Raw genomic sequence first — 132,115 nt, forward strand, 5'->3', positions numbered from 1 at the left:
TCAGGTAACATGCTGTAGGCCATAATGCAGCCAATAACCTTTAGTTCACAGCCAAGGGTACCCAGTGCGTGATGTTTTACAGGATTGGGCTGAAAGTCCCTCAGACTGGGTGACACCCAGTCACCTGCTGGTCTGGCTGGGCCCTCGGGTGCCAGATCCCACCAGGCTGACCGGCTGCGTGGGGCTCGGGGGCATCTCCAGAAAACCTGCTCTGCCCTCTGCTTGGCTGTGGTACAACTGGCTCTATGAACTCAGTTACACAGCCAAGGAAAAGTTTTATTGTTTCCCTGAAAGCCATGGAAACAAGTAATGATTTACAGTGATTTATTGATAGACTGATTCTGACACCTCAGGATACTCACAAGAAAAGTGGACAAAAGACAGGATGCTGACTCATGGGAAGAAATGGAGAAAAAAGATGACATGTTGTTCAAACCAGTCTTCAGAGCACTGATGAAATTCTGGGAGACATATTAATGACAGGGAAAAGTATCTGTGGGATTCATCTGTTTGTTTTAACCTCCCCAGGGCAAGAGTTTTCCAGTCATGGGCCTTCATGTATAATAAGTGCAACATTATTACTCACAAATCATCAGCTGGAAAGGAGAGATGTTATGTCAGAGGACAGAAACTGACACCCTCAACATTTGATTCAGCTTCATTGGAAATCTGTCACCTCCCTGGTCATTTTTGGAGTCCAAAGATTTCAGTGTTTGGAGGTATTTTGGCTACTCTGCTCTGTTTGACCACAGCAATCCAGTCATCAAGACCTATTTTTAGACACATGAATAAAGAAGGATTTTGGAGTGGATCCTGAAACCTCCTGAGCCTCAACAGGAATGTGGCAGTGGCACTCAGCAGGGCTCATTCACAAGGGCTTGATTTGTTCATTTGCTCAGAGCTCTCCATCCCAGAGTGTGCCGTCAGTCTCAGCTCTGCCCGTGGCCTCCCTCTGGGAGTGGTTCCAGTGGGGGGTCTGTGCTAAACTGAGGTCCTGCCCGGGCCCAGACAGTTCCACCTTCTACTGATGTTTCTGTGGCTGTGACTGCCACAGCCCTGGCACAGCCCTGGCACAGCCCTGGCACAGCCCCCCAGTCCCCTGCCAGGCTGGCAGCTCGGGTCCGTCAGGAAGGTGTTGGGGACACCTTTGCAGGAGCCCAGGGCTCAGGGCAGTGACCAGAGCTCGAGCTCAGGCTGCCTTAGCTCATTTATTTGCTGTGTTCTGTCGGCTGACATCGAACTCCTCAGCTGTTGCTGTGTTCGAGGCTCGAGGGGTCTCTGCCAAGGCACTGGCACAGCTCTAAAGCTCCAGCACTTGCACTAGCACGAGCAGTGTCAGTGCGGCACACCCCGAGCGATGATGGTGCCTGGTTTATCGGCACCTGGGGCCTCTGGAATTGCAGGTGAACCTCCAGGGACAGGTGGGCACAGGCACACGCTCCTTATCACGCCCCGTTCTCGCCTCCTGCTGCGGGTGACTGAGCTCAGACCGGTGTCCCAGCGCTCCCTGGCGGCTCCCGCCGGCGGCTCCCGGGGCCGAGCCGCTCCCCCCGTGCCCTCCATCGTGTCCCTTTCTTGTAAGGAAAATCATCAAGAAGAAGCAATACCTGTACCTAAGTCAGGGATCAAAAATTTTGAAAAGGCCAAAGTCCACAGTAGCAGAAAAGTGGCAAACCAAGTAAATTGGTTTTACCAGCTTAATAGTTACCCAATTAGCTAATAATTACTCACTGGCAAGCTTATCTCCTGCACAATGAGCACTGGGCTCTTCGGCAATAGCAACAATCCTAAACGGACTCTCAGTTCAGGTGACCCCTCTGGCATGTTCATCACCGTGTTGGGGAGCAGACTGTCCCATGAGCAAACCCACCAGGGTCTTCTCACCACAGCTAAAGCCAAAGTGAGAGGAACAGACAGGTTACCTGTCTAAGCCCTTGCTGTCCTGCTTGCAGATTTGCCCAGCGAGCCTGGATCCTGCACCGTCACAGTGCACATGTTGTTACCAAAAGCAGACCCTTCCAAACAAATTCGACTTTGATAACCAGTTTTCAAGAGTGGCAGAGCTGTAGCAGCCTCAGCAGTGCATGGTTCCTGCTTTGTTCCTGCTTGGGGGCAGGTGAGGGAGAGCAGGAAGTCCCCAGCGAGGGGAAGGGAGACAGGGGATGGCTGAGGATCCCAGCAGGAGCACCAGGGAGAAATGCACAAGGAATTAATCAGGCTGTGCTTCTGCTTATTGAAGAATAAGTATTAAATTCAAGGAATTGTCCTCAAAGAAGCCCATGCTCCTACCTGGACTGAGGCACCAGGCAAAAAGTACTACCAGGACCAGCCATTGACTGCACAAGCTGCAGGGAAGTGCATGGGAATGGAACAGCCTTTGCAGTTGGGGCACATCCATAGCTGACTCCCCGCCTGGGTAATCACAGCGCTGCTTTGTGCAAAGGGCTTTTCATGCTGAAAGATGTCAAAACACATGGAGACAGACGTTTTGGTTGTGGATTTGAGACTGCCAGGAGCAGCACTCTATGCTTTCTTGCTAATCCCCTTATAAGAGGGAATAGCATCTCCTTTTCTAAACCCAAAAGTTACACAAAAGCCACAGGAGAGAGAGGATCCTGAACCAGTATTTTATTGACTGTTATCAGCTCCCAAAAAACACTAGTGGATCAAATCTTGTTGTATTATAACTGCACAGAAATTTTGACAGAGCTCATATTAAAGCAAGAGCATCCAGAGAGAGGTTGTGTGTGATGGGGGTGAAGTTTGCCAGACTCTTGCAAAAACAACCATCTCAAAGAAACGATGTTTATGAGGCAGCTCAATGTTGCCAGACTGCAGACTCGTAGTGAGGAAAGCGCTGCTGTGTAAGGATCAGCATGGGATGTGCTGTGAGGAAACAACGTCAGTTTTCCTTCCAGGAGCAAACTCCCCCTTGGAGAACCTGGGCCAGGTGAGGAATGTCTGCCCACTGCAGAGGTCACACAGGCAGCTGTGGGTTTGAGCTTGGCTGCACCATCCGTCCTTCCACAGGGACACTGACCCAGTGTGCTGTCCTGCTGAAGGATGAGTGGCAAGAATAGACTTTGCCTGACTTATTTATCCCAGAGTAATGAGTTTGGCAGTTCTCTAGGGGCACATTGGGATATACATGCAAACTGCATTATTTAATCTCATTGATTTTTTCCAATGTAAAGAGAAGAACATTGGAATGAGAAGAAGTTTTACTAAGTTACTCACCATAACAATATTTCTTTGGGTTTGCGATTGGTTTGATTTCTTAACAAGAGGCATTTTGTTTATAAAAACCTCCAGATAGTGACATTAGGGAAATGCCATTTGCAATGGCATGAATTCTCAGTTTTCCAGACAGCAAAAAACCAAGCTTAGTAGTAATATATGGTTTATGCTGTAATTTACTTGTAACACAAAATGAAAGGCTCCAGTGCTGCCTCTGTGGTGGCAGCTCCAGGAAGGATTCCACTCCAGCAGAACCAAAGTGAAGGCTCACACAGTCAAGCCCACAGGGAAAAGTCTGTAAAACATATTTCCTGCAGGTGAATTCCAGCTGACACCCGAGCCTTGAGTGCTTGTTCTCCGAAGAGACTTTTCTAATTCCATTTCCTCCCCTCTAGGCACATCGTCTGCAGACTAGTTCCTGCAGATGAAGAGGACAAGTGAGCACTGTGCCTAAGATGGGAGCCCTCACCTGAAGCCTTAGTGCTGGCAATGCCACTGGGGTTTGCAGTGTCCTGAGCCACACCAGGTCCCTGTCCCTGTCCCAGCTGCTGTTGTCCTCTCCCTTCCCACAATTAGCTTAGGAAGAAGCAAGATTCTTGTTGCTCTTACTCTTTCCTCAGTTTCACAGTTTCTTTTTGAAATGCAAATACACTCTCAGGTCACATATTTTTCCACCCATCAAAACATCTTGATTTCCAAATTTAAGCAGCCTTTCACCCAAATCTGCAGCTATGGCACAGTGCCAGTCTGGATGGAAATGCCCAGCTGTAGACATGTATTTTGGATTATTTTGCATAGGAAGGATGAAGCTCATTTCCTTTTCACTGTCTTTTGAAGCTCAATCTTTTGCCATCACAAAGGCCAAGCCAGGACTGAATGGACACAAAGAAACTGGTTATTCTTTCTGAGAAAGAGAAAAACACAACTTTGGTGGATTTTCACAGCCATAGGTTGAAGTTGGCCACATGTTCCCACTGGGTCTCTCTCACCAGTGACCCAAACCCTGCTCTGAAACACAGGGGCTGGCTCTGCAGAGCCCCCAGAGCAGCAGCTGCCAGCACCCACTGTCCTGGCACTCACATCCCCAGGGATTCCAGCTGTCCCTTAGGTTCAGGAGGCACCACTTGGACCAGGAGCAGCACTGCTGGCAGCGCTCCATCACCACCTCAGCAGCAGAACACAGGGGGCAGTGCTTGAGGCAATGGCTGTGGCACTTTGAGATGCTCAGTTTTACTGAGTGGGGAGTACATGAAGGGTTATAAAGGAGCTCTCTTATCCAGGGCCAACTTCTCCTGTTTCCTGCCTTTTGGGTTGAAAACCTGCAGCTCTGTTCCAGCACAACATTGGTTCTATCTCAGACAAAGACGAGTCCCAAGTTCCACAGGTGCCGAGTGGTTGCCATTGCTGCCCATGGGATAACTCCAGGACAGACAGACAGACTGACCCGACAGAGAAGGGCTGCCAGGCTGGCAGGGAAGCCACTAAGGATGCAGTTCTTGAGGACTGGTAAAAAATAAAGTATTATTGAAAATGAAAAAAATTAGATTTTATGTTAAGAAATGTCAATTAATGAATTTAAAGCCCAAACGGCCAAACCACAGTGGGTACAACTGGTGTGTATATAACCAGTGTGGCTAAGTTTGCTTAGATCATGAAAGGCTTTGTGTGCTGTTAAAGAAGTCTCTTAATTTTTTTCTGATTGTTCCAATGAAAAATTTATTCGACAACCCTCATTCTGGAGCCCACACTGGGCAGTTCATCCCTGGAGAATTTTGACACCTGACAGGATGAGGTCCTGAATGACCCAGTCAAAGGTTGAAGTTCCTGTGCCTTGGGCGGAAGGTTGACTAGATAGTCTCCACAGAACTTTCCAGCTCCATTTTCCCCATGATTCTGCAATCACAACATGATGCTGCCCAGCTGTCAGGTGAGGGCTTCAGCTTTCTGCCACAATTGGCTGCACACTGGATATGTCTGTCTTTGCAGAGTTCCTCTGAGAGGGTGTCTGTGCCTTCTGACAGGCACTGCCTCTTTTGTCCCGGCAGTTCTCAGCCCAGGCGTGCTGGAACGGGGGGGAGATGGACTGCAGAGCGTGGCCCTGGGCCGTGGCCCTGCGCCGGCACACGCACAGCAGCGCCCGGAGCTCCGCGCGGAAGCTCTCGTTCAGCCAGCAGTAGATGAAGGGGTTGTAGCAGGTGCTGCTCATGGCAAACCAGTGAAAAGCGAAGTACAGAGCGTTGCTGCTGTGGATGGCCCTGCAGGAGATCAGCACCACGTAGCAGTTCAGGGGGAACCAGCACACAGCAAACACAACCACCACCACCATCAGCATCTTCAGCGTCATCTTCTTCTTTCGCTGATGAGCGTAGTATTGCTCCATGGTGAGGTCCCCAATGGCATTCCTCAGCCAGAGCTTCTTGGCCACCATGGTGTACGTGATGGAGATCACAAGCAAGGGCAGGACATACAAGAGAACAAACGTAGTCAAGTCCAAATACTTCCAGAAAAGGTCAGCAGGAGGAGGGAAGCTGGGGAGGCAGACCATTCGGATGGTTCTGTTTCTGAAGATCAAAGAGAGAAAGAAATCTCAATTCCACTTACAGCTATACACACCTGAGGACAAACACCTCAGACATTCAAACAAGTTTCAGTTCAGGTACAGGTAGCAGAATTCATTTGGTATCATGGGTAGGTGTCACTCTCAATGGAAAATTTTTCTCTAGGTTTGACCTTTGGCCCCAGTGAAGGTATCTTAAACACACCCCCAGGAAAAGAAAGAAATCATCCATAGTGACATCTGTGTCCTCTACTGACGAGTAGTCCCTTTCCTCTGTGCCTGCCCCAAATTACAGGGTTGAATCTCTGAGTCCAAAACAACTAATGAACCAGCCTGGAAGCAATTCCATCAATTGCCATTGGCCCTTCATGAGAGACACAGTGCTCAGGCAAGGGGAAGGACAACTTCTCTGTTTCACCACCCTTTCTAGTAACATGGATGAAGAGGTGTGGCCTTGGCATGTATGGGGCTTTGATTCAGCTGCAAACGTCATATAACAAAAAGCACCACGTAAATGTCTTACCCAATATAAAACCTTGTCAGAGTCTGATAAATGGCGTGAGGCAGCGAGAAGCAGCTGGCCATAACCCAGATGATGATGATGCAAATCCCTCCTTTCACCATGGACATGCGTGGCTTGAGAGGGTGCATGATCACCTGCAGAGAACAACCACTCCTGAGGATTTACAGCATCTGGGTTACTCTTTGAGCCTCGTATTGCAGTGCAGCAGTGTGGCAGCTCCACATGCCTCCGGTGTCAAGAGGTAGAGAGACTTATTTTACAGGACTTCAGGGAGTACAAGGGCTGGGAAATGCATGGAGCTGTGCACATACCGAGTGCTGCTGCTGGCCCAGAGTCTGACACTGTGACACCCATCAGCGTGACTCCAGAGACCACGGTGGTGAGATCTCTGTTGAGCTACATGCACTGTGGGGAATTACATTAGGCAATGAAACAATAATTAAGAATAGACCTATCATATCATCCAAATGATCTCTTGGTTGATGAAGTCTTTGGTATTTTATGCATATTTTTTCTCATTATAAATATCTACTTAGTGAAGTAGTACAGCTTCCACGGAACATCTATCTGCTCTGGTGCCTCTCAGGACTAGCAATATTTTTAGAGGCAAGTGTTGATTTCCCTTGCTGAGAGACATCTCCTTACTTCTGTCTTTATCTCCTTGGGCCATACTAGCTCATTCCAGTTCTGAGGAACCATCTGCACTGAATTTAAGGATAGGTATTGTGTTTGCCCTTAATTAAACAAACACTTCTTGATACCTAGCCATGCCTTGCAATCAACCCAGAATCTACTGATTAAAATGAAACCACTATCAAAATGCTTTGATTTCAGGAGCTGTAATGTTGCACATGAAACAGGCAGACTGCCAAAGTCTTTATGGTAAAAAAAGACTGAATTGGCTGATCTGTGCTCCAGTAGTCCCTGTGATTCTCTGACACCAGATGGAGCCCATCCCCGAGTGGAACCCATTCTTGTTTTGAACTTCATTCAGCCATATCACATGACATTGCTTTTCAGTAACAAATGTTTCAATGGCTCCAGCACTGCAAGAAATCCAGGTCTGCCTGAGAGCTCACTGTGCTGGATCTGCCCTCGCAGTGCTCAGCATTCATCAGCTAAAGCACAAATTGCAAACTGTGTTACACTTAAGGAAGCTCTTTGATCTGCACTCATTGCTTGGCCTGGAAGGTTTCCTCACCTTGAACTGGATGGGCTAACATAGCTCTTGCTGCTTCCAGCCTCAGGCATCCTGAAGGAATGGGACAAGCCTCAGAACTAACAGACTCTCATAAATCCATGTGGAGAGAACATGTGGGCTGGCTGATGTTTGCATGCAGCACATGATCCTGTCGTGCTGTCAGGGCTGTGCTCCGCAGCAGGGCTGAGAAGGGCAGGGAGTCCACGAGCCCAGGAGCCCAGGCAGAGAAGGAAGGGAGCAGGCTGCCAGCACTGATCTCCTGCGCTTTTCAGTGTCTCCAAGGACAGGGACTCCACAGCCTCTTCTTTTATCACACTCACTGTGAAAAACATGGGTGTTTTGTCTTCTGCCATGAAAGCTGGAGTTCTTCCCTCCAGTCCCTGAGTCCCAAGTCAGTGCAGCTTTCCAGGTACTGGGATTTGAGGGGGAAACAACCATGTATTTAGTCCCTTGTTTTCTGTGAAACATAGGGGTGGTGAATACGACATACCTGGTGCCGGTCCAGAGCGATGGCAGCAAGGGTCAGCACAGACACGTGGACAGAGCAGTACTGAACAAACCGGCTGATGTGACACATCAGCTTTCCAAAAACCCAGGTGCTGCTCACAAACCGCACCTGAAGAACAGACAACGTTGTATTAACAGGACCTGTACCTGAAGAGCAGCAAACTGGCTTCCCAGGCATGTGGTACAGAGGAAATGTTTTAATACAGCTTCCCAAGGCTTTGTAGGTGCTTTATCCTCAGTTTTTCCTGCGGAAACAATGACTGTGCAAGGGGCTTTGAAGCAGCAGTGAGATTGAGCAGCACCCTGTGTATGTGTTTGCATGTGCACGTGTGCATGTGTGCATGTACCATGGCCCTTCAGGAACACGCAAAGAAACCTTAGCTCTGCTCCTCAGTGAGGCTCTGAAGGGCACACCGGGTGCCTCCTTGAAAACATTTACACCTTTGAACATGTGGATGCTGAAAGCTGCGTGGGCTCCAAACTTAGAGAGAGAAATCCTGTTCCTAGAGAGGTGGTGCTGATGATGACTTTTCTGCCTAGCAGACTGTGCCAAATTACCTCACTCCCTCATTACTCCTGACTGCACAATATTAATTACAAATTAATGTAAGTCATTCTGCAGCAAATTAAGCTAATTTGAAGTAAAGCACATTTATTACAAAGCATCTGTCCACGCAGAAAATTAGTCAAGACTGTTTTCAATTAATCTAATTAATTTCCCTGTAGGGATGATTCTTGCAGCACTGACTGTCCCTGAACTGGAGCAGTGTGCTGGTTCTCTGGAGCTGATATAAAGCTCATTCCTGAGAGAGCTGATGGATATTTAATTACTCGTGCTTAGTGTGTAGCTGTTGGTGTGAGAACACACAAGAGGGCACCAGCCTCTCCCTGAAGAGAATACAGGGTGCAAATCCCATCAGAGCAAGGTAGGGAAATCCCACCAAAGAAACGGGATCAGCATGAATTCAAATAGCTAATTTGGGACCTGCTTTTGAAAGGAAGAAGAACACTCTGGATAACGCTGAGCAGGGATGAAGCAGCGGAATTTAGGAATATTTGCATGCTTTTGAATCAGAGTTCTGGGTCAAATCCAGCTGCAGAGTCCTGGTTATATGATGTTTATAGTCTGTAATAGTGGGGCAAGAAATTAATCTTTACTTCTTCCCACCTATTCTTTAATGTTCTTTTATATTGTGTATTTTTTAGTCACTGCAAACAAAGAAAGGACAATCAGCCCCAGGAAGCACTGTCTGTAGTGCTGAGGGAGGGACTTGCTGGCTGACCCAGCTCAGCGCAGCCCAAGTACTTCCCTGAGATCTTGCACAGGGACTGACCTTGTTCACGGGGTTTCCATAGGAAACTGGCCATTAATTGGATTTTGTCATATCAAACTAGTCCTCATTTCCTTCCTCATCAACAGACAAAAGGTCTCCAACATCTCTGCCCTGCCCAGGCAGAGGGGGTGACCTACAGCGAAGTGACCTCTGCTATGGAATGTGAGGTGGGGGCATGAGACCCCATCTCCACTTGCTAAGGGGCTGTTGGGGAGGGGAAGCACAACTGCAGCCTCTTTGGGAGGCAAAAGGGGGAGGGAGGCAAAAGAAATTCTGGATCCCAGCCTGGTGCCGGCCCCTTCAGTCCTCCTGCACACACAGCTGACAGGCACACAGCTGACAGGCACACAGCTGACAGGCACACAGCTGACAGGCACACACAGACAGCAGCAGACACGGCCGGGGCTCACCAGGGTGAAGGGGGTGTTCAGGATGGTGATCATCACATCGGCAATGGCGAGGTTGACAATGAAGAGGCTGGTGGCAGAGTGCATCCTCTTGTTCTTGATCACCACGTGGCACACCAGGATGTTGCCGAAGAGCGAGATGCAGATGATCACAGAGTAGGCAATGATCAGCAGTGCCTTCACCATCCGGCTCTGGGACTCGCCCTCATACTTGGCCCCGCTGTCAAAGTCGCCCAGGTCCTCCAGATCCAAGTCATTGTGCAAGAAGGATTGGTTAGGGAAGCCATACAGTGCAGAGAAGAAGTTGGCTGTGGTGTTGTTCTCTGCCCTCCAGAAGGGCTTGGGGAGGTACTGCAGGGGGAACCAGGTGTGCTGGCTCATGGCTGGGGCAGCAGAGCCCCGGCGCTGGTCGCACTCCTCTGCACCTTCTGCCAGCTCAGCTGCTGAAGCTGGTGGTGGCAGGAGGGAACACTTGCCTTTTGAAAATCTGCCCCGTGGTTGCAAACCAGAGAAAATAATTGATAATTGAGTCCTTCTCCCTGTGCTGAGGACACGTCAGCTTCACCCTAGGGGCTCTCCTGCTGTCCTTTTAAGTCCCACATGTCCCCTACACGGAAGTTGATTCGGAGGCTGAAATATCAGAGATCCCCAAACACTTTCCCTCTGCACCAATGAACAAATTCTACTGAATATTTCCTTTTGAGCACTGTTCTTCTATCTGCAACTTATCCTTGGAAATCTGCTTTATTGGCTCTCCACACAGTCTTTCATCCATCAGGTTTCTGTTTCCCAAGAGTTTTCAGAGCTTGTCAGAATCAAAAAAGCAAGGGCTGCCTTTCCCATTGCTTTCTCCCCTCCAAGTATCTCTGACTATCCAGTGAAGCAGCTTTGCTCAGCAGCCGTGGTCGCTGCGTTCCCTGTGATATGCACAGCTGCCAGATGACACACCGTGTGGGAAGGAGCCAATGGCAGATCTCTTCCCAGTTTATCCTGAGGTGTATCACAACCCACACGTGGGCAACGGCAGAGTCTGACATGTGCAGATCTAGAGAGCAGCAAAACACAGACAGAGAGTGGATGTACCATGATCCCTCCTGTCTGCTCTCTCCTTTCTGGGCACCCAGCACAACACCTACATGAGGTGAAGCATCTTTACTACTTCACAGTATCACTCTTTCCATCCCAGAGTTTTTAGCAGACAGAGAACATCCAAGGATTTTCCTTTGTGATGCTCTTTTGAAATTGCTGAAATGTCAATTGAGATGCAGATCCATCTTCTGAACAGATTTAGTGTGATCCAATTTAATCTCATCAACAGACCAGTGTGGATGAGGGCCAGAGAAATCAGAGCTGTACTATAAAATTTCAGATTTTTAGGAACATTAAAACATCAGATTTCAAGCATTTTCATAGGTCATTGCCACAGTTCAGGCCAAGGAGGCTGTTGAGGACAAGTCCCTGGGCTTGGCAGGTTTATGTACTTCCCTGCAGTGACTTTTTCCTCTCTGACAGAGAGAAATGAGATAATTCAGCAGTCATGCTCATTGTACAACATGTAAAAGCATTCAGAGTCAAGGCTGCTCACTGTTGCACCTGAATTTAGGCTAATTTTAAAGAAATTATTTCTAAAGACATGATTCATCTCCGTTATTGGAGAGAATTTAATGATGAGGCAAATCATAATAGCAATACAGCCTTTTTGCCCAGGCTGTTACCAGGGGCTCAGCAGGTACACACATTTAAATGCTTGTCCTTGCCTGCTCCCATGAAGACATAGAGAAAATGCTTTCATTACTGGAGTATTGAGCTTGAAAATTGAATAAAATTGTCCCCACAGGTCCGTGCAGATTCTTATATCAAACCGGATTTCCTTCTACGACAAGGTGACCCGCCTGGCTGATCAAGGGAAGCCAGCTGATGGGATATTTTTGGATTTCAGTAAAACTTTCAATACTGTGTCCCCCAGGATCCTTCTGGACAAACTGCCCAGCCCACAGCTGGATAAACACATCCTGTGGGGGGTGAGCAGTCGGCTCTCGGGTAGGGCACAGAGGGTGACAGTGACTGGGGTGACATCAGACACCTGTTCTGGATCCCTTCCCCCCCATGGCGTGGGGCAGCCCAGTTCTAGTTCCATTGAGTTAGGAGCTGGAAATGACTGAATACGCTGGACCAGCCTTTCTGCAGTGAAGCCTGACATAAATTAATCACAGTGAACTGGAACATGGGAGAGAAGCTGCATGACCTTGGATCTAAATGCTGTATTGTTATGGACCATGTCCTTTCCTAGAGAGCAGCCTGGATTAGCTGAGTGTCCCTCATCTGGCAAGGGAGAACTCCCCAGAGGCAGAGTCAGTTCCAGGCCATCGCCTTTATGGAGCTCAGTACAACATACCTGACAGGTTTTCTGTGACTTCTCTAACATACCTGCAATTATTTGTAATTCCATGTGCCAGACGCACAGTGGAGACCAGCTGTAGCACATGCAGGTCACTCACAGCAAAGCGCTTGAGGCAGGTAGAGACACGTCACCCCCAACAGCAAGAAAGGACAAAGTTATATTCTAAAATGTCACATTACTCCCTATGACTATAAATGGCTGTAAAGTAAAACCAAGGGACTCTATCAGCTCAGGACATGGAATTTGATATGCACTAGTCCAGGAGGTTGGCTCTTGGCAAAGAAGGCTTAATGGATACAGCAGTGACAGGATGTACAGACGTGGTGACACGGCAGCTGCCAGCCAAGGTTCATCAGGAGATGGATTCAAGCACTGCCAGGTTCAGGCAATGTGCTGGGGGGTTTTTGCTTTCCAGATGATTCAATACCAGAAGGAAAAGCCAGACGGGCTGTTCAGCAGCCAGGTCACACTGGTAGAGAGAGGGGAGTTGCTGTGGAAGCTTCTGTCATGTCTTTTTTCCTTAGTTTGAAGGAAACTTCTATGGGAGGATGGAGTAGACTAAAAACTGCTTTGAAGTTTCTGAAAAACAGCCAAAAAATCGGACTTTACTAGCAGCTACAAATGTTCAAACAGTGATCAAGAGCCCTGGTACTTGAATAAGTGATACAGAAGATAAAGATTTGAAAGAAAACACTACTGAAGACAGATTTGCCATGAGCCTTGAATACACGGTTACGAAACCTGCTTGTGAGCAACAGCTTTCTTTTTCAGAGAGCAAAATGGGTTCTGCAGGCAGGGTTCTGCACGTTGCATTTGTGTTCTGAAAATGCTGGTTTTTCACTGAAAATCTGAATGAAAACCAGGACATAAACATCATCAAAAACAATCTGAAGTTTTAGCTATGGATGATCAATTTTACCCCATTCAATTAAAACTATAATTTAAAAAAATTGCTTTCCTTCAGAAGCAAGTATTTCTCTGCAATAACAAAATTTCCAGCTTCAGTCTCTCAACCCAGACTTCAGTTACTGAGTTGGGTCTTGGTACAGAGGTGGAGGAGGCAAATGCCTCTGAGTGACACGGTCCTGTGCAGGGAGGACGTCCTTCAGGGATGAGAGTGGTGGTAGATTGACAGTGAGAAGCAGAAACTGGCCTTCTCTCAGGTGTGGGGAGGTCGGCTCTGGGAGCAGCTCACCCCAGGAGACCACCCCTCACCTCCTCCACAGTGCCCTTCACAGCCCTGCCAGCCCCAGCATCTCCCACTGGGATTCTTTTGCCCTTAAAGTATTCAGTCTCTTTCAGTGCCTCTTACTCATTCTGGAATTTTGTTTTTAATGTTTCATTTCTTCAAATGTTTCAGTGTTTCAGGGGCTAAGTATTGGAAACACTGATGACTATTCCAGCTTGGATTAGTTTGCATTCATAGTATGAAAAACATTTCTTGCATTCAAATCCTTTCTCTCTTTTCAACTGCCCTTTATCCAACTGCTCCAGGAAAAGTAGAATTAGCCACTGCTTTGTTTTCTCTCCTTACAGCACTGCCACAGCCTCAGCTGCACTCATTACAATTCCTGGTTTGCAAGAGAAAAAAACATTTATATCTACTATTTCCTTTAGCCACCAGATGCCACATTCACATTCTTGGATGATCTTCGAATTCCCACATCTCTTTTCAACATCCAAAATTTCAGGGACAGAGGCAAACCTGCCCGAAGGCAAACCTCCCTCTGTCACACCGACATACCGAGACGAAGGCTGAGAGCGTCCTGAGAGCCCTCCTGACTCTCTGGGCTCCAAAAGGCTCCTTGGCAAGCTGCAAACATGATGTCAGTGCTCAAAACTGAGCACCAAACAAGGGCTGTAGCTTGAGAAAAGCTTGGCAGGATGCCTGCTCGATGCCAAGTTGCCCACCTGCAGCAAGGGCACGGCTGGCTTTAAGGGGTTATTGACCATTTCCCAGCTAAATTCTACCACCCTGTGCCTCAGCATCTCTTCATGGAAATGGAAACCAAGAGCGGGACTCAAAGTAAGACCCACAGCTTCACTCCTGCCCCTCTGGAAGGGTGATGACTCTAACAGTTCCTCACACTGATGCGTTCCTGAGCACTGACCAACTGCAGCTCCATCAGCCCACAAAACCAGCTGTTACTGTGGTACAATCAGCTGAAACCTCCCCAGATTGTGCTGTTATGTAAAATCACACAGCTGCTGCCTTCTCTCCATAGCATTCCAGCCTTCCTCCTCTTTGCCTGTTTCCTGGCTCTGAGGGAAGCCAGGTGGGTCACATCAGCAGTCAGCTCAGGGAAAGGCAGAGCACAAACTGTTCCTTGGGTTTGGCTTTGGGTAGTGTGGCAGGAGGTGCTCTCAAAGCAGTTCTTCCCAGGTGAGAGCAGAATCAGGTATTTCCCATGCACCCCTGGGGACAGGTGACAGCAAACACCCCACACACTCCCTCTGCAGCACCACAACAACTGCCACAAAACCTTTCCTGAAACTTTTTTAATTCCAAGTAACTGGTATTTTAAATTTCTTGTAAGTTACCAGTGATCAGCAGAGTAGAAATTATTTGGTCTTGTTTTCTCCCCAGCACACAAGTATTCCAGAAAAGTTACTTGGCAGTGAAAGGATAATGAGGGATCATTTGTGCTTCTTTATTTCTATGCAACATGATCAGCAAGAATGAGGGGGGGGAAGTCAAAACCCCCAAAGAGGTTCTCTTGTAGCTCACCCAGCTAAAATAATCAAGGGACAAGAAGAATATCCCTATGTCATGTTCCCTCTTCAACTGAAGGAACACGATTCAGCCAGACCCATTAGTAAGTGCTGAACAATTCACTGTCCTGGAAGCAACAATTGTAACAATAAAGGGAAAAATGTTCTGAAAGACAGATAAAGCCATTCCAAAGGACTGAATCACTGAGAACAGGAGTCCCTTGGTGCAGGGAAGCGTGTGATCCAGAAAGAAAAAAGTGCCTGAGTCAAACTATTCTAATCCTAAAAGCTTTGCTTGATGATGCAGCCTGATGAGACCTCACATACCTCTAGAACACATTTTTTTAAGGTAATGTCTTTAATTTCTTTAATACTGGTGAATCTCAACAAGGAAAGATGTCACCATCATAACTAGTTTCCTCCAAAGACTACAATTGTGTCTGGGAATTTATAAGGCTCTCAGCTTGGAAGAAATGCTTGAGAGAACTGCAGAATAGAAAGAAATAAAGTTTGAGACTGTATTACCTCTTTTCTAACAGTCAAAATTTGAAAAGAAATACAAGATTCTGTGGGAGGTTTCCTGCATGAGAGGTTTCCAACACAGGCTGCAAATTCCTACATTTTTTTCTTTTCTGCTTCTGGTTACTTAAATTAAGGATCTTCTCCTCAGGCAGGACAGACTCAGGCATTAACCAAACACAGACAGCTTCTCTGAGGGCTTATGTCTCCTCTGGTCATTAACAGATCACAGCTGAAATTGTAGCTGTCCAGAAATCAACTGGGGGAAAGATGCAATTTGGGGAGTCAAATAATCTAAGTCAGAAATGTTTCTCCCCATTCACTTTTCAGTTATTTGTTTGACTACACTCTGGAGTCAGTACCCTGGAGAACAAGGGAGAAACAAGGGCAGAGCTGGCCACAGTCACAGGCTACTCACATTCTGGGGATGCTCTCAGGCTCCAAGTCTCTCTGTGCTCATGGAAAATAGAAGAATTTTCTTCCAAACAAAGAGGAACCACATGATTTATTCTGAAAGGGTTTTCTGCAGGCGGGGCACTGGAGGAGCTGCTTGCTATCAAGCAAGGCTTCTTTCATGGAACTGCCAATTAATTATTCCTCTCTGTAAAATGAGCACCTGGGACCCCCTGCAATGTTTAGACCAGGAACAGCTGTGGTTACACGGCCGCGGGCAGGAGGGGCAGCCCCGGCACGGGGGGGTCCGTGCCCACCCCACCGGGTGGGTTCAGGAAGAACGAGGCTCTACCCGGAGCAGCCCTGCCCTGCCGCACCCGGCACCCGTGGGATGCGGGGGGAGGGCATCAGCTTCACCACCCCGCTGATGTGGGCACCCGGCACACCCTCCTGGGAGCAGGAGGATCCCCTGGGGGAAGGTGATTTGAGTACTTGCTCTCTTGTACTGCTGTCCTTCAGCTCAGCTGGGCTGAAAGCTGTTTGGAAGCCCAAGTCTAAACAATATCCCGGCGCTTCCAAAGGTGCTGACCAAGGACTGAGCCAAAACACAGAGAAATGCACCTAATTTTACAAAAGTAGCTTAGAGGTGAACACTGCTATTCCTGTCTTTAGCTCTAATCCTGATCCCTTTGAAATTAATGACATTCTTAGGTTTTGTGTTTTCTGAAAATTTCTGAGAATTTAGCCCCATGAAAGATCAAAAATAATAATCTGTTTGGGAACAGGCTGTCTCCTTTCATACCCTTAAAACAACAGCACCTCTAACACTGGCCAAAAAAGGTTTTATGCGGCTGGACACCGGGGTGTACCTGATTTGCACATAAATCTCACCTCCAGAAGGTATTGCAAAATTTTAATTTAATAGTCAGTCTGAGGCGAAGTAGTCCTGGATTACATCCAAACTTCTCCCAAACTGGGCAGAGGTTTTTGTGCTTGGCAGTTTTACAAACCCCTTCAGCAGCCAACTTAACAGAATAATGCTCAAAACCCTTGAGAGCCGTGAGTGGATGTGGCTATTAGTGCAAAGGTTTTATTATCAACAACGGCACCTGAATTGTTGAACCTCAGACCTAGCACAGAATGTCTCCATAACCAAACATCAGCTCTTTTTGAGTCACTGAAACATTTGCGTGAGTCAGCCTGAAGCAAGAACAAGCAGTCCTGCACAAAGGATGCCTTTCTCTCCCCTGATCCATGGTGCTGCCTTGACTTGTGCTGGGCAGGGACTTCTGGAGCCAGTGGTAAGCAACTGGAGCTGCTGGAGGGCAAAGCACTTTTAAGTATAAGCAGCTGGACAAATTTTCAAGAGCACTGAAAAGATACGCATGTGTGTAAAACAAAAACAAAAAAACTATTTCTGTATAACCATTTGATTTGGATTTTCTGTTTGTTGTAGCGCCTTTTTGCCACAGAAAAGCAGGCCAAGTGAAGGCAAAAGCAACCCTGAAATCTCTAGCCACCACCTTGCTCCATCTGTTACTAATCAGCATTTTGGACAATACGACTTTTTCCCCTGTTTTCTGTGCAGCCAAATTCCCAGAACTGACACACAGGGTGTGGAAAGTGTGCTGATGTCTGTGCTAAGTGCTCTGACAGCAATGAAAACATGCCTCAGGTGCTGGTGAGGAGCATCAGTGCAAACCCAGACGCGCTGACAGTGTATTGGCAAGGACTGGGAGGGGTAACCTGGGCCTAGAACCCACAGCACTGGGCTGAGGCAATCAGCCTCCAACCCCAAATTAAGAGGAGGTTGATGCTGCCAGGGCAGCAGCCATGCACGCAAACTGCAGTTCCCATTCCTGACTAAGGCTCCTTCAGGAGCTTCCTTCCTTCCAAAGCCCCACAGACTTTCCCTCGGTCAATTCCCACATTCTGCCTCTCCACACGGTGCTCCACAGACTCAGCTGGTCACATTTGCACAGCCAATGTCACCGTGACACACACCCGGGAGCCAGCGAGGGGTTGGCTCAGCAGGAACAGAACAAATTACTTCCGTCTTCACAGAGGTTTGGCATCCCAATGCCAAGTGCAACAGGTGGGTGACCGGCTGAAAAGATTCTTTTTTATCACACGAAGCAAACCACAAGCCCAGAGAAGCCCAGCTGAGCTCCAGCACTCACGGGCCGTGCCCTGTGCTCAGGAGTTTCTTGTGTTGGGCATGAACCCAGTCAACACTTGTTGCCTTTCCAGTCCACAGGGTGACATTTATTTGCCATCATTCTGGGACAAGCTATGCAGGAATCCACCAACTCTCCTCTATTCAGTTTAGTAGTTTATGTGTCTTTAGCCTACAGAAAGCTGGGCCATGCCTGTCAGCTGGCAGGCCAGGGACAGAACCAGAAAGTTGCAGGACATGTTCAGAATGTGCTTTATAACTTAATGCCCTATTCCATCAAAATCGTCATCTGCCTTCTGACTCCAGACTCTCAGTTATAGGAAGCTGTCCAGGTACAAACAGGCACAAGATCCAGATGTGGTGTTGCCATGGCAACACACTTGTAAAACGAATTTGCTGGTTTTCTAAGATTCTCCATTTAGCGAGAAGCAGCAGTAAAGCTGAATATTGCAGATGACCCAAAGAACTGTTCAACGGAGCATTTAGAGCACCAGGAGACCCTGAGAGAGGTGGTCAGTGGGACAGATCCTGGGGGGTAGTTAGGGATGGAACCCATAAAGCAGCCACTTGTCATGAAACACTATTGAGGCAGTGAGGTTGTAGAGGGGTGGATAAATAAATCAGCAGAAAGCAGCCTAAAGAACAAGATTCACAGGGAAATCCTAATGGAGAGTGACTGTGTAACTAAAGAGCTGGCAGAGGTGACAGACCAGGTGCAGCAGCCAGGTGACTCTAGACACAGGGATTTGATGATTCCTGATTGAATATAGGCAAGGCCTGAGAAGCTCTTTGGGTTGATTGGGTTATATTTGGGCAAAATGGAATGAGAAGAATTTTGAATCTTGGTTCCATTTCACCTGACTATTCAAAATCTCCCAAATTAGGATATAGTTTGTGTTTCAGCAATACTGATGTTCCCCTGGGTAAGAATGAAATTGCTGTCTGTAACACAGTGTGAAATGCCAGTGTCACCTACTGGTATTTAAATTCTTAGGCAATAAAGAAGCAGCATCAATTTATTCCCAAAGCCTTGTATAAGCTCTCAAGATGCCAGCTGCTTCCTTACAGTCCCTGAGGTCACAGCATGTAGTCATCAACCATTATGTTAATTGCTGCCCCTGGGCATTTCCACACTGTGTTACTGTGGCTGAGCTGAAGCATTCCAGACTCATTTCCCCACAGCCCCTCCACTTGTAACAAGTCTTCAGGCTCTCAACATGACTGAAGATGATGACTTACCTTGACAGTGATTTATATGAGTTTCTCAAAGAGGTAAAAGATGTGGCCTTGTCTCCCAGCCTGAGTCACTGTAGACAGTGATTTGATACTCTGATTGATCATCAGCCTTTTGGGAATTTGCTGGCTAATGAAACACTGCAATCAGTTTTATCAAACCTTTGTAGAGCTTCACCCAAGGGAAATCACATAACTGAGCCAAGGCACCACCAATCAATTTCCCAGAAGATTCCTCATAAAGCAACCGTGAAACCTGTTACTTTTACACCTAAAATTTGCAGTTCTGCCATGAGTCTGTGGGTCCCAGTCACTGAGGTTGAGAACAGGTACCATGAGGATCCATTTCTGAGCTGTGCATCTGGAATATTAGCAAAGGCATAACAGTCATGACTACAACACCCAGAAGTGGTTCATCACCCACTGGGCTTCTCAGACTGGCAATTAGCAATGCCAAGGGATCCTGGATGGTTCTTTCTGCCTAAATCAAGAAATACCCCCAAGCTGAGGATCTCTGAAGACTGTGGAGAGAAAACTAAGAGCTACAAGCTCTTTTGATACAAGAGGGAGTGAGGATGGGCAGGGAGGCAGAGGGAGGAGCACGACTGAGGAGGAGAAGACAGCCGTGTTCTTGGGCGGCAGCTTTGCCTCAGGACATTCATTGGTGCTTCCCAGACAGCTGCCTTGGGTCTGTGCCAATAGCTGGAGAAAGGGACAAACTCAGATTTCAGTTGCTGTAGGCTCTAGTCCCAGCATAAAACAATGGTAACTATTTTTTTAATAGTTTCAGTGATACCTTGTGAAAATCAAACGAATCATTCTGGTCACATCAAAACACCTTTGTGAACTGAAGAGATAATAATTTCTATTTCCCATTGCAAAGACCTTTTGAAAGAAAGTGGGGAGTTTTGGCATAAATTTCCCTCAGGTTTTTCAGAAAGCAGAGCTGGAATGCCTGTTTCAGCTTTTCGGCTTTATTGAAGCAAAACCTTTCAGTCAGGAAATGTTCCTTGGTTTTTTTCTTGTGAAACAACAAGAGATTACAACTTAAAGGCATGACATGCCTTGAGAAGTGGGAAATGGTCCCAGCTGCTCAGCTTTACACGGACGTGCATGTGTAAGAGTGTGGCAAGTCCTTGGTGCAGGACAGGAGCTGGCCACCAGCCCGGGGCTGGCAGTGGGAAACGAGGCCCCTCCTGCACAGCTGTACCACACGTGAGGCCCCTCCCGTGTGGCTGTAACTCTTGGAATAAGGTACTGTGCACTGGGCTGGTGCAGAAATGTGTGTGTGGCCATGAACATCTGTACACAGGTTTATAGCAGCACGATATCAAACATCTGGGCCACAGAGCAGATTAAATCAAACAGCAAGTCTGCCCAAGACAAATTATTTCTTTTGCATTGAGAAAAGGAATCAGAAAGGAAGGTTTTTGGGACCACATGCCAGCTGTAACCTACTGAATTGTATATTCAGAGAGTATTGATGAAAGAAGGTTCAAGATTGTTCCAGGTCAATGCAGCACTAACGAGTTCCTCCCACTGCACAGGAGCACCGCAGGGCCCAGCAGCCTCCCCGCATACCCTGCTCTCACACTGCGGGGCTTCTTGTTGTTTAGCAAACTGAGAGTCTGTAAATTGAACTAGACACAATCCTCATGGTCAGCCTTGTTCAAGAGGCTCTGTTTTGATCAGCCCACTGAAATCTGGCTGTCCATCACTCACTCACTGCCTCCCAGCCACGATGACCCAGAGATCTGTGAAAGGACTGGGGGAAAACACCAAAACTGTAGAGACTGAGCCTACAAAAGGGCCCACACCAGTGGCCTCTCCCACATGTTATGTTTGGCTTAGGACCTTTCTGTATTTGGCACTGACAAGGGAAGCAGAACTTTCTCACTGGTGACCTGACCTGCTTCCCACGCATGGTCACTGCCATTCCAGGACAGCCTCCAGCGGCAGGAGGGACACACCAGGCTCACTGCCATCCTCAGCTTTGCTTTCTGCTTGTTTGCTTCTCACAAAGCACGTCAGCCTGACCCAAAGAAGATGGCTGCTCTTTGCTTGCTTCTAAAGGGAAAGCTTCTCTTTGAAGAAAATAACACCTAAACATGAAAAATAAGGATCTGACAGGAAAGGCCTTACAGGCAGGGTTTTCTGCCAGCTCCTTATAGTAACAGGCTGCAAAACTTCCCATATCAACATCCTTCTGCACAAAAAGTAAGACATAATTTCTTTGTTATACTTGATGACAACGGATAAGAGAGAATTCATCTCTCCTGAGCCTACCAGACACACATGGCACACATTGATCTGTCCCTTACGGAGCAGGATCTTTGACCAGACCTGCTCTCTTTTGCTCCCAACAGACAACTCCTTCTTTATTCTTTCCCTGGGAGTCTTCAGGGATAGGTGACTGTTTCATCTCACCCATCCTTCCACAGTTAAAGAATGTAGAATCAGGCCTGTCTCTCAAGAACACCAAAGGACATCAGGTTTATAAAGCACCTGCTGAGCAACAGATTTACTTTCCCCAAAATAGGAGCAAATTAACAAATTGATTTCCAAGGCAGACTGTCTTTGATTTTTAACACCGTGAATGCTAATTTCAGCAATACCTACATGATACTCACATGTCCAGTCCTGCTGTTCTCACATCCCAGAATAGTCAGTGACTAAATTCATCAATTGTTTCCAAGATTAATGCTGCAGCAGATCTGGTACACTGTGTGTGCAAATTGCCTTATTCCTACACTCCATATCCTAGCTTCCATATAGGGATAAGCTGGAGGCCAGCTTTCACTTCTGCTCAGATCCATTCCAATTTGAATTTGCAGATCCCCTTGTTTCCACAGCTGTTGCACCTGAATTCCTCTCCCCAGGAACTCTGTGAGCACATTGCTCCAGACTTGCAATCGCTCCTATAAATTTGCCAGTGAATTGCAAACAGCCTGCACAGCCAGTCTGGATCACAAAGCAATTTAGTTCAGAACCAGAGGCTGCAGCACAGCTGAGAGCCAGGCAAACCCTTTTGCTGACAATCACAAGTGTCAGTTGTTTCATAGGGTGCCAGGGTTTAATTCCACATTAACTTTTGTGTTTTGAGAAAAAATATAAAATGGCATTTATATTTCCATGCACACATCCAAAAGGCTTTTGCCTCACACATCTCCAATGTGCAGCCCAAGTGGGAACACACAGGACTGTGAGCTGCACTGCATGCTCTGGGCTGAGCCTGTCACCAAGTAGGGTGACAGCACCAGTACAGGGATTCCACCCCAGCTCTGCTGCAAACAGCCTGCTGCTGTCATGTAAGGAGTAACTCTGCTTTGCTGTCACCTGGGACAGCCTAGAAGAGGGTGGGTAGCTCCAAACAGGTGAGTGATCACCTGGGTCAACTTCTGAAAACATCATCACAGCTAATGGGGGGTCTAGGAAGGGTAATGTTAGAACTGCAGGCACTTAACATTACAACAGGCAATATTAGCTGCTTATGTTTGCCCCATACAAAACCTGAGACATCAGTTCTTCCATAACGGTAAACATGCTCTGGACTCATACTGGCAGCGTGGAGTGGAGTGGGTGTGTTGTGGAGGGTTTATTTCAGTTTCCTACAAAAAACTAAGAGCAGATACATCTGTACTCTTGTCCTGTCCCTAAGCTGAGCTCTGCTAGCAGGTTACCTGGGCACTTCTAAACCTTTTCAGCATGTGTTACCACAAACTGTTTATCTCAAACCCCTCCAGAGCAGAGCTTTACCTTGGCTGATTTATTGTGTGCTGACAAAAGGAGAAGAACTGCTATGATCTAGTGCCGTAGCTCCATGTGGGAGCTATTGCCACCTCCGTGTCTCCCCAGGGAGCAGCAATGCTGAACCCCTGCCCATCTCGCTGTCATCTTGAGAAGGTGACTCCTTGGGAGCCACAGGCCCATCAGGGATCAGTACAAACACACACACAGGATGCTCACAGGCTAGACTTGCTGCCAAAGCCAATATTTGCTTGCAGGCTCCAGCTCAGTATCACCAGGACTCTCCTCCTCTTCCTCCTCCTCCTCGCCTGCCCAGCAGCTGGGAGAGCCAACTCCTGAGTAGAGGCAGCTGTGAACTTGCTCATAAATTGTTCTTTAACACAGTTTATTGCAACAGAAACTTCTAGCAAAATGATCTGTTTCTGTTTTGTCCAAAGCATTCCCTTGAGTTCTCTCGGTCTGGGGAGGAATCGGTTGTCACAGGACAAGCTCTTCACCAGAGCCACTCAGCTGCAGCCTCCTCCAGGGCATGGGCCCCAGGGCTTCTCACAACCTGACTAGAGAGGAGATCTCTGCCTCTGAGGGTCCACCTGGCCCAAAAAATTGGAGGAAATTTTGGAAGCCTGCTCCTTGAGGAATGTGTGAAATCCAGCTCCTGGCCCTGTGCTACCCCGCTTGGGGCCAGCACCCAAACCCCAGGCTGGGCACGGGCTGCAGAGCTGCAGGAAGGGCAACTCCCCCGTTCTGCTGCCCTGAAGCAAGGGAATACATTTACTCTCACTCCTCTGTCTCAGTGCAGGCTCCAAACCTTTTTGATCTATTTTTTAACAAGTCCATGGTGAAAAAAATAAAATAAAGGCTTCCTTCTTGGTTCTTATTTCTGATGCCATAGCTTCTAAATTCCCCACAGACTGATGGGCTTGGAAACCTCTGTTTTGCAGCAGCAGCTAAACCAGGACTGAATCTGAGCAAAGAATGCTCTGAATATGGATGCTCAACAGCCATCCAGCCTCTCACCAGGTTTAATGAAGTGTAATGAAAGAAAATTAATGAGCTTTGTCCTCACTGCCAAAGGAAAAGGCAGCTGGAAATATGCAGGGATCCAGTATGAATTGAACATGATTAAATATGTGATAACTATTGTTCTGAAGAAAACAGTGCTGTTATACCTAAAGAGCCCCCAGCAGTCCCTTGTCATTACATTTAGCTGCTTTAATTGCCTCTGAAAGCCACTCAGAACAGATTTTTTATGCTCTTTCCACTTTAAAACCAGGCACAGAAATATGTAAGCACTAACCTGCATCCATTTTGATAGTGGGAATTCAGGGGAGTGAGCCAAAGACAGATGTTTCATAGGGAACTGCTCAGTTCTTGGCCCACAGGGCAATGTGACAGTGATGTAAGTGGGCATGGCTGCCACTGGAGGATGGCTACCACAGCCCACGGGGTGGGCCACAGAGGTTAGTCCCACCACCCACCCTGGCCCCTGGCAGGCAGCTGTGGCAGAGAGAACAGGGAGTAGGAGGTGCCTGACCCCAATCCAAAGGCACCCCAGGGCTTGCAGGGAGGCTGAAGGACATGTCACAGCAAGGCTGACAGTGAGGCACAGCTCTTGTCATGGTCCTTGATGGGGCACTCACCATGACATGCACTACCCTGAATTTGTGTCGGCCCACTTGCTCATCAAAAAACAGCAATCCAACTCTAAATTAACAATTTCTCTTCTGTATTCTTAATTGATTCACAAAACTAAAAATATTACCTCCCCCCCTTTACATTAATTACTTTAATGGCTCACAGTTTTTTGGGAGACAATTCCCAACTCAGTTCTGGCAATGGAGCAAGACTGGAATGGGGCCTGAGCTAGTCTGCTAGGAAAGACCAAGTGGAGTTGTTCTGGAGAGAAGAAAATGTCTCCCTTCTTTCTTGGGGAAGAGGAGTATTTAAGAAGGACCTTTTTCACTTGTTACTTGTCTTCAGTCAGTTCAAAGGGCCCTTGGATGCCTCCGGGACAGACATTTTCTTTACAAAGGGCTGAGAAGGATATATCATAGAATCATAAAATGAGCCGAGTTGGAAGGGACCTCTGAGATCATTGAGTCCAACCCCTGACCCACTACCACCATGGCTCCCAGCCCATGGCACTGATGTCACATCCAGTCTCATCTTAAAAACCTCCAGGGATGGAGAATCCACCACTTCCCTGGGCAGCCCATTCCAATGGCTGAGCACCCTCTCTGTAAAGAATATGAAGAAGTCAGGGTTCCAGCTTCCCCACCTCAGCTTCTAGAAGTACAGTGCACAATTGAAATGATGCCCCAAAATCTTTTCTGTGGACAAGGATCCAGCCCCTGCTCCAATCACACAGCCCAATGTTTGTACGTGGCTTTTAGAGCCCTGGATTCTTTTGAGACATGAGTTTGAATCCGTCATCCAGGATGGATCTCCGATTGCGTCGTAACCTCTTTTGCCTCTCGAGATGGATGACAGCTCCCAGGAGGATGCTGGTGGCCAGGAGCAGCAGGACCCCTACAACAGCCAGAGCGATGATTGTGGCCTCTATCTGCCCTTGGGCCACCTTAGATCCAAAAAGCATGATCTTCTGGAACTCATCCTCATCCTCATATGGCAACCCTGAGAGACAAACAATAAGATCTTATCAATGAGTTGTGAAGAAATATGAAAAATCAGGAAAATAAACCACCACCCTAAACTACTCAGACTTTTACACAGAAAATTTCAAATGGATTGTATCTACTGCTGGTGCTGTTCAATCAAATGTCTTCTCACATCTGTCCTTTACAACACCCAAAAAAACCCAGGCACCTGCTTGGGCTCTTTTCTCAGGGGAATATCAGAGCAGAAGGCAAATGTGCTTGTTTCATGCTGACTCCATCCCTTCAGCTTGTAATGGTGATGGTGAAACTTCCCTAAACCACAGAGTCACTGACAGTCCAAGACAGGTGGGCAACTCATCTCAGGCACTCTCCTTCAACACCCTCTGAGTCTCTGCCAGTTCCTAAGCTCACACTCTGCTACTAAGCTGAATCCACACACAGCAGGCACAACAGGGGGCGAGGCCTCTAAACTTTTCCACCTAACACAAACAAACAAGCCTAACCAGCCCAACTTCCTTAATTCTATCCCAGGGCACAGACATTTGGCAGGCAGATAAACAAAGCAGCCTGGAGCTCTCCCCGCTATCCATCGCAGCCAGGCCTTGGGCTGAGGTGCTGCCAGGTTGGCAGAGCAGAGGCTGTGGCTGCTGTGTGTGCTCCTCCCTCCCCTTGTACGATCCAAAGCTCTGTGCTGCTGAGGAATCTGCCTCTCCCCCTTGCACAGACAGGGTTTGGCAGTGCTGTCCACACCATACCTGCAGCAACACTCTCGACTTCCAGCTCCGACTCTGAAAGGAAACAAAAGGAGGGTGAGAAGGTGTTGGGCTGAGCAGGCAGAGCTCCAAACAGGGCACATCTGGTGAGGATCCGATCCAGAGGCAGCCTGGTTTCCAGGGCTTGCAGGTTTTCTTTTCTCCTGTCAGGGTTTTCCCTCTCCACATGAGACAAGAACATGTATCGCCTGCTTCAGAGGCAGCCCCCGTCCCGCAGCCCTTCCCAGCCTTTGAAAGAAAAGTGCTGAGGAAGAAATACAGATGACACTGACACTGGGCAGGCACTGGTCACCCACAGCTGAACCACCGGGGCCTTCACAGCTCTTTAGATTGGTAACAAATCTAAAACCATATCACCATGTGGACTCCATCACAGCCAAACCCAGTACTGAGTGACACTCACCTCTGAGCACCTTCCAGCTCTTAGAACAATTACTAGCTGAGGGCTGAATGTTGCATCTCTGATACAAGCTAAAATCAAACTCACAATAACAACATAGGCAATGTAAAATCCAGAAAACAAGTTGTTATTAACTCCAGCTCCAGGTATTAAGATATTCAAAGGGAACATCCTAAATTAACTATACTTAAGTAATTAACTGCTCCATTACCTGGCTGTTTATGGTATGTAAGGGCATTGTACATGTGATGCAAACACTCAGAATTTTGCAGCTGTAGCAGAAAGTGCTGCTGGATGTTTTACAGTAACAGTGAAAGCTCCCTACCTGCTCTAGGCAGGACGGTGAAGAGGATCTCCATCCCAGCGTGGATATGGTCAGACACATGACAGTGAAGAAGCCACGTCCCAGGGTTCCCAACCAGCATCTCCACCATTTCAAAGGTCCCAGGGAACAGATCTACAACATCTGCTCTATAGCTTTTGCCATTCTGTCAGAGAAGAGAGGCCATTAGCTGCAGTGCTCCCTGCATCTTCTCAGGAGGAAAACTCTGCCAGTGTCACTAGGGACTTCTTCAGCTTTTTAAAGCTCAAAAAAAAAAAAAAAAAAAAAGCTTTCAGAAAGCAACTCCAGGGCTGCAGCTGGGAAAGCAAACACAATCTGGTAATGCCTAACCCTAACAAGAATTAAGCTGGACATCTCAGCACAACAGAGAGGTTCAGGGAGTCAGATTGTGATGTGTAAAACCACATCCCTTTCCTAGCTGGGTGAAACTGCTGTGGAGTCATTCAAAAAATTCAAGTCCAGAGTAAAGCAAAAGTGCTGATATCAGCTTTACTGTCAGCAGATGTTCTTACCTTGTATATGAAGGTCTCAGCATGAAAATGGACTGTGTGGACATCAATCTCCTGACCCATTCCCAGCAAGTACCAGTTCACCCGCTCTCCCTGGTACATGGTCAGCCCAGGCAAGTTGGCATAGAGCCTGCCATTGATTGCTGTGCAGTAAATAACACAAAGGGGAAAAGGCTGTTAGTGAAATGGTAAAGGTGCTGCACTACCTCAGAGGAAGAACATGCAGGGCAAGTTACAGGCAACAAAGCTCATAAAGCCACCAGTGCATCAGCAGTTAGTGTTCCCCACATGACAGTCCCCCAAGAGTTTGGCAGTCTCTCCCCAGCTCAGCTACTTCTCCACTCTGCTTACAGCCAGGAAAAGTGACTCACACCCAAGGCCATGCTGTAGCTCAGCTCAAATAAATCTCAAAAACTACCTCTTGCTGTAAACCTGCAGTCAGCCAGCAGAAGTGGTTGCCTCTAGAAGTCAAGATGCATAAAAACGGCCTCCTTAGCCCAGTGATGGAGAAACATGTATATACCTACATACCCCCAAATGTCCGAGCACCTCCCTCGGTGAACAATGACGAGGGGTAAATCCTGCCAGCGGGCAGCCCTGGGCTGCTGTGCCTCAGCCTGGCCACACATCACACTCCAACCACTTGTAAAATCCCTGCATGGCAGGACTTTATCTCTCAAGTAGCACAGCTGGAAGGAATCCTGCTGTGACTGCACACACAGGAAAGGAATCCAAACAGTGAGTTAGCTGACTGCCATGGCACACACAGACTTCCATTTTCATGCTCAGATGACAACAGAAGGAACAGGATGGAAAGAGACAGGGTCTAAGGGCAGAGCACCAGGGTTTTACTCCCAGATCTCCCACAGGCACTTTGTGTAGCCTCAAACAAGCATCCAACTTCAGCCTGCTGGTTCTGCTAGCTGTAATACCGGGTTAACAATTACACCTTCATGGACACGTGTATTTGGAGAGTCTTTATCTCAGCCATACAAAACCAGTAGTAATGTCAGCACACATAATGCCACTCCTCACTACTCTTATCTCCACAACTGCTAAGGGACCTGTTTTGCTGAGAATAGATAGATCCAGATATAATATCAAAAAACCCCTAACATAAATAACATGCTAATTTAGAAAAATATGTTCATCCTGTCATGGTAGAAATAGCTTTTTGATAATTAGCTAACACAGCTGAGCCATGTATTGCAGCCACATAGCTCAGAAAATTAATTTGAAATCTAACATTCTGATGGTCCCTGAGACAAACAGAATTAAATTAGTCTGATAAGTTAATTTCATGTTTGATTTTATTTCCTTTCCTGAGTCACTCAGACACATCGGAGATTAACCTCTCTGGCCTGGATGTTGTATTCCTCCTGACAGGGTCAGTCACAATGATCAGCCCTCGCTGCAGATCAAAGATTTGGGCTGTAGATGTGCTGCAATATTGAGAGCAGACAGTTTAATTCTGTTTGTGCCACTGATAAGGGAAAAGGATGAGGACATTCACCGGGAGTCAGGCTCCTGGGTTTTGGGTGGCTGACTACTTAGAGAGGCTGCAGAGTTAACACCGACCGGCATTACCGTGCATTTTGTTGCTTTCCACAAATTTCTCATCCATCAGGCTGATCTCCTTGTGATTTCCCTTACTGTAATGTTCCACATTCTCCTCCAAGTACCAGGACTGATTTTCATCAAAGACCAGGAACAGCAGAGCAAACTCCCTCTTTACATCCTTCCTGGTGCCATCGGACCGCAGGGCCCCTCTCCGGCAGACCTTCAGGGGCCCGATCAGCCCACTGTACATATCCTAGTCAGAAGGAAGGAGAAATCTCTGAGGCAAGGACCTTCTCACCCTCTTTTGTACGCAGCTCTTTGCCTTTCAACAATCATTTTCTGTTCCTGCATCACCCCACTTAAAAAACCTGGTGCTGCTGTGCAAGCAGCCTTGTTGGAGAGCATCAGCCACCGAAACACAGGAACCATTGATGCTCTTACAAGTGTAAATCTAAAAGTCGTAAACACGAATGGTATCAAGACATTCTCCACTCTGTGACTGCAAAAACATCTGCAATTTGAGATAAAAAGGCAATTATTTCTGGGTTGAATGTGATGGTTTATTGCAGGATCCTCCAGGTTTTATCTCCTGTGAAATCAGTACTATGACAATCAATTCTAGCAACAGTCAAATCTTCCTGCTTTATCCATGAGACCTCAGTTCGGATAATTTCTGCCTTTCTAGATCAGCCCTAGGGCTCTCACCAATAGAAACCATGACTGACAAGGAGATGTTCTAATATCCTGCAAATAACTGAAGGAAGGTTAGTGGCAAGGAGACAGTGGAATTGTTTTATGAAGGTTTGTTAGGAAAAAATAAGGACAAACATCAGGACAAATTTGGAAGATTTCCTCTCCCAGGAGAACACTGGACGTGTTACCAAGTGGTTCCACCTCTTGGCTGGACCAATCTCTAAATTGTACCCAACTCACACTGTTTTCTAGATGGGGTAAAAAACTGGTCTAATTGGGCTTTTCTGGCTCTAACTTCTATTTTACCTTTACTGTGTCCACTGCGGAGTAGTAGATCCAAGGAACACAGGCTGAATCATTTGGCCCTGGACCAGATCTCTCAGGAACTTCCCACCGGTATGTCACAATGTCACCTGAGGGACAGAGCACATCACACCAGGTGACACACCCACTCACCGAGCAACAGCAAAGCAAGATAGAAAAAGAAAATCCTGCCTCCAAAGTCCAGATTCAATTCTGTTTTTCAGATATTTCATCTTCCTTCCCCAAACCTGAAAGCAGAGTAGAAGCTCCTCTCTTGCAGCAAGGCAGAGGGGTCACAGGATGCACACACTGTCTGGTACCAGCACAACTCAGGTTTATCTGCTGCCTTTGAGACTGGACCTGGCCATGGAAGTTCCACCTCTCTTCATTCAGATGGGGCTTGAGGTGATCTTTCCTATTCTTGAAGTGTATTTATGATGCTCGTTCAAATTGGTTTTTAAAATTACTCTTTTGCACATTAGCAATCCATTGCAGAAAGACATGACCCAGGTGATAGCCTGGCTGTGGCTTGAACAGCTTGGGCAATTTGGAGAGGATCAAAAATTACACACATTGGCATCTGTATCGTGAAACAAAGTGGCAATTTCAGTCTGATCCTGGCAAGCAATTGTGCATTTCTGCTTTTTCATACTATTGTGCTCATACATCCCCCAAAGAAGAGGAGCAGGCTTCCCCCATGCCATGGCTACTAAGGACTGGCTAAGCTGTCACCTGCCACCACCTTCTCCTTCTCCCAGACAGACCACACTCAGTGTGGGGGAATAAAGGTGCACACAGAACTCTGTCATACACTTATCCTAGAAGTCTGAGCAGAATGTGAACTCCCAAGGCTGTCATTCCCACACAAATGGTACCACCAAAACCATGCTGGACCTGAAAGACCAGTTACTGTTCAGTTCCAGTTCTCTGTCATAAGAAAAATCAGGACATCTGAGGCTACTTAAGTAAGCCAGTCAGGCTCTGGGCTAAAATCAGCTGTGCCAGCCCACAGAGGGAAACTGGAGACAGGGACCTACCGGGGTTTGCCACTTGGGGCTGCCCTGCGTGCGGCTCCAGCACCCCGTGTGCGTGCACGGAGTAGGGCCGAGAGGCGTTGTTCTTGAACACCACGTTGAGAATCTCGCCCACTTCCGCCCACAGAAAAGGACCTTGAGAGAGCAAGAACAAATGCTGAGACCAGCAAAATCCATTAGCACATCTCCCGGGATACTCCCACCTCAACATCTCCCCGGAGATATTACCTTATAATATTTATGATGTTCCCCTCCCTCTTCTCTACTTCCCAAAAAGAGAATTGGACGTCAGTCCCAATCCAAGCCTTAGGAAACTGGACTGAGTTTCACAGTGAGGGCAATGAAGGTGATTACACATCTAAACTGGGCCCAGCACAACTAAGGCTTGATTTCTGAATACTGTTGTTCTAAGTGTCACAACATATTGATCATCCCTTGCTGTTGGTTTCAAAAAATGTGGTAATATTCAACCTGGCCTGACAATGTCACAAATCAGAGCTGCAGCCTATTTTGAGTGGCAGCTGCTGCCTCACCCTGGCTGCCCTACCACCACTTACAGCCTTGGGTTTGTAACACAGTAAAAACAGAACTGGGTCTCCGCAGACTTTGATTAGTCCCTGCAACATGCTCCTCCACTTCCCAAGGCTGCCTTGGGAAGTGCATTTGCCTTGTCCTGCCTTGTCCTGCATTTCTCACAGCTACAAATTTTCCCCTCCATGTCTCAGTCCCCTCTCCAGAAGCCAGTGGTTGTTTCTGTCCCCCAGTCAGAAAAAGGTAGCTGTGAAACATGCTTTGCCTGAGCCATGAGAGAATGCTGGTGCAAAGGCAGGCAGGAGAGCCCAGGTTTTCCTACAAGCTGTGCTTAGGACCCTTCTAACTGTTGTCTCCAAAGCTGGCAGCCGTGGGTAGGAGACAGTCCCAATTTCTCCTCACTTGCATACACAGCAGATGCCTAAACATTCAATGGGCTCTCAGATTACTGCCCCGAGCCACTGCAGCTCTAGAGCCCCAGTCCCATTGCTGTGTGAGCAGAAGGTATACCCTCTACACACATCCTTACCCAGGATCCCTAGGTGTTCGTCACCACTTTTCCTGGCCTTGGGGGTCTGGAAAGTGCCATCCATGTACTCCCTGTAAACTGCTTTCTTGTACCTGGAGCCGAGCAGTCCGTTCTCGTTGCTCAGAAACACGTCGGCGTAGCTGAAAAATGCAGAATGAGTGCTGAATACACAAAACCTCACAGGGAGTAAGCAACTAAGCTGTGGCAGGGGGTCCACAGCTGAAGGGATTTCCCAGAGCCAGCTTTGGCTGCAAGGGAGAGCACAATGACTCGGAGGGCTGCGCTCCCATCAGCAGCACCACCAGCACATGCACCAGGTCACAAGCTGGCCAAGACACCCAACAGGTTCCATCAGGGTCTGCTGGGATACTGCCACAGGTTTCCCCAAAAGCTGGGCTCTACCTCTCTTCAGAGTGGTTGTGCCGCTCCCTCTCCCAGCTCCGGTCGGGCGCGTAGTCCCACACCACCTCCTCCGCCGCGAGGTAGTACGTCCGCACTCCTGTGTACCGACGGGAAGGAGCAGGATCCCTCTTTCCACACTTGGAAACGACATACTGTTCCCTCATCCCATACTGGTAGTGATTGCTCGTCTGGCAGTAGATCTCAAAAGTCCCTGAGGGAGGCAGGATGAGCAAAGAAATCAGTTGCTTTTGAAGATTCCAGGAAACAGGTGCTTTGCCAGCCAGTGTCAGTACGTGCTGGGTGTATCTGTGTGGTGTTTAGGGAGCTTGGTTGCCACAGGTCAAGGTTAAAAGGAGTCACTAGAGAAACCAAGAAGGAATGGCACGACAAAGTCCTACACAAAAATCGTCGCAGGAAGCTTTCTTACACAATAATCATGTGAAGCACAGCTCATCCTGTAAGAGTTGACACCGTGCTAGAGAATCTGCCACAGGGGCAAATACCACAATGGGAGACCCTTCCATCTGCCTGGGCAGCTGTGCAGGCACTCACCACTGTTATCTGGCTGCATGAAGGCAGTGGCAAACGTGTGGGGGAACAGATTGGCTGAATCTCTGCGCATGCCGTTCATCTGCAGGGTGTTTCCCTGGAACACAGCTCCGTGCACATCCGCTTCGCTGCCCAAGCCCAGGAGGTGCCAGGACACTTTGTCTCCATCACACATATCCAGCCCAGGCAAGTTACCAAACATAAATCCATTGATGGCTGCAAAGGAGAAAGCGATTAACTCTCTGCAGGCAGGTATCAGCCACGAGGTTCATTTTGTGCATACAAAGAACAGGCCTGGCATGGGAAGGAAGGGTAGTTTCTTTGCAATTCACCCCTGAGTACACTCAGCACAGGGTTCCCCAGACAGCTGGGCTGCTTGTCCACACCCCACCTGCTGCCTCCAGGCTGGTTTGATTCCAGGCCAAGACCACACAGCCCCTCCAGCACCCAGCTCAGCCTTTAGGTGAGCATCACCCCATGCTTTGCAAGTTCATCCCTGCTGCCACAGAGCAGCATCCAACCATACCATGCATCCTGTTGGATTCCTTGAAGCCATCATCCTTCTTTACAGATGTCTCTTCCATTCTCAAGTAGTACTTTATGTTGGCATTTAAATACCAGCTGAGGTTCTCATCAAACACACTGAAGAGAAGGTAAAATTCTCTGTCGATCCCTTTCTATAATTACAATGATGGCTGTTAATTTTTAAAACACACCAAATAACTACCCTTAGAGTTAAAGCTGTCTTGCCTGGCTCTTGTGTCCCCCTTTACCTTAAAACCTGGCTCATTGAGGGCCAGGACTCTGTCCCTTTATTCATGTTGAATGTTCCTCTTTTATTTCACAAAAGGCACCACTTTTGCATTTTCCATGACACTTCAATGAATAAACTGATCAAAACTCAGCCAAGGGCATGAAGTCATTGCCCCCTTCCCCCTCAGCCATAAATTTAGGTGTCAGTGCAAACCAGTCCTGAGACCAGAGCCCAGACACGAGGCTGCTGATGAACACACCCCACCCCTCCTGCCTCCTACCACAGGCTGGAATTAGGGCTTTTTTTAATTACCCTAAATCCCTTCAAGTGTTAATTCTCCTACAAAATGCACTCCAAAACATGGTGTTTCCTCACTAAAAGAACATCCTGGTGGTGTCCAGACTCTCGCTCTGGTGTCACTGTTCCCAGCAGTACTAAGGCACCTGGCCTGCCAAGAAGGTGAAGCAATTCCCAGTGCTGGTTTATGTGCCGCCTGCTTCTTTCACAACAAGGCCCTCTCTCTGCTCATCTGTCTGGCATCTCCCCCAGATATCAATTTACTATCTTCCCCAGACTTATTTCCAGGAATGGACTATCCCTGAGTGAAATTCCAAGAGGAAGTTCAGATTTCACCCCTCCTTCATCAAAAGCATAAAGACTGACATGGATTTTCACATGCTTTTTTGTGGTCAGCTCTGCTTGAAAACGAACTTCTCTTGCAGAATAAACAAGGCTCATCCAAACAAAGGACTGTATCAAACAAAGCATTGTACCACCCAAGTAAAACACCTGTAAGTGAAAGTCTTGTCAATGTTTCTGGGATTGCAACGAGTATTCCACATCTCTCTGAAAGCAGCCTGCTACGCAAGCCTCAGGACAAGAGTTACCTATAAGGTAACTGTTCCAAGTTACAATTGTTTAGCCAAGTTCATCTATGAACTTAAAGCAGAGCTCAGAAACCATTTTGAGGGCAGCCCTTGGGAGCCCAGAACACTACTGGCCTTTCCCAGGCTAGACCTAGGCACCAGCTGTCCCAGCATTAACCTGACCCATGGCTTTGATTTGACTCTCCTGGACTTTCACTGTTGCATATTTGTTTTCATTACGTTCCCTAGTGTTTTGCTGACACTTTCCTTCTCTACATGAAAGCAAAGAATCTGGTAGGAGCAAGGCAGATAAACCCCTTTACCTGTTTGTTGTTGTCATCCAAAGTGCCTGGCTGGCAGATGAGCAGAGGCCCCACTAAGCCTGAGCTGGAGTCTTTGACAGGGTTCACAGCTGAGCTGTACATCCAGGTGAGGCAGGGAGGGTCGCTGGCCGTGGGCCCCACGTGCCTGGGCACAGTCCAGCGGTATGTGAAGTTGTGCAGTGGTGCCACAGACATCCCATTCTGGGACAGGCCTTTAAAACAGGGATTACTGGATTATTCCTGAGGTCCTGCAAAACCTCAGCAAAACCTTCTCACCAGCTACATTCATAGCAGGCTTTACTTTGTTCATGTCACCAAAACACCCAGCATCTCTGAAGGGTGATGTGGGTGTACTCAAGAAAAGGGATCCACCAACCGTCATGGTACCACATCCCTTCCCACGCCTTTCCGTAGGACACTCCGTGTGGCTGGATGCTGAAGGGCCAGGAAGCTTTGTTAAAAAATGTCACGAGGATGGTGTCTCCAACTTCAGCTTTGATCACTGGACCTAGAAAATAGCAGAGAGAACAGATCAGCAACAGAGCACCTCCCCAGGCCACCAGGCAAACCAAAGCAGCCGTGGCACCTTCCCCCAGGCTGCAGGGGCTAAGGAGGAGAGCTGGTGGGTGCCCTGGCTGCTGAAGGGAGCTCAGCGGGAGCAGGGACTGCCAAGGGTCATCTGAAAGCACTTTGGGTCTGCGGGAGAACTCAGAGGTGTCAGGCCTTCACAGGGGGAGTAACAGAACAGCCAGATGTGCTGGAATGCCTTCGGGAAAGGCCCATGTCTCTCTCCCACTACACAAGGCCCCCTCAGCCTCCCGACACGTGTGCCTCAGAGATGTGAGATGCTCCAAGCTCACCACAGTCTGTGAGCCCCTGCCCCAGCCAGCCAGAGAGGAACGCCAAGCCTTTACCATGCCTATCCCCACCAGCCCCTGACCTGCCCTGGGTCCAGAGCATCCCAAGGACACAGAAGGGGCTGAGGAGCCAGGCTGCCTCTATGTGCACACTTGGCTGTGACAGAGACCACTCAGGAGAGGTCTCTGTGAGAACATGGGGTTTGCAGCAGGCTTTGAAGGGACTCAGTCAAAAACATGTTAACCAGGAGCTACTGCTGTGACCTGTTTAGCTTTAGTCATAAATACTACACTGTGTCCCTCAGATACCTTAAGAATCAGCTCTGAAGCGATTCTGTCTGTTCTACCACCTCCCACCTTCGCCTGTCCCACTCGCTCTCACAACTGTGACTGTTCTGAAGCACCTCTGTGCCCCCCAAAACAAGAAGGCGGGTATAGCTAACTGGCACTCCCAGCATCAGCATCCTTCTCACCAACACTGACAGAGGATTTGTGTTCCTGGATGATTCTCACCAAGTATTCCAAGGTGTTTCTCTTCTTCTGATTGCTGCTTTTCCTCACGGAAGCTCTCATCAGTGTACTCTACATACTTTGCCTTCCAGTAGACACCCCCAATGCGGTACAGGCTACGCTTGAAATACTGCTCAGCAGGGCTAAATGCAAAAAACAAATGTCAGGTTATTTGATAAGAAAAAAAAAAAATTCAGTCATGTTCCCCTGCTCCCCCTCCACCTCCCTCTGGCAAGACCAGCAACATCTCCAAATCAAGCAGCATTTCAGACACGGACAGCACCTCTAGTTTGGAACCAGCACACCTTCAACTCTTCAAAGCTTTTTTATCCCTACAGACTTGTCCACTTGCATGTTCAGAGAGCACCTGTGGCTCCCAGCTGAACCTGCCAGGTTCACTGGCACAGCTGTGATCAGCACCTCTTCATAAGATGTGTAAAGGAGTCAGTGGGAAGGCAGTGCTAAAAGACCAAGCTCTTTAGAGGTCATAAACAGCCCAGGGGACGGCCACAATCATAGCTAAAATAAACAGCTGTAAAGAGATTTATTTCCTCTGCCAACACCCTCGCCAAACACAGACATAGTAAACCTTGCAGGAGAGGCAGCACAGTTACAATGTCAGCTCACAGGTCTAAAGAGCTTTCAGTTCTAAGGTCTGCAAAGTTGCTGCACAGCACTGGGTAAATAATTAACTGCTCTGTATTTCTCCTTCTCCATCTGAATGAGGTATATCCTTTCCAGCAGCTTCCCAGGGAAGGGAGCGGAGGGAGAGGAATTTCTGTTTCAGTTAGCCAAAGCCTGAAGGGGAAACCTCTCACCAACTGCTATCACAGCCACTTGATCACGGAATAGAGGGCTGCCACCCAGGTCCCTGCATTTGATTTCCTAGAAATTGCTTCCTGCAGCAAGGCCACCCTGAGGCCCATCCACAGGCCAGCTCTGCCACCTGCGTCAGCTGCATCAGGGGCTTTTTGAACCATTCCTTAAATACAAAGATCTGTTCCTAGGTCAGGCACAGCAAGCAGAAATGAAGCCCAGAGGCAAACATGACAGCTCATGTTGTACCTCTGCCAGGACTCCTGCTGCCTGTGGGTATGGCTGTGCCACACAGCTGCCCACGGGAAGGCCCGAGGTACCTGTACTGCTCAGTGTGGTGGCTACAGCAGCCTCCCTTTCCAGACAGGGTGATCTGCCTTCCCAGGAAATGTACTTCATGTGAATTGCAAGCATGTATTTTGAAAAGAAAAAAATTCCACGTTTTCCTGAACGGGCTTCCTGACACAGGCCAGAGCCCCCAAACACTGCCCAAACTCATCAGCCTCTCGCTTACCTGCCTGCCTCACTCAGCCGCTTCCCACTGCTCTGCTCGAGCCCTGAGGGTCCGTAGTCCCATTGCACTTCCTTGGCAGCTATGTAGTATTTCCGAACTCGCCCTCCCAGGGTGGATGGCAGAGCTTGCCGAGAACAGGGCCGGACTTCATAGAGTGCTCCCATTCCAGCTGTCCAAGACATGGAGGACATGCACAATCAGCCCCCTCAGCCCCTCTCCGATGGCCAACGGACACAGTCCCACCTTCCCACCACCAACTGGACTCCTTCCCTCTGCTGCTTCAAAAGGCACGTGGAGGCGGGAAGGAGAGTAGGTAGTTCCCACAGTAAGGAGTTTGTCAGTGAGCAGAGCTTCCAACCTTAGGTATTGGATGCTATGGAAGTATAGATAGAGAGTGACTGGAGCCTTCTGCTGCCCTCAGCTCTACCATGCAAGCACCCCTTACAGGGACCAGAGCTCTTAAGGCACTGCCTCATCTCAGCTTTCAGCTGTACCAAATGTGGAACATCATACTCTGGTACAAATCACCCTCACCAAGGCTGCCCTACACATTAATAATCAGCCCCCTCCACTTTATACAAGACAAGGAGTAACCCACTCATCTGGGGATGTTTTCATGCCCAAGGCACTGTCCCCAGCTACACTGTACATCACAGGACCACACTGACAGAAAAAACAGACGACACAGAGTCCAGGTCATATTCCACCTTCTGCCTTACCTTGTATGTGATCATTGACCTGGCAGCTCAGCAGCCATCTCCCAGGGTTACTGGGGATCATGTCTGCTGTAACAAAAGTGGCTGGGAAGAGGCTGGCTACGTCTGTCCTGTGGCCTCGGATATTGAGTGTTGCTCCATGGAAGAAGGCTGTATGAACATCAATTTCATTTCCCATCCCGAAGAGGTGCCATGAAACATCATCCCCAGCACACATCGTCAGTTCAGGGAGGTTGCCAAACACATAACCATTAATAGCTGCAAAACCAAACAAGCCAGAATCAGAGAGCAGAAAAGGGGCTTTCAAAGCTCCTACCAGCAGGTCACAGCACAGACATAATGGGAGAATGCACCTAACCAGAACTCATCCTCCTCTTCTGTTTTGGAGAGCCTAGCTCCACAGCTCATTCCTAAAACGAAGGGTATAAAAGCTCACTCAAGCCAAAGATTAAATCAAAATGATACTTCCTTTTTCTGAAGTTGTTGCCCCATCCCTGTGACATTTGCTCAGCACATGATCTCAGAGCAGATCCCAGAGCACTGACATCCTTGAGTGTCTTGGCAGAGTCAGTGGCCTCACAAAACTGACACTGACCATGCATTTTGTTGCTCTCCTGGAATTCCTCATCTTCTTTGTCTACAGAGCCAGGATCTTTGCAGAATGATGCTATGTTCTCATCCAGGTACCAGCTTAGGTTCTCATCCACCACACTGAACATCAGAAAGAAATCAACATCCACATCCTGGCGTCTTTGAGAGCTGCCAGTCAGTATTCCTGGGGGAAAAGGAGAGAGAAGAATGAATGCAGAAAAATCATACATCAGGCAAGACTAAAACAGCAATAGCAGAGACACACTTGTTACATGAATTGGAGGCAGATGCTTTCCCACCATCCTCACCCTTTTCCAATATACCCCTGCCAATACAGTTCTCTCTCCCAAGCGGCTCTGCCACTGAATGGCTCCGCTGCAACACCTTCAGTCTTCTCAATCCTGCTGAAATCAGTCACCATATTTTTAATACACAAACTATATCTTGGACAAGAGTCCTGCATTTAACATGGATTCAAGCAGCTCTCTTAGATCAAGAGGCCTGCAAGCTCATCTGCCCCGCCAGCAATAGATAAAGACAACACAATGACCAGAACCCTGCTAGAACACAAGTACTGTCTTCTCTAACCAAGCTGATTTTCCCCTGAAGCTGGGAGATGCCCACCAGAGTATCTTCACAACCTATCCTTATTCATGTCACCACAAAACCTTTACACTACAAAACTGCAGCCCTCAGCTGCTTTTTCATGGTTTTTTTACCTTTTTTACATGTAAGTAATGGCCCAATCAATCCAGATGCAATGTCCCTTGGTGCATCAATATGAGAGTGGTAGATCCAGGTCAAGCAGTTTGGGTCATCAGCAGTTGGGCTGTGATCTTCAGGGACAGTCCAAGTATAGGTGTAATTCCCTCCTGGGAAAACAGCATCATCCTTCTTCTGATCCTGGGGGGACATATCGGGATACAGGGATCCTGGAACAATTGAGCAATCACAACATCCATTCAAGAAGAGCCGAGATGCCCACACGTGTAACCTTCTACTGAGCCACCCTCACTCAACAGACCTGGATGTATGTACTTGGGTAGCAGATTTCAAAGTGAGACTCACCATTCCAAGGCTGAAATAGTGTTTAATCATCACTCCCTCAAAAGACACTGAGGCACAGAGCCACTGTAAGGCAACTTGCCCAGTAAAAATGGGCAGCACAGAGTCAGCAAGATTATTTCCATTCTGCCTAGTGCTACTTTGCCTTCAATTCTGCACTGTGCCCCCACAGTCAGCCTCTTTACAATCTCTAGGGTTAATCAGTGTTTTGGAAGTTCTTCTAAAACCAAGAAGCCTGGAGCGTGTACTGTAATGTGCAAGTCAGAAAACTACTCACAGTCCCCTGACCCTGCTAACCCAACACCAACCAAGTGCAGTTGCTTTCCAGCTGGGGCTTTACAGACAGCTCTCCTCCACACATACTCCTAAGTTCCCAGTGAGTAAAATCTGTCTCTGTGATGGCAGTGGCTCATTTACCTTCGGAGTCCTTCTCGTAGAAAACACCATGAGGATGGATTGTATACGGTCGAGTAGCAAAATTTTTTAGGTGTACTTTAAGGGTATCTCCCACTTCTGCTCGGATGACAGGCCCAAGGAACCCCAGCCAGCCAGGCTTGGGGATCTCAGTGGTGTACGTGGAGTCCATGTATTGCTTATAGACAGATTTCTTGTACGTGCTTCCCACCCTGTCTTTCCCAGGCTGGAGGAATGCTGCGGCCTGGCTGTTAAATTCAAAGGGAAAGGCATCATTATATCCAACAGCTGGTTGATAACACAGTACAGTGATGCTGACACTTCACTTTCCCAGGTACAGCTAAAAACTTGGGCATTAGAGGACCCTGGGATGCTCTAAGCCACCTCTGCATGGTCACAACCTCAACCTCAGCTCTTCATCAATGGACAAAAAGTGCACCCCTGAATTGTGCCCTACGAACAAAGAATAGGAAGGGTGGTTATTCCCTGACAATCCCATGTGGGTGTTGCAGGAAGGACCTTTCTCATGCCTGCTTCAGCCTTCACTGGGCTCTGAGAAACTCACTTCAATTCCTTTTTGGCCTTTGCAGCTAAATCCGAAAGCAGGGAGGAAGTTTCCTGAGCTCTCTGGCCAAAATTGATAGTCTGAAAGATTATTTTCTCCTTAACAGATTCTGAATTCCTTGCAGAATGACAGATGAGTCAGGCAGGTACGTACCCAGCACGTAACCAGCTTCCAGAGTTAAAACCTCATACAGGTACTAAAGTTCAACTCATGAGCATATTTGTTCTTCATGGCTAATTCTTAACAGATAAGAGATGAATCACGGTACAGGTATTGGTGGAACCAGCCTAAATGAGAGCTGAGGTCACTCCCCCAACTTCCCCCGTTGGATCAAACACCACAGCAGCAGAACAGACCTGGAAGGGAGGCAAACTCTAACACACGTCTCAGAGCATGAACAGTTGAGACCGAGACATTACGCATTGCCCTCTTCATTCAAAAAGGTGCAGGGCTGGGCTGTAGCTACACAATCCAGAGCTCAGCCCTTTGCCAAGTCAGCCCTGCAGCCATCATCTGCAAAGAGTTTAAGTTAATTCACAATTCATTTTGCAGATCTGAGTCTTTCCCCACACAGTCCATTTCTTCCCAACAAAATTTCTTCAAATATTTTACTACCTCTGTTGTTCATATTGACATCACATCCCTTTCTAATTGGCAGCAATTTCATTTCTGCAATCACTGTACAAAGAAGTCCCATTAGCTAATTGTTTGCAGCGACAGAACAGTTTTTGAATTCCTTTTAAGTTCAACAGCCCTGAATTTTATTTCCTTTTCTTCATGTGTTATGAGAGAAAGCAAACAAAAACCACTGCATTTACTATCACTTCAGGAATCAGTGATAACATCTTTATTAACCCTGAATTTTTGGGGGTTTCCTGTGAACTAATTTACATCTATACAGCATCTCCAGAGAACAGAGACTTTTCCAAGCTGAACTGACAGACTCTCATGTTTCTGTGAACCCCTCCTCTTCCTGCTGTGCTGGTTCTGAAAGATAAACCCGAGTGGTAGTTATTATGATGGGGTTAAGGACTGAGAGCAGGTCAAGAAATACCGGCTATTCGCCACAGAAAATGAGGGTGGCAGAAAAAGCACAATTGCCTTCAAAATTCTTTGGAAAGCTATTAAACAACAAAACAAACCACACACAAAAAAACCCCACCCATCAAAGAAAAAAGTTTGGTGCTTTGAAAACTAAAACCAAAACCTGTTTTTGTAATGACTCAAAGTAATTATAGCAGTTTCCAGATTTACTTTCGCAAGAAAAACAAAAATATTTTTCAAACAAAATCTCATGCAGGAAGTTCCATTAAGTCTAAGGCTTGAAATTCCATTGAAACAAAAAAGCTGTCTCTGTGAAGTCATTCACATCACGATGAAAAGTCATCCTGCCTCAGGATACACAAGCTGATCACCAGCTGGAACTAAGCAAAATGAAACCTCAGGGCAGAGCATTGCACAATCTGCACTATTTTAGAACAAACTGCTCTATGTTCTGTTCTGTGTTTGTTTTCTGTACACTTCCCTCCAGTGTATGGGCTCTGGATGCTTCAGACTGACCATTCCTTTTCCCACTGACACAGGTTCTATGTTCCTATGACAAAACTAGTTAAACATTAAGCTCATAAAGATCAGAATCTATCAGTAAATCTCTTGCTTGCTCAGATGCCCCAAAATCCTTGCAAAAAATTACACGTCAAATGACAATTTGAAGCCAGTCCCAGATTAAATTCTCTTAGAGCCAAACATACCTGTTATGAGCAACACTCTGGTTAGCGAGCACATTCCTCCCTGTTGGAGCATAGTTCCAGTCCACCTCGTGGATCCCCAGGTAATAGACTCGTGTCACACCCTCAGCAATTATGGGTGACAGCGTGGGGACACAGAGCAGCAACCACCAGACCAATCCCATCACAGCCTGAAGGGAAAGTGCTTTTGGAGGTTTCACCTGTTTTGGGAAAACAAAGACAATGAAACAGAATATGATCACCTAGGTTGAAGGTACTGGACATTTTGAGAGGGCATGAAGAAATCAGGTGTAAGTCCTATTGGGATTGTTATCCAAGAAGGAAATCACTCCATAACAGAATTAATGCACAAGGTGGGTAGAGATCGTGCCTTGCTAATGAGCCCCCAATACCAAATGTGCTGCTCTCATAATAGTTTGATTAACCCTCTTTTCACCGCTGCTGATGTTCCCAACCATCTTACAGGTCCACATACAAAGCTCAGGGAAAGAGTCCTGAGTACATATCTGTATATTTTAAACTCCCACCAAGATCTCTCTATTCTAAGTCACCTGAGGAAGTACAGTTTAGTCACTATCAAGTAATTTTAAATTTTAACTTCGTTAAAGATGGACCTTACAGAGCAGTTCTCTGTAACCCAGGAGTACATCTCAAACAGGCTGCACAAGGCTTTTTTTGCTTTTTGTTCCATTAAATGTTTTCTCCACGATTATGACCACAAAGTAGCTTACTCATAATACTTCCAATTGACATCAAGCTTGGTGTGATCAAGCACCAGAAATACTCTGAAGAGATTTGGGGGAAAGTTGGGGAAACTGTCTGAAATCATCAAAATACAGTTCTGCCAATACAGGTTCAAAAAGCCACCTGTATAAGGAGAAGCTGATGCAATATGGGACAGTAGAATTACACCAAAGGATAAGGAAGGGTTAGAACAGATGAAACGCTTAAGAAAGGTCTTATCCAGTGATACCCTAAACAAAGCTGGATGTAACCAGCAATCAAACTGTACCTAAACCAGATGTCCAGCTCTTCAGACACATAACAGCAACTCAGAGCATGTTCAGCAGAGAGAAACAGAAAGCAAGAGAATGAGAAACATGACCTAACAAAAAAGCTCAAGGACTCAGTTTTCCTTAATTTCATACAGAAGGGGATAGTGACGCAACACCATAGCAAACAAAGGTTTTTTCATAAAGAGACTGTCATTACTTATTCTCCCCATCTTTGTAACAGCAACATGAATATATCAGGTTTATCTGCAGCAAAGCTGGATATTCTGTAAGCTTTCAGCCAGCATAGCACATAGCAGCTTTGAAACCTCTTACCACATCTGATACCCAACAGACAGGATTCAACCACAGTGCACAGCAATGGACTAGACAGCTTTCAAAGCTTCATTTCTGATTTTCAAACGTGCTGTGCTGTTCTCAGAAGCTAATGATAATCAAGTATTGCTGATTCCAGATAGTCATTAAATTGAGAAGTTGAGACAAAGCAACTCCCTTTCAGAAACTCATAGTCACACACCTAAGAAGCTCAGATACAGAGCAGCCCCTTCCCCGTGGCCCCAGCAGTGTGAGGACAACGGCATCACTGGCTGAGCCCCACCGCCACACACCATCCTTATTCCCTGCTACTGCTGCTCCAGGACCCACCACTGATCACGGGGAGGTGAAATACTTGCTCTGATCCACTCTGTGCCAATAAGGAGGATTCAAAGGAAGGGCTTCAGAAAGCTGTACCTGTGCTGTTTCACACGGCAGACCAGCAAAAGGCAGCGCAGAAGGAAACAGCCAGCGTTGCCAGCCCTCAGCCCGGAACCTGCCCCCCCCCCGCCGGCACACGCCCGAGGGAAGGGCAGGGGATGCTCCTGACTCATCAGCCCAAGCTGTGGCCTTCGTGTCAGTGCAGGGCAAAGTACACGGGGTGGCCTCCTCAAGGCCTGGGAGCCACCGAGCCCAGGGAGCCAGTGCGGGCTGGTCTTTGTGTTCTCCCATCTCAATGGTTTATGCAGGCAGTACCACATCCCAGGAAAGGGCAGAGCTCAGACCTTACAACAAGGGTGAACAGCAGCTCTCAAAGCTGGTTGTGAAAAATGGGGATGGAGACAAACCCCCTGCACCAGCCCACTATTCCTGCATGGCACAGCCCCTGCTCCGTGCGGCAGCACCACAGCACCCATCAAACGGCCAGAAGTCCTGGCATTCTAAGTGCTCTGTGGTGTCCTCTGGTACTGAAAATAGTCAAGGGCAAGTCTTTGAGACAGTCCTACTGATTCTTTAAAAGAGTCCCACGTGGGCTCTGGCTAGAGCTTAACCACGACACTGTACTCACCTCTGAGGCAATTCTACGGTACAGCAAAATGCATCCCTGAATGCAGATGCAAAAACTGAGACTGAGTCTGTGCTCACATTCCCCTCCCAGTGGCTAATCACCATTTACTCGACTAGTGCAAGGTGAAGGTGGTCCAAAACCTTAAATTCTTTTCAAAATATTTTTTTCAATTTTTCTTTGATGATAATAATATATGCCTTGATTAAGGGATAAAAAAAAAAAAAAGGAAACAAAACCAAAACCAACCCAAACTTTGTATTACATTCATCCCTGAATCTTGCATTTTACAGCAGAACCCTCCCCCCAGGACTGCCCTTTGCCGGGTCCCCAACAGCACAGGGATCACGAACGAACGGAAATGAGACTCCAGTGGGGCTGGTGGGACGCAGCTCCCATCTGATCCGCGTGGGCGCTGCGGGGCCGTTCCCCAACACCGGACTGCAGGAAAACTCCTGTCCGAGAGCGAAGGGAAAGCACCGAGGGAAGGCAGGGGGCGGCTCGTCCCTTACGTGCGGGCGGGACGCGGCTCGACGGGGCTGCGGAGCGGGACGCGGGAGCACCGGCGGGGACGAACCCGGGCGGGACAAAGGGGCGCTGCCTCCGCAGGCGGACCGAACCCACCCCGCCCCGGCAGTCCCCGCCCCGCAGCACCGCCCGCTCCCGCACCGTCCGCCCACCGTGGGGGCCGGGCTGCCCCGCCCCGCACCTGCGGGAGCGCCCCGGCCGCACGCGCGGAGCACTGTCCGCGTTCGCACCTGCCCGCCCCGCCCAGGGCTCGTCCGCCGGTGCGGGGAGCCCCGGGGAGCCCCGAGCAGCCCCGAGCAGCCCCGGGGAGCCCCGGGCAGGCGGCGGGCGGCGCCGGGGGGGGGCCGGGCCGGGGGGCCCCTTTAAATGCGCGCGGTGACGTCACGCGGCCGCGCGCTCGCCTGGGAGCACAACAAGCGCCACGCTCGCGGCCGCGGGGCGGGGCCGGGCGGTCTCCGCCAATGAGCGCTCGCCCCGCGCGCCGGCCCCGCCCCGCGGTGCGCGCAGCGGCCCCGCGGCCCGACCCGACCCGGCCCGGCCCGGCCCCAGGATGCGGGAGGCGCCCGCGCTGCCCCGCGGCCCCGCCGCGCCCGGCCCCGGCCCCGGCCCCGGCCCCGCGCCCGTCCCCGGCTTCCTCGCCAAGCTCTGGGCGCTGCTGGAGGACCCGGACAGCGACGACGTCATCTGCTGGAGCAGGGTGAGGCGGCCGCGCGGGCCCGGCCCGGGGAGGCCTGCGCGGAGGGCTCGGGGTGGTGGGGAGTGCGGGGCCGTGCGGGGCCCTGCGGGCCGGGCGGCGGCGGCGGCGGCGGCGAGGGAGGGGGAGGATCCCCGGCTGCCCGCAGCGCCCCGAGCCCGGTGGGGCAGCCCCGCGGCTGTGGCCGGGACGCCGCGCTGCCCGCGCACCCCCCGGTGCGGCCCGGGGGCCGGTCCCAAATTCCCGGTCACCGGCGTCGGGTGGGGAAAGGAGTCATTAACTGTTAGTTTTCTTTGCGGAGCGGAGGCAGATGCGCCCCGCGGGCACAGGGCATGGACACACAGACCACACACCCCAGACAAGCACCGTGTTTATTTTTGTCCTTGTCATTTTTAAATCCGAGGGATTTTCTCCACTGTTTTTAGCCGTTTGTCCTTTACAAGGAAAAGATAAAAAGAAACACAGTGTTTTTGTTCTCTTTGTGAATAGCATTAAAAGTGATGCAGAAAAAGTCTGGCCGCTTCCAGGAAGTTTGATCTTGAGCATATGATAAATCTGGGACTGCTGGTGTCTCACTTACCCCTGGTCACCGCTGGGTTGTGTTGTCTGAACTTTTGGTTCAGACAACTAACAGCAACGTTACTTGGTTATTTTTAGTGATGACGTAGCACGTACAATGGAATAATCTTGTCAGGAGCTGGTCAGACTGATGAAGGGAGATGAAATCTCTCTAGTGGTGTGAATTCCATTGTGTTTGAGCAATGCTTATGTTTCCTGTGGACAAGGAGAGCAGGTTTTTAGAACAATTTTGCTTTGGATTAAGATCAAAGCATCAGGGCTTTAAGAAAATCCCTATTCAATAGAAGTGTTCCATGTAACTGTGTCTCTGTATTAAAATTTTTTAGTCCAGTCCCAAGTACTGAGAAGTATTCCCACAGGCAGTTCCCTTGGTGAAGTGTTTTGCTCTTTTCTGCTGTCAGAACCGTCTCTGCTGATTTATGGTCTTCACTTAAGAGCAACATCTAAGGAAAGCTGTGCTTGTTCATTAACTGTTACTCCTGTTTATTTCCTAGAATGGCGAGAATTTCTGCATTCTGGATGAGCAGAGGTTTGCCAAGGAGCTGCTCCCCAAGTACTTCAAACACAACAATATCTCCAGCTTCATACGGCAGCTCAACATGTGTAAGCATCAGCTGTTGCTACGTGTTCTCTCTGCCAAGTTCATTGCTCCTTGGCTTCATTTTGGATTTCTTTAAACAAGCAAGTGGATTTGGCAAGTCTCATCCCTGAAAACCTGGGTTCTGGCCTTGAGTTTGCTTTGCAAAAGAAAACACTGATGGTGGAGCTTGGCTTAGTCTTTGGTTTTTGTGTTTCAGCTCCAAGTCCTTTAGAGCAACAGCTGTAAGAATATGTAAGAACCCCCCAGGGTGGGGTTCCCTGGGCTCCAGTGGTGCTGTTAATGTAGCAGCAAACATATGTGTACCCTGGGGAGCAAAGGCTGTGAATACACCCATACTCCTAGAATGTGAAAAAAATTGCCTGGATTTGGGGCTGCCACTGCTTTTGCTTGCATTGCTGTGTTGGAGCCTGATCAGTCCTGCTGATGGGCTGAGCTGGACTATGTTTCTCATTACATTTTCTGTGCTTGTGAGCATCATGTGGCAGCACTGTATAGCACATGTACAGCGTAGCCAGGCAAAGGGATGCTGTGAGAGAGAGACTGCAGCACCCAGCAGGAATAGCTCCAGAAGCTTCTGGGCCCAGTGGAGGGGCAAAGTGCACAGGAGATGCTGCCTTAGTTAGAATTTCATTGGGAGTGAGAGGGAGGAGCTCTCTGTCCATGTCCAGTAGTTTGCCTGGTCTCTCTAGCTGATGCTTGTATAGATTTTGTCAGATGTGAGAGAAGGCACACCTGTTTAGTCTTTGGACAGAGTGTAGATGCAGTTCTTTGTGTCATGTGCTCCTGTTTCTGTGACCCTGTTAACTTGAGTGACAAAGGGTAATCCAAAGAAACAATTGTCACTTCCTTTGTAGCCAGGGTAAATGGGAAAATGCAAATATTCCTATGAAGGCGTGCAATGCAGTGGCAGCCTCCTTTTCCTGGTGGACCTATCCTGGCTCCATAACGCCAACTCTGTTGGGGCACAGCGAAACTGGAATGCATTAACTGTGTTAAAACCTTGAGCGAGGAGAGAGATGGATTGGTCTGTCAGCTCTGTCCTGCCTCCACCCTGTGGTGCTTAAACAGTGATGGAAATAGAGCTGGCAATGTCTCACTTTGTGCAGACAGTTCTCCATACTTGGAGGAGGTGCTCTGCTGCAAGTATTTGCACAGGCAGGGAACTAACTTCCCTATCTTGCTTTATTCTGTAGACCATGGTGGTGCATGACAGCATTTGCTTTGATATGTAGTTGTCGGGGATGAAAGGGGAAGGTGTACCATTCCTCTGCTTGCACTGGGACAAGATTCTGTGTAAGATGTCATAACAAATCTCGTTTCTAACTAACTGCTATTGTGGTTTGGACATGACTGTCTTGCCCATGGACACTTGGTGACCTCTGCCACACAGCTGTGTGTGCAGCCTGCCAGGGCGTTCCATGGTACTGTGGACATGTTCTCTAGCTGTGAAGATCAAAGCAGTGAAATCACTGAGCACCAGCAAAAGCTGCTTTGGCTGTTTTTCACAGGTTCTGCTTCCAGTAACTGTGGTGCTTTGGATATTTTGGTAGCCTTGGAGTTTTCTTAAGCTGTATGTTGTAACAGTCAGCTTTGCACTGGGAGAAATGCCTTTGCTGATTCCTCTCCACAGATGGTTTCAGGAAGGTGATTGCTCTGGAGAATGGTATCATTACAGCAGAGAAGAGCTCAGTCATTGAATTCCAGCACCCTTTCTTCAAGCAAGGGAAGGCACATTTACTGGAAAACATCAAGCGCAAGGTACAGTCTAAGCACAATGTTTACTTCACTGTGTCATGAAAAATGGCTTATTAACAGCATGTATGGGTGTTTCAGAGCCAGCAAATGCCATGGGAAACAAGGTTGTATATCCTGATGCAAACCTTAGTAACTCACTCACGATGCCATGCTGGTGCTTAGCTGGGCCTCCTTGTGCCAGCACTTAGACAAAACCCTCCCTGCTGTTGGCAATGCGCTGGGATAGGACACATTCTGCATCTCCATCAAACAAGAGCCCTTTCCACAGAGCTCATATCCCTGATTGCAGCTTATCACAGTCTGCAGTTCTGTCAGCGTCTCCAACTCGGAGAGAGGCACAAAGTGAAAGAAGCAAAAGAAATACAGTTTCATTTGGGACTCATTGAAAATTAGCAAGGGCATCAGTAATCATTTCATTTGGGTGAGTTTGCATAAATTATAGTGTTCCTCCAAAACTATGTTGCCACTAAGCTACATCTTTATGAGCACTTTCTGGTTTTCTTTTGTACGTTCAGGCCTTGTCTGACCTGTTTCTGCACAGATATTCATCTTCTCTTGACACATTACTGCCCATAATATCCTAAGGAAGAGAGTATCATGATACATCATGTTGACATTTGAACGGCAGAATCTTTTCTTTAGGCTGTCGTCAGGTGTGGCTGCATTGCCCAGGGTAATAAAAGCCCAGGGTAGGCTGGAGAGCCACAATTGTGTTTGGATCGATTCCTCGCTGAGCTGCCCCTGCTCGGAGCCAGAATCGATTCCCCGGTGCTGGCTCAGGCCGGTGCTCCCCCCGTGTGAGCACCACGCGTGTCCAGCACCGCGCGTGTCCCAGCACCACGCGTGTCCCAGCACCGCCCGTGTCCCAGCACCACGCGTGTCCCAGCACCGCCCGTGTCCCAGCACCACGCGTGTCCCAGCACCGCGCGTGTCCCAGCACCACGCGTGTCCCAGCACCGCGCGTGTCCCAGCACCGCGCGTGTCCAGCACCACGCGTGTCCAGCACCGCCCGTGTCCCAGCACCGCGCATGTCCCAGCACCGCGCGTGTCCCAGCACCACGCGTGTCCAGCACCGCCCGTGTCCCAGCACCGCGCATGTCCCAGCACCGCGCGTGTCCCAGCACCACGCGTGTCCAGCACCACACGTGTTGGGGCAGGCAGCCAGTGACGACAGGTGTGGCACTGTGTGTCCCAGGGGTGGGGCACTGGGTGGAGTGTTCTAGATGAAAAGACAAAAGCTCTGCTTAGTGCCAAGGACATCCATGTAAAGTATTGAATAGGTTGGTGAAACATTTTCTTTGTTGCACAGGAAATATTAGTGATTTTTTTGCAAAACAGTTATTAGTTTTCTTGCTGTTTTACTGCCTGGAATGGAGCCATATTCCAGTATTGGCTATAAACCGGATTTCAAGCCTCTGTCAGGAATGCAGGTTTGAATGCAGGACTTGCTTTACTTATTCCCTTTCACTGTTAACTCTGCTGGTGTGCAGACACCCTGTGTGTCTTCATGGAATCCCAGAATGGTTTGAGTTGGAAGGGTCCTTAAAAGCTCATCTCATTCCACCCCCTTGCTGTGGGCAGGCACACCTCCCACTTGCCATGTTGCTCTAAGCCCTATCCAACCTGACTTGGTACACTCCCAGGGATGGGGCAGCTGCAGCTTCTCTGGACTGGTTGTGTCAGGGCCTCACCACTCTAATTAGCCAGTTGGAGACTGAAGAGCAGTTCCGTGCACTTGGGCAGAATATTTTAGTTGGAGCCTTTTTTTAGAGGCTGGCCACATTTGAAATTCCCACCTGCTGCCTGCATCTTTCGGGTGTCTTCCCCATGGAGAGATGGTGTGTTGAAAAGAAATCAGACAGCCATGAATTCCGTTTGGGATGCACCCTGGGTACATTAGCATAAGTTAGTACCTGCAACAAACAGTGAAGCTTCTAAACTGCAGACAGGGAGGAGAACTGTCAGACCCTTCAGCCAATCCTTTGCATCACAGGATTGTGTTAAGAAAATAGTTAGTCATGTCTGAGGAGTGATTGCACAACAGCTGTGTTCTGTTCCAGCATGAAGGAGTGGGATGTTGGTTTATAACACCATAGGTCTGCTTCTGACCATCCCCTTGCCCTTTGGAAGACAGGATCTGTTAGCCAACCTGTGTGGAAGTTATCTCACACCTCAGCAGGCCAATTCCAGATGCTTTCACCTCCTGCTTGGAATTTAGTAGAATAAGAAGAAAACTCCCAGTATGCTGTAGGTTGGGAGGGATATCTGGTGCAACTCCGTTTGGTTCCATCATAGTCAGTATTTGGCAAAATGATGTTTAAAATGATGCCCACAAAACCTGGATGTGTCATTCCGAGCTGTGATGCACTAGACCTGTCTTTTTCAAAATCCTGAATTGTGTCATAGCTAGCAATGCTCCCGCTGCAGAGAGAGTTCCTGAAGGAACCAGAAAATCTTTAACATAGAAGTGCAGGAAGGAGGTAGTGAGCTTTTTGCTTTCTGGTGGCTCTTCCACCATCATTTGAAGTGGCAACATTCACAGATTCTGCTATGGGCAGAAGAGCGGATTGGACTCTTCTTTCTGGAGACAAGTCTCTGTACCTTTGGAATATCACTGAGCAGAGAGGTAGTAGAGGAAACACCAATATGGGAATCTGCAATTCAGGTGGTGTGGGACAAATTTTCAGATCGAGTAGGATGCATCTAACTTGACACCTTCATCCTCCAGGAACTTAATGGAAATTTTTTACTCCTCTGCTGGCAGATGTACTCACACCCAGAAGGAATATGATCATCTTGTTCTTCTTCCACTGTCAATTGTGTTTTGCTTTTGGCTGGTGTTTGCCTGTGACACTAGAGGGCAGAGAGCCCCCAGGGAAAGCCCCTTGCAGTCAGTGGTTTTTATCATGAATTACAGTCATGAATCTACTGTCTTCAGGTACAAAGTGGTAATCTCATCTTTTCACTGACATCTTGTTTTTTTCGTACAGTGCAGACTGTCCTAAGGACTGTCACATACAGCAGTTGTGGTGTTTTGTGACATGTAAGAATTACAGTGTTACCTGGTCTCGTAGCAGAGCCTGTCCCTGTTCTGCAGACTGACTGCACTCTCCCTGCAGCAAGGAGTATGCGAGGCACTGTTTGTAGTAAAACATGTGTACCTATTTTAGGTGTCTGCAGTGAGAACCGAGGATCTCAAGGTCTGCACGGAGGATTTGCACAAAGTCCTGTCCGAGGTGCAGGAGATGAGAGAGCAGCAGAACAACATGGATGTCAGGCTGGCTAATATGAAGAGGTAGACTCAGCTGTTTCGGAGGCGCTTATACATTAAATGTGGCTTATATCTGGTGGAGCTTGGCTAAATATGGGTTTCATTTGGACTGGAAACAGGTGAAGCTGTATTTTTTCCTAAGAATGCCCATTCCACCCCACACAACATTCTGAATCTTGTGTGTTTTTATAATTCAGTTACAGACTGGAGATTAAGACTGGGAGTTTGTTGACTGTCTTGAGATTTCACTTTGGTTGCCAGCAGCTTTTTAGGGCAATCAAAACATTTCCTTTTCTGAACACAAACAGGGTTAGATGCAGTGAGGGACAATTAGTGTTTGGTTTTCTTTCTAATTGGAAGTGGACTTTGCACATCCTCATCTCTGTTCCCACAGATCCTCTTCATATAGGCACTGGTAATTCATTTAGGTCATTGGTATGCCAGCAGGTATCAACCAGAGTTCAGGAGATACCTTACTCCCTCTGTTTCTTTAAAAAAACCCAACACCACCTTGAACACCACCTTTGAGCCTGTCCTGAGGCTGTCGGTGCTTGGAAACAGGCTGAGTGTAACACAGTCTTTATTTGACAGCTTTGAGGCTTTGAAGGAATACCTCAGATTGAGATTATTGGTGGAGTAGCAGAGGATGAGGGTGCACTTATTGAGTGTTTGGTCCTGCCTGATGGAAAATGGAGTTAAATTAACCCAGAGTTTATGCTAGTGGATTGGATTACCTGAGAGTTAGTTATCCATAGAGGGAATGTTGTCATTAGTCCTGCAAGGTACTGTGAAAGTTTGAAAGCTGTAAAACTAGAGCATATAAAGTAAACTCTGTTCATCCTCTGTCTTCTGATTTATTCTGCATTGCAGAGAAAATAAGGCCCTGTGGAAAGAAGTGGCAGTTCTAAGGCAGAAGCACAGTCAACAACAGAAGCTGCTGTCTAAGGTACCATTGCAGCATCTTCAGTGCTACCATCCTTATTCCTGCCTCTGTGATACTTCATGGCATTCTTTGCTTATGTAGAATGACAAATGACACAGAGCTGAACAGGCTGTATTGATACAGCACAAAGAAAATGTTCACAGTTCCTGAGTGTCCCAGAAGTAGCACAGTAAAGAACCACGAGCAAAGCACTAAGGAAAAGTCATAGTAGAATGTCAGTGTGTGGAGGCAGTGCATGGTAACAGGAGCCCAGAACACAAGATTGCAGGCACATGGAACCGAGTCTGTGAAAGATCTTGGACCAGGACACACTTAGACCACTTGTGAAGTGAATATGGAACCTGGAAACTGTAGGAGCTTGTGCACTGGAACAAATTTTCTCTGGTTTATCCCTCAGCTGTTTCTGGTCTGGAATCCTCTAGTGACTTGTGCTGTTATATTGCGTTTCAAAAAAAAAACCCCCAACTGTGGAAGTGGGATAAGTTCTATGCAGTTTGTAACTCTTGTTTTGTTTCTTAAGATACAATTGCAAATGGATTTTTAATTTACCTGTTAATTTCAGTCACATAACTGCATCATTTTATAGTAAAATCTGAATTAAGAATTTGATGTTAGGATTGCTATGCTGACCACTTGGTTTTGGTTTTTTTCCCTTGTTTTTCCTTTTTAGATTCTTCAATTTATACTAAGTTTGATGCGAGGAAATTACATTGTTGGGGTCAAAAGAAAAAGGTAATTACTTTATAGGTCCCAGATCCGTGTCAGATGTGAATTATAGGCATAAATTGGCTTCTAGTGTATGAACTATATTTTTATTACTTGTATATTCAAACTTGAGAAAGCCAATGGAAGTTGAATCAAACACAAAATAAAGATTTTCCTCCTTACCACTAAAAAAAATAGGCAGGGAGAGAATATTCTATACATACTCAGTTCCAAAGGGCAGGGTTATTGGAAGTGATAACTCTCAAAACATGCACATGTGACTGACTTCTTCTAAACACAGCGTATGTGTAGTGCAGACTGCCTGCAGTGCCCTTCCTGACACACATTCCCAAGAGCCAGGCTTCTTAGGAGGGAAAGAATGATTGTCCTTACTATTACTGCATGTATTTGGCACTGCTGCAGCTCCTTCCTGTGGAACTAACGATGTACTAAAGCCGTTGGTTTTCTCAGGTCTCTCACGGACGCTGCAGGTGCTTCACCCTCCAAGTACAGCCGTCAGTACGTCCGCATACCTGTGGAGAGTGGCCAAGCTGTAAGTGTCCAGGGAAAGAGGCAGTGGGTTGAACAGAATGATACCTGGGGATACCAGTCTACCCTGTAGCTACAAATACACTAATCTTGTTATCAAATGCTCTTCCTTTTGCAATGGGCAGCTTTAGAGCATTGCTCTGGCTGTAGAGTCGTGCAAATCAGTACAACTGGTCACAGATAAAATCTGAACAGGAAAGAGAAGCTGCAAGAAGAATGGGGCTTCAAAATAAAAAAAGAAAAGGTCAGAGCCTGTGGTTTACTCATTCTGTGCTGTATTTGCAGATGGCTTTTTCCGAACATAGTGCAGATGAAGAGGATGGAAATGGCACAGGTCTCATCATCCGAGATATCACTGACACCCTGGAAAATGCCACTGACGGCCTCCTCGCCGTGGCACACACGAGTGGCAGAGCCAGGTATGTCCAAAGCACATGTTTATGCTTGGGTTGTTAACTGGTAGTTATGTTGATGTTGGTGATTCCACGTGGATTCTGGGAAACAGCCTCTCTGAATGTTCACACCGTTTGTGCATGACAAGGCCTGTTGTAGGCTCTCCTTTTTACAGCATGTACCACTGGTCATGGTCAGAGCTTGTGTCTCTTCAGGAGCACCTGGAGGCCTGTCAGGCTGATGGGCGCTTCAGGTTTGATTTGCTGAGGCTTTTCTGCCTGTTCAACAAATAAGCACATACTTGACTTTTCGACTGAACGGGGACCTAAATGCATATAGAGGTGACTAATGAACAATCCAAAATGTATATAGGTTACTGACAGACAAATCAAGATGTATAGTTTTATCTCCAGTCTCGGTACTTCTCTCACTAAGCATAGCCTAGGGAAGACATCCTCTGTGTGGCAGCAGATTCTAGTGAAAACCCATTTAGTTTATAACACCCAGAGTGAAATACGGACCAATTTGGAATCTTTTCTTTTGAGAGTCTGTCTGTTAGGAGTTTCCCTCCTGCCTAATTTCCATGTATTATATTGCTGCTTTTAGCCTGGGAAAATGGGGTGTTTTGCCCTGATATGTACTCTCTGTATAAGCTGTAATAAGAAATTCTTCATCTGCCTTTAGGAAGACACTTTGCTGCTTTTTCTAAAAACCAGTTCATTGTTTGAACTCTCGACTGGCTTGGTGTTATTAAGGTTCGGGATGCTAAAGCTGAGATGAATAGCAGTGCAGCTGATGAATTCTCCTGCGTGTTGTTTCTCTTGGGGTTACATTTTAGAGAGCCACAGGCAGCTGTGGATCCCGGCTTACCTCTTTGTCAAGTATCACAGCCAAGTGAGTTAAATTGTGCAGAACCTGTCCCACCAGTTCCTGTAAATGATGTCAGCAAATCCAGTGAAATAGGCAATGCTGCTCTGGAACTCCACACTGCACAACCAAATGCTCCAGAGGACCCCGTGTCAGTGATTGACTCCATCTTGAATGAGAACAACTCTGGAAATCAAAATGATCCTTTGCTGGACAGGTATTAACTTGTTTCTGAAAACTGTTACACTGTCATCACCTTGTGGGGTCTTGTTGGAGTTTTGGAGGATGTGTTTGGCAGAATGTAGGGAATCAGCTTTTGAATTGTCATTGATGAAGTGAATTCTCTGTGCCTCTGCTAGCAGGGCTTGAAAAAGCCAAGGGTTGGCATCACACACTGTAAAAGGGCAAGTTCCCCTGTCACCTCTGTGGTAACTAGTGTGCCTGACTGCTGGTGTGTCCATCCTAGGGCCTGTGAAGGTCAGTCTGTCCCATCAGCCCGCTGCTGGCACTGCCAGGAGCTGCCAAGCAGCAGGTGAAGGGCACTGATCTCGGGCATGCACTGTGGCCATTTTGTTCCTGGGACCTGGACGTGGATTGTTCCAGTGGCCAGTGGGTGTCAGCTCAGTGTTCTTTCCTTTCTCTACCCCTCTTTCCTGTAGAGGTGTTCCCAGGTGCCCTGTCAGATCAGACACCCCTGGATGAGGGATGCAGGCTGTGGGTTCCCACTCCACACCACCTGTGTGCAGCTCCCAGCTCTGCTTCAGCCCCTGAGCTTTGCCAGCGCCGTCACTGCGGCTGCAGGAGAGCTGGATTGAGGAACCTGCTTTGATTCTTGCTCCTACAGCTCTCCTGCTGTGGTCAGTGGCAGGTAGGAAGGTCTGGGATGGTGTCCCAGCACTTGTGTGATCTGAAGGCCCTGCAGTACCTTCCCTCTTGGGCACTGGGAGCTGCCCGTTCCTCACAGCTGAGAATTCAGTACAGGAGGAGCTGATGGCACAGCAAGACACTTGGTATGGGCACTGTGCCTGCAGCCATCTTTTCCCTTCCTTCACTGTCCTTCAATTCCTGCCCACTGTCCCTGGAAACATGTCCAATTTGGCAACAAGCTGATGTTTCAAAGTAGGTAGAGTTCCTTCAGGCCCAGATTATTTCCATCCCTTTGCTTGTCATTTATTGTTCAGGGGAAAACCATCAGACCTTAGTTTAAACACATACTGGTGTACAGGCTGGGATCTGAGAACATTCACCAGATATTAAAATGAGGGAGGAAGTAGGTGTGGAGGGAGGAACTGCTTTTTCACCCAGTAGCTGTTGCTGTGCTTGCTGTTCACGTGGTCTTCCTTGCGCCTGTACCTCAAAGCTGGAGTGAAAGGTGATGCAGGAATGCGGTTTCATCTGTTGGGTTATTCTGGATGGTAAGCAACCTGCTTCGTGGGGGAAGAGAAGTCCCTGCTTGCTAACTGTGCCTTACAGTACTATGTCATTTTGGTTTTTTAGAGAAGAAATTCAGGATTTTCTGAACTGCATTGATGCCAGCCTTGAAGAGCTCCAAGCAATGCTGTCAGGGAAGCAGTACAACTTCGGTGCCGAAGCATTCAGCGACGTGAGTGTCTTCTCACTGTTATGATTTCTGAGAAATACTGCTCAAGTTGCATCATAAAATGTTACTGGTTTATTTGATGTTGTAATGGGTAAGGAGGGGAAACATCCTGAGAAGCAAATAGTTACAGATAGTATGATTCGTAGGCATTTACAGTGTACAGGGTAACATTGGAAGCCTTTCCCAGGTCATGCAGGATTTCTGTTCTACATAACTCAAGAGGGAAGCCTTGCTTGTCCTTCATAATCCTCAGTCACATATCATCACATCCTGACTGTGTGTTTGATTATGCTTTATGATATGGAGTGAAACTCAGCTGTATTCCTGGAATCACTGGGAAATATGGTGACCTTTTCTTCTCCTGTCACCTCAGTTTACTGCCACAGGTCAAAGCCCCTGGCTGGAGGCCCATGGAGGAGCCACTGTCCCCATGCTTCAGTGGAAGGAGCAGCACGCTGTTCCTACCATCCCTTCAGGAGCCTCTGCAGTTTTGTTTCAAGAACTTTATTAGTTGACATATGGTCTGGTTTTATTTTCAGACATTTAATCCCGAGCTGCCAGCCCTGGATATGAACTTGATGGAAACACCGCCTGGTATGGAAAATGTAAGAGTAACATTTGCTTCTTTGGTGGGAAAGGCGAATTCTGGGAGCTGAATCATGTGAGATGCAGCATGAGGGTGGGGCTGGGGCACAGCCTGAAACTGCCAGTTCATCCCTTCTGGCTGACCCCAGGGTGTCAGTTATCAGTGTTGGCATGTAGGAATTTAACAGGGATCTCAAGATAATTTCCAGTCCTGCATTCCTAGTGTAGTCACACACTCGAAATGCCTGTCTGAAAACTGAAGGAAAAGTACTAAATGAAAATTGTAACGCAATACACCGGTTTGTTCTGCATGTGGTTGTATGGGGTTTCCTTAGAGGATATACAGAAGCTCAGCACAAACTTCTCTTAGTCCAATTCCTAAAATGGATTCATACTATTAAAAAAACCTCTTGTGTTATTTTTGTTGTAGTCCTGAAATAATATTTAAATTAGGACTTCCCACTCAGAAGAGTTTATACTACAGCTGATGTAAAATGCAGCTGTGTTTAAGCAGTGCCTGCAAAATTTAATTGCATAATGAAATCATGTTTTACTGTTATCCCAACAAGACAGATTATAATAAAGTTTCTGGTTTGGAAGGTAAAACAAATATTTGCCAGTCAGAAGCTTTTTTGACCTAGTAAGTTAAGTTTGTCTGTATTTGACTGGGCGTCCTTCTGAGAGCAGTGTGCAGGCCCTCGTGTGCAACAATGGGCTCATTCCTCAGCTGTTCCATCTCTCTTCCCTTCTCTTTCACCTCTAATTCTGTTAACCAGTCAGTAAAGACTTCAATTTTGTTGTTGTTAAACATTCTATCTTAACTCTCTGTCTGCTTTATTTCAGATGGAAAACTTGGCAGAGAGCACTGAAGGTCTGGGAGTGAGTGAGAGGGAAACAGCAGGAAGCAAAGGTGGGTAGGAAGGAACACTGAGCACTATGACAGCTCCAGACTCTTCCAAAACTTGGTATTGAAATTGAATTTTTGTAGCCTGTAATATGGTTTATCTCCTTCTTTGAGTTTAAAATTTTTGTGAAGACTGGGGTGTTTCACTGATCTTGAAGCTGTGCCTCAGTCTCAAGAGGCCCATCCTGTTCCCTGTGGTGGTGCTGACTGTTTCCTTTTTCACATAGAAACATGACACAGGTTCCACAATGGGGAGCAGAACTGCAGATGTCCTTGTGGCAGTATCTCCTATGCAGGCTGTGACCACCCCCCCAGGGGCAGTGCTGTGACCCCCCCCAGGGGCAGTGCTGTGACCCCCCCCAGGGGCAGTGCTGTGACCCCCCCTCAAGGGCAGTGCTGTGACCCCCCCTCAAGGGCAGTGCTGTGATCCCCCCAGGGGCAGTGCTGTGACCCCCCCTCAAGGGCAGTGCTGTGAACCCCCAAGGGGCAGTGCTGTGATCCCCCCAGGGGCAGTGCTGTGACCCCCCCCTCAAGGGCAGTGCTGTGACCCCCCCTCAAGGGCAGTGCTGTGACCCCCCCTCAAGGGCAGTGCTGTGATCCCCCCAGGGGCAGTGCTGTGACCCCCCCCTCAAGGGCAGTGCTGTGATCCCCCCAGGGGCAGTGCTGTGACCCCCCCCTCAAGGGCAGTGCTGTGACCCCCCCCTCAAGGGCAGTGCTGTGACCCCCCCTCAAGGGCAGTGCTGTGACCCCCCAGGGGCAGTGCTGTGACCCCCCCTCAAGGGCAGTGCTCTGACCCCCCAGGGGCAGTGCTCTGACCCCCCAAGGGCAGTGCTGTGACCCCCCAAGGGCAGTGCTGCTGGGTTGCCACTGCAGTGCTGCCATTACATGCCATGGGAATCAGAGGCTTGGAGTGAGCTTCAGACCCTGATGTTTGCAGACACAGGATCTTGGCTCGACTCTGGCAGCCATGGGTGTAGGGGCTTTCCAAGCCCATCTTGAGGCTTCCTGTAGTGCACCAAGTCTGAAGCAGCCTCTCCAGGTTTTCTTGCCTTGAATAAGAGCCTTCACTTAGTGAAACGCTTTGAACTGTTTGTTTTCCCTCAGATATGCAGCTGATCCAGTACAGGGCCAACCCTCTGCTTTCCTTATTTGAAGAACAACCCTCAGGTGAAGTTGCAGGAAAGATGGAGGATCCAAAAGACTTTCTGCTGCCTCCCCTGGAGGAGAAACCTGCTCTCCAGTCTCCATCAGGCAGTGGAACCATTGTGCCACTCACAGCTCCAGCAAGCCAGGCTGAGTCTCTGGACACCCTGGGAATGGGTGATCCACCTCTCCTCCCAGAGGATGGGAATGGAGAGTATAAACTGTTTCCACTCCTGCTCCTTAGTCCTGTTGCTAACTTCATAGATGAGGCCTCTGAGATAGAAACTTCTTGAACTCAGAATATCTGTAACTGGCTTAGTGCTGTGGAATAGCCACCACAGGACTGGAGCAGCAAGAAGTGTGAGCTTTGTCCTCACCTGCTTCCTGGAGACCCTGTTCTGCACAGACAAATGGAAGTTCTCTTGTTCCAAGCAAGGAGCACATCTGGGAGAACTGAACACAAGCTCAGAACAAAAGCTGGTGGAGTGAAGGCACTAGGCAGAAGGGAATAACAACCTCCCTGTAAACATACCACAGTGTATTCCATAACTTTTTATCCAGTATCCTTATTGCAAGAGGAAATCTGTTTGTATCCTGTTTGTAAAGTTTGGCTGGGTTTTTTTTGTTGGGGGGGATGCTGTTTGTTTTTGTTAGCTGGATAGTAATGTGGTGTGTAATATTTTAAACCTGGGTTTACTCTTTGGAGAGCCTGCTTCAATAGGTGGCTTGTCTACTGTTTGGAATTAAGTTGGTTTTAAATTTCGTTTTTAATTTGAGATTTCTTTTTTGATGGTTTGTGGCTACAATTGTTTGCATCTGCTTAGATATCTTTCGTACTCCTAGATCTGCTCCTAGGTATAGGGAACATTTTTCCTATGGAAAATGACATTTTAACTGTGGAGTATTACTTTTAACATGCTAGCACACATCCATTGCCCCAGACTGTAGGAGTTGTGGTAGGAAGTGCTTGCCCCCTGCATAGCTGATATCTCATGCACATTGCATGGCAGTTCTGGGGTAACCTGCCCCCAGCTCACAGGTCATGTGTCCTTGGAGATGGTCAGTAGGACTGATTCATGTCTAGGAAAGGCCAGCAGCTGCCCCTAAAATGAGAAGGGGAGACCTGGGGCTTCGTGCTGCGGTTTCTGCCTGTGGAATCTTAAAGCCAAATTAACCAGATGCATCCAAGTCCTTTGACAGCAAATTACAAAATGTAGTGTCTGCTTCATCAAAAAGTCTCTCCCCAGAATTTCTTTCTGCACTGTTTTCCCAAGTTCTGTGAGCAGCTGCACTGTGGAGCCCAGCCCTGCTGTCGCTGGAGCAGCGAGTTCCCCTGTGCTGGTACCGAGTGTTACACGAGCCCACACAAACCTGCTGTGTGCTGAAGCAACACAGAACTGCTGGGGCTGCAAGAGGCCTGGATGCAGGTAGAAACCCCCTTTAATAATGTCACCTGATATTTCCTACCAGCACAATTACTTGAAATTTTTTCCAGTTTGGGGGATTCAGGCTTCCTACAGGCTTTGTTCTCTCTGAAGTTCCTGAACTAATAAGTTTTGAGCTCTTTTGTATTCAAGAATACAAGGTAATTAGACATTCTGAAGCCTGCTAGATAATAATGCATGTTACCTGTGCTGGCCTGACTTCGTTGGATTTGTGCTTCACTGTCAAATCTATGAGCTGCAGAGGAAGGTCCTGCTCCTGAATGTGTGTCTGTGTAACGCCTTCAGTGTCACTTATTCCCGTGTTTTTACCTGTTCTTACCTCGTTACCCTTCGTGTTTCTATCTTTTGAATTGCCTTTTGTCAAGTTTGTATTATTCAAGCTTTTCACAGTCTTTTCACTGACTTGAGGCCAAGGGCTGAATAGTCTCAAGTTTTTGTGAGCTGAAGGGAGTGGGGGGTGGTGAGCAAGTTACATCTGTCCTGGGTCTGGTTTGGTTTGTTGATTCCTCTCCAAAGGCCACAATTTTGCCAAGAGTGAAACAGTAAAAATCAGACCTTTCTGGTGCGCTGTTTGACAACACCATGCAGACAGCAGAGTTCTTGGGGAGGCTGCTCTGTGCCTCTCACTTCCTGCCCAAGTTGGATGGTAGTTCCTGTAAAGGGTTGGTGTCATGTTCTTCCGTCATGGAGTCCTCTCCCCTGAGCACATCTCACCATCGGGGGTTGGGTCTGAGTGCATCATGAGTTCTTACTACACTTTCTCTCCTAAGAAGTTAAGAAACCAAGGCTTAAGAAAACTGTAAAAAAAAAAAAAGCTTGTGCATCTGTGTATCTGGTTTATGTACTGGTCTGGGAAAAGTGTTTATTTATGCAAGTTTCCTACAAAAGATTGCAATGGAAAGGGGAAGGCTGAATACCAAGAAAAACCCACATGCTGAAGTAATTAAATGCAAGAATTGCAAAACCATTACTATGTTTCCTGTACATTCTTTGCATATGTTTTCTCTATGTGCCAACAGTTCCCAAACCTGTTCACTGATTTTTCCAAAACTAAGAGCTATTATGCTCGTCTCTCAGTGCAGCTGCTGCTGGTTCAGAAATAACTAGGATGCTGAGGATAGCCTGGTGCCTGCTTTCCTGAGCACAGGGAGGGCACCTGGGACTGGTTTTTCAAAGGGGGTGATTTGAAAGCTCAGAATACTGTGTGCTGAAAGATACAGCAGATGTAGTGCACCTGTGCACATGTTCTCCACAGACTCCACTAGGAAAGGCCCTCAGCTCCATAAGGTATGGATTAAAACATTTACTGAAGATACCAGATGGAAACAAGGAACAGCCCAGATCAGCTGCAGTGTCAGATAAATGTGGCACCCTGTGCAGACCGTGCCAGGAGTAAGTGGCATAGTGGGCTTTTACAGTCTTTGTAGGATTTTCCTAGAGTTAAGGAGTTATTCATCGTTTCTACTGCCAAGGCAAAGGATGTTTATGTAAAACATGCTGTTCCACTTCAGGATAAGGATGAGGACACGGCCGTGGGGTTGGCACATGGAGCTATGGACAGACTCCTTTGCTAAGTCTGTCTGCAACCCAGCCCAGTGAGCCTGCAGCCCAGCCCACGTGCTGCCCAGCCTGTGTCCAAGGGCCAGCAGGTCACCAGCCCCTAATGTTCCAAGCTGGGTGGGGACACTTCACCACTGCAGCCTGGTGTGTCACCAGTTTGTTACCTGTGAGTGCAGGGGCCTCACTGTGGTTGGAGCTTCCTTCCCCTCCAGCAGTAGCACCCATGGCTGCTGCATTTGCTCCTTGGCTTTATCATCCTGTGCCTGGGGAGGAAATGTTGCTCTTCCTTGTCTTCCATGTGCTGGTAACTCACAGAACACCCCCAGGCATGGCAAGCACAGAGTGAGGAAGTGCCAAGTGCCCCTCTCGTGCTCCCTTCAGCACCATTTTTGCACTGTTCCAGCCCAGTTCTCCACACACAGACCACAGTAGCCCTGCCATCAGTTCGTACCTCCTGTGTGCTTACTAATGGAGTGGTCCAGAATACAAGAAAAACTGATTTTGCTCTTTCTCTCCTGGATTTTGTGATGCCACCCCTTCCACCCATGCTCAGAATATTTTTGCCCTCTCCTAAAATAAGATGGTTGTTTTGAAAAGCAGCATCATGATTTCACAGATGCCAAAGCAGAAGCAAGAGGATACTGCCACAGTCACCTTGGGTATGGTGGTCCTTCACTGTATAAAGGACAAGACTTCTCCTGCCCCTGTCCCCCAACCAAAAAGGTAAACGTAGATATGTAAATAAATATATACATGTCGTTTTTAGTCACATAGTTTGAGTTTCAGCTTCCTGGTTGGTCCAGACCCTGCTAGGGATACATTCCTGTCATGCTTTCACCCCAGCCAGCAGCCCAGCCCCACACAGCCACTCGCTCACTCCCTCACCACCAGGACTGGGGAGAGAATTGGAAGGGTAAAAGCTACAAAGCTCATGGGCTGAGATAAAGACAGTTTAATAGGAAAAGCAAAAACCATGCACCCAAGTAAAGAAAAACGAAGAATTGATCCACCACTTCCCATGGGCAGGCAGGTGTTCAACCACCCCCAGGACACCAGAGCCCCATCACACATAACAGTGACCTGGGAAGACAAACTCCATCTCTCCAAACATCCTGTCCTTCCTCCCCAGTTTTATATACTGAGCATGATGTCATATGGTCTGGAATATCCCTTAAGTCAGTTGGAGTTACCTGTCCCGGTTGTGTCTCCTCCCAACCTCTCATGTACCCCCAGCCCCCTCCCCAGCATGGCAATAAAAAAGCAACAAAAACATACCTCTGTTGTCAACCCTGTGTCCAGCACAAATCCTAAGCATAGCCCCCCACACCAGCCACTAGGAAGACAATTAATTCTACCCCAGCCAAAACCAGCACAGTTCCCTTGTGACTCAGTTCAAGACAATTTAGGCTTCTGCCCTCCTCCAGCCATCTGTGTTCCCCAGGAAGGAGTTTCATTGATTTGACCTTCATGTAGTCCTTGAACCAAGAAGTATGTGAACACTGCAGCCCACAGCAGCTTTTCCTACTTCTCCCCATCCCAGCGGCTGCAGTGGCATTTCATGGGAAATTTCTGACAGAGGCCACAAGGAGGAGGATGTGAAAGCAGGTCCCCAAATTTCCTGAACCTTTGTGGAGCCTTTTCCCCCCGTGTTATCAAGTAGGATATTTTCAGAAACATTTAGACCTTAAGCTGGTCAGATGTCCTCTTTAATCACAGTATAACTGCAAATAGAGGGTAAGAAATTATTTAAACAGATGATTCTCTAGGCAGTGAGTAACAAATAACTACAAGGTTATAAAGATTTTCTAAGAATTAAAGGCATGAAAATTGTGTGTAGTAAAATCATCAGTTTCAGGGAAACAGAGAACCTTGAAAGAACCAAATTCAAACTCATACTAGTAACATTGTAATAATTGCATCAATGCTAATGACAAGTAGCCAAAACCATAAATAAATCACACTTCCATATGTATTGTGCTTTTAGGCTCCACAGTTTTGCAGAATGAAGTCTCAATTACTCTGATGTAAGAATACCTGCAAAAGCAAGCTGTGGTAATGAAAGCAAAGACCTGGAAAGGAGCAAGATAATAACAGAGCTCCCAGGGCTCTATACACAAATCTTCTGGGTTTAATGTTAAGTTACATGACAACTGAGTGAAGCTGCCTACAAGTGACAATGTAGGTGGAGACACCTTTAAGCCTTATATAAGACAATAAGAACGTTTCCCCCCTCCCCCATTGCCACCACTTTGGAGTCAGTACAATCAGATTCACAGCCCGGATTGCTCCGAGCCCCACTCTGTGCCACTGCAGACCCAAACTGTGTCTCGCTGTCGCTACAGGAGGGCTGTGTCCAGACCAGGGACTAGGATTTGGCTGAATTAGTTCAATTACTTGTATTTGAGGACAGGATGTTGAATTTGGGTGTAACAACAGCAAAGGCTCATTTCAGTTTAGCTGAATGCAATGAAGCAGAAGAGATTCTTTATTGAAGCAGAAGAAAAATCAAGAGCTGTAGAAGACAGCAAAAGACAGTAAAATCCCTCAAAAGAATATTTCAGTAGAAAACAGATACTTCTCCTAGACAGGACTAATTCAGGCTCAACTACTGAATTGTATAGATTAACTATAGCCTCTAATTAATATTACCTCATTACAGTTGAGAAGCCACAATTTCACGGTGTCAAAGATTTTCTGCATTGACAAGTTCCTTTTTTTCTCTCTGGGCATCTACATATTCACCTGTTTCCCAAGTAGTCTGAGGGCACTGCAGAGGCACATGGCCCCAATCAGGGCTTGTAATTGAAAGCAATTAATCAATTAAACCAAGCAGTTAAATTGCTCTGTGAGAAGGGAAGCTTCACCTGTGAGATGGAGTGGGATGGGCAGCCCAGGTCTCTGCAGTTCTTGGGAATTTTTTGGTTTTAGATTTGTATACCTGGATTCCCCATCTCTTAAACGTGATACAGTGATATAGAATATTTCTGTTGGAAGGGGCCTATGATGATCATCTGTTTCACACTGGTAATGTAAAAATTTTGGCTGTTTCATGAATTTTAACTTAAAACACAGTGGTGGGTGTCCCAGAGAAGCTGGTGAGAAAGTGAATTGTGAGGACCTTGGTGGTTCAGCTCCTTATGAGCTCTCTCTCAGACCTGAGTGTGTGTAATGTGCCTGCTAAAGCTTATTCAGCAGAAAGCAATGCAAGGAGGAAAAGAGGAAGAAATAGTTGCTTAGGAATAAAAAGAAACAAAGGAAAACATTTTAAAAAATAACTTAAAAAACAGAAGGAGGGGTAAAGCATACTCAGCAGGAAATATGAAATAGGAGAGAAGTAATTTTTGAACTTTCCTCTTCTGACCCTCCCTTAGGGCTTCCGCTATCTGCCCACACCTCTGACAGTGGGCACTGAGACACTTCTTTTCTGAAAAAGAGGAAGGAAAAAACACCAGCCATTGTCCTGGGCATTTGTGACAGAGTGAGCAAGGGCAGGGAAGTACTCCAGCTTGGGGAGTGCAGGTCAGTCCAGCTGGAGAAGGGAGTGGCCGCAGCCTGGAAAGGATGGGAATGCTGCTACGAGCAGCCGTGCTCCTGAGTTCCCTTCTCCTCTGCAGCGGTGAGTCTGGGCACAGGTCCCCTGCCCAGGGCAGCCTCTGCCCTACACTAGGGTGTCTGCTTATGCTTGTCGGGGATGGCTCTGTTTTGGGAAGAGAAATATGGTAAAAAGGCCAAGCCTGCATGCTGCTGGCTCAAGGTTCAGGTGTTTCAGATCCAGTGGCAGCGAAGCGCAGCAGTGCATGAGGCCATGGAAACCCTGCCAATGGACTGAGAGCACAGAGATCCCACACGTGTTGTGGTGGTTATTTTATGCAACACGAAGGGTCTGATCAGCACTTGTGTTCTCAGGAAAGGGGAGGTTTGGAAACCAGCAGAAAAGGGTAAAGAAGCGTCTATGGAAGCTTAGATTCAGCCCTTAGAGTGACAGAAATGTATTGGAATAAAAGCAGTGGTCCTCATATTTACAGGAAAATTTAAAGAGTTTTAGACTTCTTTGCCCCATGGTTTAAGTTACTAATGTTTGGTTTAGGCTGAGAGAGCACTGTCTTCCAGAAAAACAAATGAGTAGTAGAGGAAAGTTCACAAAAACAGGGCTTTGCTATTCCTTGGAAGCACAAAGGGTGACATCTGGAGCAGACATTGGCTGAGACCAGGGAGCTGCAACTTGGGCTTAAGACAGACTCCTTCCCTCAAGCCTAGTCCTCTTGGTGCTGTGCTCTGCCCAGGGGCAGTGGTGGCAGGTAAGCACCAGACAGAGCAGGAGAGTCAAGCTGCACATGTGGCAGGAGTCAGTGCCCCTGGCCATCAGCTGCCTCCTGTCCCTCTGCCTCATACCACACTTTTGGTTAACCCACCCCTGAGCAGACCATGCCTCATCATACACACTGACCGCTTGTGCTTCTCATCAAGTGGATTCTCCTTTGCCGATGCTCTCACCAGCCACGGCTTCACCACTTGGGAGCTGTTTCACCCTGGCTGCTTTGTGGCTTATTTTTCTTCCTACTTTCTTTTTGCAGCATTTTTGGACCTGAGTGGCCCCAGTGAGATCAAAGCTGTATGGAAGGGATCTATCACTCTGCCATGTGCCTATGTCCCTGTGGAGGACCTTGTGCAGCAAACCCTCACCTGGTCTGTGGTACATGACCAGAGTTCAGGCACCATCTTTCGGAGAGATGGCTCTGGGGACCATGTGCTCCTGTCTGAGTACAGGGACAGGGTCAGTGTCCCGAAGGACACCCCAGGGAACGTGTCTCTTGTCATCCTGAACCTGGAGGTCTCTGACAGGGGAACCTACACTTGCCAGATCACCTGGAGAGCCAGCAACAACAGCCTGATAGCAAAGGAGATCGTGACAAAAATGGAGGTTGTTAAAGGTAAACCCAAGAAGGAGGCTGTGTGGGAGGGGAAGGCTTGGCTTGGGAAGGCTTTTGGGAATTGGGTAGAGCAGGCAGGTGGAGTGACCACATGCTTCCATGCAAAACCTTTTTGCTGGGGAGTGTCAGGCTCCAGCAAGAAGCAGCAAATAGGTCAGGGAGTGAAATTCTGCCCAAGACAAAGCAGCCTGTAATTTGGGGAGGATCTGTGGTTCCTCACTTATCAGTTTGTCCCTGGGTCTAGCTGTATCCAATGGTTCAGTCTTTTCCAGGAGCATGCACTGGCAGGGAAGTCCCTGGAATACAGTATGGCTGTTCTTTGGCTAAATTTCACCAGCACATGCTTACCTTCCCTCTGTCCGGGCAGAGGTGGTTTACAGAGGCACAAAGACAGCATCAGTCCAAGAGAACAGGACCCCGTGTGTAGTGCCATGGGTGGCACAGCTGATGTAGGCACAGCTGAGCTCAGCCTACGCAGGGAGGTGATGCGAGAACCACTTCACCCTGAGAAGGCACTGACGGCCAGAGCGAGAACTGCCGTGGTGGAGGGACCTTCCCCACCACAGCCAGGGCAGCGTGACCTGGGCCCCTCTGCTCTGTCTTCCAGTGGCAGCCACCAAGCCCATCATCAGGGCCGGCGAGCTGGGGCTGGCGGTCCCGGCCGGAGCCAGCACCAGCCTGACGTGCGAGGCCAGCGGGTCCCCCCCCATCAGCTACCGCTGGTTCCGGAGCACCCCGGGGGGGAAAGTCCTGCTCCGGAGCAGCGGGGCCGAGCTGGCGTGGGACAGCCTGCGGCCCTCCGACAGCGGGACGTATTTCTGCGAGGCAGCGAACAGGGCTGGGGCCGGAGTGGCCCAGCAGAGCGACCCCGTGCAGCTGACAGTGACAGGTGAGTGCCCAGAGCCACAGCGCAGAACATCTGGGGCCCTTCAGCAGGGCAAAGGAACAGCCCTACTTCCCTGCCCTGAAAGAAGGAAGCGCCAAACACCTTTAGTACTCCTTGTCGCTGGCTCCAGCTTGTGTCCTCCTTTATTTCCTGTGTTCGATTTCCTCCTCCTCTTTGAGGAACTGCTCTTTCCTGATGCAAAAGAGGTTTTGTATTTCAAGCACTTACTGATCCCTCTGTGGGTTTTTTGAAGTTCTCACTGCCTCTGTAATGCTGCCCACTGCAGTTCAGCAAATTTAGACAAGGAGTCAGGAGGAACAAGTGAGTGGCAATTCAGTGGGGGAACAAACTAAACTGGCCTTTGCCGGACAGGCAGACGTGCCGCACTTCACACACGCCGTGATCTGACTCGTCCAGGCTCCACACAATGGTGCATGATAGGGTGGACTCGATGGCCTCGGGGGTCTTTTTCAACCTAAACAATTCCATGATGGATGCGTGGGGGAAAACTTACAGCTCTCCTTGGCTGGTAAGTCGACCAGCAGAGCTGTGAAGCCCACGATGGCACAGCCAAGCACAGGTACCACACACTGGCCTGTGAAAGAGGCAAAGCTTGCTGAGCTCCCAGGCGACGAAGCTCTGCCTGAAACACCGTGGTGGTTTTCACAGCAGTCGCACATTGGAGCAAACAGCACGGGAACAGGGATGAATGCTGGCCATGCTGGCTGACACTGCTGCCACGGCATCCCCCTCCTGTCCACTGCATGGCATGGGGCTGGTTCCTCCTGCTCCTGTCCCGCCTGTGGAGAGATCTGTATCACACCAGCATCATCATCATGGTCAAACCCCTGTGTAAGCCTCTCCCTCCCCTTCACCTTGCAGATCTGCCCACAACAACAGCGGCCTCGTGGAGGGATGTGGGAACCCCAGGGGGACACCACCTAACCACAGGTCAGGGTGAGAGCAGTGACAGCTGATGGCAAGGAATGGGTGCTGGGGCAGGGTGTGGCACCAACAGTTGGCAGTGGGTTTTATTGCTGGCAAACAGACTCTTGACAGTATTGAACTTTAGTCCATACGCCTCAGTTTTTAATCCTGATGTTTCTGAAGGTGGAACATCCTCCTTCCTTCAGCCTCCAACCTGCAGAGGGCTGTTCGCTTGCTTGTAGGGAGGTTGGGTCTCTGTAGGAGAGACTGCCTGTCCTAGTGCTGCTGGAAATGCCATTTCCTAACTTGAAGAGTGTACGGGATATTCTGGGTTCAGTTCTTTTCTAAAGGGCTTTTTTTGCTTGTTTTTTGAATGGAAGCACTGAGGGTAGGCAGGGCTGGTGTTTCCAGTGGCAGATACAAGGGATGCAAAAGCTGCTTCAGACCTGACTGACAACGTGTACCTAACCAAGCACAGTAGTTCTGAAGGAGGGCTGGTGATTTCCAGTTTGGTTTTGTGGGATGTGGGAATTCAGGCCTGGGCTAGAGTAGGTCTGCTTGTGGACTCTTTCTGTGCTTGAGTTATGTTTCATTTGGACTTATGCCCAAGCAATCACATGGGGACTGTGGAAACTGGCATTGGTGACTCAGGGAAGATGCTGACAGGTGTTGACTGTTCTTGCAGAAAAAACCCAAACAGAGCTGGTGTTCAGAGGTACCTCAGGAATCTCCTGGACTCCATGGGGCTCCATCACTACTACAGGTGTGTGTGTACAGATGTACAAATATATATCCACACCTAGTGTGTGTATGTATGTAGTTTGTGTATACATAGTATATATACACTCTATATAGTATCTCTTCAGTGTATACTACATATACTCTCTCTATATTATAGTGTATCCATAGTACTCATTTCTGTAGTTTGCCTATTTTCACTGCCTTGTAAAGGGGATGGAGGCATCCTCTTCTGATCCCACAGCTCTAATCTCAGGTCTCCTGGTGCTAAAATGAGGGTTGGAAATGCACTGTTAGCCTTTCACTCCTGTTTGTTTTGCAGATCCGCCCATAACAGTGACTGCAGTGACTTCCGAGAGTGGTGTGGGATATCCAGAGAGGAATTATACAACTCAGGGTAAGTGAGAGCAAAACCAAGCTGAAAAGAAGATTAGGGACCCAAAATAGATGCTCTGTAGTCAGCAACTTCAGCATCAAAATTTGTGTTCTGTCTTTCAGCTGGCTGCAAATTGTATTAACAGCTGTTCTCAAGGAATCTAGACTATTCATGTTGACCCTTTGAAAGACTCTGAATGTTTTTAGGGGGCAATGAAAGAAAAAAACGCTCATAGGTGGGGCACACAGAGTTGTTCCTGTGCTCCTGAGCAGCTGGTCTGTTTTTGAGTGTCCAAGCTGGAATAGCAGAAAAGCCTCAGTGTGCACCTCAAACAGATCTCCTGCACGTTCACCAGGTTTGCAGCGTTGTGACAGGTTTAAACACTTTCCTGATACAACTGAGCAGCATGAAAGGAAAGCTGAGACCCTTTGTTTCACGACGTGCAGTGCAATAATTCTGCCCTGCTCGCACCCCTGGTGCCTCAGCGTTAGGGGATGGGCGCTGTGTGTCTGGCCATGGTCCCTTGGTGAGGGTACACACAGTGCTGGGTCACACAGGGCACAGCCCAGAGCCACGGGAGCAGGGGCTGTGGGGACGGGGCCGTGCAGGGACACAGCCCTGTGTGCCAGGCAGGGCTGGCTGCTGCCGTCCTCAGGGACAGGGTCAGTGTCACCTAACTGCTGCTGCTGTCACTCAGGAGGGCTCCTCTGCCTGAAAGTCCTCTGCTGTGTTGCTTTAGATTTCCAGAGGACCGGCCTGTCCCTGTACCTGGTTGTCCTGATTGCTGTGGTGTGCGGTGCTGTGGTTTTCCTTGGCATCTCTTTTATCATTTGCATTAGAAAGCCCAAAGATGGTGAGTAGAATGTTCTGGAAAACCCAAATGTTTTGTGCATGTCCAGCTTGGTTTTACCTTTGAGGGGTCTTGGGGGGCTAGGGCTGTGCTCGCAGCCACCAGCTGCAGCTCTGGCATCGGCATCGTACAGACAGTGGATGACAACATGAGCGGATTGACATAGGTGGTGGAAGATCCAAAGAGGCAGAGAAGTCCCCACATTCAGAAGGGTTTGCCAGGCACTGGCTGCAGGGCTCAGGGCAGCAGTTGCCCTGGTGCTCCCAAGTGGTTTCCCCCATCCCAGCCTGGCTCTGGGGCAGCTCAGTCCCTGCCCCAGGCCCCCCCCGTGGTGCACGGCTGCTCTGCCACAGTGACTGGGGGTGGCTGTTTCTCGCTGCTCCTCACAGACATCCCACAGCTCAGACTTACCTGCTCAGCCAAGCTCATCATTCCAAACCTTTAAAGTCTCTGGCAATGGGTTTGTCCCAACCCACTGCTTGGAAATACCTTTGGCACCAGCTGCTCTTCAATAATTCCCGCAGCTGATATCCAGAGGAAAGAGGTCACTGTTCATTCTTTCTATTCCAGATTAATTTGTTTCCTCTCTGGCCTTCAGACACAGGATGCATTCACTGAATGGCTCTGTCTCTCCTGCACTGCCATCAGAAATGCCCCCAGCCAAATGTTCCTTGGAGCCCCCTCCTCAGCAGCTGTGTTTGGCTGTGTGCAGAGAGCACACGGGGGCTTTGGGGTTTTAGATCCCACAGACTTAATTTTCTCCCTGTCCTTTTGTTTCTTTAATGACTTTTCTATTACTCCATGCTACCAACTAATAATTGTCAAATATTCCTTTTGCTTTTTTTTCTTATTTTTACCTTTTTTTTTTTTTTAAGAAATCAGAATAACCTCTTTCAAAACTGTCCTTTATTGAACTTCTAATGAACAGGGAAACTGGGGGGAACCGGGAACTTCTAGTTTCTAAACTCAGCTTTACCTTTGACCTTGGGCTAGTTATTTTGACCCAGTTGTGCAACAGCTGGGTTATGGGTTGTTTTCATTTTCTTGGACTGATTCCTGAGAATTACAGTCATCACCCACCTGACATGACCTCCAAAGTTGTTATTTTTATTCTGTCTTAGGAGGTAATTTTCTTATATCAAGAAGATAAATGTAGAAATTTTTTTTTAAGAATGTGAATGCAAATTATTGACACAAATTTGATTATTCTTTTCCAGCTCAAGTCTATGACGTAAAATTGTGAGTATAACTCTTTATCTGACACACTGATGAATCGGGGGGAGGCTGTATCAGAGCAGAAATAAAAAGCACTGCTATTAGCTGACAGAATGAAAAGCCCCTTGAGCAGCCAGGGTGAAGAGGTTCCACTCTCATAGGATGGCCTGCAGGCTTTCCACAGCAACATAGAATGTGGGAAGAAAGATCTTTTTGTTAGCAATATCAGAATTGTAAAAGTGAGCAAGAACTGTTTATTAACTCCTCAGCCCAACGAGGGCTACTGAAGATGATTGGCTACTGAAGATGATTGCCAAGGATAAATTCCCAGTGCTTTTTCAAAAGCAAAGAACAGGAACTAGAGAGCAGAGGCTCCTGATGCACTACTTATACCCCGATTTATCCCTAAAGTATCCTTGGCTGAACTTGCTTCTTCTTAACCATATCTGTGGCAGGAAGTTATGGCTATTTCTAAATTTGGGTTTCACATTCTGATCTACTTGTAACTTGTGGGAGTTATACTGAAAAATCTGATAATCCAATCAAAACACACAAGGAGAACCACTTCCCTAGGTATAAATTAAAGTGCTGCTAACATGAGTGCCACAGTGGAATGTGCCAGCAGCATCTGCCCCGGTGCTGGGCTTCCCCAGCAGTGTGTAAGGCAGCAGTTTAAGTAATAGCTGAACCCTGAGCAACTGAACAAATGCTGTGATGGTATTTCTCCTCAGAGGATTTATCTTCATTGTAAAAATATTAGATATCATAAGCCACACAGTGGATGTGGGCTGCTTTCAGTTCTCATTTCACTATTCCTCCAACACTCTTTATAATTATATAGATAGATGTATGTTTTTCTTGCAAAGAGCAGCTGTCTGGTTATGGCATTCCAAGGAATAGTGGTAACTCTTGCATTGCTTACACACCTTTTGCTGCCTCTCTCTGGAAACTCTTTCTGGTTGGAAGCAATGCTGCTACAATGCCCAAGGTTCTCCTGCCACCTGAAAGCAAAGGACAAAATTCTCTCCTTGAGAATACTGCCATAATCCAATGGCTCAGGTTTACATGGGTTTGAGTCAGACCACATTATTGCTCAAAATCCTGATGGCTTGGGAGATGCTTTGTCTACTCTGGCTGCTATTCTCCTTTTGTATTGCATTTTGATTTCAGCCATAACTCGAGAGCAGCAGCCTCTTCAAGGCATGAAAGCACAGAGCACTATGAGGAACCCATCTCCTTCACTGAAAACAACTATGTGACAGAGCCCATGGAAAACAAAAGCGCTGAAGTAAATAAGAATGCGTCTGACTGTGCTGGAAACACCCAGGAACATGAGTATGAAGTAGGGGACACTTCCTGAGAGACAACAGTGCTCTGCAGGTACCAGTCCTGACGAGCACCTTCACCCAGGCAAAATTTATCTTTCTTTTACCTTTGCCTCTGAAAAATAGGTTGGACAAGCAGTGGTTGCTCTTCCTTCACAATCCCTGCAGTGAAAATGCACACCTCTTCAGGAACTTCAGTTACAGACTGCTGTATAGAACTTCTGATTTTGCTTTCCTTGGTTGCCTTTCATCAGGTCTGCCCAAGAAACCCTTTGAAAGCTGGGGAATGCAGGTCCCAGGCTGGGAGCACTGTGCTAAACTTACTGCTTTATATGGCCAAAAAGACCAGCATTCCCAGTCTTCATGTGGTGGGAGCAGAGCCAGCACCAAGGGCTGCTCATCATCCCCATCCCTGGGGGTGAGTAGGGCAGGATGCAGCTGGCCTGGGAATTGATGGTTCTCCTCCTGCCCACACAATGCTGCACAGGTGGTAGAATGTCCTTTTCATGCAAGAGAGCCCTTAGAGAAACACTGAAAGGCAGATTAAAGCTAGGAGAAAACCAGGAACCTGCCACACCAGGAGCAGCAGTGCAAGAAGTTGGAATGCTCCTGCTCATCCTCTGTGCTGCCCTCGATCTCCCTCCACAGCACAGAAGTACAGACACACTGGCCATAGCTCTGGACAGTTCTGATACTACAACCAAGCACATTCTTTCTGAGCTCACCTTCTCTGGTCTCTCTTTAAATGCATGTTTGATATTTGGAAGAAATTAGATACTTTTCTGTAAGTTTGGGATCGGATTGTTTACACATGCCTCACATATTTTGATGTGCATAACTCTGCACAACCAGCTCATCTTTAAATGCCAGCAAGCACTCACAGCTCCTCAGTAGATACTCAGGAAGCACTTTTCCCCCACCTTAAAGGGCCTGAAGGGTAAGTTATGAGTAATTTCTACTGCCCTGAGTAAATCTATAATGTGGGTACTGCAGTTCTGGAAGAACCATTTTATAATGAACAGGGCAATCTTGTGTCCTATTAAAGTCATGTGGACATGTGTAAAACAGAAGGAGTAATGTGAGGGGAACACTGGTGACAGAGGCACAGGATGAGTGGGGCCCCAGATGTGCTGCTCACACTTGGGACCTACACCTGCAGGTCTCTGTGAGCATTGGTTGAAAACTCACCAGCATTCCAAGAGATCGTGAGGTGCTAATGGAAAGGCATTCCAGTCAAAAACCAGCATTGCAATACTGTAAAACCCACCATGGAATGCTGCCACCTTATGTATGCATATTGGTTTCATCTTGGAGCAGCTTAGCAGAGCAAGAAAAGTTACTGAAAAAGATTATAAAGGATAATTATTAGCACAAAACCACAGCTATGCAAATGCAGTCTTTTGATCAGCTTGGAAAAAAGAGAAAAAGGAACAAATGAGCAAAGTGTGCTCATGGTGACCAGTGCCAAGAAAGTGAAGGGGATGTTTGGCTACAGCTTCTCTGAAAAGGATGCAGAAATTAGCGCAGATTGTCTGGTAGCACTTTTAAAAGGCAAGGAAAAGCACTTCTTGTATGCAACACAGAAATAAGTGTGGAACACGGTGCTGCTTGCTCTGGGCTGAGAGACCCAGAGGTCCAATGGAAAATTAGAGGAAGGAATGATATAAAAGTCCATCAAAATGCACTCACTGCCACAAATGCTTTCCAGGCACTTATCAGTGACCTTATACTTTCTCCCTACGTTTCTTGCACCACAAGTTTTATTTCTCTTTGTTCAGAATGTACTTAAAAATCAAGTGCTGGGAAACCTTGATTTCCAAACAGAAAAAGAGAAACACACAGCCACTGGTGTCATGGAGAAAACTGCCAGCATGTATTTGCAGCTTACTGCAGATGTGGAGAAGCAAATGCAAATCATTAAACTTCAGGACTGCAAAGTTTGCAGATTTTGTTAAACTTATCTTTGTTTTGCCTATAAAGGTGGTGGGAGAGGGGTTGGGGTGTGTGTGTGAGCATCTGTATGTGTCCAGGAATGATGCTTCCAGGAGTGTGGAGGTCCCTCTGCAGAGGAATTCCAAAGAATCTGCTGGAGTTTGGGCTATGTTCTCCACGTTGTGTCATGTGAGGTTTGTAGCCTGCAGTCACCCACAGTTCAAGGAATGGGAGAGTTGCTGATAAGTCCAGTGTAAGGTTCTGAGCTAATGAAATGGAATGTTTGGGGTGTGAAAGCAAATGAGTTCTGTTATGGAGAGTGTAAAAAGCCTGAGGAGACTGGCAGTCTCTTTCTCAGCAGGAAGGTGAGTAGGAGAAGAAAACTGTTGCAATAGTATTGCAAGGTACAGAATTTTCAGTGAAAGGGTTTTCCAGAAAACAGCAAAAAAATCACACCTGGGTCAGCATTAATGTGATGGTAAATCAACAGTGTTGAAAGTCTCTGGTATATTGGCTGGTTTTTTCCTTAACTGGAGATGAGGCTGTAGGCTTTGGAGCCCTGCAGTAATGTTTTCTTTCTTTTAAAAAAGGTTTTTAAAATAGGTGTGAGTGTGTGTTTGGGCATGTGTTAGGTCAGAGGAGGTGGGAAGGGTATGTAGCTGGTGCTAGAGCACAGCACACCCATCTGAGCTCAACCTGACTGCAGGGACAGTCCCCCAAGCAGGGACACGGCTGTGGGCACCTGAAATTACCTGCGGTGTTCTTTGAGGTGTCATGACGTGGTCAGAGCTCCAACCTGAGAAGGGAGCACTGAGGTAAGGCAGAGGTGTAGAGACAAAGGGCTTTCCCCTGAGGGACAGGGTGGTCACACTGTGGTCTGCACACACGGGGCACTCTCACCACTGACACTCCACGGGTGATGACTGTCAGGAGTCCCACAGCTTGCCACAAAATCACTCCATTCCAGCTGCACTGCAAAGCCATGGGCAGTGCAGCCCCACCAACGTGGATAAACAGCAGCATTATCCTGGCTGGAGAGCCAGCACCAGGAGCTGGTGATGTCAAATACAGCTGTTGTAGGGCAAGCTCACGAAACTGGAAAGAAATCCATGAAATATGGTCTCCATGGCTTTTGTGTCTGCATGCACTGTGGGACAGCTGGACAAGGTTCTGATCCTGATTTGGCCTGGGGTGTCCCTGGGCAGCACTTCAACAGCCAGAGGATGAGCTGAGGTCACAGCAGATCGTCCCAGAGCAGCACTTGTGTTTACCAAAGCTAGAGCTCAGCCATGGAGCCCCAGAAGGAGGAGCTGCAAGGAAGCCAGCATCACTATAGTGATGAGACTATGGAGAGAACCAGCAGCTGGTACATGTGGCAACTGCAGGTAAAGGCACACCTGAATTGCTCTGACAGCTGTGTGTGTGCAGCCCACCTGTGGCACCAGTAGGAAATGAGTACTCAAAGGACATCATATATATGGGTCCCTTTCTGGTGTCAGGAGGTGTTTACAAGGATTTGGCCAAGCTAGTGGGTAACCCAGAACTGATGTCATTGACCTCGAAATTCCTAGGAAGGGAAGGGAATTTTTTCAGACGGAGTACTATTACATCATGTTTCTGTCACACAGGCCTTGAGGGGAAATGCTCATTTACACTAATTTCTGTTCCTTTAGGTAGAACAAGGTTATGTTTTCATGACTGACTGCCCAACTGGCTGGTGTGTGTGAGAGCTGTGAGGTGAATGGCTGGGGGTGCTCACACAATCAACCTCTTTAGGACATCCAAAAAGTACTTAGTAAATCACAGTCTGTTGAGTCAGATCTGTGATTTGGCTATGGCTGGACCAAACAAAAATGTCTCAGGTAAAAATCTCTTCTTTTTTTGAGTGCATATGGTTCAAAAAGAGCACTTTCAGATCTTTCTTTTTTAGTTACCTACTTTTGGTGATTTGCTCAAAGCCAGGTACTGAATTTCACCCCTTTGCATGCTAAGAATCTTATTTCATCACTGGAAAAATGGTATCAAACTTCTCTAGCTTCTGGCAGACTTTGTCAGAACTTGAGAGTAAAATGCAGGCTCAGCAGAGCTGGTCCCTATGAGCAGGGTCTGAGGGCCCATCTGTGCTCAGGTTTGGGGATACAAGGACTTTACTGTGTCACCTCTAATTAGCCTGAGATGGACTAGCAAAAATTCCAGAATAAAGAGTGCCTGAACTGTGATACTTGAAGAAATGATGCTTGGAAGAGTGTCCTGAACTCCTGTGTGTTGGGAGTAAGGTGGATGCCTGGGGGACAGGGTGCCTTACCTGTGGCGCTGTGTGGAAGAGAGCAGCATGTTCAACCCACAGAAGAGACACCGGAGGAAAATACTGCATTTTAATAAACCGGGAAGCTGGCCATAATGTCTGAGACATTGAAGGTTTTTTCTTCATATGTTCAGATTCAAAACTATAAGGAGTCCCTCCAGTAAAGAAGAAATGGGCTGACTGTGTGACTCGGGGGGAAGACTATCAGCTGCGTCTCTGTCCAGGGAGAGAAAGATGTCGTGTACATCATATTTGAGGAACTGCAGTACTTCATGTCTATTTTAGTTAAATAGTCTTCTTTTTTTTTTTTATCCTGTATAATTATAGCCTCAGGAAGTCTTGCATGTCCGGTTCACAAAGTAGTCCTATCAGCAGTTTTAGCTTGGGTTTTCAGCTTGTTCCAGGGCATGTTCCCCAAAATCTAGCTTCTTTTAAAGTCTTTTGTGTAGCAGACTGTTTCTCTGTCATAGCCAGGGTGTGGAAAAGGTTTGTTTTAAATCGTATCTATGAAAATGGATTCATATTCCCTCTTTGACTGACATAGCTTGAATTTTAACAAGTGCTTTTTTGTCTGCTTGTTTGCTTTCAGGCAGGACTCAAACATCACTAAAGGTTCCTCAGAGGTAGCATGGGCAGACAGATAGAAGCTATGTGTGCTGGTACCACACTGGTAGTTGCAGCAGAGATGCCAAGAAAAGTCAGCAAAAATCAAGTTTCAATGTCTTACATAGACTTGCTCTGCAAGAACAGGTGCTGCTGCCTCTGTCATCTTCCTTGGCTGGATGGCAGCAGGTGATGACTCTCAGCCTGGAGCTTTGGATGACTTTGTTGCACCAGGTCTTGCCACACCACATTCAGCTTTTTGCTCCAGGTGGCCTCTGCTCGTCCCAGGCAAGTTCCACCGCAGCAATCAGCAGAGCTCAGCCCCAGTCACTGGGCAAGTGCCCCCTGGGTGGGCATGCCTCCACCTGGGACTGAAATGAGATCGTACAGTTCTCATCAGCTTACTGACCTTGGCAAAATGAAGATAAACTCCAGCTCTCATTGCCCTAACAGAGAGGGAACAAGCCATCACTGACAGACAGCAGCACTTCCAGAGATGGGTCCGAGCTCAGATGCAAGGTAAACACTTCAGCCCAAGCAAACAGGTATCTGTTGTGATGGGACAAGGCTGTGGCAAAACCACCCCATTTACCTTTCCCTCCCAGCTCCAGCAGAAAATGGCTCTTTGTCCTTCAGACACATTTGCCTCCTGCTCAAAGATACTGTTCTCCTGGTGCAGTTGTCAGAACCTTATGCAAAATCATGGCTATTGAATAAAATTCCAAAAGTTGCTCTAATGACTGGTTAAACACCTACAACAGAATTCACTAGGTCAGTAGATCTGCTTTTATACATGATTCTTATCAACTGTAAGTCCTTCTCCTTTTGGTAGTAATTAGCAAGCCAAGATTAATCCTGTGCATCACACCTATTGGCAAATCTTGGAAGTACTTTTAAAGGTACCCTACAGAGCACGTTCAGAATGGCCTCTGGATTAAAGTCCCTTGGCCGCCCTTGGCAAACATGACGTGAGCCCGCAGAGCACGAAACATGATGACTTTTGCCCACAAACTGGACTATTGTAGCAGAAATGTGTGCTTAGGTAGTCTGTGATATTCAACACCCGGCAATGGGCACTTGCAGCCCAGAAAGCCAACTGTGACCTGGGCTGCATCAAGAGAAGTGGATGGGGACAAGGAATGGGACTGGAGAGATCCATACAGCCTTTCTCCTTCCATTGCCCTTCACGTAACTCAGCAGTGAAATGGACTCGTGATGTTTCAGAAAGAGGATCCTAGATGACAAAGGACAGAAGAAAGGGAAGTGTTCTTCACTTGCAGTCTGGTCCCAGGAGGGTGGGGGTCTCTCAGGGAAAGAGAGACAGACCTGCAGTTCTGAGAGAATGAGAGAAGTTGGGTGGATAGTGGTGTTTGTGATGATTTTCATCAGCTGCAATGGTGAGTAAATATTTCTATGGATAAGAACAAAAATCAGAGTACTAAGAGGATAGGGAAAGTCTTTTGAATTATATTGTCTTAATTTTTTTAAACTGACAAGTGTGGAGAGTCTTTAGTTTATTGTATTACCGATAGAGTCTGAGAATTCACAAGGTTCTCCTTTGGTATTGGATACAACGAGGTGCTTTTAAAAGTGGAGCAAATGGGACAGTATTGGGCAAGTCAGCTCCCCTGCCCCAAGGCAAGAACAGAACACAATTGTTTGGGACTCTTGGAGAGGACCCTGTCTGGTGTGCCAGCTCTCAAAACAGTCCTGGTGAAGCTGGAATATGCATTCTACTAGAATTTAATAACGCATCCCCATCATTATGCTTGCATGGCCCTAGGAAGAAGAGGAGCCGTAATTGTGAGACCAGGTGCAGGCACAGGAGATTCCCCTTGGTCTCTCCTATCTGCTGACTCCCTGGTTGCATCAGGAGAGCTTAGATAGCAGCCTTGGCTTCAGTTCCTAAGCTTATGACTGTATATACCCTCTCTCAGGGCACATATGACACTGGCAGCAGCAGAGGAAGGCTCTGGGAAACAGGAGAAAGGTGCTTTAACAAGTTGTATACAGAAGCACAGGATTGCTCCTGACATTTAGAAAAATGGGTTGAAGTACATTCCTCATTTCGGCATAAAAAACCAGCTTTGCAGATTTCTGGGATCTGCCTCACGAGCGACTTCTTGTGTGAACATAACCAGTGCCTTTTTGGGGAGGTGAAAGGTGAGAGGGGTGAGGGGCATGGGGAGAGGTGAGCCAAGTCCAATGAAATTCAGTTGATTTGCTACTTATCAGAGGCACTTCCCAGAAGAGCTGTGGGATCCATGGCCAGACAGCTGGAAAGACTGCAAGAATGAGCAGAGAAAATCTGCCCCCTCTTCTTCTGTACTTACCTGAGTGCTTGGCAGGGTGCTGATCCTGCCAGGAAGTTTTCCAAGGCTAAAGCAAAAGGATTGGCTTCAGTACACCATTCCCATTCCAGGCCCAGTACTGCAGGGAATATCCCTAAATGCTCCTGCCTGCAAGGAGCCCCTCTGTACCGAGAAGGAACTGAGAACTGGTAAGTGTCCAGAGAGAGACACAATAAAAACAGCCATGAGGTCAAGGCAGCCGTTCAGTTCCCTGTGCTTGACTCTGTGGGCTGGCTTAGTGGCTGTTGTGTCCAGCACATCTGAGACACAGCCACAGGCTGGCTTGCACCACCGGTGAGTCCCATCCGTCCTGAGGATGTTCCCCTCTTCTGCTGCATTCTGATTTCTTCCCTTTCGCTGCTCTTCCCTTCAGCCCTCCTGGATCTGTCTGGTGTCCACCAGGTCAAGGGCACATGGATGGGATCCACCACTTTACCATGTACCTACGTGCCTTCAGAAGGTTTCACAGAGCAAGCACTCAGTTGGAGTGTGGAGCGGGACTCTAGCACCTCTACCATCTTTCGGAGGGATGATTCTGGTGACCACATCTTACTGTCTAACTTCCGAGATCGAGTCAGCGTCCCAAAGTACAGCCCAGGGAATGCCTCACTCCTAATTGAGAACCTTGAAATGCCTGACAGCGGACACTACACCTGTCAAGTCATCTGGAGGTCTACAAATAACAGCTTGATAACAAGGGAGGTGACCACTACAGTTAAAATTGTCAAAGGTAAATCCCACGACAAACCCCTGCTCTTGTGGAGTCAGTTAATCCGAGAGCAGGTAGGAGAAGCAGTGCTGGTGGGAACAGTCTTTCACACCACATTGTCTACCCCATCAAGGCTGGAGGTTGAGGCATCTGCCTCCCTTGATGTGTTAGTTATCACTTCTCCACTCATGGAGGTGTAGGGATGGACTGGGGACGGGGGTCAGTTAGTGTACAGCCCAATCTGGATCTACTGATAAGCCACTTGAACCAGTGGTGCTTGAAATAACATCCAAATCCAATTTGGGTTCTCTGCAGGTAGCCAGCCACTGTCTTTGTGGTTCTTGTAGCAAGTGGGTGATGTGTGAGCCAAGTTTGCTTTCTCACCTTCCCAAGCATCCTTGGTGTGTGCCAGAAATAACTGTCTTTCTGCAAGGGGGGTTACCCCCCAACAGAGCAGGACTTTGTGATAGGGCTGCAGGAAAAGTGGCACAGCTGGTGTAACCTGGTTTAAGGTACAGGTGACCTGAACTCAGCCTATGCAGGGAGGTGATGCGAGAACCACTTCACCCTGAGAAGGCACTGACGGCCAGAGTGACCTGGGCCCCTCTGCTCTGTCTTCCAGTGGCAGCCACCAAGCCCATCATCAGGGCCGGCGAGCTGGGGCTGGCGGTCCCGGCCGGAGCCAGCACCAGCCTGATGTGCGAGGCCAGCGGGTCCCCCCCCATCAGCTACCGCTGGTTCCGGAGCACCCCGGGGGGGAAAGTCCTGCTCCGGAGCAGCGGGGCCGAGCTGGCGTGGGACAGCCTGCGGCCCTCCGACAGCGGGACGTATTTCTGCGAGGCAGCGAACAGGGCTGGGGCCGGAGTGGCCCAGCAGAGCGACCCCGTGCAGCTGACAGTGACAGGTGAGTGCCCAGAGCCACAGCGCAGAACATCTGGGGCCCTTCAGCAGGGCAAAGGAACAGCCCTACTTCCCTGCCCTGAAAGAAGGAAGCGCCAAACACCTTTAGTACTCCTTGTCGCTGGCTCCAGCTTGTGTCCTCCTTTATTTCCTGTGTTCGATTTCCTCCTCCTCTTTGAGGAACTGCTCTTTCCTGATGCAAAAGAGGTTTTGTATTTCAAGCACTTACTGATCCCTCTGTGGGTTTTTTGAAGTTCTCACTGCCTCTGTAATGCTGCCCACTGCAGTTCAGCAAATTTAGACAAGGAGTCAGGAGGAACAAGTGAGTGGCAGTTCAGTGGGGGAACAAACTAAACTGGCCTTTGCCGGACAGGCAGACGTGCCGCACTTCACACACGCCGTGATCTGACTCGTCCAGGCTTCACACAATGGTGCATGATAGGGTGGACTCGATGGCCTCGGGGGTCTTTTTCAACCTAAACAATTCCATGATGGATGCGTGGGGGAAAACTTACAGCTCTCCTTGGCTGGTAAGTCGACCAGCAGAGCTGTGAAGCCCACGATGGCACAGCCAAGCACAGGTACCACACACACTGGCCTGTGAAAGAGGCAAAGCTTGCTGAGCTCCCAGGTGACGAAGCTCTGCCTGAAACACCGTGGTGGTTTTCACAGCAGTCGCACATTGGAGCAAACAGCACGGGAACAGGGATGAATGCTGGCCATGCTGGCTGACACTGCTGCCACGGCATCCCCCTCCTGTCCACTGCATGGCATGGGGCTGGTTCCTCCTGCTCCTGTCCCTCCCTGCTTCAGAGTGTGCCTGAGGATGGCAGGGGGCAAGAAAATGTCCTCTGTGTCCCTCTGGGACCAGAAGTCTTGGGGTTGCAGAGCTTCAGGGGAAGTCACCTAAGGCAAGAGACCTGGCACGGGGCCTCACACCTCAGGGAGCTTACAGCGCAGCTGTCGATGGCAAAGCCAGGAAATCACCACAGGAGAGAGGGAGCAAAAGAGTTCTGTGAAAATCTGAATGAGTGCCAGCAGGACAAAGCCAAAGGGTTCCCAGAGTGTGCTGTAGTCAGGCATGATGCACCATGTCAGCTAGGTCTGCCAGGAACCCCTGGAGCAAGGGTCAGGGAGCAGGGATGCAAGTGCCACAGGCTGCTCCAGGGTGGTTGGCAGGACACACGCAGGATGACAGGTGAGTCCAGTGCTGGCAGAGCAGACCCTGCTCTCCCAATGTCCAGGGCAGCTCCCAACGGGGTTGTGATGCATCCACCATTCTCCATTAGCAGATCTGCTCCCAACAATGCTGGTCTCCAGGATGGATACTGCTCCAGAAGGGCCTGTCACGGACACAGGTGAGTGGAGTCTTGTGCTGGAAAACACCAGATTTGCACAGACAAGAGTGGGCTGACAAACACCATCTCAGACCAGCTCCAAATCTGGCTGCTGTGCTTATGGCAGCACAGCTGAAGGGAACAAACTCCTGCCATGCCAAACCCCAGCCACCATCCAGGCAGAAGATGCCCTTCTGGCTCCCACCCACAGGCCTGTTGAGGGGCTTTTGCTGCCTGGAGTTTGCTTGTGTTACCATCCAGGGATGCCCCATCCGTGGAAGTATTCAAAGACAGGTTGGACAGGGCTTGAAGCAACCTGGTCTAGTGGAAGATGTTCCTGCCCACGGTTAGCGGTGGACGCAGGTGGGCTTTAAGATCCCTTCCAACCCAAACCATCCTGGGATTCTGTGACTCCACTGGGAAGTGACTGAACCCCAAAGTGCCCTGGGTTAGGCACCGCCGCAGATTTCTTTCAGATTTGAAGCCCGTCCGAAGCAGGCCCGGGCACTGCCCGCTCCCGGCGCTGCGGCGGAGGCTCGGCTCGTGTCCCCCCGGCCGCGGTCACACCGTTCTCCCCCCGCAGGTGCCCCCCCGGCCCCGCTGCTCTACGGGACCGTGGCCGCGCTGGTCGGAGCCGCGCTGGGCGCGCTCGGGGTGGTGGCGGCGCTGCGCTGGAGGCGGCGGCGCAGGAAGGAGGGTGAGCGGCGGGAACACACCCGGGCACGGCCAGAGGGGATGGGCGGGCGGTGGGGACAGCCCCGGCCCGAGGGGACAGCCCCGGCCCGAGGGGACGGACGGACGGTGGGGACAGCCCCGGCCCGAGGGGACAGCCCCGGCCCGAGGGGACGGACGGACGGTGGGGACAGCCCCGGCCCGAGGGGACGGACGGACGGACGGTGGGGACAGCCCCGGCCCGAGGGGACGGACGGACGGACGGTGGGGACAGCCCCGGCCCGAGGGGACGGACGGACGGTGGGGACAGCCCCCGCCCGAGGGGACGGACGGTGGGACAGCCCCCGCCCGAGGGGATGGGCGGGCGGTGGGGACAGCCCCGGCCCGAGGGGACAGCCCCGGCCTGAGGGGACTGACGGGCAGGCAGGACGGCCCCGTTCCCTCCGCCCCCAGCTGGTCCCTTCCAGGGAGAGGCCTGTGGGAGAGTTATTCCCGAATGTGGGAACACCTGGAAGCCAAGGGGTTTTTTGTGACACATAAAACAAGTCGATGCACGTCTTGTTTGGTTTGTTTTTTGTTTTTTTTCCAGATCCTCTCTATGAAGTTGCTTTGTGAGTGTAATTTCCTACCTGGCACATTAAGCACATTGTACTGGTGTCTGCTCCTGAAAAGCCTCTTGGCTCAGTGAAAACTCAAAGATTTCTTTGCCTTGCAGGGGAGGATCTGAACATTTGGCAGTTAAGTTAGCAGCACGAGGACATTAATACTTGAGCACAGGAGATAGCCAGACTCTTTAATGTGGTGGAAAAACAGAAGGATACTCTGGGTCCTTTGCTCTGCCTATCCCATGCCATGGGAAAACTGTTCTATTTAGGAAATTCCCACCATTATTTAACAAAGCAAAGGACAGGAATTCGCATATCTTCCCTAGAGATAAGTTCCCTCTCTACATGCCTTTCTCCATAAGAAACATGTCTCAGTGCTTGTCCAGGTATTACTTTGTGCAGTTCCTATTTGCTTATGGTTATACGAACACATCTTCTGCCTGGTCCTCATCTCAACCTTCTAACCCTTCATACTGCTTTCCTACTCAGAGGCACACCCTAACCATCTATAGCCATTTTTCCCAGTTGCTCCTGGTAATTACTTTCCAAAGGCAAGAGTGTCTGCTGGTAAGTTTAGAATATAACATGATAATGCCATGAGAACTTATGGTACCAGGGTTAACTGTTCAGTGCTTCTTTTTGTGTAATTCTTTTAACGTCATTTTCTAGTGTCTTTCAGAGCCTCACAGGGCCTCTCTAGAGTAATATGAATTTTGCTATTCCACATATTATGTGGTAGATCTTGTCTCTGACTAACATGTAAATGAAGTGCTGTCTGCTTTAGTCGTCCCACTCACTCGTGTCTGTCCTGTCCCAGCCACAGCACTGCAGGTGTCACAGCGCTGGAGGCTGAGGTGAAAGTCCCTGTTAAGTGTCTTCACAAGGAGACATGTTCTAATGCTGAAACATCCGATGACACTTTCACCGTGAAAGACAGGAAGAGTCCTGAGTATGAGAACCTTGTGACTGCAATGGAATCAGAATATGAAATGGAGGGAATTTAGCAGAGTACCAGTTCTTCTGCATGAGCAGCCACGCAGGACTGCACATACCAAATGGTGAACTTAACAGGAGCAAACCCTTCCTCCTGTTGGTCTTCTGCTCTGATAAATTTCACTGCTTGCTTAAACCCAGAGGAGCTGCATAATCTTCTTGGGCTTTGGCAAAGGAGGCCTTGCCCGCTGGAGCAGAAACCCTCAGCTGAGCATTTGTCTATCCACTTCTACAAAGTGAGTAACTTCTGAGCAGCCTGAATGACTAAGGTCAGGAAGAGAGGATCTGAGGGACTTGGAACGTGAACGTCTTTAGCCTGCAAATCCAGGAGTAGCTGGGTGCAACGCTGCCAGCCAGTAACAGCAGCAAGGGGTACTTTTCAGCGCATGTTCCTGTTAGGACATCCCAGGCTGCAAAGAACCAGGAATTGTGCTGGAAGTGGACGTCCTCTGGCTTTTGCAGTACAGCAAATACTGGTTTGTACATCCTGCTTGTCCCTGAGTCTTTTTTTGTTAGAGCATAATAAAGGGACCACAGATGGGAGGTTGATGTCCCAGGAATGTCAGTTTTGCTATCAGACTGGAGCTCAGTGCACAGAGGGAGAGGGAACGAGTCTCCAAACTACCACCACTGGTTTTCTCCTGGAAAACTCACTGGTTTTCTCCTGGAAAACCAGAACTGATGTTGAAGGAAATGGTGGCATTTAGTTTTTACAGTGTGGGGGCCAGAGGCATAACAAAATAGAGAGAAATTTGAAGCATTTGAATAATGATTAAGGGACCTCTGGATTTAACAGACTGATACTGATTTACTCTGTGGGACGCAAGTCAATCTGTGTGATTATTAATGCTGACCTACGTTACAGGGATGCTGTGGGTGCTCATGATTGTAAAATGCTGCTCCTGCCTTCAGCTGCAGCACGTTCCCTACGATACGCTGTCACTTGGCAGCCTGGTTTGCCTCTTCATTGTTAGTCGTTTGTACCTGCCTGTACTGAGATGCTGCTGGCAGAGGTCTGTCCTCCCTATCTGTCCCTCCAGCCAGCATCCTTCTGTTCTCCAGGCTTGTCAGGGAGGGGGGATGCCACCTGTCCTTAACAAAGCAAATGTGTAAGAAGAGTTACTGGCTTTTATTAAACCAGTGGGTGCAGCAGGGGGAGCATGGGGAAGCAACTGAGCTCAGGTCATGCACACCCTCCTGCTTGTTTGTGTGAGGCTGCTGCACTCCCATGAGGCAGGCAGGATCCAGCCTGTCCCTGTGGGGCCACAGCAGCGCCAGGCCCCCCCCATGCACTGGTGCCTTAACTCACATGTGGGTGCTGCTCTCAGACCCACCAGCTCCCCTGCCCCAGCTGGAGAGGAGAGCTGAGCCCTGAGCAAGGGTAAGCAGTGTGGGGACCGTTTGAAATGCGTGTGGGTCTCTGATGCTTTGCCCCTGGGCTGAGGGAAGTCACTCCTCGCAGGGTGTGTTTGCTGTAGCCTCGGGTACACCCCCACAAACAGGCCCTGGACACCCCGCGCTGGAGAAGCTGCTGGCATCAGCATTCAGGGCTGGTGTGGAACAGAGGAACAAGGGGGATGGGAAGCTGCAGCCATACTCATGCAGGGCAGAAGCATGTGGTGCAAAGTCAACACTGTGTGGAAAGGGAACTGAAAACTTCCCAGCTTCCCCATCCTCACCTCAGCGTATCCAGGCCCAAAACATATTATGGCGCTCTCTTTCCCCCCAACAAGTGCCATCCTCATTAGTTTTCAATTAGCCTAGTGTTTTGTGCAAATTTTCTTGCTGTTATAAACTCTGAGCTCCAGGTTCACTCATTGACTATGTAACACCATGGTTTTTCCCACTCGTGATTCCTCTCTAATTTGTTCTTGTAAGAGAGAAAAAGGTTAACTTTCTTCCCCTTCCCCCCAGCCATCTAGAAGGAACCAAGGGGTGGAGGGGAGAGTTATCCAAAAAGCAGAGGGACAAATTCTACTGAAAGCAAAAACTGGAAATGCACAAGAAAACAAAAATGAAGGACATAAACAAACACTTGGCCAGCTGTGGTGCAGAGGAGGTTAGGTCTGTTGAAACCTTGAGGTCTGGGTGACAGCAGAGTTGGGGCTGACAGAGTTGTCTGCTACATTAAGGATCCACAAAGCAAAGCCTGAAATCATAGACCTTGTTCTCTTTTGAAGCTGACCTCAGTGATAAAGATCAGGGTGATATCTGTGAGTCATGAGTAGAGTAGGTGCTGGAGAAAGACCATGGGAGTGTGAGTCATAAGGAGTAGGACTGTCTTTGTCCAGAAGTGCACGAGCTATTAAAAAAGCAAAACACGATTTGCTTAGGCAATGATACAAATCCATGGGTCCCAGCTTCATATGAACTCCAGCTTCTTCAAAATATTTACTAAGAAATACTTGCAACAAAAAGCCCAAAAATCTTAGTATTTAAGTTTATTAACATTCTCAAATATTGCAAATTTTGCTGGTGGTACTGTCCTAAAACAAGTCAGTAGGGTCTTGGGAATTTTCATTCATTTCTGAGTTTTCCATGTCAAATGCTTTCAGAGAATTTGATTTGTCAAACTGGGCTGGACACTGCCCCCACTCTGACATATCTGAAGCTGCAGATCTGATATGCCACAAGCCAGTCATTAAAAACACTTACCAATTGTGACATCTTCAAGTGGGATGATTTAGAGGGAATTACTTTCATTAAATAGCAGAAACAGGCAACCTTGCTGCAAGGACTGACTAGGAATGACCATCCAAAGACAAGGAGTCTTCTCCAAACAGCAAGGCTGCCGGGAGAAGCAATGGACTTCATGGTCCAATTTAAAACAGATTGAGCAAACATGCATTTTTCACTGGCTAATGGGCCAGAGATAAGTTAATCAGCAGCCTCATTAGTTTGTACTCCGAATGAAAAAAGATTCTTACATGTGCAAAGAAAAGATTTTGTATTATGGGTAATACTGCCTGTACCCATGATGTTGTGATTATGCTTGCCAGAATCCTTGTTAACTGAGCAGGATGATTAATTAGCAGCTGGCTAGTTAATGCTGTGTAGAAGAGCAGAGCATTGTCTTTGGAAGCAAAGAACAAGGACCCTGGGCCCAATTCTCTGCCTTCACAGCGCAGAGGAGCTGCACCACCACCACCACTTCTGCACAGATGTACTGTTGGGAGGGATACCCCAGTAGACACTTCCAAAATTGGGGTTGAAGGGAAACATGGCAGCACAGGTGTTCTGTAACAGTGGGACGGGCTGTTCAGTACCTCGGTGGGTTTCTGGAGAGGTGCAGAGCCTGGAGAGGAGGACTCGTGCCAGAGCAGGAGGAAGGGGCTGGACCCTTGGCTGCACTGTGTTGCTCAGCAATGCCTCACTTGGGGTATTTGACAAACTGACACTCTGCACACTGAGTGTCGGACTCAGCTTGTCAAATACACGCAGTGCCACACTGCAGCTCCCAGGGGGTCACAGTGTCTTCGCCGGATGCCAAACTGGGGGCACAGAGAGAGAAAAGAAGCACAAGAAGAGCTGATGTTAACTTCAGAGGCTTTTTCCAGTTAGCAAAAAACATCATTGACCCTCCCATATTTCCCCCTCCTATACTCTTCTTTTAGTGAGAGAGAACCACATCAGCAGAAACTACCTTCTGCTGAGGAAAAGGAAAGGTTTTTTTTCATGTGAAAGCACAAAATAAAAAACAGTAATGTCCAACACATATTCTCCAAACCCAGAAGAGAGTGGAATAAGGTTTAAGAGCAAGGTAGCAACTACAGCTTTAAAGATAAAATCAGTTTCTTTGCAATTCTTGCATTCCCCCTGTCTCCACCTTCACCTTGGGCGGGATGTCGATAGTGACCAGTTCTTTGTTCTGGCTCCTCCTTCCGAATGGAATTCAGCCATGGTAGATAAAAGTATATTGCAATGGATAAAAGGAGCATGTGTATTTCATGAACATAAGAAAACAGTGTTAATAAGCTGATTTAAGATCAGCCTACCAGAGTACAAGTGACCCTGTCATCCCCAATAGGACCCTCAGCCATACCTAAGTGTGGGGAGGCCACCCAGGAAAGACTGAGCAGGCTCTTCAGCAGATATTAGTGACCAGACTACCTCAGCTTCAGTGCTGATGTCTAACAGGGGCAGAGCTGGCCTTGGAGGGGGAAGAAGAAAAGAAGACAGCACTGCTCCTGCAATTGCAGCTTAAAATAATCCTTTGTGTGGCTTTCTGAAGGGAAAAACAGCCACTTGAAATGTTGCTATGAGGGACAGATAAGGGGAGGGTACACAGTGGAGATAATTCTATCAGCAAATGGGAATGGAACTTGCTACTCTACCCATAGAGATCATATCTAATCTGAACTAATTTGTCACTGTAGAGGTTCTGGTTTCAAGCTGAAGTGGGTATTTCCAAGTAAAAGCTCAGAGTTATAAAACTGAACAATCTACAGTATACTCTAGGGGAAAACGGAAGGAGTTTTTCTTCCTGCATTCTTCAGTCAGTCTCTTACCGAAGTCAGAAAAAGTCTCCTCCAGGCTGCACATTTTCACGCAGGGCTGTCAAGACTGCTCTGCAACTTGTGATGAAAATAAATGAAAAGTAAAATTATTGGATAGATTCAGCACTTTTCCTCCCACAGAAATATGCCTCCTTCTAACAAATAAACTTGCACTTTCATAACTCTTACCTTGATGCCTACCCCAGCCCTCCTGCTGCTGGTGGCTGCCCTGGCACTGCTGACCCCTTGGAGTCACTGGTGAGCTCCCCTGGCCCCGATGATCCCTCAGCATCACTGGTGGCTCCCCCAGCACCATTGACCACCAACTGCACAGCCCTGCACCCAGTTCCCAGAGCAGCCAAGTGCTCCCTCCCCTCTGCCCTGCACCACAAGGAATGCCAACACATCTGAGTGCCCTCACTCTGTGTGGTCTCCAGAGGCACATGGCTCCCATTTGCAGAGCCATCCCCCTCCCTCCCCAGTTCTGTGGAAGTTTTCCTGAAGTGTCCAGGAGCAACTGTCCCCTCAGGAGGGCCAGGAAAGAGAGCAGCCCTGCTGGGCACTTCTCTGGGAGCAGCTGGACCCACTCCAGAAGCAGACAAGCTCCTGAGGCTTGGGACTTTCCAGAGGCAGATCCAGACTCCGGGCCTCGGCTGGCTGTTGGGAGCAGAGGCACTGGCTGTGGTCCTAGCTGCCCTGCACTGAAGGCACAGAGCACATTGCACACTCGAGGGGCTGCTGTTCCAGCAGCCAGTGAACACGGCAACGAGAGGCCTCTGGGTTTCAGGCACAGTTGTGGGAATGTCTTGCAAGGCTGGGAATCAGAAACATTGCAACCAGCACTTCATGGCTCACACCAAAGGGCCACCAGCTGCACACGCTCCCACAGCCCCTCCACTCACCTGAGCCCTGTGGCCCCCGCCCAAGCACCCTGGACTCTGCCCCCATGGCTGCTCATGCCACAGACACTCAAGGAGGGGAAGAGGGGTGTGTGGTAAGCATTTGTCTGCTGTACTGAAGCCACCGGGACAGTGAGAAATGAAGCTGAAGAGCATACTTGCACCTGGCTGGAACAGGATCTCTCCCTGGTTACACCCACCTCCATCCCGCACCTTCCTCTGCTCTTTGTGCGCTGCCTCATCTATGACTAATTTAGATCAAAATCTCCCACTGCCAGCAGCTCACAGGCAGCATGTGTGTGTGTGAGAGCTGGGGGAGCACACACACATGCATCCTGGTACCCAGTAGGGCTACATATCACTGCTAATTTTAATTCATCCTCATCAAGGAATTGTGGTCCAGAGCACAGTGCTCCCTGGCTGGGACCAGCGGCATTCCATCCCTGAGCCTGCCCTACCCAAAGCACACCCAGCCAAACACCACTGCATCCCTGAAAGGAGGCACCAAAAAGCTCTTCTGGCTCAGGTAGACACACACCCAGCACTGAAGGGAGGCAGCCCAACCCGAGTGGGATTCAGACCCCCTGAAGCTCGAGGTGTAACATGGGATGGCAGGGAAGTTTTCTGCATCGCCAGGAAAATGGACACCCCACGAGTTTCTGTGTCCCAGCACCTGTGGCCCTCAAGGACCCCCTGACAGAGAAACAGGAGGTCACCCCTGAAGGACAGATCCTCCCCTGTCCCCAGCCACCCCTTCTGTGGGCAGGACAGGGAGCTGGCACCTACCATAGTGGGCCATCCCGACCCTCAGTGGGCAGGCACCGGGGGTCGTGCAGGAGCGCAGTGGAGACACAGCCCAGGCACACAGCTTGGTTTTGAAGGGGCTGCTCCTCCTTCAAGAGGAAGCTGCGAATGGGGAAGATAAGGCTGAGGTTAGATAACAGGAAATGTCTGGATGTGAGTGACAACACATCCAGGTTGTGAAAGCAGCCCTCCCCATCCTGCCGCGGGGTCCGAGGCTCACAGAGGAGCAGGGTGGGAGGTGCTGCAGGAGGGCGAGCACCTCAGCCTTTGGCCTGTGCAGCCACGACGCCTCAGCGGGCCGGGCTCAGAGGGCCAGCAGCCACCCCAGCCAGAGGCAGCGTAGGGCAGGTCACTGGGGAAGCTGTGAGGAGCCACACCAGCTGTCCCAAGTCCGGCCACCTCAGGCCACCCATCCCACAGTGGTCAGGCCCTGCTGCCCCGGCTGCTGAGGAGCCATGCGGAGGGCTGGGAAAGCAGGAATGGCCAGAAGGGCTCTGTCTGGAGACAGGCTCATGCCTGTGCTGTGCACAGAGGAGTGGATCTCTTACCCTTCTGTCTGAGGGGCAGGAAAACAGAGCTCTGCTTGCAAGGATGGGATTATGCCTCAACCATTGCAGACAGTTTTGCTCCAAAAGCTTCCCTGCAAGGCTCACCTCCCTTTTGAAGTCACAGGTGCAGATGGTCATGCGTCTGTTCCCTGGCACATGCATGGGCAGACAGGCTTTGCTTTCCCAGTCCCTGACCAAGGAGCTAGCATTGGTCTTGTGCCCCGCCGGTCCTTCCACACACCCACTGGCCAAGGTCCCCATCCCTGTCTCTGGAGTAGCTCGGCATCCAGAGTGCCTTCACAGAAAAGTAAACGCAGTGTTCAGTTTAGACTTGTAACCAAAGCAAGTCCCGTTGTTTCTTCCCTCCTGTCTCCCCCTGGACAGCCCACAGTATGAGGCGTTCTCAAGTAGCACCCAACATCTCAGTGTTGTTTTCATTCAGCCTGCCTGGGAGCCCAGCTGGCCAGCGCAGCTCTGGGAACAGAGGCAAGCAAGCTGCCTGTGCCAGGCCAGCAGCACAGCTAGCCATGCAAGAGCCAAACTGATTCAAGCAAACACAGGAATTTTAGAGAGACATTCCTCACCTCTCTAGGCCAGTATGGTAGGCAGTATATTTTGTAAGGCCAGGACTCATTAAAAATATATGACTCTGCACTATCCCAAGCCATCAGATGTTTGCCATCAGCTAGCCATGCGTGTGACGGGCACTTGTGAATACTTGTAGGATTGGTTTTTCCACTCTGAGCACTCAGCTGCTGCCCTTCCTTTCCATCTTTGCCTCCCCACTGCTGTCTGGCTCTGCAGCCAAAACCCACAGAGACCCCCCAGTGCTGAGAGCCGGGGCCTGCCCTAGTCCAGCAACTTTCAGTTACATTATCAGCATACCAGGGCTGCAACCACAGACTTTATGTTCCTGCAGCTCTGTCCAAACCCCCAATCTGGAAAACACTTACTTATGCCTCCGAGTAACTGTGCCCACTGAGCTCCCTCGGAGCACTCTCGAGGTGCTCCCAGGCCTGCATGCAGACACAGTGCCATCGGCCATCTGCTAACAGTCAAACCCATCTCCGGTGCCTGAGGGAGAGTTAGATAATGAGGAATACAGTTACTATCCAGTTCCTCTTTCATCTGCCTGTGCTTTAAAATATACAGTAAAAGAGGAATAGAAAGGTCTGAATGGTTTTGCTTTGTTTTTACTTTGGTTTTTATTGGAGGAAAGAAGTAGGTCTGCTCATGTAGTCTGTATTTTTTTATGTATGCCAGCACAAGCTTCAGTCCATGAAGGCCTTCTAGCCAACATGCCACCAGAAACCTGAGACTCATCAGCTGGGGCAGTGGGAGATGAAGCGTCCTCTCCCAGCCAGAACATCCCACTGTGCCCACACCCAACTGTGGCCCAGTCCTGTGGACCCACAGTGATGTCCAGGGTGGATGTATCACAGTGAAGTTGATTTCCTCTCCACTTTGCAGATGTCACCACCCCACTCTGTGCAAGAGCCTTGAAATTGCACTCCACTTTTCCTAATGTAGCAAGTGTTTTCAGTGCACTTGCAGACACAGCTCTGCAACTTGCTCTGGCGAGAGGAAGAAGGAGGTAGAGAAGCTGTAAGGGGTCACAGACTGCAATCAAATACTGTCTCAGAGGCTTCTGCATACTGTTCCCCGAACCATGGAATTGTCTTGGAAAACAACTTGAAAAATAGTGGCTAAAATGAGTCACCTAGTCCATTTGATTAACATGCATCAAATTCTCTCATACTGTAGTTACAAAATCTTGTACTTTTTACCTCCCATGAAGTAAGGCACAAAGGATTAACAGGTTTGTGCTGGACACAGAAAAACTGCTGCTCTGTGCAGATCAATCTGTGCAGACATGGAACAAAGAAGGACATGGAACTGTTGGAGCAAGACCAGAGCAGGGCCACAAAGTTGATAAGAGGACTGGAGCACCTCCCCTACAAAGACAGGCTGAGAAAGTTTGGGCTCTTCAGCCTGGAGGAGAGAAGGTTGCATGGAGACCTCATAGCACCTTCCAGTATCTGAAGGGGATACAGGGAAGCTGGAGAGGCATTCTTCACTGGGAACTGTAGTGATAGGACAAGGGTTATAGGTACTGAAAGAGAGGAAATTTAGGCTGGATATTAGGAAGAAATTCTTTACTGTGAGGGTGCTGAGATAACGGAACAGGTTGCCCAGGGAGGTTGTGGATGCCCCAACTCTGGATATGTTCAAGACCAGGTTGAATAAGGCCTTGAACAATCTGGTCTAGTGGAAGGTGTCCCTGCCCATGGCAGGAGGATTTGGGACTAGGTGATCTTTTAGGTCCCTTCCAACACATAACATTCTATAATTCTGTGATCCAAACCAGCTTAGCCAAGGCCAGGTGATCGCAGAGTCTGGCCCTTGGGCAGCATGCCTTCACAGGAGATTTCACCCTGGGACAACTCCTTGCACAAATACATTCAAAGCCAATGTACTCCTCTCGACAAAGGAATTAAAGCTGTATGCTACCCAGTCAGGTCCAACTCCAATCATCAGTGACTGTCTTCCATTTCGGTTTGCTCGGTCAATCCAGTTCTATTCTCACGTAGCAGCCAGAATCTAGGCCGTCAGTTTTGAAGCCACAATATGGAGGGATGGAAAGACAGATTATTCATACATCAACTTCAAAAATACCAAACCACTCTCCTGAAGTTTCTCCTCCCAGGTGAAGAACACGATTATTTACCCCTGCACAGCTAACTGTTCAAATTGTTTTCCTCCATCCTTAGGTCTTGGAGAGCTTTCAGATTAAATCTCAGAGAGCCAGTTGCTACCAGAGTTTCTCCTGAGCTGTCTGAACAGCAGTCACTGTCTTGCCCTGCAGCACGGTATTAACAACCCGGGCTCTAACAAAGCCAGCAGCCAGTTCTAACACTGCCCTTGGCAGTTTATCCAGATGTGACTGAGCTCTGATGCTTCTCAGCTTTACAGGTCCTGCTTGGGCGAAGCTCAGGGATCCAAGTATGAGCCCAGCATGAATGCACACAGGGGGAAAACAATACAAAGAAGGGCATTCACATGAGTGACCACAGCAGAGTGAGAAGAGGAGGAAAGGGGAAACCAGGAGCAGCTCTGAACTGCCACTGCAGCACCTCCCAGTGCCTCTGGAACTCTCGTGGTGCTGGATTCTCCAAGGAGCAAGATGGGGTGAGCATTGTCACAGTTCCTTCCCTCCAGAAGATGGCTGATGAAGCCACAGCTTAGCTCTAGGCACTAAAACAACCTGCAACGATGCAGGAAAAAATGACAACTATTCCTTGAAAGCCAAGCTATGCATGATGGAGGAACTCACTGGGGAAATCCTCCCACCACCCTGGTCTTTAACCCCCTGGACACTGGGCAGGGATCTCTTCCGTCAGCAAGGTTAGAGACATTTCATCCCCACCACGAACCTGCCTCTGGGCACAAGACTTCACCACTGGTCTGCTACCTGCCAGGTCTGTCAGCAAAACGCACTCAGCTGAACCCTGCCTCACTGGCCAACCTGGAATTTGAGTTGTGTGAACATCTTGTTCTCATTTCCATTCTTTACCTCATTCAGAAAAGAAAAAACAAATCAACACACCGCCTGGACCTGCCGCTTTTGCTGTCAGTGCCATCCTCCCTTCCTGCCCCCTTTTCAGATGGGTACACAGCAGCAACAGTCAGAGGCTGGGCTCCAGCAAACGGAGCTGTTCTGTTCATGGCTGATTATGCATTTGTCACTTTTATTTTAGACCTCTGGTTAAGGAAAAAGAAGAGAGAGAGACAGAGAGAAAAAAAAAAAAAGACTGACACCAACAGGAGGTTCAAAGCTGTTTTTCAGATGGACAGTGAGAGATAAGAAAACCCCACTAACTGTCACAGCCACTGAATGACCCCAAAGACATCCTGTACAGCACCCACTATTAATAATAGCATATAGGGAACAGTAGTAGCGTTGATACTGTAATCCTAAAGAAGCAGCAAAATAGCACCAGCCAAAGGTCAAGCAGCTTCAGGGAACTTAGATTTCTTCTTTTCTAATTTTGATGAGTACATCTAGATTTTTATATAAATGGAGGAAAACCAGACTTGCTTTTATTCCCGAAGTCTGCCATCCCTTTTCAGTTGAGACCAGTTCTCTGTTCACAGGTGCTGAGTAACATTGCCTAGGAGGTTTGCCTCAAAATAAGGTTGTATTGCAGTCACCTGTCTCCTTAATTCCAGCAGATCATTGAAAAATAAAGCCATATTTTCCTGTATTTTCTCCCATCAAGGACTATATTTTCTCTTGCAGTAATCTTGTTACATGGCTAGACAAAGAGTTATCTCTAAGCAGGTAAATCTTACTTGGGGTATGAAAGATTGACAGACTTTATCTATTAAAGAAATCAAGAGCCATGAAGTTGCTTAATTCACTGCTGGTATCAATACAGTTACTCCACACCCATTATCCCTGAGAACAGAATCCAACCCTGGATTCATACATTTTTTTTTTAACATTAAAAAATTTAACAAGCATTTAAGTTGTCAAACAGAGGATTGTGCCAATTCTTTTTCACAGACAATGAAGGCAGAGAGCAACGGTGCTACTGATTCCCATTGCTGTCTTTTACTGAACGTGCTACATTTCTTTTATCTGCATATAACTTTCAGAAACCCTGTATTAGCCAAGTTTCTCCGCTGTTGCTTTCTGGAGATCTTACCAAATGAATATCCCGGGCACAAAGCACTGCTGATCACTACATGACATAGCAGGCAAAGGCCTGTGGTGAACTCACACACTCTTTGCTCTGCAATTTCAGTCTCTGTGCTGAGCCAGGCTCTCTACTGCATGGGAATTCAGCAGGAAAAGCAGCTTTGCAGTGGTGCTGCCCTCCCATTGCCCAAGGGGCCAGTGCTGTCAAAAGCAATTGGCAGTCAGGGAAGAAAACCACATAAGGCTTTGTCACAGATAACTGGAAACTGGGACTGCACTAGAGAGATACCAGTTGCCCAGTTCTGCCATTCTTCCCTCAGCATCTGCTGCTGGTGATGTCCAAGTGACAGGGAGCTGGGTCAGCCAGCCCCTCGTCTGACCCTGGGCAGATGTTCTGCTCTTCGGTTAAGCCTCAGAAACAACTGCAGAAACAACATAGGACCAACAGACGAGGAACACCTAAACACCAAGTCTGTTTGTTTATCATTCCTGCTCTCCACAGGCAGCCGCCACAGTGTTGCAGAGAGGTGCCTTGAGCATTGGCTGCTCTCAGACACTTTGCTTTGGCATTCTGGGAGGAGGCAGATGAGCAGTTATCACTCACCCCGGTTTAGCACACAGAGGACATTTCGACACCACTGCCTCTGCTTGCAGAGTCACTGTTGAAGGGAAGTACGTGACCGCGGGGCTCTGGCTCACAGCTCTCCTGCTCTGTTGCTCAACAGCGACAGTTGGGTTTACATCAGCCACCCTCCTCTGTGGCAATGAAGTGTTTCCCCAAGGCCATTGTAACAGAACAAAAGGGTTTGATGTACAACACACCTCTGTCTCTTGATCTGTGAGGTATCACGCTGCTGGGTCACCCTGAAACCATTGCACCAAACCTCTGCTGTTTGGACAGAGATCTTCACAGACATTGTTCCCAAAAAACACCTGCCATAGCAGGATCACTTGCTTCATCAGACCCCTTCACAGTAGCACAAGAAAAGCCCAAACAGAATTATGTGGGTTGGTACAACTGCCAGCAAGTTTGCAAAAGTGGGAGTCCTGTTTTTTGTAAGCATTGCCTTGGCCGCTGCAAGGCTTCTCACTCTTCCCAGGAGGAAAACTGTACTTTTAAAGAAGACCACAGTCCTCACAACCTGGGCAGCCTTTTCTCTTCTTCTAGACTCTTAAGAGACTATTCATTAAATCATATACCTCCACACTATAGCTGAACTGGGAGAGACCCACCAAACAGACCAGAATCTCTCCAATACCCAGTGTCCATTTCCAGCACATCTTTGCTCTTATACTGGAGCTCTTAAGACATTTTCACTCCAGTGAAACTCCGTCAGCGTGCCTCTTCCCTCTGCAGTGCCTCACATGACACTGCCTAGAGCAGCAATGCAGGCTGAAAGGCCAGCTTGTAGAAATTGGGGATTTCTCCACCCTTCCCAAAGTAGCTGAGTTGCTTGACATTCTTTACTCAGTCAGGTATGAAGCAGAGATTCCTTCAGGCCAGATCATGGAAAAACAAGAAAGGGGAGAGGTTTTATTGACCCTGATGGGTTAATCTCATCCCAGGATGTGAATGAGCTTTGAAAACCCTCAGACTGAAGAGTTCAAATGCATAAACAAATGTCTCTTTCCAAAGCAGCTTATGCAACATTGCACAAATTCAAGAAGGTGTATAAAGTCTATTTTAAGTAGCACTCCAGCCTTATCCAGATGGTGAATTTACACTTGGCACCTAGAGAGACAAGAAATTGTCCCGTCACAGCCCTTCCCGTGGCTTCCTGCCAAAGGCTGAGCGAATGTGAATGTCGAATCTTAAACCTGGAGCAGACAGAGTAACAAGAGGCTGCTTGGAGTCACTTCTCAGGTGACGCTTCTAAGGTGGGCAGGCTGCGCACAGGTGCTGTGCTCGGGCAGGGACACTGCTGCTCCAGCCTCAGCCTGCAATTCTGCAGGGCCCAGAGATAAGCGTCGTTTAAAAACTGTTCTGCTGTGTATCACTCCTGTATATTAGGGTTTTGCCTAAGGATTTGCAACATTTTAGTGGATACAAAGTAAAATTTACATTGACTGATGCAAGGAAGGATAGAGAGACAAGCGGGAGAGACGCTGTGCTCCCCAAGTCACCAGCACACCGGGAAGAGCGACGCGGGCTCTGGAGCCCGCAGGGGAGAACGAGCCGTCCCGGGCCGCGCAGAGGCACCGCTCGGGGCCAGGCCGCGGGCACAGCTCGGCTCTCACCCAGGGCCGGGCCCGGGACGGAGCGGCCCTGCTGCCCGCCCTGCCCGCCCTGCCCGCGGCCGCCGGGTGTCGCTGCCGCGCCGCTGCCCGCCCTGGAGCGCCCCGAGGGACCCCCGCCCGGCCCCGGCCCCGGCCCCGGCCCTGGAGCGCCCCGAGGGACCCCCGCCTGGCCGGGGCTGGCGGCCGGCTGAGCCCCGCGTTGCGCGGCGGGTGGTGCCGCGGAAGCTGCGTGGGAACATTCTTGACGGTCCTGGGCTCGCGGCCTCTCCAGGGAGAGGGCTGCTGGTCAGAGGCAGACAAGGACGACTTTCAGGCAGGGGCCTGGGTTTTATTTTTAAAGGAATTGCCGTCGTGCCAGCCCTGCTGTGACTCGGTATCGCTGTGACAGCCGCAGCTTTCTGCTGGGATACAGTTAAGAAAAGAAAACCTCGCAGGGCCTACCAGTGTCAGAAATGGAGAGAACCTGGGTCTTGTCAGCCCCCAAACCATAATCAAACCCACCCCACACTGCCTGTCACCTCCATCCCTGTCCCAGCACTGCTCCCTGAGCACAGCGTGTGCTCGGGGCCGTCATTCCAGGGGCAGCATTCCCAGAACCTGTGTGCGCACAGGTTGGCAGCCGTCCACCATGGGCCCGATGCCCGGGCACAGGGCACCTCATGTGCGTGCACAGGATTGCAGTGACCAGCTTTCCCCCACCGGCATAACTTTGCATCTTCCAGCCTGACCCTCGCAAAGTTCCTCCTGGCTATCTAGCAGTTGCAATCCCTCAGGTTTTGCAGGTGTTTCCAGTTGGGATGAGCACTATAACGAGTTTTGTGCCACTAATGCCTTGAGACAGACAAAACTGGAGGAACAAAAGGGACGGGTGAGTGACAGACCACACCACACAGCCAGCACTGGGCCTGCTGATGTGGCATCGGTCATGGTGCAAGTGCTCACCACTGGAACGTCTCACAGGAAAGGGGCCTATGCTGGGGCTCAGAGGATGCAAAATGAGATGAGGAACTGAGCTGACCCACGAGCAGTTCACATCCTGAGGGAGGGGAACCAGCCTCCCAGGGCTGGTGCTTGGCGCTATAAGTAAATGCAGAGAGGTGGGTGTGGCTGAGCTGGGAAGAGCAATGGCAGCTGCAAACCACAGTGGAGCAGGGGCAAAAAAAGTGATATTATTACTCTTCAAGGGCACCTTAGCTGAATCATCAAGAGCACCTGTACTTCACAGTGGGAATTGGGAGTTCCTGTGAGCGGCTGGCGGCGAGAGCCAAGGCCAATGCAGACAAAATGGCAGGGCCTGCTCTGTAGCTGCACGGCTGTGCCAATGCGCCTCACTCCTGCAGCAGACCTGGAGCTCCCTGCGGCTGTGTGTGGGGCTCTGGCTCCCATTCTGGGGTCCCACAAGCTTTCCTGCTTACAGCTACCCAGATGTTGTTCATCCCCTTTGAGCAGCACCCAAGTCATGCTGTTACTAGCGCAATTTGCCCATGAAAATGTGGTTTGCAATGTCATTTTCTCAGGGACTGAGACACTTCATTTCTCTACTCAGGGACAGTAGTTTTTTCACTTTAATCAGTTTTTGGGAGATAAATAAAAGTATATATGCATACTGAGTGAGGCATGGTCCTCCTCCCATTTTCTTTCATTTATTTGATAAAGTGAAAGGGTTCTCCAGTTTCTTTCCATATGTAACATTTTTCACTTGCAAAAACATAGGAAGAATAAAATAAATGCATATTTCAGATACTTTTTTCTTTCAGCTCTTGGTTCTTAGCCTGTTGCATCATGTTCCCATGAGAAAGATAACAAACATTTCTTACTTCATGTGACCTGACAGTTTGGGGTTCTTTGCCTTTTAAACCTTTTCTCATTTTACACACACACACACACACACACACACACACACACACACACACACACACACATTTCTCCACACATATGGTGTGACCATAGCTTGAAAGAAAGTTTATCTTCTCCTGTTTTTTTAGATCATATAAAAAAGGTTGGGAGGATTTCACTTCTGATGGAATCCTGGCTTTAGCCTCTCTTGAGCTTGCCACGTGCTGACAGATTTTGGCAGGTTAGACCGTGCCTGTCCCAGACTGGCCACTTGAGGTGGACACCTGCTCAGCAGCCCTGGCCATCAGCCTCAGCCCTGGGGCACAGCTCTGCTCTCCCTTCCTTTGTGCCGTGCAGCAGAGAGATGCAGGGGCTGAGGAAGACAGCATGTCTGAAAGGGATTGGCATCCTTCAGCCCTGAGAGGCCAGGCATGGAGCAGAGCCATGGCAGCCCTGGAAGCTGCTGCCAGGGTGAATGGGCAGCCCTGCCAGCCCTGGCCAGAGCCCAGCCTGCTGCTGCTGCTAGCAAGGTGCCTGTCTGGTGAGAAGAGATGTCCTGGGGACCACTGCAATGAAAACTCTTTCTAGCAGGAAGAACTTGAAAGACAGACGCTCCTAAAACCTTTTGCATTTCAGCTTTGTGCCCAATTTAAATGTATTAGCAACAATCTGACAAGGTCCAGTAAAGGCTGAAGTGGCACAGTGGGACTGCTTCCCATTTTCTTTCATTCCTGGCTTTAAAAGATGGTTTTTCTTCCAAATGAAAAGCTTCTTCCCACCTAACCTGCAGCCCACAGCACAGCAGAGCAGTGCCCTGAGGAGCCTGGGTCGCAGAGTCGGCTGGACAGCCTGGTGCCAACAGTTGGCCATCTGGTGCTGCCCAGCATGAACAGATGGGAGGTGATGTGCCTCCGTCCTGCCCAGCAGCTGGAAAAGAGGAGAGGAGGGCAGCAGCTCCCCCCCAGCCTTGGACCTGTCCACAGCATGGGACTGCTCACACAGAGCTGGACGTGGCCCTTCCCTGTCCCACAGCTCTCCAGGACTAAACCCAGGTCCTGTGGGGCTCACCCAGCTCTACCCACAACTCTGAATAGAACAGGCCATCCCTGGGGTCAAAACAGCATGGCTGCGTCCACAAAGCTCTTGTCTCCAGCACGTGGAACCTTTATGGTTCTAAAGCATGACTTAATTTTTCATGTCTTTTTTTTTTTTCCATTCAAAGCACATAAAAAAACCCCACATCCTGTGCTGCAGTTCCTTCAAGCAGTGTCTGCATAGCATGAAACTGTATGCTTGCCCATGTTGCCTATTGGTAATTGTTCCTGATTTATGATATTGTCCAAACAATGTTCAGGCATCATTTAGGAGACTATTATTAGCAAAGGCTAAAATAGTGCCAGGGTGTGAGCTAATAATTAGGCAGGACAGAAAATCACTGGCACGGTGCTGAATCTCTTTAGCTGGGAACGTTTTGTTCAGCAACGTAGCCATAACCTGGAAATCAATGGAAGCTGGAGGGATGTGATCTGGGAGGTATGTAGTTTGTACACTGCTCTGCCAACTGGGACATCCCACAGCATCAGGAATCTTGGTTCTTCCAACACTGCTCTGTTTCTTCCTTTCCAGTGACCATCAGCTGCCATACTTTAATTCAAGCACTGTAATGTTTATATCCTTACCTAAAAATCACAAAATCAGTTCTACTATGAAGGCTGTTTTGATACAAAGGGCAAGAACATTCCTGAAGTGTTGCACACTGAGCAGTGGCTCAGGCAGGAATGGCATGTGGTGGGTGTTCTGTGTCTGCAACAAGCAGAGGATTGCCACCTGGAAAGAAGGAGAAGGTTTTTCTCCAAGGAGAGTGAGAGCACTCAAGCATCACAGGTAGCACAGCTGGTGCCATGCTCAGAGATTATGGATACTAAAGCAACTAGAATCAGAGCTGGGATCACTAACAACTTAAATGACCTTTTGCACATTTTCATACCACTAGTTTCAGATACAAGCTAAAATTAAGAAGAACAACATGAAATTAAATCAAGGGAAATGTATTGTCATGTCTGCAGAGCAGCTGATAGAACAGCACAAAATGTGCTTGGGAGAACAAAGAAATTGATTGTTAATAGCACTTATGATGCAGACACCAGAGAAATTTTGTGAGTGCTGTGAAGTCTGTGTGTGTTAAGCTCATAGTGCAGACCTGCAAGGTGATCGTGGTAGCTCAAGGTAGGACATTACAAGGTGTGCATTTGGATCTCATGAGGCACTGAGCAGCCCTGAACCCGCCCCCACACGGCCAGGTCATTTCCAGTGCTGGGCATCCCCACAAGAATCTGCTGGACCTGCTGGCTTGGGGGAAGCACAGGCAAGGGGGTTGCTTCTAGGAGCAGGGCTCAAAACCAAGAAAAGTGCAGTAATCTGGCTCCAAGTACATGACAAACTTTGTTTATTGCATGAGAGCTAAACAGGAGGGAAGGAATTGTGTTGGTCCCTGCACTGAAAATGGATTGCTATCCTAAACCCTGGGCAGAACATTTGAGTCCAGCAACATCTGACAGTAGCTGTGATTGTCCCACATGTATCTGGCAAACAAAAGAGAGTTTAAACTGATTTAATCTTTCTTGTTTTTTCTAATAATCGAGTTCAGATGGGAGCCATGCTGTGGACAGAAAGAAAAGTCCAGGTCAGCAGACCCCAGTATCTATCAGGTGGTAGAATTAAGAAGATGGATAAAGAGGAGAAATTTGATGAGGGTGATGGGAAAGAGGACAAAAAAAAGTTAATGCCAAAACTCAATAACAACAAATTGAACAAAGTGGTGATTTCTCAGTGGCACCAAAGCCAAGTCTAAACATGCTGGGACACTGGACCCATCCCAAAACCCAAACCATCCGAATCACTGCCAATGGTTTTCCTTTGACAGCTTCAGCCACCAGGGGGGAAGAACTGGGCAGCAGTTGCAGAGAAGGAGACCCAGATATCCTCACAGCAGGTACAGCACAGAGGGCTGCAAGCTCCATCTCTTTTAGGGAACACACTGCAGTCCTAATGGCAGAAACATGTATAACAAGTGAGGTCACAAGGACTAATATTATTACAACAGATTCCACATGAATTAATCATGTTTAAGCCATGATAACAGAGGGTTGGGTACCGAGTTATCTCTGAAGACTCCCATCCCTCTGGCACTTGATTGTAAGGCAGTTTCTTGGGATGGGGAATGAAGTGTTTTCTTTCAAAAGAAAGCAAGCTTTTCTTTCAAAGCCAGACTCCTTTAGTCTGAGGTTTATTCTCAGTTAGGTCAAACTTTTGTAGTATAAGCAATTCCAAAACTGTTTGTAAGGTTTTGTGTTGGGTTTTTTTTCCCTCCTTTCTGTGCAAGATACTTTCAGGATCCTGGGAAAGTTCCCCCATCGGCCTTCTGGCTTTGAGATTAAATGTAATCTCTTTATAAAAACACACACTTAGATAGCCTATACCAGCCTTGTGCTGGATGTGGTGCTCACCATAAATCATCTCACTGCCAAACCAATTCTAAAACACAATGAAAGAAACATCTTAGTGAAAGTCCATCTTAATTTCTGTCCTTTAGCAGCAGGAAACCCCTGTGAAATGTTTTTATTAATCCTTGCACCAAAAAGAGGTTGTGAGATCTCCAGATAAATGTTTTCCCGAATTAATAGACCACATAGATCAGCATACATCCATAAATAGAAACTCTTATGACCATGAGAGGGAAAACACATGCAGGACTGGAGCTGCTCTGGTGCCTGTGTGTCATGGCATAGGCTCCCAGTGTGACCATCCTCCCTGACGCTGTGTGGCTGCCAGGTTGTTACTAAAGGAATGAGAGAAATAAAGCAAATGAGAACTTTGACCAAACTCCTGGAAATCAGAGCAGTTGTTAGCTGAATTGCACATCACAGCAAAGCACGAACTCAGGTTAATGCCAGTTGGTTATTCATGAGCTATTTTTCTCAATCTGGTCACCCCAGAATAGCTGCTGGGCTTCAGTTTGCAATACAAAAGCTGTCTCTGTGGCTTACATGTAGTAAGCAGGAAATTAGCAGGAAAGAGTGAAGATTCCACAAAAATTCCACCTTTTCCTGTATTACTGATTGTGCTGATGCTTTCTCTGCTCAGTTCTTGTTTGACTCCTGGGTACTCACTCAGATTTACCCTCCAGCAGAGACAAATGTTGTTCATGGACTGAAGATTGGACCTTCAGTCCTGAGAAACCAGCTGGCTGACAGATGTTTCTGCTCTCCTGTCTCTATCATCATTTTTTTCTCCCACTAATTCCTCTTCTAGGAAGTGTGTGGCACTAGTGCAGAAAAGGGAGGGGGGGAACCCACAAAAATAAAAACATTTAAAAAGCCTTAAGCGTGACTTCCCAACCAAACCTTACTGCCCTGGTGATGCTGGGAGTGTGTCTGCACCACTGGCTCTGGGTGGGAGCCTGACTGCAGTGGATATTTCATGCAAGTCAGAGGGCAGATGTCACACAGTGTCTCCCAACTCCTGTTTCACAGGACAGGGAGTGTCAGCAGTCCAATGGTTTGCAGAAATGCCATCTGACAAAATGTGCAAAGTTGAGCCCCAGTCCTGCAAGGAGCAGAAATACCTCTGTTGGTGCAGAGCTGCCACCAGAATCTTAGTGAGGGATGTGGCAAAGCAGTAAAGTACTGGGTAAAGCTCAGGAGGAATTCCATTCTGCTTTCTTCATTCTTTGAGCAGGTCAGATCTCATTTTTGCCGCCTTCAGTGAGTCCCTGATGGATTAAACTGGCCCATAGAAAGGAGACACAAAGCACCACAGTACATTTTGTCTTTTGAAACCACCTTTATGCACCAGGATGGGCTCGGGAGGTTTTTGATTCCAGGAATGGGATTTTTTATAGAACCTAATGCAGGAAATAAAATTATATGGCTGACCAACACTGAGACACACACCATGTAGCCTTTGCAGACTGGACAAAGAGTAACCAGAGGAGCACAGACAGCACTTGGAGACATGAAGACTGGGTGAAAATTACAGATTTTGGTCAGAAGTTTGTAACTGAGAGGAATATGATAATTCTGCAAATGGCATACCAAACTAACTAGTAAAACATTCTTATACTGAGGTGTAAGCTCCCAAGAGAAATATCAAAACCTCTGTATTTTGCCCATGCATTTTTTACATCATTGCAACCTCTGTTCAGTTTTAAATCCATCTCTCAGGCCCTGCAACCCTGTGGTACATAAGTCCCTTAGCATATTCCTAGAGGATACTGCAATAGTACTAAAACTGATTAAAACACCAGAGGAGGCAAAAGGCTTAAAATGCCAGGGTAGTGTACAAATTTTTTCAGGATTTGAAATAATGGCCTTGGAAAAGTGATACATGCTTGTGCTTTTACACATGCATGAAAGGAAAACACATGAAAAAATAAAAAATAGTGCAAAAGGCTTATAATTGGTCTGGAATCCCACACAGCTTCACTCCTCTTCTGGAGCTCAAGTGAAAATGCTGAAGCACTTTATCAGCTTCAATACATTTGAGGGAGTTTGACAAAATCAGATTGCTCTAATCATGGCCCTCTTTCAGCCTCCTTTAATGAAGAGTTAATTGCCCATGATGAGGCTTTGATTTCCTTGGAGTGCCCTTTGTAATTTTCAGATTTGGGTTTATTCACAGACGTTTTCATTAATAACTGCAGTTCTTCATGAGTAATAAAGGAAGAGAGTCCTCCCGGGGAAATGAGCAGGATATTTTCCACCTGTGCATGAGATATCTGTCAATTTTTGTCTTTCAGCCTTTGCCCAGGTTTCATGTCCTTCCATGGAAATCAATCCAACAATGTCAACACCCATTTTGCTTGGGTAGCACAGACTTGGTAGCTATGGGACAGTTTGCGCTGTTTGCTTGAAAAATGTTTAAAATTTTCTAGGTAATGAAGTTTCTTCCAACTCTTTTCAGGAAACAACAGCCTAACACATCTCAGCATCAAGAAATTTTTGAGGGGGTTTTTTTCTTTTTTTTTTTTTCTTTTTTTTTTTTTGTTTTGTTTTCTTATAAATAATTTCCTTTCCATCTCCACCAAACTCCTTGTGAATAATCCACTCTGGAACCTCTCTGCTGGGATATGGCCCTCACAGTCCTTCTAGAGGTTGTCGAGAGCAAGACCAAAAAGCAAAAAATGGGTCCAGCAGTGTTGTGCAGTTCCTCACGTTCACTGCCCCAACACTGTCCTACTCACACCTGCTCACCACCACCCACTGTTCCTGTCATTCTCCCATCAGTGTTTCCTTCCACTGTTCCCCAGCAACTCCTTGGGCAATACTGTCCCTCCCCAGTCTTGGCTGCCCAGGGTGAACCAATGGATGAGCTTTAAACAACAGAACAGAATAAAAATTGTTTCTCCTCAGCAGTTTCCCCTTCCCCAGTGCCCCCACACCCACAGACTTGCTGCCGTCAGATGTCTTCCCTCTGACACCCGTTGGCTCAGGGATGGAGGGTTTCAGAGAGACACTCACATCACCTTGTCCCTTGGACAAATCTCACTCCTGACAGAGCTCCTGGGCTCTGCTGTCCCCTCCTTGCCATGTCCTCCCAAGCATTCCATGTGAGCTCTCTTCGCCAAGGTGCTGAGCATCTCCAGCTGAAGTCCTAGAGGCCAAATGGAAGCCAAAGTCCTTGGAATTTATTTCTCTTTTCTCCCCTGTTTTCCTCCTTTTTCAGCAAACAACAGTTTGCTGGTGAAGATGGGCAGAAAGAATCAGCAATCCTGAGCAAACTAGGAACAATTGTTCAAACCAAATGCCCCCAATATTTCCAGCAGCCAAAGCCACCTGTATCCAGTTTATTTGCCCAGAAAACTTGAAAAACCATGAGAAGTCAGGACAGTTACTGTATGTTTTAATAGTTCAATTTCAAGCTACCAAATATTAACTTGAAAAAAAAAAAACAACAACAACAGAAAAACAAACAAAAACCCATACAATAGGTTTTGTTTGTTTTTAGCTGTTTGGGGTGGTTTCAATTTGTTTCATTTCTGAAATTATTTGACCTTGGTGCAAGAAAGTAAGAAAACAAAAATGTTGCTGTTTTAAGGCTATTAACTTTAGAGTGTCCCATAATGATCCGATAAAATCCTAGGGAACATGCACCGCAGAAGAGCTGCTTATTCTGTCCAAATGCAGTGTGATGAGGGAGGATGTCACACGACAATCTCTCCACCAACTCGGTGGCGTGGCTTCACAAGCCCCGATGCCCTCACCCCCATCCATATCTAAGCTGCTCTGCCTTTGGAAGCACAGGACAGTGGTGTTAGAAGGAGAGGTTAAAACCTTGGAACACTTCCAAACTCTTTTACTGAAGGAGTGAGGTCACAGACAAATTAGCAGGTTGTTAGAAGGAGATTGGGACTGTTTCTAAACAGCTGTCATTTTCCTGTAAGGGGTTTTTACCTCCCCAATAAGCGACTGTCCAAGGCAGGAGCCAGTTGAGGGAAACACTTTGATCACACTTGGGCTGATCCAGTCCCGGTGATGCTTGTAAGGGCGAGACAGTTTTGCAAAACTCCTCCACCCAATTCCGAGCTCTGTGACTAACTGTCCTGCATATAGCCCATTTCCTCAGAGCAGCAATCAGAGGCTGCAGACAGCAGCCTGGTCCTGCCCTGGTGATGTCCTCAGCACAGGCAGCTCAGTGCAGCGTTTCTGAGGGAGCACTAACATGGGTGTGATACCCTGCCCAGGAATTCCAGCGTCACAAAGTAATTATTTGTAATAACTCAGAGTAACAATTTCCATATGTAGGACTCAAAAACAAGAACTACAGGTCAGGAGATGCCTCCTCCAGCTTGTTAGATGAGAGCAGGATTTCCATGTCTTTTAAAATAAGATCTGTCCTGTTTTCTATTCCAGCCTCCATCACCCCACCAAAATAAAATCAGCCACAGACAGTCAGTAAGCAGAGCTGGAATTTTTGCTAGAGGTTTGGGGTGGGGAGGGTTTGGCAGGGACTGAACTCTCAACACTATGATCATATTTTACTGATTAAGGAACCTGGACTTTTCACTTCTAGTTTAAATGAAAACCTTGACTGTCTTCTCCAGGTTGACAAGTTTGGTATTCAGACTCCTTCAGGACTGTCCAGAATGTGGAAATTCGTAAACAGAGTGAAACCAAGAGGCAGAAACAAACTGAGGGCTCCCTAAGAAGAGGTCTGTGTGCGCTCCTGCACAGAGGAATGAAATCTTCCTTTGCCCATCCTTCAGAGAGGTCCTTTGTCCAGCTGGGCAGAAAATTCCAGGAAGGTGAGGGTTAATACCATGAAGGTTATTTAGCTGAATGGTGGCTTTTTTTTCCCCTTCACTCCCCATTCCACCACACACACAAACACAGGGTCTGGCACACACAGATCCTGAAGCAGGAGGAAAAGAATTCCCTGCAGGATGTCAAGACACAGGCCAGGACCTCCAGCGACACCGGGAGCCGGTGTGTCCTTGCCCCCCCGGCAGCACCTTCGGCCCTCCCCGGCCCAGAGCTGGGTCACCGGCCCCAGCACAGACCTCGCTCTGTTCCTGGGCACAGCGTCACCCCGGCTGTGGATGGCACAAGTCCTCTGGACCCCAGCCAGGCCACAGGGTTTCTTTCCTCCTCTCTCTGCCAAAGCAAATTGACTTCTGACACCTCCCCTTATGTTTTCATCCTTTAAAGGGTGGAAAGCTGAAAGCCTGGCTTTGCTCTGTTTACTTCCATGCCTCCTCTGTGCTCTCCTGCCTGGATGATAACTAAGCTCTTTCAGGGAGGACTGGGCATTAGAGTCACTGGCCAGCACTGCGTGCGGGCAGGGCAGCGTGTGCATGCATGTACCTGTACGCACACGTGTGTGCCCGCGTGCCTGGGGTGCCCTCCCTGCAGTGCTGCCCCAGGAGTGTGTCCCGGCTCCCTTTGCTCCCACTCCCCAGCATTTCATCTCCCTGGGCCTCAGCCATCCTTCTCTGTGAAGGGTGGGCAGCAATTCCTGTACCTTGTCTCCAGGCAGCAGCAGGAGGAGGAAGGTGATCTGCGCGTGCCCACTTTCCAGCACAGAAACCAGTGGCTTTCAGTTCTTGTGCTTGGACTTTTTGTGACAACCCAGATGTGATGGGCACAAATACAGACCCTCACTGACAGAGCTACATCAGCAGCAACTGTGGAACCAGTCACAAAGATGCCCCAGTTTCATCACACCAGCAGTACACTGCAGTACAGCCTGGAGAGTTTCTGACCTTGGAGCACTCGGGCAGTAAAGCTGATCTGGCTTCTCAAGGATATTAAATGCTTTAAAATTGTAGCACATCATAAAACATGGCCAAAAACTATAAATTGAATATTCTCTCTCCATGGGTTTTACTTTAGGTAAACTTCAATAAGATCCAGGTGAAAGAAAGCAGCAGAGAACTGGTTCATGCAGAGACACCTAACAGACTTCCCACAGTTTGTATTTTGAATGGTAAAGAGGACTTAGTCCATTGTTCCTGAGAGACCTCAGATGTATTCTTAGCTCTGTTTTGTAGTAAAACAAAGCTTTTGCTGTAAACCAAAATATGCTAGTTTTTTCATAAGCTTTGGAAAAGTTTCAGCCAGCCTTTTCTGGAGTTTTGTCATTTTAAGGCAATTAAGTTTCTAGAGGTATTAAAAACATGAGGAGAACCTGGGTTGAAAAGGGAAATCTTAATGTTGTTTTCCTTTCAGAAAAGCATATAACCTAGTCCCTCCCTTGTCTGACAAAATAGAACACATTGTAGATTGTGACTGAAAGAGAAAAAAGAATTTTCTACCTCGTGGATCGTGGATCTTATTGTCCTCTCAAAAAAAAAAAGTATTTATAACTTTACAATCTCAGACAAGACCTTGTGCTAACAAGTGGATACCTTCTACTTCCTTCACATTAGCAGAAATCTAATCCACATATATATCTACAAACTCACCTTCTTGATCACATACAGTTTGCAGCATTTTTTCCAAAAAGAATGAGAAAAGGCTTGTCCATGAACTGAATGAACTCTGCCTCTTCTACTCCTCTTCTTTGTCTTGCATGAGATTATGAGGGACCACCTCATGGTTTGTGCTTATGTAAAATAAAACACTGTGGTATTACAACAATCCAGTCAGTAATAAACTGATTAATAAAAAAAGTGATGCCAAAACCAGGTGGGATCATCTGAAAATTTCTTTAGTTCACAAAGGCACTAAGGGCCAAGCCCAAAGCCCAGTGGAAGGCACCCATGCACATGGATGCAGTCCAGTGAACTTGGCCGTAACCAGGGAATCCATCAGCTGGGCCGTGACAGTAGCCAAGGTGCACTTACCAGATCTTGTGCACAGATGATGAGAAAAGTATCCTGTGACAGATTAGCGCAAAAAAAGTGCCTTGCCAGAATCTCTTCTGTCTTTGTTTCTGGTGCAACTTGCTCTATTACCACAGTGGTTACCAGGAAGACATTCTTTAGCTGCACAGTGCCATGGTGAAGACATCTCAGCCCAGTTTGTAACAAGTTCAGAGCCTAGAGAGAAAAGAGCCGCCAGACATCAGAATGTGCCATCTGGCCTTGAAAACTGGGGAAAAAAGAGCTTATGAATATGCAGGGACCTCCCTGTGCTCCTGGGATCACACAGCAAAAAGACAGAAAAACTCAAACACATACAGGGAGGAATGTCTCCCTTCCTCCCTTTCCATGTGCTTCAGCCAGGATGTTTGTGCAAGAAGAAAGTCAGTTGAACAATAAAACCCATATTTCAGATGCAGAAGGGAAGTCTGGAGTCCAACACACCAAAAGAAAAGATTGACAGCAGTTCATCCTTATGATAAGGGTCCCAGTTCCAATATGCACATCACAAGTTTCCTTATTAGGGAACCAAACTGATAACAGCAGCAATGTGGTACTTGGTGCTTTGAAATTTTCACCCAAGAATTGTGAAGCACTTTACAATTAAACCTAAATATATCTTTGTGCGAGATAGGAGGGGCTGTAAAGAGATAGCTTTGCTTATTTTGAGCATGAAAGACACAACAACACAATAATTCCACAACAACACAAAACAGAAGGCTCTAATTCACCTGGAAATGGTTCTTTTAATGAATTTTAATGGAATTATACCTAGTCAGACTGCAAGGCCAGTGGACTTGCATGTCTTCACACTGAAAAATAGTTTTCTTATGACCTTTCGTAGTTACATTTTTAATAGTAAAGATGATATAAAACAATGGACACAAGAGTCCCTACTTTAATAAGCATTCCATTACTTATTCCAAGTGGAACAGTGCTCAGCAAAGACAAGGGACAAACCAATAGGCCTAAGGGGGCTCCAGGAGAGACTTGAGTCCCAGGGTCAGACAGACCCTTATGTGAAGTTGGAACTACTCCACAGCCAACTCCAGACCTTCACAAAGATCGAGTGTGAAGAACAGGCGAAAAAAGCTTGAGAGTCAAAAGTTCTGCTGAGGATTCTTCAAGTTTTCCTGCTGTTCCCATGGCTGGAAATGCTGCAAGAGCAACTTTTCTTAACGCTTTCCTTGCTCAGGGCCACATTTATTAACACCAAAAATAAGAGAGTGGAAGGAAAGTATTGTGAACCGTCTGGAAAACCATGAGCTGAAATAAGGTCTAGGCACTAGAAGGTTTTACATCTGAGAACTTGAAGAATTCCATCAAATTTTCATCAGGTTCGTTAGTTTTGGCTTTAAAAATGTTGGCCTCTCATCTGTTTGTGTGGCAAAAGTCCTTGCTTATAGGGTTTCTTTCAACATATAACCCAGAAGTAATTAAGACCCTAATTAGTCAAACTTTGAATGAAGTTCTGGCAATGACATCCCTGGCAAAGAGAGTCAGCAGTCCTAACTGGACTGGGCTTGTCAGACATTTCCAGAAACCAGCACTGAGCCCCTCTCAAAGCCCACGACCCCTCCTCCTGCTCCTCTGCCCTCCCCATCACCACCAGCCTCTTTTCATCTGTCATTGCTGTAGGCAGCTCACAGAGATTTTAATGTCCCAGAAGTGATCCCAACACAACGTTTCTCTATTAAATCAATCTCCAAGCAGCAGTCAGGTTTCCTACATGCCCCTGGACTTCATCACTCTTGGGCAGCCACAGTGAATCAAGAGTTGGGGCTGGTGTCATTCTGTGCTGTTTGCTTGGGCGCTGCTGTGCCCCAGTTCAGGAAGGGCTGTAACAATATCCCTTGCCAAATGTATCCAGCCAAATGAGGAGGGGATGAAGCTGGATATACAGACACGTGGAGTCTTCAGATTCTGGGGCTTCTCTGCTGCATTTATTTTTCTTCTGCATGACTACAGCAAGCTTGAGTGAGTGACTGCTGCCCTGACTGAGGAGTCAGCAGCAGGGGCTGTTACACTTCCAGCCCTGGCACTGACCAGAAGAGGGGGTTGACTCCCGTGCTTCCTTTGCCCATATTTTATTTTCAGAGTCTCTTTAAACAGACATAAGCTGGTTTCACCAGCAGCAGCAGTGCTGACACAGGATTTGCATCCTCCACCTCCACCTCCAGCCCTGGTGCTCCCAGTGAGTGTTTTTATCCCAGCTTCATCGCAGCAAAACAGTTCATATATTTTATCCCAGGACCAGACATGCAAGTGGCTGTGTAAGCCATCTCCCAGTGACTACCAGGGCATCACTTGTCCTTTCCATCCATCTCAAAGTCTGACCACTTTGGGATCAAGCTTATGTTTCACTAAAAGCCTGTGACATTCTGCAACACTGATTTTCAGTGGGTCCTTTGACCTTGTGCAGCATCACCAATCCTTCAGGGCCAAGTGCACCTTGCTAAAAAAATATAGCAACATTAAAGGTAAAGAAGGGAACACTAGGTCTCAAGTGCCTTGTAATAGATTCCCCTGGGCTCTGTATGGAGCTGGTTGTGCAGTGGCAAGGTCTGGGGTTGCTGGGGATGAGAAGGAGTAAGGGAAAATGCAAATTTGCTGCAAGAGGGCTGAAGAGATCTGTTTTAAATAGTGGACCCCAATTTGTGTTTGGTTTCTTATGAGTGGACAGTGGCGGAGAGCCAAAGTGTTCTCAGCTTATGACTGGCACAGGAGCTCCTCATGGGGAAGTCCTGAGGAAAGAGCTGAGACACTGCTGGAAATCTCCTCTAGTCCAATGTGGTCCTGTAGGGTGCAGCTTATCACAATACAGAAATGCTCTGTGTCTCCAAATTTGCTTTTCTAAGGAAGAAATGGATTATATGGGCCTGCTTATGATCTTATTTCTAGTGGATTTTCTTTTGTCATATACCTCTCCTAATGTTTACTTTTTGGGGATCAGTTCCTTGACTTGCACAAGCTGGTGTTATTTCTCTTATTGCTCTGGAGCTGTTCTGCTTGTGACCAAGCACAAGTTGGTGGTCTCAGATGGTCACCACTGGTCCTCTCCAGCCCTTTTGCCATCACCCTCAACAAGGAGATCAAGAGCATTACCACTCTTGAAGACATTCCCATGTCACTCTGATCCCCATCATGCTCACACATTTTTGCAGACAAGATAGATGTCACAGGAAAACATGTGTTGGAATACTCCTTGTTGAACCTGCTGTGCTAGGTTTGTTCTAGCAGAGTAGAGCAAAGCAGAGAGGGGCTTTGCAAACATTTTCACAGCCCCTGAGCAGCAAAGGGCATCTTGCTACCACATCTTCCAAGCCCGAGTGTGCCTCTTTGTCTGGGATCACAGGCAGGAAGCAGTAGTCTACAAGCAGGAGCAGTTTTGGGTGAAGACTTGGCTCTCCCGCCTTGTCTGTGTGCCTGCTCCCAGCAGGACTACTTCCACTCCAAATGTGTTATTGCAGGGAATAGACGGGAGCTGGGTGGGGCTGCAGGGGCTGCCCGGACAATAAAAGGAAATGCCTCTGCTCTGCATATGCTCTGCAGGGGGAGGGTGTCTGTGTGCCGGGGAGGGGATGTTGTGCGAGACAAGGTCTGGAGGGCAGGCGTCTGCATGAAAACCAGAGCAGAAGAAAGTATTTGAGAGAGGGTGGGTGGTTGGATGGTGTCAAAGGAGTGGGAATGGAACGAAAGAGGCTGGGTATGGCCATGTGGGAGAGGATGCAAAGAGATGTGAGGCACAGTGCCTGTGGGTGGCACGGAGAAGGATGCAGTGCCTGCCCTGTGCTGTCAAACAGAACACCCCATTCCAGATGCTCCAACCACCCTTCCAACCCCATCAGCTACACCCTTATTTTACGCTGTTAACACTTTATATCCAATGTCCTTTTCTGAAGCAGAAAATTTGTGGTATTAGAGTTTGGATAGGATGCCAAGGTTCAGCAAGAGCTGTCCATCCCTTCAAGCAAATAAACATTGCATCTTTTCAAAGCTCCCTTGGGCACACAGAGAGGCTTCAGAGCTGCTGTAGCTCTGGGCTTGAGGGTCATTAGAGAATAACATCTTCAGAAATGTTTCTCCTGATTTTTTAATCAATGAGCCATCTTCTTCTTACCAAATGTATTCACACACATCAGTGAAAACAGGGAAATACACACAGGGAAAACAAAAGCTTCCTCCTTCATTGCAGCAGTCTTCCAACCATACTCCGCCCTACAAGTTTGACACTTTGCAGTTCAAGGCTTTTTTTCTTCTGATTAAAAAAAAAAAAAGCTTAGACCAAGATCCAGCTGACCTGCAATACCCTGATATTTGAGCTTGGATCTCACTCCAAGTCAGCTTCCTGAAAAGCAGTTGGCATAGGTCAAAGAGACTGAAATAAAATTAACCCATTTGAAGACAAAACAGAGAAAAAAAATCAAGCTTGTTCATAAATATCCTTCAGAAAATGATAACATAGAAATAGTGACCTAGTGTGAAGCTGTACTCAAAATTCCAGAGGATCATAGCAATCTGAAATGTAGACTAGCGTCATGAGTTTGGAGTCCTTCTGAAAAATCAGACCACAGCAACACATACTTTGCTTTAGCCCCTACATGTGATCTCCATACCCTACTCTGGTTATAGAGAGTAGGGTATGACTACTCTCCATATGGCTCTGGTTTGCAAAGGATTTCAGTTTGTTCCTTTGGTGGATTGTAATTGCCCTGGATCATCTTCAAATAGGAGGCAAAATGGTAAAAAAAGACAAAAACGAGCCTTCAAAGGTCCTGAGCACTGTGCCTAGGCGGTGATCTCATGGCAGTAATGACCTCAGAGGTGTGTTTGGCTTGGTTGAAATCCACAGAACTGCCTCTTGCCAAAGATATTTTAAGCTGGCCAAAAACATCTGTAAACACACCCATCCAAAAACACATGCTGCAGTCATACAGTCACAAATACACATTCTGTGTCTCACATCAACTCATATATGCTCCTCATGGGAAATATGGGGTCTGCAGCCGTGGTCAACCTGCTGTTGCTATTTATCGCACAGCTCAGGTGCCCCAACCCACAGGGGAGTGAACTCAGTGTAGACAAGCCCATCAGTTGTAACCTGTGCGGTGCAATACAGCTGTCTCCTGTGGAGGTCCTGGATTCCAGATGAGGGACTATTACAAGTTTTTATTTCTCTTATTTCAAGTTAAAATCAGTTTGGGGTAAGCCATCTGAACTTTGCTGTCCTTCTCATAATTAATCCACTTAAAATGGGAAGGAAGGTGCTCGTGGGGGTCCAGTTTTCCAGGATGAACACTGTGCAGCCATGGCTGTTCAATGGTTGTTACTCAGAACTGCTCCCAGCAATGACTGCCAGGAGCACACAGGCTGCTCCCACACGAAGCCCTCAGCGCTCTGCCTGCCCAACATTCTTGGTGCTCAACACATGCACTGAATCATTTTCACAAGCTGCTGTGCCTTCCTCTCCAAACATACACGGGATGCACTGATCACCTGTTTTTCCAAAGGCTAAATCATGTACTCAGGATCAAGGCTGGAAGCTGATGAGAACAGCCCTGTCTGCGTAGGCAGAGTGCTGCCATGGCAAAAACTCACACTCTCAAAAGCACATATTTTCCCATAAATGGCCAGTCACTAAGAACCAGCAATCACGAGCTGATACAGGCATAGGGAGGAGCTCTAATGTTCATTAATGACGAGGGAGCAGCTCTGTGACGTGCTTGGATTGCAGAATAAAATTGTGGGTGACTTCCCAGCCACTGCAATGCACACCGACAGTGCTTCGGGCCCACAGCCAGCATGCCGGCCTTGGGACTTCCACCTGCCTCCCAGCCCCCGAAGGACACAGAGAAACAAAAGACCATTTTTAGCACATGCAGGTTTTCACCAGCTCCTGAATGTCCAGATTGAGTAGTGCACACCTCTGACTCCAGCCTCTCTTGGGTACTGACAGCATCTGATGGGATCCCCTGAGCTAAACAAACCACCTCTGAGGAGATAGAATGTACCAGCCTACTCTAACAACAACAGTAACTCCTTGCTAAACTATTTTAGAAAACGTACAGTTTTAATCACCTGTTTAAACTATTTTTCAAAACCTCTGGCACATAGTACCTGTTGAAAAGGCTCCCTGAGGCTGCCAATATTCAGAGTATTTTCTCTCGAAATGATCCTGTTTCAGTTTACTGTTACAGCAGATACCAGACACCACCAAGGTCAGGTCGCACAGCAACATCCGCTGTCATCCTGAATTTGCTTCCATTGAGTGTTTGACCTCAAATTTCCCATGCTTGGTCTCTCTTAGAAGAGGTTATTTTGTTTCAAAACTGGGAATAGAATCTCAGTAAATATTTTCAAGTTCAAAGAAAGTGAAAAGAAACAAACTTGAGCTCCCAGTGTCCAATCTTCCCCTCTGTAAAAATACCAAGGCTGTACTTTTTTCAATAGGCCTCCATCAAGGAGAGTTGAAAGGCAGAGCTCAGGACCAGGTCTGGAACCAGGACCTAATCCAAGGCCACTAAATCTCTGGCTGTGATGATATTACGTTGCAGTGAGACAGGAGGAGGGTGGAACCCGGAGGGAAATTGTGCTTGAAAGTTTCCCCTGTGTGTGCTTTGGAGCCTCTGTTGGAGTTTGTAATGGAACTTACCAAGGTTTACTCTCCTCCACCGTATGGGACGAGTCATTGCTGCTTCAGTGTTCTGCTGCGGTAGTTTGCAAGAAGAAGAATTGAATGTCAGCTTCACAAAGCAGAATCCTCAAAAGACCTGGCCTTTATTCAGGAAAAAAAGGAAGTCATCCAGAGAACTCCTGCCTTTCAACTGCCTTAACGAGACCCAGTGCATGAGAGCAGAATGCACCACCAATTTCAGCTACCCCACCAATTTCAGCGGGTTGTGGATTTTTGCGTGGGTATTTACAGCTACTCTTACAACTATATGAAGGTTTGACACCATTGGAACTGCCTGGTCTAGTGTGTGTGGAAATGCAAAAGATGAGATTCCAAAAGCAGCAACACCTTGGCCAAATAGGATGAGTGAGGTGTTCTTGCAATCCTGCTTGCTTGATGAACAGCATAGCAAGACACGCTGCGTGTTTGTACTGCAAATAGGAGCACAACCCCAACCTAGAGGTGGCTTTAAAAGATCTTTATATTGTCTGCTTGTGTCCACACTAGGAAGAGGGTGGGAGGGTGAGGAAGTGTACCTGTGGGAGAACATTGTGTTGTAAACATATTTTTCTCCTGACCTAACAGCAAACCTATGTGCCACCTGACTCTAATGAATACTGGGCAAACAGTGAAGGAACTTGTTGCTAATTGGGAAAAAAACCCTTTCACAAAGAAGCAAGTCAGCCATGAGAGGTGAAGCTCCTCAAGCTGAGGGTAAGATAGGGCAGTGACTGGCAACAGTGGTGTGGGGAATGCATACCTGACCTGGTGGTTCAGAGGACTATGGCAAGAAATGCTGTTACAAAACTGACTTTTTTGCCCTGAGGGAGGAAAGAAAAAGGAATATCTATCATTTAGAAACATATTCCTTTTAGTAGCCTTCATACTCTTCAGACATGCTGAATCATTGTGTAGAAAGCCTTATGGTATTTTCAGCCCAGAACGAAGCTACAGCAGACAAAGGAACCAGGCGAACACAGTGTTAGTGAACCTTGCTAAAGGAAACACCATGGAAATCAGGGAGAGGAGGACACAATGACTACAGGATGTATTCCTTCTATAGCAGGGGCCAGTTCAACCTTTGGGTTGAGAACAAGATTCAGCCTGGGCAGCCGTGTTAAATGAGATTTTGTGGGGAGGATGTGATGGGCTAGCCTTCAACATCAAAGGTTATCATCCAATTCAGAGCACATGAACACAGATTTTTTTTTTACAGATCCGATCAATGCCCTGGCTAACCCAATTTCCTGATCTCAAACACGGCCCATGACTTAATGCTTGAAAGGAAGGAAAATCCTCCCTGGCCTCAGCTCACTGACAGTACATCGCCAGACTTGATGAAGTGTCTTAACTGATCCCTACATTGTTCAGCAAATGTTTAATTGGTGCTGCTGTACATCAGAGCATTTTAAGCTCAGGTAGCAGTGTCAGCAGCATGGCAAGCCCTGAGTCATGCTGTGTTCTGCAGTTCTGTAGTACGGAAAACAAACCCAGGGGCACAGTGAAAGTATCTGTTGATCCTATGTGTTGGTAGACTCTTTCAAATAGTTTTGCTGCACTATCAAATAGTAACTCCAAAAGATAAAACAAGATGTTCCTATCTGTTTAGAAACTTCCATCTGTTCAGCCCTGGCCTTTCTGTTTAAGTGTCTTTGTCAAATAGAGCCCTCATTACTGCTGCTCATGCAACAGTGTCACGGAGATCTGACAGCAGCAAAGTTTCCAGCCCTATTCCATAAACAAGAGGAGTATTCCAAGCCCTTCCCTACTTGCACAGGAGGATGAGGACTGCATTGTGTTCTGAAACAAATCCATAACCAGCAAAGGAAACAACTGCACTGGAGTGGAATTCCTTGGCCTATTCTTTGTCTTCTAATAGACGGAGCCAGAGGTGTGGAATCGAGTCCCTCTGTGATGCCTCCCATGGGATAATGCACAGTTTGCATTTCTCCAAAGCACAGTGATTTGGAATAACAATTGTAAAGGAATTTATCTTGAATACTCTTTTGAAAACAAATTCCAAACTGTTAAGGTTTTCTTTTTTAGGGGGGTACTGGATTCTTTTTCTTAAAGACTCTTTAAGGGCTACGGTTGGAACAAGCTGGTTTTGATCTGCTTAGAAATGGGCTTCCCTGCTAGAAAAGGCTGTTTCAGGGGAGCACTGACATTCAACGCCCCTTTGACAGACAGCAGGGACCTAAAGACCATTGATGCTGTCACATTTCCAAGACTGAATTCCTCCCTATAATATCCAGGCTTGCAGCCAATTTGGCTGGCTTAGAGCAGTTGTAGCTTTACAACATGCTTGATGTGTATTCACATTTCAAAAGGAAAAGAAAACCAACATTGCAGAGTGATTCAGAAAGATAGCAGATGATGGAGTGGAGCAACGAAGTCGCAAGCAAAGCCAACACGAGCAGAGATCACTAATTCTGCTCCTTCAAAAGAGTGCCTGAGCATTTGTACCCCAGCCCAATACAACTATTTCCTTTTCCCATATCTGATCCCCTACATGGCTGCTGTGGTACCATAAAACAAACTAGTTTCAGAACACAGCAGGCTCTTATGATTCTTTTCTTATGAAGATTCACTGTTCTTCAGAAACTGATCATTCATGGATATTTCTTGGGCAGGAGGCAAGGGGAGGGAAGAGGATTCTCTGTCTAAGTTTGCTCAAAAATTTAGGAGAAATGTTCTCTTTGTTACTAACACATTTTGCTGATCTATAACACACAAATATCCTAAAACCCCTTGACCATGCAGTGGAGATAAAGGAAAATGGCTGAACTCCACCAAGCTACGAGTGGGTGTGTAATAAGCTTAAAGGCTTTTGAGAACTTTTATTTAGTATAATGAGTGTTGTTAAATTCAGAATTCAGAGGAACTTGCAGCTGCAGAGGAAATATTTTTCGCTCATAGATTAGGAAAGAGGTACTTTAGAGATAAAAGATCAAGAAATTTTGTCTGGGGAGTTCCTTTAGTAAAGGCTGTGCCATTTTAATTATTGTATTGTTGCTACAACAGTGAGCAGATTGTGGACACTAGACATGGAAAAATATGGGTGAAAAGCACTAATAAGCACTAGTCTTGTCTGCAGTCTTAAATTTGTCTGTCCCTTTGGTACCTTTTTGCTTACAGGAAATGCCTCCTGAGGTATGTGCTAGGAGAATGAGAGCTGATGGGGAGGGACTGAATAGTTTTTAATACTCCATGAATCTGTCTGGGGAGTAGAGGGAGACTGGCTGCTTTGTCTTTTTAAAGACAAACCACATACATGGGGAGGGGGGGCTGCTCTTTCATTTTCTGAAACTATCTCTTATGTATCTTATATTCAAAGCCATTTGTAAGGGTTGTTTAGAGACAGAGGAGATGTCATTCCTGAAATATCACAACTTGTCAAATCTTGTGTCCAGGGAGATAGCAAAGATCAGACCACAGTACTAGGTGGCAAATATAGCATTTATCATATTACTTTATAGTTTTTAAAAATCTTTTGACCTTCCAAGACAGTCTGTGTGACTGAGATGTGGTATGCTTTCGTTTTTTAAATGTTTCCATTTATTTAACACTTCAAGTACTTGTTTGCAGGACTGAACCTATAACATGAAAGAGATCAAAATATCTTAGCATGAATTAGAGTACATTTTTCTCATGTAATATATTCATTTCAGCACATCTCCAGAGAGGATTTTATAGCACAGATATTTCCCAAAGTGACAGAACTGTGAAAGTGTCTGTCTCTGGTATGTGTTTACCTTGGAACTGTCTCTCAAGAGGCTTCTTCTTCAACACAGACTTCCCCACGGACACAAAATTTCCCTGCCATGCAGATTGAATACTTTTTAAAGGAAAATTCCTATACAACAACTAAAACCCACAAATGAAGGGGAGCAGGGAGGGGATGCACTTGGGCCACTATTGCTTTTCCTACCTTTTCCATGATAACTGGGCCCAGAAGCCTCAGCGCCCCAGGCAGCCCTCTGGGTATACCCCATTTTAGGCAGCATCAGTAATGTGGACAGCAGGAGCTCGGGCCAGTCTTTGAGGGCAGTTATACACCACTCTGCTTTGTCTGGGATGGCAAAAATTCCCATGACAGGAGCCTTCAAAGTCTTGGAGCATGAAACCTGAGCGCTCAGGTGCCCTGGTGTGCAGGAACAGGGGCTTCCCAGGACACACGGGCCCGGCTGTCCCGAGTCCTGCCAGTTCCAGCCTCTCCCACCGCATTTGCCCGGAGAATCGATCTGTAGCGCCACTTTCGGGGTGGCTCTCTCCCCGTACTCGCTCTGGGTTTTGCTCTTTGGCATCGTGAGCTGGGGCCGTTCAGCCTCGAGCTGAAGAGGCTCCCGGGAGGCCCCAGACCACCCCCCCCCGGTGTCTGAAAGGGGTCCCTCCGGGGTCTCAGCCGTTCCGACCGCCGAGACCGCGCTCGGGGCGGTGGCACCGCGGCCCCGCCCGGCCCCGCCCCGCCCCGCGCCACTCGCTGCCGCCGCGCCGGGGACCGAGTGCGGGCGCCGCTGCCGCCGGCAGCCACCGGGCACCGGGCACCAGCCACCGGGCACCGGGCACCAGCCACCGGGCACCGGCCATGGGCCGCGCCGCGCCCTGGCCGCGGGCATGACAGCGCGGCCGCGCCCGGAGCTGTGCCGCGGGCTCCGCGCGGAGCCAGGCAAGTACTGTCCGTCCTGCCGGGGCCGAGCCGGGGTCGGCGGAGGGTTTGCCGCTGCCCTGGAGTGACTGCGCTGAGGGTCAGTGGCGGAGCCGCTCAGCTGTTGGCGCCGGGGGCGCGGGAAGGTTCGCGGAGGCGGATCGGGGACAGTGGACGGGCGGGGGGCGGCAGAGGAGCCCGGTTCCCTCGGGCGGGCGGGGTCCGGTGTGTGCGCGGGGTCGGGACGGGAGTCACCGGGAGCTCCGGGAGCGCCGGAGCGTGAGGAGTGTTCGCAGAGTCGCTGCTGCATCACGCTGTTGATCCGGGAGGGACCGGTCAGGTGTGCGTTACCGCGCCCTCGTGTCGGGACGGGAGGACGAGCGCGGGATCCAGCGCTGCCTCGTCCCGTTGCCTCTCCGCGAGCAGCCGCCTCTGAGCACCGTTCGCGGCTCCGGCTGCGGCCGGGCAGGGCTGCCGGGGCTGCACGGAACTGCAGCTGCGGTTCTGTACTCGACCGAACAAACAACAGAATGTCGTATTAGCATAGGGTTAGCCTGAAATAATGGAAAATAAGAGGGAAAACTGTAAACGTTATCCAAAATGCCAGTCTGAAATTCTCAAATGAATCATCCAATACAAACAGTCGCTGAGTGGAACAATTTTCTTTGCAGGGATTTTCCACTGGAAAAAATAGCAAGTTCTGTTAAAAAAATCCAGAGTGATTGTTCACTGCAGCTTTTGCTGACACTTCTTTAGAGCCACTTGCAGTTTTTACCTGTGGGCTCTACCTAAGACAGTGGTGACTGGTTTTCCCTTTACCTTCTCATCTTCTTCTATATTTAGAACATTCCTTAATGTTCTTTTTCCTCGGCAGACCCTTGCCTGCCGATGCCTTTGTACCCAGACAGAGTGTCACTGTGATGTGCCAACTCCACATTACCTGCAGAGATGGAAAATGAGGATCTTTTACAGTATGCTCTTTGTCTCAGCATCACAGCCAGAGCTTACTTGCACAGCCAGAGCAGTAGGGCCATGGACACCTGCTTCTGCGGAAACATGGAGCTCTAAATGGATTGTATTCCCCAGGATGCACAAAGCATGACCAGGCACTGCACCTCATCCTTCCAGTGATGTCTTTGAGGACTTGGTCATCAGATTGTCCAGTATGACCTTAAGCTAATTAAGCCACTGGTACTTGGGTTATGTATAAATTGGCAGTGTTCCTGGTCACAGCACAGCTGCCAATGCCTCACTGAGACCTGGCACCGCTCATGCCCAGCTGCAGGGAAGTTCCTGGGTACATTTCCTGGGCCCCTGCAGTGGTGCTTTCCAGTGCACAGCTAAAGAGAATTAAAGTATTTAGTCTGTGAGCCAGAGAGAAGGTGGTCAGGAAGGTCTTTTGGTATGCACAGACCTTTTAAACCTTCCCCCAAGCCGCAGCTAAGCAGTTTTCTCCAAGATCTCGCTGCCTGCACAGGCAGAAGCTCAGTTGCAGCCCATTTATTTAACGCCCTCTAGTGAGGTTTTAAAAATTAACATAGATTTCTTTCACGAGGAAAATAAATATTAGATTTTATTGGTTAAAAAAATTTACATTTTCTGAGGGTCAGCTGCTTCAGGAATCCCTCTCAAACACAATACCACACTTTGGATGGGTGCACAGCCTAATTTGGATAGGCATCTCTGACCATGGAGACATAATGATAGTCTCTGCCTCCCCTGCAGACGCTGGGTGACTCAGCAAAGGTATTTGCATCAAACAGCACTGGACGTAGTTCCTTTCTTTTGACCTGTCTTTAAGTGCTGCTGCACTTGGGGTTTTGGCTGAACCTATGTGTGGATTTCTTAACGTGACTCTGGTCTAGGCGAGCTTGGCATTCGCAGAAGGGTCATTTATGCTTCTTGGTGCTCCACCTTTGTTTATTATAATTCAGCTGGGCTGGCCTCAGACTTGGGAAGTGGCCTTGTCTTGCAGAGGAGCTAGCTTCAGGGGCTGGAACTCTTTTAGGTTGTAACCAAGGGATGTGACTCGATCATCTGTGTAGTCAGACTGGTTTTTACTTCATAGGTGTGGGAGATGATGAGAATGTACTATGGATATGGTTTCTCTTAATTAGCTGGAAGATGCAGTGGATACTTTTCTTCATGAGCGGCCGTGAGGGATCTCAGATCTCTCCTGCTTGTAATACATAAGATTCTGATTTGCAGCTCCAATGCAGAGATGCTTCTTGTGGTTTCTTTCCCAGTCCTCGTGGACAGCATTACATCAGCCTACCATCCTCCATCTTCCTGCCTGCCACAGGTTCACCACCCCTCTGTCACACCAGCACACGCACAAACACCCACAGACTCCTTTATTCTATTCACCTTCATCCACATATTGCTCACTGCTCCACCCTTGCCAGTGACACTGTCACAGCAAGAGCTCCCAGCAGATCTGAATACATGCATCTCTGAGAACACCCACAGTAGCACTTGGCCACTTGGGCTGTTGCTCACCTGTGTCCTGTGTCACCCATGTGTGGTCACACCGATGTCACGCTGCATCTGTCTCACATGAACACCCCCAGCAGCCTCCAGAGCACTGGCAGCATGTCACCGTTTTGGCAGCACTGCTCAGGGGACAGCCCAGGGGTCTGGCTGGGAGCTGCATGCAGAGGTCACCCAAGGGTGGTACTAAAGTGGGGTACACACCTCATCTACATGGATTTCCTATCTTCCCTAAGACAGGAATCTGCCTTGTCAGCTCCCCACCTCTCAGTGTGCTGCTCGTGAGGGACTGGCACCCCTTCAAGGTGTTCTCTCCTCTGGTCTGTGGCAGCAATATGATTATTGACACCTCATAGAGCAAACAGCAAGTCTGCTCAACAGCATTTTCTCCATTTCAGCCAGAGGCTGGGAGCATGGCAGTTACTGCAGTTTAAAACGAAACTATAAAGCAGTAAAACCCACTTCTCATCTTCCACTTCTCTGCGTTTCCTCCCGAGAGATCTTAGAGCTGTGGGAAGAAGGCCTGGCACAGGGATGGGTGCTCAGTGCCCATGCACCGGGGATCAGCCCCTCTTTGCTTGTCTGCCCAGTGCTGCCCTCCTCATGTTCCCTCAGAGCAAATGGCAGGACAGATAAGGACATGGAAGTTTCCTAAACCAGGCACTCATAGTTAGCCCCTCCGAAAACAGGTAGGGTGGAGTCTAGTTTGTGGACAGCGAGAGAGAAACTGAAGCAAACAGGATGTTTTTGTGAGTTAAAACTGATTTTCATCATTCTTATTGACAGGCTTGTTTTGGCTTGAAGATGTCTGCCACATTTATCGGGAAAGACCTTTGTGCATGTATGTGTGTGTATGCAGATGTGTATGTGCATGTGTCCTTGTGCAGGGATTGTACATGAAGAGCTACTATTCAGCCTCAGGAAAATTTTCTACCTGAAAATCAGTAAAACTAGTAGGGGCTAAAAGCTAAGTAATGGCGAATATAAAATCCATCTCTGAAACTCTTCTGTAAATCTTGCCGGACAATAGCTTTCTGCTCTGAACACTTCAAAATTGGAAAGATTCTATCAAATTATAAAGTATTTACCAAAGACCCACAAAAATACTCATGACTGTAGGTATTAGCTTATGAATAAATGTGTTAAGCCAAAATGATAAATAAGGGGCAGATTAGGAAACCATTGGGGTCGTCTGTACCCCACAGTATGTCCTATATTTGGCCAAGTTTCAGCTGATACAGTTTTTCACACTAGTTCCTGTAGAGTTAAGGCAAAAATGGAGAAGAAATACTGGGAGAAATGAAGACAGGGAATAATATAGAAATCAGAATAAGTGTCTTTAAATGGAATGTTTCTTGGAGTTTTCCATCGCCTGCTGCACCAGAAATGGAGACACAGAGAACGACATCTCCAAAAACCCCTATGGCCACTCAGCAGGTGCTTCTGGGGGCAGGTGAACCTCTGCATCTCTGTGCTGCCCTTCTGTCACACAGATCCAATCCCCACAAGCCAGCCTGTGCCCTTGCATGGGGTATGAGGGGTCATTGCACTGCTTTAGCCTTTGTCCAGTTCCCAGGGGATGACATACCCACTCTCACCACCCCATCCTTTGCAGACCACTGATATTTTATGCTGACTTCAGGGGAGCAAGATTCTCTACCTTTGTTCTTTCTTTTCCTTGGCTCTGAGTTCTGCAGTGCCTTGCAGCAGTTGCTCCTGTGGAACAATTATAACAGCTTTGTGTAAAACTACATGAATAGTGTGATTCCACTGTTGGTCTTTTTCCAGCTCTCACTCCATCAAAGAACTGGGGCATGTTCTTAAGGCCACACAGCTTGACTTGCATTGGTTCCATAGCAAGAGCTTTTTAGTATAGAATGGTGCACATTCTTTGTTAACCTCACTTGGCAAACTCTCCCCTGGCCTCCAGGTTATTTGATCTCTGAGCTCCTCATCCTCCATAATCAACTTCTCTCCTTCCCTTTCTCAGCCCACTGGCAGCTCTTTAGGCTGTGTTTTCAGACCCCTCCTTTTCACCTTCTGTTTCACATGGGCTCAGCCACATAATGCTGCTCCCTCCTGCCTTCCCTTTCTTGACCTTTGCTCAGCTCCTGAGTGATGTCTCTCCCTTGGCCTCTGTCAATGCTTAACCCTTAATGTTCCTGCAACTCTAAAAACTGGCAAAAAAGTGCAATTGTCCTAAGCCAAAATCTACTTTTATTTGCCCAGCTCATGTAACTTCAGATTTGCAGTTCCTCTGAAATTCATTATGTTTGGATCCTAATTGAAGCTAGGATCTCTATTTTTCATTTCAATCAACTGCAGAATTCTGTGGAATTAAATCCCGCATTTAGCACAAACCTATCCTGGGTTTGAGGAGGAGTTTGACAGTGAATGCTCTATGAGTGTGCCCATGCTAACGCTGACAGGCAGTTGAGCAGGCAGCAGAAAGGAGGAAAATGCCTTTCATAGTGTGTGTGCTAGCAGAGATGCTGTTGATTAACCCATTTTTCAGCCAGCCAGCTCTGAGAGTACCATTTAGCAACCCTGAGTCTGTATAATGCGATAGGATGCTTATAAGGCATAAAGGGATTAATGTTCAGCTCTAATGAAATCCAGATGCACAGAGCTGCCTCTTTTCAAAGTCCTTTCCACGGCCAAGCTTCAAATAACATTATTTAATCGTTTGTAAATAGATGAGAAATACCATGGCTCAACGTGAAGCATTGTTCACTCCGTACTTAAGCTCACGGCACAGGAGACTGCTGGCAGTGGCCTAGTGGAGGGGCCGGGGTCCCCCTCTGCCCGTGACAGCAGCAGTCACACTGGGGAACGCGGGACCCTCCTTGGGGAGCACAATTCGTGCACGTGTTTGCCTTAGGGCTGGGGGAAGCTGGCTTGGAAACAAGCCTCCTTCTATCCCTGAGTAAAAGCCAAGGCAGGTCTAAGTGGGGTGAGTCTGGTCAGTCTCCCAGGAGCGTTGTGGACCGCTGGCACCTTGGCAACTTGCCTTGATTGTGTGTCCAGGAGAGGTGAGGACTCATGCTGGTGTCAAGTGCAGCTGTGCAGTCTGCTCAGGGGACCTGGAGGGGATACTGAGGACGTTTGCAGATGACACAAAGCTGGGAGGAGCTGTTGACTCCCTTGAGGGCAGGGAGGCCCTGCAGAGAGACCGGGACAGATCAAAGGGCTGGGAATCACCAACCATGGGAAGTTCAACAAGGGCCAGATTCTGCCCCTGGGATGGGGCAACCCCAGATGTACGGACAGACTGGGAAGGAGAGGCTGGAAAGCAGAGCCAGGAAAGGGCCCTGGGGGTCCTGGTGGGTGGCCAGTTGGCCCTGAGTCAGCAGTGCCCCTGGCAGCCAGGAGGGCCAAGCCTGTCCTGGGGGCATCAGGCCCAGCATGGCCAGCTGGGCCAGGGAGGGGATTGTCCCACTCTGCTCTGCCCTGGGGCGGCCTCACCTGCAACATTGGGGTAGTTTGGGGGGACATAATGGAAGAAAGAGATTGAGCCATTAGAGAGTGTCCAAAGGAGGCAAAGGAGATGGAGAAGGGCCTTGATTTGAAGCCATGTGAGGACACTGAGGGCACTTGGTGTGTTCAGCTGGAGAAGAGGAGACTGAGGGGAGACCTCAGTGCAGTTCCAGTGTCCTGGGGCAGGGGCAGAGGAGGGCCAGGGACTGAGCTCTGCTCTGGGGGGACCAGGGACAGCACCCAGGGAATGGCCTTAAGTTGTGTCATGGGAGGGTTAGGTTGGATTTTAAAAAGAGGTTCTTCCCCCAGAGGGTGGTTGGGCACTGACCAGGCTCCCCAGGCAGTGGGCACAGCACCAAGGCTGCCAGAGCTCAGGAGCTTTTGGATGATACTCTCGGGCACATGGTGGGATTGTTGGGGTTTGTCCTGTGCAGGGCTGGGAGTTGGATGCAGTGATCCATGTGGGTCCCTTCCAACCTGGCATTTTCTGTGATTCTGTGATTTTTGCCTCATAAACTGTTTGTGATTACACTTTCTCTTCCTTGTGCAGTTTATATTTCCCTGTATCACATACTGAGCATGGCTATTCTGCATTTCAGGCACTGGGAGTTAGTCTGGGCCCCAGCAGGGGCTGGACCACCCTACTTATGCTTAGAGTCCCCACATAGAAAGGCTGAAGCAATTCTGCAGCTGTCTATGAGTTTTTAATTTTTAATATGGCAGGAGGGGGGTTTAGAACCAAGAGTGAGAGGGGAAAGGGGCTATTTTAAAGACACTAAGGAATGTGTTACATTTTTCTGTTCCTCAGGTCTGGCTGCTCTAGAAGTTTTTCATTTTGCCAAAGTGCAATTCAGTGAACTCTTTATTTGCATTTTTAAAGAAAGAGCATGGTTCTTAATTTACTTTGGCCTCAGTTGTGAATTTTGATACTGTGAAACCCAGCAAGTTCCCTTCCAATGTTATATACAACTTCACAACAGAAACTTCTGCCCCAAAGTACCAGCCTAAATTAAATGGTTTAAAGGCGTTATAAAAGTGTGCCCGCACTGATTTCCAATATAAGTATTATCTGTAGTCATCTCATATTCGTTGATGCCATGCTTATCATTGGAGCATGCTGCAGCTTGAGGCCAGAGACCATATATGTGTGTAGAACTGTGTAGAGGTTTTTTTTAAAGGCAAGAATTCCTTGGGAGACATTCCTAGGGTGGCTTTCAGCATTGGTTCAAAGGAAAGAAAGGAATGAGAAAAGAGTCCTGCTGTAAAATTATATCGAAACACATAGGGAGAATCTGTTGTGGTGTTTTTTTACCACGGGAGGAAGTACTGCAACAAAATCCCTACATGTGACAGCTGTTTGTTCTAATCCATTGTTAACAGATATTTCAAATTTACTTGACCCTGGACATCAGAATTCCAACAAAACCATCTGGACCTCCAAGAAAAAGTGAAGAAATTTTACAAAACAAGGTTTTACTTTTCCCACTGCTTTTGACCTCCCTTGCCAGTACTAGAAGGGGGAAGGAAGCACTTCCTTCAGCAGCTGTTCGTGTCTCAACAGGCCAAATGCATGAAGTACAGAGGTATTTCTGAATCAACACTAATATTTATTGATCTCTTCAGTTTCCATCAATAAGTGATTTGCTGTGCTGGTGACAGAGAAGGAACTTGCATTTGTGTTGCTCAAAGTTTTTCAAATTATATCGATACAAAAAATACTTTGTCCGAGTGTACCCTTCAGATGTTCAGAGCCTGATTCTGCTGCAGATGATGGCTAAGAATCATCCTCACCAGTAGTAAGCATTTTTCTTGCAGTGCTTTTTTTTTTTTGTTGTCCCAGAATACATAAACACCCCCCTCCTGCTGAACATTAAGATTTGCAGAGAAAAGGCCACCTGTGGAT

At 48.0% G+C, this 132,115-nt stretch overlaps 5 protein-coding genes and 1 long non-coding RNA gene across 12 annotated transcripts; 3 read left to right on the forward strand and 3 right to left on the reverse strand.

Annotated features, from left to right (window-relative positions):
* Nucleotides 1-2,887: 2,887 nt before the first annotated feature.
* Nucleotides 2,888-10,714, reverse strand: LOC116794073 (probable G-protein coupled receptor 83). Its single transcript, XM_032702406.1, has 4 exons — nt 9,770-10,714; nt 8,009-8,134; nt 6,318-6,451; nt 2,888-5,798 (listed from the first exon to the last, which is right to left on the reverse strand). The coding sequence occupies exons 1-4, from the start codon at nt 10,145-10,147 to the stop codon at nt 5,174-5,176; spliced, it is 1,263 nt and encodes a 420-aa protein (XP_032558297.1). The 5' UTR covers nt 10,148-10,714; the 3' UTR covers nt 2,888-5,173.
* Nucleotides 10,715-24,652: 13,938 nt separating this feature from the next.
* On the reverse strand, nt 24,653-45,890 carry HEPH (hephaestin). Of its 4 annotated transcripts, none has more exons than XM_032701821.1 (21): nt 45,777-45,890; nt 42,934-43,130; nt 40,621-40,865; nt 39,858-40,070; nt 39,143-39,322; nt 38,551-38,805; nt 37,832-38,000; nt 36,505-36,644; nt 35,511-35,642; nt 35,135-35,346; nt 33,718-33,868; nt 33,195-33,407; nt 32,643-32,853; nt 32,241-32,380; nt 31,184-31,315; nt 30,150-30,256; nt 29,178-29,403; nt 27,594-27,733; nt 27,064-27,226; nt 26,321-26,353; nt 24,653-25,581 (listed from the first exon to the last, which is right to left on the reverse strand). In XM_032701821.1, the coding sequence occupies exons 2-21, from the start codon at nt 43,092-43,094 to the stop codon at nt 25,337-25,339; spliced, it is 3,468 nt and encodes a 1,155-aa protein (XP_032557712.1). In that variant the 5' UTR covers nt 43,095-43,130; nt 45,777-45,890; the 3' UTR covers nt 24,653-25,336. The 4 variants fall into 4 exon arrangements, with proteins under 4 accessions (XP_032557712.1, XP_032557713.1, XP_032557714.1 ...); XM_032701822.1 differs by lacking the exon at nt 45,777-45,890 and adding an exon at nt 44,676-44,696 and having other exon boundaries at nt 25,096-25,581; XM_032701823.1 differs by lacking the exons at nt 42,934-43,130; nt 45,777-45,890 and having other exon boundaries at nt 25,096-25,581; nt 39,858-40,041; nt 40,621-40,769.
* A 452-nt stretch (nt 45,891-46,342) lies between these two features.
* On the forward strand, nt 46,343-62,796 carry LOC116793755 (heat shock factor protein 3-like). The gene is made up of 13 exons (XM_032701825.1): nt 46,343-46,489; nt 47,560-47,668; nt 49,297-49,424; nt 52,592-52,716; nt 53,563-53,638; nt 54,306-54,367; nt 54,812-54,893; nt 55,175-55,308; nt 56,121-56,366; nt 57,647-57,752; nt 58,289-58,354; nt 59,178-59,244; nt 60,343-62,796. Exons 1-13 carry the CDS (start codon nt 46,343-46,345, stop codon nt 60,672-60,674), a joined length of 1,680 nt encoding a protein of 559 aa, XP_032557716.1. The 3' UTR covers nt 60,675-62,796.
* A 4,099-nt stretch (nt 62,797-66,895) lies between these two features.
* On the forward strand, nt 66,896-76,562 carry LOC116793819 (V-set and immunoglobulin domain-containing protein 4-like). Of its 2 annotated transcripts, XM_032701966.1 has the most exons (9): nt 66,896-67,002; nt 67,961-68,317; nt 68,925-69,206; nt 70,086-70,154; nt 70,816-70,893; nt 71,191-71,265; nt 71,984-72,097; nt 73,312-73,333; nt 74,480-76,562. In XM_032701966.1, exons 1-9 carry the CDS (start codon nt 66,948-66,950, stop codon nt 74,667-74,669), a joined length of 1,242 nt encoding a protein of 413 aa, XP_032557857.1. In that variant the 5' UTR covers nt 66,896-66,947; the 3' UTR covers nt 74,670-76,562. The 2 variants fall into 2 exon arrangements, with proteins under 2 accessions (XP_032557857.1, XP_032557856.1); XM_032701965.1 differs by lacking the exons at nt 70,086-70,154; nt 70,816-70,893.
* A 4,177-nt stretch (nt 76,563-80,739) lies between these two features.
* On the forward strand, nt 80,740-87,526 carry LOC116794080 (V-set and immunoglobulin domain-containing protein 4-like). Of its 3 annotated transcripts, none has more exons than XM_032702416.1 (7): nt 80,740-80,871; nt 82,199-82,555; nt 83,157-83,438; nt 84,724-84,792; nt 85,355-85,468; nt 86,033-86,054; nt 86,866-87,526. In XM_032702416.1, the coding sequence occupies exons 1-7, from the start codon at nt 80,817-80,819 to the stop codon at nt 87,050-87,052; spliced, it is 1,086 nt and encodes a 361-aa protein (XP_032558307.1). In that variant the 5' UTR covers nt 80,740-80,816; the 3' UTR covers nt 87,053-87,526. The 3 variants fall into 3 exon arrangements, with proteins under 3 accessions (XP_032558307.1, XP_032558309.1, XP_032558308.1); XM_032702418.1 differs by having other exon boundaries at nt 86,872-87,526; XM_032702417.1 differs by having other exon boundaries at nt 84,727-84,792.
* A 1,939-nt stretch (nt 87,527-89,465) lies between these two features.
* LOC116793878 lies at nt 89,466-93,336 on the reverse strand. Its single transcript, XR_004359620.1, has 3 exons — nt 93,223-93,336; nt 91,550-91,615; nt 89,466-90,532 (listed from the first exon to the last, which is right to left on the reverse strand). It is a non-coding gene; the product is annotated as an uncharacterized LOC116793878 (long non-coding RNA).
* Between the last annotated feature and the right edge of the window lie 38,779 nt (nt 93,337-132,115).

The sequence above is a fragment of the Chiroxiphia lanceolata genome, chromosome 14, assembly GCF_009829145.1.
Source record: "Chiroxiphia lanceolata isolate bChiLan1 chromosome 14, bChiLan1.pri, whole genome shotgun sequence".
Taxonomy (NCBI): domain Eukaryota; kingdom Metazoa; phylum Chordata; class Aves; order Passeriformes; family Pipridae; genus Chiroxiphia; species Chiroxiphia lanceolata.

Excerpts from the sequence above, each read along its gene's own strand:
- LOC116794073 (XM_032702406.1), bottom strand. The coding sequence starts at position 10,147 with ATGAGCCAGCACACCTGGTTCCCCCTGCAGTACCTCCCCAAGCCCTTC. Across the intron at positions 6,452-8,008 it reads TCGCTCTGGACCGGCACCAG|GTGATCATGCACCCTCTCAA; the intron begins GTATGTCGTATT and ends TGTTCTCTGCAG. Across the intron at positions 5,799-6,317 it reads CTGACAAGGTTTTATATTGG|AAACAGAACCATCCGAATGG; the intron begins GTAAGACATTTA and ends TTTGATCTTCAG.
- HEPH (XM_032701821.1), bottom strand. The coding sequence starts at position 43,094 with ATGGGATTGGTCTGGTGGTTGCTGCTCTGTGTCCCCACGCTGTCACCC. Across the intron at positions 33,408-33,717 it reads GGAATCCAACAGGATGCATG|CCATCAATGGATTTATGTTT; the intron begins GTATGGTTGGAT and ends TCTCCTTTGCAG. Across the intron at positions 31,316-32,240 it reads CGAACACCTAGGGATCCTGG|GTCCTTTTCTGTGGGCGGAA; the intron begins GTAAGGATGTGT and ends TGCTCTCTCAAG.
- LOC116793755 (XM_032701825.1), top strand. The coding sequence starts at position 46,343 with ATGCGGGAGGCGCCCGCGCTGCCCCGCGGCCCCGCCGCGCCCGGCCCC. Across the intron at positions 46,490-47,559 it reads ACGTCATCTGCTGGAGCAGG|AATGGCGAGAATTTCTGCAT; the intron begins GTGAGGCGGCCG and ends TTTATTTCCTAG. Across the intron at positions 47,669-49,296 it reads CATACGGCAGCTCAACATGT|ATGGTTTCAGGAAGGTGATT; the intron begins GTAAGCATCAGC and ends TCCTCTCCACAG.
- LOC116793819 (XM_032701966.1), top strand. The coding sequence starts at position 66,948 with ATGGGAATGCTGCTACGAGCAGCCGTGCTCCTGAGTTCCCTTCTCCTC. Across the intron at positions 69,207-70,085 it reads CGTGCAGCTGACAGTGACAG|ATCTGCCCACAACAACAGCG; the intron begins GTGAGTGCCCAG and ends TTCACCTTGCAG. Across the intron at positions 71,266-71,983 it reads GAGGAATTATACAACTCAGG|ATTTCCAGAGGACCGGCCTG; the intron begins GTAAGTGAGAGC and ends GTGTTGCTTTAG.
- LOC116794080 (XM_032702416.1), top strand. The coding sequence starts at position 80,817 with ATGAGAGAAGTTGGGTGGATAGTGGTGTTTGTGATGATTTTCATCAGC. Across the intron at positions 83,439-84,723 it reads CGTGCAGCTGACAGTGACAG|CAGATCTGCTCCCAACAATG; the intron begins GTGAGTGCCCAG and ends ATTCTCCATTAG. Across the intron at positions 85,469-86,032 it reads GCGGCGGCGCAGGAAGGAGG|ATCCTCTCTATGAAGTTGCT; the intron begins GTGAGCGGCGGG and ends TTTTTTTTCCAG.